We start from the raw sequence: 113,539 nt of genomic DNA, 5'->3' as shown, positions 1-113,539 counted from the left end.
CTCGCCCAGGACAACTGGAAGCTGCTAGGGACTGGAAGATGCTGGCTGATCTTGACCAACGGCTTATTTTTCCACCTGAGATTGCCACCACCAACCTACGACCAGATATTGTTTTGTGGTCTGGATCAGCACGCATTGTTCAACTGATAGAGTTAACAGTGCCATGGGAGGATGCGGTAGATGAGGCATATGAGAGGAAGAAACTGCGGTATGCTCATCTGGCCACTGAAGCAGAACAGCGAGGATGGAGAGTCCAGGTTTATCCAGTGGAAGTGGGTTGTCGAGGTTTTGTGGCACACTCTACAACCCGGTTCCTCAGAGACGTCGGATTCAGTGGCCAAGAGTTGCGTCGCACAGTAAAGAACTTATCTGAAGCAGCAGAAAGGAGCAGCAACTGGCTGTGGTTGAGACGGAAAGATTAAAGCTGGCTGTGTACAGGCCGTCACGCTACGGTTTCGTAGAGTTCTTGAAAACTTGAAGAGTCTGTTGGTTTGTTTGTATACGTTCCTGTGGATATTGCGTGAATGACGGGTGGTTGGGTAGATATTGTGTTTTGCGGTAGGTGGTATGCCATACGGAACCGTTGTCCACTGAAACTGCATATTAACGCACCAGTGGGGCTCGACAGCCTTAGTCAACGGGTTGGCGCGTTTGGTTGGGTCGCGGAGAGATTGTGATATTGTGGTTAGGTCTCAGCAGCAGGAGGGATGTAGAGGTCAGTAAGCTGGGCTGAGTTGAGTGGGGGACGGAGGGGGGTGACTCTGGGACGCCAGAGTCACTGTCGAGCCCTCTTGAGGTGTCATGGGCTAGTCGACGAAACACTGAGGACGGAAGGTGCCCACTTGAAGACCCTAGAGATGTCCCCTACTCGGTTCAATCCAGACGGTTGTCGTGCTGGTCCTGTAGTTGCAGCCATCGCGCGCGCTAACGCGCCAAGTACACTGCTGCCGTTAACGCCGGACAGAAGGGGAGTCACACTACCTTATGGAAAGAAGCGTAAATGGATGGAGAAGCATAGTTTACTGTAAAGCTACGTCTTAGTTTTGCTTATCTTGGCGAAAGCCGAGTACAAATCAGCATGAAGTTTTAACATCTACTCTCGTGTAATGGAAATCATAATCCTGATACTCTAATAAGAGTTAGTTGACATGCAGTTACAAAGTTACTTATAGTCAACAGAATGTTCAAAAGGGACCATCAAAATAAAGTGTTACCAAATTACTTCCCCTCCCTCTTGCCACGACATTTCCGCTGAGTCCGAATATCCCTACTTCCATATAAACAGTAGGCGAAAAAGACGAGTGGCATGTCCAAATTCATATAATTCATAAAACAGTAGTTCCCGGATGACCTACTACTTCTGGTGAGATTCTGTAGGTGGAATTCAATGGACGCATCACGATCCCATGATGCCAAAGGAGAGGCAACGCATCTGACTCCATAGGTCACATGACAGTGACAACATGGCGGATGTAGTACGTCCGGATTACATTCACATTCACACTATATAGAACATAGTTTTTAACAGCCGCAAAGTAAGTTTTAAACCAAATGTACAGTTTGTGATTTTGGAAACAACACTCTTCTCTGATGACATGTTCACCGGCATGAGGGCAGGACAACCTGTCACTCATGTGAGATCGACCAATAGCAAACAAACCTACATTTTTTCTTGTTCAAGAAGCCATTTCATATGGATGTGCGTCAAAAGATGATTGCGACTTCTGTTTCATGCCGAACTGTTCACTGAAACTTCTTTGGGGAACCCCAAAATAGTTATTCTATGGACCTTTATTTTTTAAGAGTGTTGCAACCATCCAGAACATCTGAATATTGTGCCAGCGAGGACTACGTTTACTTTAGAGGATATAAAAATCTGGTTTATTTGTTTCATGAATAGCTTCTGCTATTCTATGTAACATTCAATTCCCATACCACAGAATTCAAAGAATCTGCCAGGCGTCAAGATATAGGCCTATGCTTTTGTTTTTCACCAAAATGATTTTAATTAAATTTTGATAACATTATTTCCACAGCAACTTTGAATGTCAATTATTACTCAGGTGTTCAGCGGAGGAATCTGATGAAAAGCAACAGCGACAATATCAGGCATTTAATCAACATTTCTCACTAATGAACTCTTTGTCTAAAGTAGCAGCGGCATGTGTACGCACCGTCCCTCTGATTAATTCCACCGAATTAATTGTTGACCAGTGCCAAACACATTCCTTCCGCCTTTTATTTTTAGTTTATTATTCTCAAAAATAGTGTTATAGATGTCTCCTTCACTACAGCGTGACCCGTGAAGCCTCAGCATTGACCACAAGATGGCGACTCCATGTATAAACAGCACTCATTCTCATATTTAACCACAGCTGGAATGCGTCCAAACTGAAGCTCTTTTGTCCATGCAGGCATGCTATCAAAACGCATTTTAATTCAACGTGCAATTCGCGCCCAGCTGGATGCAGTTTAAAACGAATTTTGCACGCTGGCATCTTCTTTAAGTCGCTGCTGTGTTTTCGTTTAATTGAAAGTGCTTAATTTCAAAGTCATTACCATTAAAGAGACATACCAAAAATCTGATGGAAAAAAGCCCTACGTGGTGGCTTTGATTGTAGGTCTCTCTCTCTCTCTCTCTCTCTCTCTCTCTCTCTCTCTCTCTCTCTCTCTCTCTCTCTCTCTCTCTCTCTCTCTCTCTCTCTCTCTCTCTCTCTCTCTCTCTCTCTCTCTCTCTCTCTCTCTCTCTCTCTCTCTCTCTCTCTCTCTCCATGCTTTGATTGAAATGAAGCTCTGTGTTGTTATCAGTGAATGTTCTGGCCCTTATCTCAGCTCTAGGGCCGGGTCTGCTGTGCACCTGGCCTCGCATGGGCCCCTGATTACGTGAGGTCACAGGGCAACAGCGGAGTATAAACTAAACCAGAGCCGTACCACCTTGCTCCACCTCTCGCCCCCTGGAGCAAAAAGCCTGACACACTCCAGTCTTCAAAGAGCACACACACGCACACACACAAACAAGGCCTTTGGGCTTTATCTGCCCACATCAGATTACACCGCTGATAATGGACATGGAAAAGATGCTCAATCAAGCAAAGGAGCCACAGCTTGTTTCACGTGTTTGTTAATGTCCGTTAAAGGCCCGGCAGCTGAGCATTTTGCCTTCTGTCTAATCACCTGAAGAGTATATACTGATGCTTTCATTATTTTGTGAAGAAACCCTTTAAACTTAAAGATATAGTTTGCCCAGAAATTTAAATTCAGTCACCCCTGTATTGGTCCAAACCTGTATGAAACCTGTTTCTATGTCACAATCATTTGTTCACAAACAAGTATTCATTACTTCAATGGGCTCATTGTTTCTGCCTTAAATTATTGCATTGTTTAAATTAATACATTTTTAGCTAACTGGGATTTGTATGTGTACATTTCTGAAACACATAACTTGGACCGTTACCTCTGATAACAGATCACTAGAAATTGTAACTCATGCATTTTCTGTAAAGCTGCTTTGAAATGACGTGTATTGTGAAAAGCGCTATACAAATAAATGTGAATTGAATTGAATTGAATTGTATGAAACCTGTTTGAACCATCTTCAAAATTCTTCAAGTTATTCAGTTGTGGGTGTGTGTAAATGATGACAGAATTTTCATATTTGAGTGGTAGCCCTGTTTGTGCTAAATATAGTGTAATTACACCTTTGCCATTAATATGTTTATAAGCAACTGGAAAAAGCACAAATGTCAGGTCTTGTCAGAACATCTCAAGGACCCCAAAAACACCTTAGACCCCAGAGGGTTAAGGATTAAACTTTGGAAGGCAAATCTTCCCTGCATTGTTTGTCTTACAGACATGAATGATTACCTGAGTGATGAATTAAAAGTGTCATTATAATAACAGCTGAGCTACTGTTTTTATTCATCTATCCAAGTGTACATGACACAATGCATAATCTAATATTTGAAGGATTAAACATAACCTCTGTATTTCCCCCCCTTTTATTTATTTATATATATATGGACAATGGACAATTTTTTAATATGACCAGTTTCCATGTTTCCATTTCATGCATTGTACTGGATTTAGCCAAAGGCTAATTTTCATCAGCAGATGAAACATAAATATAACAAATAAATTAAAATTACAATAAAAAGTCACACACACACACACACACATGCGCGCGCACACACGCACACGCACACACACAGATACTATCAGGGCCAACAAAAAACCCAAAATAAAAACTAAGGAATCAATTAAACTGCAACAATGTCAATGTTGACAGAGTTTCAGAGCAGGATTTTCCAAACGGGTACGTAAGTTGACGAAAAGCCGGTAATTAATAACTAATTAATCATATATAGCCTATATTAAATATTTGTATGTACCAGTATATGATATATTTATATTATTATATATTTAATTTAAAATAAATTATTTGTGTACCTGCATGTCGTGATCATTAACTGACATCAGGAAACCATGGAAATGTGAATCTGTGAATCTGTGTGTGTGTGTGAGAATTACTGAAATATTCCCTTCAAATCTCAGTCATCTCAGGAACTTCAAGTAAATGTTTTATTTTTCAGACAGGTTCGGCAGAAAGAAAGGAAATAATGTTTGGGAATCCCTGTAGAGCAAGTGAGTGCACAATATCAAGGCCGACTCGCAACACACATCTTTGTAAAAAACATACTGCTGCTATTTTTGTCATACTAAAGCACAGAAGATGAATTATAGCTTTAGTCTGACAGAAATCAAACTTTAATGTGCATGTAAACGCACTGATTGTCGGGGCAAACTGCACTGAAGAAAGTCAAACGCCTGTGTCATTTATTTCAAGAGTCTTATCGAAAATTCTGGTTTCTGTTTTAAACCTGTTTTGTTCAGATTGTCTAAAAGCACATAACACTCCCCATAGAAGAAAATAAATAAAATAGTTGAAATAGTATTTTGGTTTGACACCCGAGTGTTGATGTGCAGAACACAGTGATTCGCTTTACTGACTGCAGAAATTATTATTGATTTTATTACTTGTTTAGAAAGACATCACAATAAATATTAAGGTCATTCAAAGTTTCTTTATTTATAGAAAGTGGCAACTAAATTAAACATTGACTAACACAAATATTTTCTTGACTTCTGTATTTATTTTATATCCAATTTTGCTTCTGTTCATGATGAAATTAAGTTGACCTACATTAAGTTAGATTTTTGCTTCTGTCTAAAGAAAAAATATTGATTGGTATATGGTAGGGATGCACTGATATGAAAAATTTGGCCGATATACCGATAACCGATAATTCTTTATATTTGACACCCGATAACCGACATATTAGCCAATAAATCAAAATCCGAATTGTATATAATTTTTGAGAGCCTGATTACAAAAACAAAAGTCTCACCATTAAAGGCCATGTCCCAAACACACAGTTATAATGTTCTCATCATAATTTCATGCAGCCTATATGGCAGATTTGCGCTGCAAATGTTGCACTGAACTGTATTTTTCTTTTTTGAAGTGATTTCAATCATATTTCAAGCAATTTTAAACTTTCAGCTTTCATGTTGAACAGTGCGCATCTGAAGTTTCTCAGCTGAAGGAAATAATACATTATTTATTGACATATATATCGGCCTAATTTTCTTATTGGGCCGGTAACAATAACATTAAACATGAACATGTATCGGCCGAGATCGATATGGTGGCCGTTATATCGAGCATCCCTTATTAAATATTGGACTAATTTGGCAGAATATTGGCAGAATTAGATATCGTTTATCTTCTTGGGTTGAGTTACTGCATAACCCCCCATATGGTTTAAATAATATTCTCACTTTGTATGCTTTTAATTAATATTAAATCAAAATTCAAGGTTTGAACCAAACCATAAAAATAATAAATAAAAATATGAATGAATTTGGAATATTTTTGGTCCAAAAAAAGTATGATTTTTTTCAGTGTAGAGACTAAGCGCCCACCAAGAGCAAAACAAAACACACACAGAACACCTTAGAAACGGCACACAGCGACACCCCAGCGATAAAGTTATGCAGGAAAGCACTTTTCTTCAGAAACTACAAATCTTTGTTTCACCCGGAAAGCATCCAAAATAAACCGAGGAGCAATTCCATATTGCTTTATATGACCAATTATATCCATTTGAATGAAAACATAGGGTTGAATCATTGAATCTCCTGAGTTTAGCATGCTATTTCCCTTTTCTTTCCCAACAGAACCTCTCAGATTTGCGTTGTGCATCAGGCGCTTTGTTCTGTAGCCACACCCAGTGTTAACTCAGGTGAGCTCTGTTTGTGTGTGCTGGCTGTTTGAGCATATATGGAGAGGGCTGTGTGTGTGTGTGTGTGTGTGTGTGAGGTAGACACCTGAGAGCGTGTTTTAGGCTTCTGATTTGTCCTCTTTTGTGCTCGGCGATATGTCTTGATGCGGGTCACCACCAAAATAATTGGACGGCAGAATTAGATATTGTTCATCTTCTTTGGTTGAGTTACTGCATAATCGTGTCTTTTCATAACGAATGTCGTTCAGGTGTAAGTTTACAAAGTTGAGATGCTACAGTGAGTCATCATTTGCATAACTGGGCCAAGGCTCCAACAAATTGTGTAAGTTCTCATATTGTTTGTAATACATCAAACTGCGGTTGAATGATCAGCCTCGGGCATTCGTAGGGATTGCGAGAATATTGCTCAATTGTACCTTGTATGAAATTGATTGAATCAGAGTGCAGAATGCTGCATGAAGCTGGAGAGCTTATTGGTTTCTTAAATGAGCCACTTTATCATTTTATCTGCGTGCACCTCAACCATGCCATCATGAAAAATGTCATCTCATCCATACATTTAGGCTGTGTGTGTGTTTCTTAAATTGTCTACGACATGGACAGATCCACGTTCCGCACTACGGCGAGGCGATTTAAAGCTACTTTAGCCAATACCAGCATTGATTTACTTGGATTTTGTGTTGCCAAAAATCTGTAAATGCATTATTGACTGATGTACTTTGTTCCTCAAAGGGCCAAATGTGGCCTTTAATGTCGCTAGCTAAGAACGCCGCGGCACAGCGGCTCAGAGATTTACAGTACACCCTCTGTGTTCACCGGCAACCATTTGCTTTGGCATTGTTCTTCCTTCGCGGACGACATTTCCACCTGGGTTCACAGACACGGAGGGATTTTCATATGGCCGCTTTCCACCAATCCAATCTGTTAGGGCAGCTCAGCTCTTAGATAAGGCAATGAAAACAGGCTCTGATGTAAGGCTATGAAGCCATTTACAGTCCTCTATAATGCCGGGATCCTTCGCCGAGGCTTCCTGGATACACAGAGCTAATGTTTAACAAGGAGCTTGTGAAACCCTTCTGGCAGATGACCCATGACGGTGAATGAATCACTGCACTCAGGTGTTGGAGCTCGAAGGGGCAGACTGGCTCCTCCAGGGCGAGCTGGATTTGCATAGATAAGCCTTTTCCCTTTTGATGCTTAATAGTTTGGTACTGAAGGAACAGACACCATTCGCGAAGATGAGAAGCGGCTGATAAGATAAGAAAGCCTTGGAAAGCAGACATGATGCTGATTTTATAGATATAGCAGGGGAAAGGGAAGCGCTGCACTTAAGCAAAAGTCATTATTCACTAGTAATTAAACTTTAGGGGCTTCAATGAGGCTATTATATGTATAGGTTGCATTCAATGCTATACTTTTACCATGGTCAAAGAGAAGCCTAATGCACATGTGCAGTGTGATGCTTAAAAAAAGGATCAATCACATGAACGGCATGACAAGTAAACTCAATGGAAAATATTATTACATTTGGTCCCCCAATTCTAAATGATCTTTATATCTATATCTATAAATAATCTCAATCTAAATAAAGATTTTGGAATGAATTTGAATAGTTTCCTATGCTCATCACCATGCCTGCATTTATTTAATTAAAAATACAGTAATATTGTGAAATAAAAGAACCTCTGTGTATTTTAATATATTGTAATTTATAACTCCAGTGTTATCCTTTAGAATTCATTCATTGCTGCTCAAGAAGCACTTCTTATTATTACAACAGTTGTGCTGCTTCATATTTATGTGGAGACCATGATGCACTACTATTCAAAAGTTTAGGATAAGTTAGATTTTTTATTTAAATTAATACTTGTATTCAGCAAGGACACATTAAATTAATTTTTAAAAAAGACAGTACAGACATTTATAATGAGAGAAAAGATTTATATTTCAAATTAATGCTGTTCATTTAAAGTTTCTATTGAGGAATCCTGAAAAAATGCATGCATTTTCCACATAAATATTAAGCAGCAAAAACTGTCAGCATTGACAATATTAGTAGAATAGTGCACTCACTGTAATGCAATTGCTGACTAAAACATTATGTATATATCACTCCAAAAATACCATGGTAATCATTGTTTCCAACAAAATACAGTATGAAACCCATTATAAATTAAATAAAAAAGTGATCTCCTTTATATAATGCAAGATGCATTAAGACTCTTTATGATATTCCAAGCACTTGGATCAAGAAGGATCATGTGACAGAAGACTGCAGTAATGATGCAGAAAATTCAGCTTTGCGTCACAGAAATAAATTACATTTTAAACTAGAATGTACATTTCCAGAAGAAAATGTGAAGTGGTGCTTGCAGTGGCAAAACTCGCCGCTCGGTTGCTAGCGTGCGGTTAGCTAGTTTTTACCAAGATGCTAGCATGATTAGCATGTTGCTAGCATCATGCTAGCATGATTAGCATGTTGCTAGCATCATGCTAGCATTATAAGCATGTTACTAGCATGTTTTAGTTAGATTCTCCCATTATGCTAGCATGTTGCTAGCATGATGCTAGCAAAAATAAGAATGTTGCAAACATGTTTTAGTTAGATGCTAGCATTATTTGCATCATGCTAGCATGATTAGCATATTGCTAGCATCATGCTAGCATGATTAGCATATTGCTAGCATCATGCTAGCATGTTTAGCATGTTGCTAGCATGATGCTAGCATGTTTAGCATGTTGCTAGCATGTTGCTAGCATCTTGCTAGCATGATGCTAGCATGTTTAGCATGTTGCTAGCATGTTGCTAGCATGATGCTAGCATGATTAGCATGTTGCTAGCATGATGCTAGCATGTTTAGCATGTTGCTAGCATGTTGCTAGCATGATGCTAGCATGATTAGCATGTTGCTAGCATGATGCTAGCATGATTAGCATGTTGCTAGCATATTGCTAGCATGTTGCTAGCATGATTAGCATGTTGCTAGCATGATGCTAGCATGATGCTAGCATGATTACCATGTTGCTAGCATGATTAGCATGTTGCTAGCATGATGCTAGCATGATTAGCATGTTTCTAGCATATTTGTAGCATGATTAGCATGTTGCTACCATGTTACTAGCATGATTAGCATGTTGCTATCATGATGCTAGCATGATTAGCCTGTTGCTAGCATGTTTGTAGCTAGTTGCTAGCATGATTAGCATGTTTCTAGCATCATGCTAGCATGATTAGCATGTTGCTAGCATTATGCTAGCATGATTAGCATGTTGCTAGCATGATGCTAGCATGTTTAGCATGTTGCTAGCATGGTTGCTAAGGTATTACTAGGTGGTTGCTAGGGTGTTGCTAGGCGGTTGCTAGGGTGTTCTGGGTGGTTGCTAGGGCGTTGCTAGGCAGTTGCTAGGGTATCCTGGGTGGTTGCTAAGCGGTTGCTAGGGTAATTTGTGTGGTTGCTAGGGCATTCCTAGGGTGTTCAGGGTGGTTGCTAGGGTGTTGCTAGGTTGTTGCTAAGGTATTCTGGTTGGTTGCTAGGGTGTTCTGGGTGGTTGCTAGGCGGTTGCTAGGGTGTTCTGGGTGGTTGCTAGGGCGTTGCTAGGCAGTTGCTAGGGTATCCTGGGTGGTTGCTAGGCGGTTGCTAGGGTAATTTGGGTGGTTGCTAGGGCGTTGCTAGGGTGTTCTGGGTGGTTGCTAGGGTGTTGCTAGGCAGTTGCTAGGGTATCCTGGGTGGTTGCTAGGCGGTTGCTAGGGTGTTCTGGGTGGTTGCTAGGGCGTTGCTAGGCAGTTGCTAGGGTGTTCTGGGTGGTTGCTAGGGTAATCTGTGTGGTTGCTATGGTGTTACTAGGTGGTTGGTAGTTGTCAAAGATGGTTACTGTTGAGTTTGTAGCATTTTATTGGCATGATTTAGCACTTAGCTAATCAATATTAGCATGTAGCTATTCACTGCTAGCATGTGTAGCATGTAGCAAGTCCTGTTTGCTAGCATGAGTCAAAAGACCCAACCCCCATCTCTATACGATGTTCTGATGCAGAGATATCGGTCTTGCAAAACGGTTGCTAGGGTACACTGTTTGGTTGCTAGGGAGTGGCTTGGCAGCTGCCAATCATGAAGCTCCAAAGTCAATGTGAATGTATAAACCAACCCCCATCTCTATACGATGTTCTGATGCAGAGATGTAGGTCTTGCAAAATGGTTGCTAGGGTACTCTGTTTGGTTGCTAGGGAGTGGCTTGGCAGCTGCCAATCATGAAACTCCAAAGGCTGCTTGTCAGTATGAATGATATAAACCAACTCCCATGCCTCTGTGACATTCAGAATGGACGATATTCCTCTTTGGATTTTGGTTGCTAAGGTGCTCGACAATGGTTGCTAGGGCGTGGCTAGGAAGTGTTGAGGTGACTCATGATTGGCTGTTTGCTGCCCCGAGTCAAACGAGACCACCCTCATGTTTCTATGACAATTGAGTCCAGAGATATCCCTTCGATCTCTTTCAATGGAAGTCTATGGGAGTTGTTGCTAAGGTGCTCTAAATGGTTGCTAGGGCGTGGCTTAATAGCTTCACAATGATCCTGAGAGACTGATTGGTTGTCTGAGTAAAATGAGCCCGCCCTCTTGTCTCTATGACACTGTGATCCAGAGTTATGTTCAATACAAAAGCGGTTTCTATGGTGTAGGACGGCCCATTTCATGGGCCGTCCTACACCATAGTAAGTCAATGGGGCAACTTTGGGCCCCTCCTGCCCCTCAGGGGTGCAACTTTTACCCCATTGTGTGGTATGTTCTTACAGAGCCTGTCAGCCTCTTCAAATGTGGCAAATTTCACGTTTCTGCGACATCCTCGTTCCGAGCTACGGCTCGTCAAAGTTTTTCGCAATGTTAAGTCTATGGGATTTTTTTGGGCCGTTTTTCGCCCCTGGGGCGACCATCGTACCCCCGATCTCTTAGAAAAGTCATAGCACACCATTCCCGAACAGGCCGCACGTTTTGACACCTCATTCATGGGTCTGTGACAAAAACTGCGGGAGGAGTAGCGCGTCAAAAAGTGGCCAGAAGAATAATAATAAGAAGAAGAAGAAGAAGAAGAATAACTAGAATGTACATTTCCAGAAGAAAATGTGAAGTGGTGCTTGCAGTGGCAAAACTCGCCGCTCGGTTGCTAGCGTGCGGTTAGCTAGTTTTTACCAAGATGCTAGCATGATTAGCATGATTAGCATGTTGCTAGCATCATGCTAGCATGATTAGCATGTTGCTAGCATCATGCTAGCATTATAAGCATGTTACTAGCATGTTTTAGTTAGATTCTCCCATTATGCTAGCATGTTGCTAGCATGATGCTAGCAAAAATAAGAATGTTGCAAACATGTTTTAGTTAGATGCTAGCATTATTTGCATCATGCTAGCATGATTAGCATATTGCTAGCATCATGCTAGCATGATTAGCATATTGCTAGCATCATGCTAGCATGATTAGCATATTGCTAGCATCATGCTAGCATGTTTAGCATGTTGCTAGCATGATGCTAGCATGTTTAGCATGTTGCTAGCATCTTGCTAGCATGATGCTAGCATGTTTAGCATGTTGCTAGCATGTTGCTAGCATGATGCTAGCATGATTAGCATGTTGCTAGCATGATGCTAGCATGTTTAGCATGTTGCTAGCATGTTGCTAGCATGATGCTAGCATGATTAGCATGTTGCTAGCATGATGCTAGCATGATTAGCATGTTGCTAGCATATTGCTAGCATGTTGCTAGCATGATTAGCATGTTGCTAGCATGATGCTAGCATGATGCTAGCATGATTACCATGTTGCTAGCATGATTAGCATGTTGCTAGCATGATGCTAGCATGATTAGCATGTTTCTAGCATATTTGTAGCATGATTAGCATGTTGCTACCATGTTACTAGCATGATTAGCATGTTGCTAGCATGATGCTAGCATGATTAGCCTGTTGCTAGCATGTTTGTAGCTAGTTGCTAGCATGATTAGCATGTTTCTAGCATCATGCTAGCATGATTAGCATGTTGCTAGCATTATGCTAGCATGATTAGCATGTTGCTAGCATGATGCTAGCATGTTTAGCATGTTGCTAGCATGGTTGCTAAGGTATTACTAGGTGGTTGCTAGGGTGTTGCTAGGCGGTTGCTAGGGTGTTCTGGGTGGTTGCTAGGGCGTTGCTAGGCAGTTGCTAGGGTATCCTGGGTGGTTGCTAAGCGGTTGCTAGGGTAATTTGTGTGGTTGCTAGGGCATTCCTAGGGTGTTCAGGGTGGTTGCTAGGGTGTTGCTAGGTTGTTGCTAAGGTATTCTGGTTGGTTGCTAGGGTGTTCTGGGTGGTTGCTAGGCGGTTGCTAGGGTGTTCTGGGTGGTTGCTAGGGCGTTGCTAGGCAGTTGCTAGGGTATCCTGGGTGGTTGCTAGGCGGTTGCTAGGGTAATTTGGGTGGTTGCTAGGGCGTTGCTAGGGTGTTCTGGGTGGTTGCTAGGGTGTTGCTAGGCAGTTGCTAGGGTATCCTGGGTGGTTGCTAGGCGGTTGCTAGGGTGTTCTGGGTGGTTGCTAGGGCGTTGCTAGGCAGTTGCTAGGGTGTTCTGGGTGGTTGCTAGGGTAATCTGTGTGGTTGCTATGGTGTTACTAGGTGGTTGGTAGTTGTCAAAGATGGTTACTGTTGAGTTTGTAGCATTTTATTGGCATGATTTAGCACTTAGCTAATCAATATTAGCATGTAGCTATTCACTGCTAGCATGTGTAGCATGTAGCAAGTCCTGTTTGCTAGCATGAGTCAAAAGAGCCAACCCCCATCTCTATACGATGTTCTAAAAAAAAGATATAGGTCTTGCAAAACGGTTGCTAGGGTACTCTGTTTGGTTGCTAGGGAGTGGCTTTGCAGCTGCCAATCATGAAGCTCCAAAGTTATGTGAATGTATAAACCAACCCCCATCTCTATACGATGTTTTGATGCAGAGATATAGGTCTTGCAAAATGGTTGCTAGGGTACTCTGTTTGGTTGCTAGGGAGTGGCTTGGCAGCTGCCAATCATGAAACTCCAAAGGCTGCTTGTCAGTATAAATGATATAAACCAACTCCCATGCCTCTGTGACATTCAGAATGGAAGATATCCCTGTTTGGATTTTGGTTGCTAAGGTGCTCGACAATGGTTGCTAGGGCGTGGCCAGTAAGTGTTGAGGTGATTCAGGATTGGCTGTTTGCTGGCCCGAGTGAAACGAGCCCACCCTCATGTTTCTATGACACTTATATCCTGAGATATCCCTTTGATCTGTTTCAATGGAAGTCTATGGAACTTGTTGCTAAGGAGCTCTAAATGGTTACTAGGGCGTGGCTTGATAGCTTCACAATGATCCTGAGAGACTGATTGGCTGTCTGAGTAAAATGAGCCCGCCCCTTTGTCTCTATGACACTGTGATCCAGAGTTATGTTCAATACAAAATCCCTATGCAATTTACCATAGTAGGAAAAACACATGCATTTCATGGGCCGTCCTACACCATAGTAAGTCAATGGGGCAACTTTGGGCCCCTCCTGCCCCTCAGGGGTGCAACTTTTACCCCATTGTGTGGTATGTTCTTACAGAGCCTGTCAGCCTCTTCAAATGTGGCAAATTTCACGTTTCTGCGACATCCTCGTTCCGAGCTACGACTCGTCAAAGTTTTTCGCAATGTTAAGTCTATGGGATTTTTTTGGGCCGTTTTTCGCCCCTGGGGCGACCATCGTACCCCCGATCTCTTAGAAAAGTCATAGCACACCATTCCCGAACAGGCCGCACGTTTTGACACCTCATTCATGGGTCTGTGACAAAAACTGCGGGAGGAGTAGCGCGTCAAAAAGTGGCCAGAAGAATAATAATAATTATAAGAAGAACTAGAATGTACATTTCCAGAAGAAAATGTGAAGTGGTGCTTGCAGTGGCAAAACTCGCCGCTCGGTTGCTAGGGTGTTCTTGGAGTTTGCTATGATGATGCAAGGCAGTTGCTAGGGTGTTCTGGGTGGTTGCTATGGTGTTGCTATGCGGTTGCTAGGGTATTCTGGGTGGTTGCTAAGGTGTTTTGGGTGGTTGCTAGGCGGTTTCTAGGGTGTTCTGGGTGGTTGCTAGGGTGTTTCTAGGGTGTTGCTAGGTGGTTGCTAGGGTGTTTTGGGTGGTTGCTAGGGTGTTGCTAGGCGGTTGCTAGGGTGTTCTGGGTGGTTGCTAGGGTGTTGCTAGGTGGTTGCTAGGGTGTTCTGAGTGGTTGCTAGGGTGTTGCTAGGTGGTTGCTAGGGTATTCTGGGTGGTTGCTAGGGTGTTGCTAGGTGGTTGCTAGGGTGTTCTGGGTGGTTGCTAGGGTGTTGCTAGGTGGTTGCTAGGGTGTTCTGAGTGGTTGCTAGGGTGTTGCTAGGCCGTTGCTATGGTGTTCGAGGGTGGTTGCTAGGGCGTTGCTAGGTAGTTGCTAGGGTATCCTGGGCGGTTGCTAGGCGGTTGCTAGGGTGTTCTGGGTGGTTGCTAGGCAGTTGCTAGGGTGTTCTGGGTGGTTGCTAGGCGGTTGCTAGGGCTCTGCTAGGCGGTTGCTAGGGCGTTGCTAGGCGGTTGCTAGGGTAATCTGGGTTGTTGCTAGGGCGTTGCTAGGTGGTTGCTAGGGTATCCTGGGTGGTTGCTAGGCGGTTGCTAGGGTGTTCTGGGTGGTTGCTAGGGCGTTGCTAGGCAGTTGCTAGGGTGTTCTGGGTGGTTGCTAGGGTGTTGCTAGGGTAATTTGGGTGGTTGCTATGGTGTTACTAGGTGGTTGGTAGTTGTCAAAGATGGTTAATGTTGAGTTTGTAGCATTTTATTGGCATGATTTAGCACTTAGCTAATCAATATTAGCATGTAGCTATTCACTGCTAGCATGTGTAGCATGTAGCAAGTCCTGTTTGCTAGCATGAGTCAAAAGAGCCAACCCCCATCTCTATACGATGTTCTGATGCAGAGATATTGGTCTTGCAAAACGGTTGCTAGGGTACTCTGTTTGGTTGCTAGGGAGTGGCTTGGCAGCTGCCAATCATGAAGCTCCAAAGTCAATGTGAATGTATAAACCAACCCCCATCTCTATACGATGTTCTGATGCAGAGATATTGGTTTTGCAAAATGGTTGCTAGGGTACTCTGTTTGGTTGCTAGGGAGTGGCTTGGCAGCTGCCAATCATGAAACTCCAAAGGCTGCTTGTCACTATGAAAGATATAAACCAACTCCCATGCCTCTGTGACATTCAGAATGGACGATATTCCTCTTTGGATTTTGGTTGCTAAGGTGCTCGACAATGGTTGCTAGGGCGTGGCTAGCAAGTGTTGAGGTGATTCATGATTGGCTGTTTGCTGGCCCGAGTCAAACGAGACCACCCTCATGTTTCTATGACAATTCAGTCCAGAGATATCCCTTCGATCTCTTTCAATGGAAGTCTATGGGAGTTGTTGCTAAGGTGCTCTAAATGGTTGCTAGGGCGTGGCTTGATAGCTTCACAATGATCCTGAGAGACTGATTGGTTGTCTGAGTAAAATGAGCCCGCCCCCTTGTCTCTATGACACTGTGATCCAGAGTTATGTTCAATATAAAAGCGGTTTCTATGGTGTAGGACGGCCCATTTCATGGGCCGTCCTACACCATAGTAAGTCAATGGGGAAACTTTGGGCAGCTCCTGCACCCCAGGGGTGCAACTTTTACCCCATTGTGTGGTATGTTCTTACAGAGCCTGTCAGCCTCTTCAAATGTGGTAAATTACACATTTCTGCGACATCCTCGTTCCGAGCTACGACTCGTCAAAGTTTTTCGCAATGTTAAGTCTATGGGATTTTTTTGGGCCGTTTTTCGCCCCTGGGGCGACCATCGTACCCCCGATCTCTTAGAAAAGTCATAGCACACCATTCCCGAACAGGCCGCACGTTTTGACACCTCATTCATGGGTCTGTGACAAAAACTGCGGGAGGAGTAGCGCGTCAAAAAGTGGCCAGAAGAATAAGAAGAACTAGAATGTACATTTCCAGAAGAAAATGTGAAGTGGTGCTTGCAGTGGCAAAACTCGCCGCTCGGTTGCTAGCGTGCGGTTAGCTAGTTTTTACCAAGATGCTAGCAAGATTAGCATGTTGCTATTATCATGCTAGCATGATTAGCATGTTGTTAGCATTATGCTAGCATTATTAGCATGTTGCTAGCATGATTAGCATGTAGCATGATTAGCATGTTGCTAGCATGATGATTAGCATGTTGCTAGCATGATGCTAGCATGATTAGCATTTTGCTAGCATGTTGCTAGCATGATTAGCATGTTGCTAGCATGATGCTAGCATGATTAGCATGTTGTTAGCATCATGCTAGCATGATTAGCATGTTGTTAGCATCATGCTACCAACATACTAGCATGATTAGCATGTTTACTAGCATGATGTTAGCATGATTAGCATTTTGCTAGCATGTTGCTAGCATGATGCTAACATGATTAGCATGTTTATAGCATGTTGCTAGCATGATTAGCATGTTGCTAGCATGATGCTAGCATGATTAGCATGTTGCTAGCATGTTGCTAGCATGATTAGCATGTTGGTAGCATGATGCTAGCAAAAATAAGCATGTTGCAAACATGTTTTAGGTAGATGCTAGCATGATTAGCATATTGCTAGCATGATGCTAGCATGTTTAGCATGTTGCTAGCATGATGCTAGCATGGTTGCTAAGGTGTTACTAGGTGGTTGCTAGGGTATTATGGGTGGTTGCTAGGGCGTTGCTAGGCGGTTGCTAGGGTTTTTGGCTGGTTGCTATGGTGTTGCTAGGCGGTTGCTAGGGTGTTCTGGGTGGTTGCTAGGGTGTTGCTAGGCGGTTGCTAGGGTGTTCTGAGTGGTTGCTAGGGTGTTGCTAGGCGGTTGCTAGGGTATTCTGGGTGGTTGCTAGGCGGTTGCTAGGGTGTTCTGGGTGGTTGCTAGGGCGTTGCTAGGCAGTTGCTAGGGTGTTCTGGGTGGTTGCTAGGGTGTTGCTAGGGTAATTTGGGTGGTTGCTATGGTGTTACTAGGTGGTTGGTAGTTGTCAAAGATGGTTACTGTTGAGTTTGTAGCATTTTATTGGCATGATTTAGCACTTAGCTAATCAATATTAGCATGTAGCTATTCACTGCTAGCATGTGTAGCATGTAGCAAGTCCTGTTTGCTAGCATGAGTCAAAAGACCCAACCCCCATCTCTATACGATGTTCTGATGCAGAGATGTAGGTCTTGCAAAATGGTTGCTAGGGTACTCTGTTTGGTTGCTAGGGAGTGGCTTGGCAGCTGCCAATCATGAAGCTCCAAAGTCAATGTGAATGTATAAACCAACCCCCATCTCTATACGATGTTCTGATGCAGAGATATTGGTTTTGCAAAATGGTTGCTAGGGTACTCTGTTTGGTTGCTAGGGAGTGGCTTGGCAGCTGCCAATCATGAAACTCCAAAGGCTGCTTGTCACTATGAAAGATATAAACCAACTCCCATGCCTCTGTGACATTCAGAATGGACGATATTCCTCTTTGGATTTTGGTTGCTAAGGTGCTCGACAATGGTTGCTAGGGCGTGGCTAGCAAGTGTTGAGGTGATTCATGATTGGCTGTTTGCTGGCCCGAGTCAAACGAGACCACCCTCATGTTTCTATGACAATTCAGTCCAGAGATATCCCTTCGATCTCTTTCAATGGAAGTCTATGGGAGTTGTTGCTAAGGTGCTCTAAATGGTTGCTAGGGCGTGGCTTGATAGCTTCACAATGATCCTGAGAGACTGATTGGTTGTCTGAGTAAAATGAGCCCGCCCCCTTGTCTCTATGACACTGTGATCCAGAGTTATGTTCAATATAAAAGCGGTTTCTATGGTGTAGGACGGCCCATTTCATGGGCCGTCCTACACCATAGTAAGTCAATGGGGAAACTTTGGGCAGCTCCTGCACCCCAGGGGTGCAACTTTTACCCCATTGTGTGGTATGTTCTTACAGAGTCTGTCAGCCTCTTCAAATGTGGCAAATTTCACGTTTCTGCGACATCCTCGTTCCGAGCTACGACTCGTCAAAGTTTTTCGCAATGTTAAGTCTATGGGATTTTTTTGGGCCGTTTTTCGCCCCTGGGGCGACCATCGTACCCCCGATCTCTTAGAAAAGTCATAGCACACCATTCCCGAACAGGCCGCACGTTTTGACACCTCATTCATGGGTCTGTGACAAAAACTGCGGGAGGAGTAGCGCGTCAAAAAGTGGCCGGAAGAATAATAAGAAGAAGAATAATAAGTATGTGAGATAACAATAGTGTTGCTTCGCCATAGGCAAGCACCACTAATAATAAGTATGTGAGATAACAATAGTGTTGCTTCGCCATAGGCAAGCACCACTAATAAGTATGTGAGATAACAATAGTGTTGCTTCGCCATAGGCAAGCACCACTAAATATATTACAACAGAAGCCAGTCAATTTAAATTGTAATAATATTTCACAGTATTAGTGATTTTTTTTGTATTTTTGATCAAATAAATGCAACTTTAGTGAGATTAAAAGACTACGTTCAAAAACATTAAAACACATTAATGTTTCCAAACTTTTGACCGGTACATTAAATTGGAAACATTAATGTTTTTTATATATTACAATATATGACAAATAGTTCTACAGGGATATACAGTAAACAATTAAAACCTCGAAACAAGAACTATTATTACATTGATCTGAATCGATACGTTGCAAACAAGTGGGCTAGAAAGTAGAAACAAGCCAGCGCTGTCTCCCATTGGAGGATTTCTCGGACGTGTCCTGTGAGGTCATCCCCATGGATGTGGGAGAAGCTGCGGGATGACGCCAGTGACGCTCCGCCCTGCTGCAAACTCGATGCTCGCGTTCATTTCATTCCTGCTCTCATTCCGAGCATTCTTCGCATCTCTATCGGTGCGGCGGAGATTCACGTTCACATTCCCGGCCGGCCCCCAAAAAACACAAGAATAACTTTAAACACAGTTTGCAAAAAAAAAAAAAAAACTATACAAACCCACACTAGAACAAAAACAAAGGGGCCGAACTTAAATGTTGATATAAATAAAGAAAGCGGACGTTAAGGTAAGTTTTAAGGTAATTAGCCCTTAATGGCTTAATATTGTATGGATTAAGTTAAAGCAGACGAGCAAATACAAACTGTGTTGCGTGATTATGATTATTGATAGGCATGTAACAAGAGGGGTCGGGCTCAAAGTATCTTTTCAATGGGATTTTAGTGCGACGCTGCAGCAACAGGGTGCTGCTTTCACTTTGTCCACTGACTCAGTCTGACATAGCACGAAAATCTTTGACATTTTTCACATTTTTTTGCTAAAGAAGCTGACCTTGCGCGCTCGCGCTCTGCAGTAAGTCCTGCACATTTACACCAGAAACAATACGCGTCGTTTTGGGGGAACGTTTTTTGGACATTGATTATTGCATGAAAAGAATTTTTGGACAAGATGACGGATCCAAATGTTGCTGTTTTCTCCTCCATAGTTGGCTATTTCGGAGCGGTGCACAAATATATCGAGGAGAGACTTGTTGCTCGCGCATCTTTGGCGTTTATTCTCCAACTTCTGTTCAGATCTCAGCCGTAAGTACATTTGGACTTTTCTCCTCTTTATGTATTTGACTTACTGTACGTGAACTCTTGGCCTCTTTATTTACTTGTATTACCATGGTTGTTTCTTTGTTTAACACGCACAGGAAAATACATCATATCTTATAAGCTTTAATATCTGTGTCTTTTATTTTAAAAACAACAACATCAACAACAACAACCCTGTGTTCTCGCACTTTACCTGACAGAGTTACTCTTGAGGAACTTTAGTTCTCTGTTGTGCAGTTTCAAAGTTTGTCCAAATCTGCTATACAATTCTCGAGCAGTAGTTGACATTGTTTTTAATGTTCCTACTGAGAATCTGGCTGCTATTCCTCTGTCATTTCCTTTGTTGGGATTGCCCGCCCTGTTTCTTATGGACTAATGTCGTGCTTCAGCGTGTTGTATTTCGACTTTTTAAACGATAATGCCGGTTAAAATAGAGTGTGTCAGTTACACTGTGTGTGTGTTTTATAGTATCTTATTCAGAAACGCTGTTTCATCACAAGCAACGAAACTATGAATGTAACGATAGTAACAGCATAGCTTAGCCTAGCAATTCATCAATGACTAGCTTTACCAACTCCACACTAACTACTCCATGGCATATATTATTGTTCTTTGACGTTTATAAAAGCTTCACTCTCCATTTGTGAATTCATTAGTTATGAAATCACATATGCATCGCACCTTCAGCTGCTTAATCCCAAAGATAAAACGAGCTGTGAGTTTCACTTTTCAATATAAATTCTGGGTAACACTTTATTTTACAGTGTCATTGTTACATATGTTACATGCAGTTACTATAACTATAAATTATGCATAATTACATGCAACTAAACCAAACCAAACTCTAACCCTATAGTAAGTAGCCTACTTGTTGTTAATGTTACTCAGTACTTAAATATATAATTACAGTGTAACAAAGACACCTTAACCCACACTTTACACCTAAAGTGTAACTGAATTTGGTAACACTTTATTTTAAGGTGACATATCTAGGAAAAACAGTAAATTATAATTACAAGTAACTAACACTAAACCAAACCCGGTAACACTTTATTTTACAGTGTCCTGGTTACATTTGCTACGTGTACTTACCACAGTAATAACGATAAATTATGCATAATTACATGAAACTAAACCAAACCCTAATTCTAACCTATAGTAATTACAAAAATGTATAATTACAGTGTAATAAAGACACTTTAGAATAAAGTGTAACCCCTAATCGTAACTCTATAGTTAACATGTAGATGTATGTGTAGATAATTAATCTTATTCAGTACTTATTTGAGTAATTACAATGTAACAACGTCCCCTTAAAATAAATTGTGACCTTTTTACCTTTTACTCTGTATTGTAATTGATTTTTTTTTCAAGTCAATAATATTAATATAGGCCTATATATGACTGAATCAAGCTGACTATAGTAGGCTACTTAATTCAAAGTTATTAAGGGTCAGATCACACTGTCAACCTATTCAAATTGTTGCCTTAAATAAGTAGGATCAGTGATGCCAAAGACACAGCCTGCATGTCATTTTACTATTTTGGCCACTTGAAATGTCATATGATGAAATTTGAGTTCACATACTTACAAGAGTAGAAATGATCGAAAAGATTACGAATTGATGGAAACGTATTGATTTTTTAATTTACGTTTTGTCAGTGTACTATGAGAACACAAAGCAGCTGTTTCACTTTTTCTTTCTAATGCAACATGTTTAAAACTGCGGACCCTTGTCCTGTTCTGGACTTTAATTCTTTACAGGAAAACAAGTTCCCTATTGTGCGTTTTGGGAAAAGACCTCTTTTCTTGCAGTTAATTATTGTCTTATATTTCACATTGGTCTCTTTTATAAAGAAGGGTCCGAGAGACACAATGTGTTGTTTGTGTCCTCTAACTGAGGCATTATCATGTACTACAGTAAACAGATTGACTTCTATCTGATATACGCCCTGACATGCAGTCTCACAGTGATGAGAAGCAAATCTGCTTGTTGTGTAAAATAGGCATAGGAATAAGTGCTTTTTTGCTCAGTGTTATGCAGTGCGCGCATAGACCTGTTGAACACGCTTGCTTGACATTTTCAAGTCAGAGAATGAAACATTGTCTCACACTGACTGAACCCATCAGTTGATGTTGAACATCTGACTCTTGATCAGATGTGGTTAGAAAACAGAAGAACTTGATCAAAGTTAGCCACATCCATTGGGATATAAAAATGGAAAGCATAAAGCATAAAATAAGAGTGGAAATATTTGTATGATGCAGAGACTAAAGTTTCAAACTTAACCCTTACTTTAGTTGGCTGTTTGTTAGTATATTGCTAATTTGTGTTAACCGGGTTGCTTGAGTGTAGGTTTCATTGTAAGGTATGTGCTGTTACTGTACTATTATCATTTATGAATGAGGAACAGATTGTCATTTTGATCACCGCACTGATAGATGAATTCAGCCAAACCAGCGCTGCCGGTCATCTTTATATTGCGTACTGCCTCTTTAATATATAAATTGCACATTGAGTATGTATAACACATAATGAAGCTTTAAATAGTTATTTATTGATCAGAACACGGCTGACAAAAACTCTAAATGAGTTATTAAACTACTGTTTTTTTTTTGTTGAATGAGAATGTCTTTGAAACCGTGTTTAGCTTTGCAAAAGTACCGCATTGCCCTTTCAAGCTACAATCTCTGTTAAGGAAAATCGCATATCACTGTCCGTAAATAATGAATTTGAATCAGGAGGGAAAAACATTAATTTCAATACTTTCTGTTTCAGTGGTGCTCTCCGGCGTGGCTCAGGAAGAAAGCAGTCTTTCAGTTGTGAAATGAGAAGAGAATAGGTGCATTGCTCAGACATAGTGGATTGGGTTACCTCTGGGAATGGAGGATTGTGGGGGAATGGGAGCGTACAGAGAGAAGCTATTGTTTTTCCTGTTGCTGAGCCGGGGAGGAGTGTGTGTGGCTGTTGAATTGTAGAAGGCAAACAGTTTTGCGCTCAAGCAGACATCTGGTTTAGACCCTTTCTGCACCTGTAAGAAAAAAAAAATGCAAATATGAACGTTTGCTCTCGCGTTTACCGCTCAGGGAGTCCAGGCTAACACTGTGTCCGTCATTCGCTGCCTAGGTCGGGCTATTGTTATGCCAGCAACAGGCGGCAGCGGTCGTGGGACCATATGGCCCATGTATGCTTCAGATAAGATATCTCTTCACTCAGCTTATCAATGGCATTTTAAATCGCTTCATATTTGAGTCGCTAACTTTCTCTCGGCCAGCATTGACATGTTTGTTCCAAGTTGTTTCTTTTAAAAGGATGAAAGATCAAAAAGTTGAGCTGAGTCTGACTGACATCCTGCACGCCAAACAATAGCATTTCCTCGGTTTGTAATTTTTATGTTCCCGAGTGGGATTTATTCTAACAGTCCGTTGTGAATTTTGTGTACGAGCGACGCTAATGGTAATCATATTATTGAAATATTTTTAGTAGTACTACAACAAACTGTTGATTTTCAATTTGTGTAAATCAAAATCTGCAGCTTATGACTTCCATGAGCATATGGTCTACTGGTGTCGATCTTCTTTTTTACCCCCCGTTGGAAACTGCATCATTCTAGTGAATCATTTCAAGAGTTGTTTTGAATCATGTGCAGCAGTTATTCTTGAATCAACACCTGGCACATTGAAAACACGCGATTGTAGCCTCTCTTGGCGTATGTTCTCTCACATGTGGATGTTTTTATTGACTGCATGTGATTTATGTTCAGTCGGTAGGCAGCGTGGAACAAATAGGTTTCTAATGGCGACGCATATGAAATAGGGTTTACCTCAACAAGGCTAAAACAGATATGAATGAACCGCACAAAAGTGCCTTTGCCACTTCTAGAAGCAGCTAACTCACTTTGCTGTGCTCTGTGGTCAGGGGTAATGTGAACTACTAAACTCTGCTGGGAGACAGACCAACACAAACAGCCACGTCCTGTGTGTTTTACTCTTCATAGGCATCATTTCCTATTAGAATCTATCTGTGGTCAAACAGGAATCAAGATTATCGCGGGAGGGGTAAAAAAAATCAAAGCCATGGAAAATATTATACATTCGTGAGGTCCTTGGAAGGGAAGGTCCTCGGTTTAATGATTGGCATTATAGCAGGCGTACATGTTAAAAAGGAATTCTGTATTATATTTAGTGAATACAAGGATGGATATGTTTGGCAGCAATATTCTTGTCTCTTCTCACTAATGCTAACAGCTGTTGTAAATAACGATTTTATGGTCTTCGGATGGATCCTCTGGTTTTGTTTGTAACACAATGCAATGTTTTGAAGAAAATGAATTGCATACGTTGGATGGAGAAAAAAGGAAGTGTGTCATATTGGTTGAAAGTTGGTTATTAACATCAAATTTACTAAAGTTTGACAGTTCGCTACCATGTGCATGGAAACCGCAGATGCTACAATGACACGTTTTACAAATGAGCGTCCATCAAGTATGGTTCTTTGTTCACTAAATGCATGTCTTTCAAACTAAATGAACTTAGGTGATGCAACACTACTGTCAATCTGTTTTTAATGTTTCAGTGCTGGAATTGTTTATATTAGTTCACATCAGGGTTGTTATTCATTGTTAAACAGTGTAAAATCAACTGCCTTTGCCCTGTTTCCTCATTATACATAAAAGTATTTTAAGTTTGGTTTTCTTTCCCATCGTTTTTGTAGGAAGCCGTATCTATTATCCGTGAGAAGTGTCAAGTTAAAAACCACCACACTAATATACTAAATTCCACAATACCAAACCACAATTTGAGAAACTGATACCAATAACGCTGAAAGTTTCTCAATACCAATTCAATACTACACAAAAAATCTTTTTATATGTTAAATATTAATAGCCCTGAATAAGGTAACACAATAATAAACTTTATTATATTATTATGCATATTTCTTAAACTGTGCACAAAGGCTATTTCTATTTCTCGGCTTATAACTTGTGGTGAAAAGATGAAAAGATTTTCGACAAATGCTTGAGGTGTTCGGCCAATCACAATGCACTGGGTTTAGCTAACCCTAAACCAATCAGAGCACACTGTGCTTCTCAGAAGGAGGGGACATACTGTACATACAATGTACAGTATCTGAAAAATAATGTATTTTTTTAACATTAAAGCATGATAACATTCTATTACACCCAATACACAAAATAATGATCTTTGAAAATAGCACCAGCAGAGGGTATATTAAGCTGCTGTCACTTTAAGACCGAATGCACGGATCCAATATAATGATACGCTGCATTCATGCCATGTCGTAATTACCCAAGCTGTAAATACGAGCTCTACGAGGACGTGACCGCTTTTTACAAGTTGAAATCACGTAATTACAACTAGTGGTCGACTGATATATCGCCAAGGCTGATATTTGGCATTTTTTTTATATTGACATTGGCCGATTAGTTTTTCTGATTGGCCGATGTGTTTGAAGCAGAGCTTATTTGGCGGAGCTGAGAACGCCAGCATTGTTTATGGTCTCTGTTTAACAGTCATATCTACTACGTTATTTGACAGAACTGTTAGACAAAGAAAGTAAACGGTATGCAAAAAAGTAAAGCGTTTGCTTTTATGTTATTAGTAACAGAAAGGCAAACTATTAGGCTATGATACTTTCTCATTTACTGTCAACATTCAGCAAATACGCATCTGTATAATTTAAACAAATCTCTGAATATCTAATAAACATTTAATTTCGGCTGTGAGATTTAACATTTAAATCCAGCTGTGAGATCTTGTGAAGTGTGCTTTTGTAGCCTGCATGAACGTGTTACTGTGTGTGTCCGTGCGAAGTGAATGCGAAAAGGAGAGTTCAGCTTCATGGAGACGCAATCGACATACTTTAAATCCTTAATTGTAAAATATGCTGCACTTTATCCAGTTGCCCACTGGGTCATATTCATATCATTTTCACTGTGTGCTGTATGTAAAAAAAATTGTGTTACCAGTGTACACAAAATTACCAGATTACTAAGTGCCTTGTCACAGTGTTTACTTCATTTTATTCACATATTCATGTATTTTTAAACAATTACTTTATTTGTGAAAAATACTGTAGTAGGATTGCAGATTCAAGAAGTTGTCATCTAAAGTATAAGCATGTTTATTTTAAAGATTAGAAGGCAAACAGTTATTTATTCAGCATTTTTTTTTTATATTAATTTATAAATATTGATTAAAATAAATATAAATGATATATGTTATATATACTTTTAAATAATATCGGCTTTATATCGGGCATCGGCCACACAAAAAAACAACATCGGTCGACCACTATTTACAACATGCGGTAATTAAGAAAAATGCACCTATAAGCCATAAGCACCTGTGTTAAATAGGATGCTCAACGAGCATTTTTACATAATTTTGCGAAACCGGTTGTCTGGAGTCTAAGCATGACCCACGGTAAATTGATTCTCCAAGGGAATAACTGAGTGTGGTCTGCTGTTTAGTTGTAATAACCAGCCTGTAAAGAAGCTGAGGTAAATTGCCACCAAAATGAAAAGCTGGCTCTTAGCCACTGACGTCATGTAAGTAAATGTGCTTCAGGACAACTGCCATAAAATGACTGCCAGTGACAGGAGCACACTTTGCTCCTGATGACCATTTCTGCTATTCACGTTTACCCCCACTGTTGGTAAAAATGTAAATCAACATAAAACATTCTGACTGTAAACTGTGGTGGTGATTATGATGGACTAATATGCTCCAGAGCAATTTGAAAACACAGACCACTTTAGTGTGAAATTAGATTGTCGCATGATTTTGGAGTGTTCTCTAAGTAAACATTGGTAATAGAAGAAATTTTCTGCCAATTCAAGAGCATTTTTGCTTGTTGTTAAACCTGAAAAGACTAGCGAGACCAGTTACGACATTTCAAAGTTAAAGCCTTGTAACTCAAACCAGATGGAGGGCTTAGTCAGTTCAGTGGAAGAAATTAATGTTGATACAAATGGCGTCTGAACATCTTAAAAAAAAAAAAAAAAAATTCCGAAGGACAATATGCTTTTATATCTAATCATATCGTGCCCTTCAGCCGTCTTTGGCATACTTAAATGTTGTATGTTCTTATTCAAGCAAGTTTTTCCATGACCAGACACATGTGAAAAGCAATCTCAGATCCATGAATCATTAGATGAGTCAGTTCCTGAAACCGCCATAAACCTCCAAGTTCTTGGCCACAGCTGAAAGCAGGAAATCCAGGCTTCAATAACTTCCTTTCCCAGAGCTGGCCACGCTAGTGGTTAGTGCGCCCTGTTCCTTGCTAGCAATAGGAAGATGTACGCCTGTGGAACAAAAACACTCAGTCACTTCATTTACTGAAACTGTGTATAATTTGTGGCCTGTATTCAAATGTCGAGCGTCCAGGATCTCTGGCACCGTATTCTGTTCTTCTCCGTCGTAATAAATCCCTAGCAGGCCTTTCATTAATGGCTGCTGCATTGTTATCATGAGCGGAGGAGCCCGGGCAGATTCCCTTTGCCTTGGAGCTGGCCTGGGTTTACAGGGGGAAGATACAGGCTTTAAGATACCTCTGAACATTAGTATGCAAAGTGGACCTGCTCAATGAGTTTGAAATCTTGCTACAGTGCGGCCTTCGGCTTTGTAAACACCGCTTAACCTCTCCAATGCCTTATGCAAATACTAAGAGTTCCAGGGGTTGGGTTTTTTGTTTAATATAAAGGTTGCAGTTGCTGGAAACATTTACTATGCTATCCAGCCATTGGTTTTAAGGTGAAGCTTAGCTAACTCCTCCCCAAATTCTTTCTAAAATAAGATATTTTGAGAAATATCTCAGTCAATGCGTTCCATTGTTGTTTGGCTGTCAACATTCTTCATATCTTCTTTTGTGTTCTGTGAAAAAAAAGAATTTCATACAGGTTTTGAACTACATGCGGGTGAGTAAATGCTGACAGCATTCTCTAGGGCTGCATGATTAATCGTATTTTCATTGTGATCAGAGATTTCTGCTTCTCTCAATTATTTAAGCATAAATCGTCTGCGATAGCTGCTATATATCCAAGTATTCTTTTTATTTTTTATTTGCAGAGACACCTATAGTAAGGCATTTGTGTAAACAGTGGTGCTTTCTAAAGATTGCTCAGTTTGTTTTAGAGCAGCTCGAAATGTCGACTTTTGGGTCAGCCAATGGCGTGAGTGTGGGGGCGGGACTTCCTGTTTTTCAAACAATGGTAGGCAGAATCAGTTTTTGCAATACAGCATATACGTTACACACTTTTAAGCTAAAAACAGTCAAGTATAGTATGTAGAAGTGCACTAGAACAAAAGTGGTAACCTACAAATGTTTCTTCAAGGATTTTCTTTCTATTTGATTGGACTCATTAAAAATGTTTTCCAGATTAAACATTTTTGTTCTTGACTTGAATGAACTCTTTTTGGGGGGGGGGGGGGGGGGGGGATTTTGCAGTGTTTGCAGCTGACGGATTTTGATGTAGTATTTTGACACATCATGATATACATTTTAAAACGTATATCTACATTATAGTAGTAATGACACTAAAACTGTTATCCTAGAAATTGTGCTTCATGTGATCACATCTAAATTCAAGAATTCAAAAATACTGTTGAATTAACATTATTGAAACAACCTAAATACTACATAAGTTTACAACAACAAAACCAGTTGTAAGTGTTCTCGATCAGGTATCTTGAATGGACTGACGGTGAGTAAATTAACTGCATATTTTTGGGCGAACTATCCCTTTAAGGAAATTCTTGTCATTTTGGCCCTGTTTACATCTGATATTAAGATGCGTTTTGGTCGATCGGATCACAAGTGGACGACGCTAAATACAGGTGTAAACAGGGTCTGAAAAGATCTGAAAAAGATCTGAAAAAAACCCCCGTACATTTACCCGCCCATAGACCCTCCCCTCGAAGAAATCAGGACAGAAGTGGTTAAAAGTGGACAAAAGAGACGGATTAAAACACCAGGTGTAAACAGGAATGTGTCTCCCTCGTCTGCTTGTGATCCGATCGACCAAAACGCATCTTAATACCAGCTGTAAACAGGGCCTTTGATCTTATATTAGAGGTTTTAAAAAACTTTTTTGTAATACGGTCAGGGTTGGTTGTCTGTGAACTTTTTGAAGTTGTGCTCTTTTGAAACAGTATTTTGAAATGACATTGTTAAACCTGACGAGACAGGGGGGTTTTACTAGCATGTTAGCGCAGTGCCCATGGCTGGGTCTCATCTGGCCGCCGCTGCTCATGAGGCACCAATAAACACGGCCGCATCCCTTTGCCGATGGATGACAAACAAACAGCGTGTCAGAAAATTCCATGTGACCTTTCCGCCATTAGTGCTGTGGTGAGAAGAAGTGATTTATGACAGATGGAGGTGCACTCCAAACAGACGCTGTCTTTGACATGCTGGGACTTGTGAAATGCAGATGGCCTCTCTGCTCATCACTGCCATTTCATTCCTCATGCCTCACCGCATGTCGCTCGGCCCGTGTCCTCGGCTTTGGCTGGGGAATCTCTTATGATAAGCAGGCTTTATTCACAGCTTTTATTACCTGGCTTTTATACGCACAATTTCCACACTTGGTTGTTTAGCACCTTCGCAAGTTGGGACGGTGGAATTCAAAGCGTATTGTGATAGACATGCTTTTTTAATAAGGTCACCCAATGCATCCTAAAGAAGCTTGGAAGTATAATTGAATTTTTTTTTGGTCACATTATGTTATTCCCTTAATTTCATTCCAAATCTGATTATTTTCTTTTGTGGAACACACATAGATATTTAGCAGAATGAATTTTCGTGCTTGTCAATCACATTTTCATGGTTTATCCTTGATGATTACATTGTTGTCTATTCAAATATGGTGCATCAGAACATGCCACTTGTTTATTGTGTATTGTAATATGTGCATATTCATGTCGCATGAACAGGATTTCAAATTACATTTATGTGTATTCCTCCTTACACAAAGCTGTTGTAAAGCGTAGACTTCTTTTTAGTGCCATTTTTTTTTTATCGTCATTCAGTTTTCTTGTATGAAAAAGAGCAGAATGAACATTCTTTTAAAACAACGGTTGAAAGAAAATCATAGGGGTTTGGAATGACATGAGGGTGAGTAAATGATGACAAAATGCAATTTTTTTGTGTAAAATATTACTTTGAGCCTCAGGCAGGAAATGGGACCACTGCCTCTGCCCTTCTTTGTGCCATCGGTGTGATGGGCCAAACATTGCACATAATTGTGGCGCATTGGAGGCAGGTGGAGAAAGTTGTTTTGACAGGCCCTGTAAATCAATCCAGCTCTCTGCCCAACAGAAATTGATCCCAAAGCGGCCCGTAGTTGCAGCACCAGGCGGTAGGCTTCAGGCCTCAGGTTTGAGTTGGATCCTATCAGACGGTTTCACCGCATCTCACCCCGCCGGTTTAAAGAGGCATGAAATAAACGCTTGGGTCTTGCCAGCAGGAGAGCGCCAGTGGCCGTCCACTCCACTGGACCTTTGCTGTCTGCTTCAGGAGATTGGTCGTGAGAGACTCTGTCATTGATTCATCAACGCTCTAGGACTTTAGATTTATTCATGAAACCAGCAGAAAGATCCAGTACAAAACAGATCAATTGATTTTCTCTCTGCGCAACCAGAGATTCTTGTAGAGTTTATAGACTTGGGGGGGGGGGGAAAGCATTTTTAATGATGTTCATATACCTGTTTAATTAAAAAAATGTTTTAATAAGAAACAAAAAAAAGGTCATATTTAAAGAAAGAGATTTCGCAACACTAATAAGTAAGTTACATGCAACAAGGAAACTGAAAATTGGCATTTTGATTTGATTTTGATCACGGTAGACTTTGGTTTCTGTGAAAATATGTTATTATGCAAACAATGTTAATGAAAATCCAATGGTCCTTTTCAATTTCGACTTAAAAATTAGTAAAATTACCTCTCAAGGTTCATGTGTTGTACTAAAGTTGTTTCACACATTCCAGCGATAATGAATTTGTTAGGAGGACGGATGCGGCGTGTGGAATCTCTGTTATGTCTCGCTGCTGCTATGAATATGCATAATTTGACGCTGCTTGTTCCAAACAAGCATACTTTGAAATACTTTAGACATTTTTGACAAAAATTCCCCAGCAATAATGCACAATATGCGGTATTTAGTAATTATATGGTAATTAGAGTTCTTCGCTCAGAGACCTGAACTACTGCGGGTCATTACAGGGTCAGCGAAAGTCGTTGACTGAACCATTATTGCACCTTCCGAGATAACGGCACAAAAGGAGTCCACACAGAAAATTACATTTCAGACCTCTCATCTTCTATTTCATTACCCCGGCTCTCTGCGATGGCTGAAATTGGTTCTCTTCATTTAGGGAGCCAAATTCCTGCTTAGCTAGAACCTGAGTGGTTTATGTAATCTGTCGATAAGTGTCATCTCCCATCATGGCGTGTCGCAGCCATGGGCCGCTCTCACCATGGCATTGACTTGTTGCCTGCTTCCTCCTTTATCTCGCTAATAAGACCATTTCCATGGTGCTGGAGACAGGCAGATAGGAACATGCAATTATTTGTTAAGGCTGCAACTGTTTCCACAGGTGACATTCCTGCCTCTTAGAAGCTGTGATAATTAGTGTTCTAACAGGCTGTGGCACACTAGACTTTGGCTTTGACAGGCTTGTGACCAGAGGCAGAGATGTAGGAAGCCGGTCTCGCTAAAGTTAGTGGAGAGAGCCACTTATCTCGCACCTCTGAAAGTTCTGCGCTGTTGCTTCGGCCTCCGAACCCAGCGTTTAAAGTTCAGATACAGAGAAATGTGCTTATTTTTTAAAGTCGACTAATCTGTGGCCCTGTTTGCACCTGCTATTAAGACCAGATCACAACTGGGCGATGCTAAATACAGGTGTAAACGGGGTCTGAAGCGTTTTGAGCTTGTCCACTTTCGACCTCTTCCAGAGGCAGTGGAAAATGCATTCGACCGGATTGCTTTCATAAACGCTCATGTGATCGAATGTGTTCAAACAGCCACAAAAGACCGTCTTCTCTCCGTCTTCTGATCTAATGCGTGAACATTATGGGAAGCATGTTAGCCAGACGGGATTTAAACTTTGTCGGCTGAAGACACAAGTTAGATTTGAAGATGAAAAATGTACCAAGCTCAATGTTCTCTCACCATTCCTGATCTCTAACACACACTCACAGCTTCGGCTGGTCTTGCGGCTTCAGAGCAGGGACGAAATCTGATGCTCTCTGTATGTTTTTCTGTCGTCTCTGATCGCATTCATAAGTAGCTAAATTGTGTGAGCTTATTTCGTCCTTTAGATCGAAAGATCTGCCCATAGACCCTCCCCTTGAAGAAATCAGGACAGAAGTGGTTGAAAGTGGACAAAAGAGACGGGTTAAAACACCAGGTGTAAACGGGAATGTGTCTCTCTTGTCTGCTTGTGATCCGATCGACCAAAACGCATCTTAATACCAGCTGTAAATGGCCTGTGTGTTGCCTGAACGACTAGTTGACTAATCAGTCTTAATAGGAAGCCCTGTGTAATTGGCCGAGCTATGTTTTCTGCTTAAATGACTAAATTCAATTTAATAGACTTGTATAACACTTTTCCGAATATGTATTATTTCAAAGCAGCTTTACAGTGAATAGGGCCTCGCAATTCCCAGCAAACATGCCACAATAATTAACAGAGAAAGCTCTGCAGTTATCCACATAATTCATAACCTCGCCATAGACAAAGTTCTGCGCATCCATTGCCCCTTGCTTTCATGTAGTACTCTCAACTTCATTTAACGAATTTTACCATATTTAAATTTCTTCCACAGAAAGGATCTGTTAATTATCCAGAAGAGTTTGATGTAATAGTGACAAGTTAATGAACATGCAAATTGGTGTTTTCGGTTTTAGACATTGTGAAATGATTAGAATGGCTGTGTGATACCTTATAAGACCCGGAGCAGAGCGCACAGCACTACAACAAGAGATGCGCAAACACAAATATGCTATTGAAATGCAAATTCCCACCACAAAAGAGTAAAGAGCACATTTGTAAACATTATTTGAGGTAGACCTTATTTAACCAATATATGAATTAGCATATGCTAACAATGCAATATGTCCAATACTCCAGCAGAAAAGCACATTACATTAATTCTATTTACTCACAGTAGTACTAAGCAGGTTTATACGTTGTTCTCGCTTTCCCTGGTTTTAAATAATCCGAATAATCGTACCATGGAGGCATGTGTTCACTTTAATGACAGTGATGAAACGCCCCCACAGACATGTTCAGTGCTCTCTGTGTCACCTCTCATAGGTTTTCTCTCTTCCGTATCCCGAGCTCTGGAGTTGTTGTGGCAGAGAGTATATAATGGCATCGAGTTGTGAAGGAGGCATGTTTGGGCTCATCCTGGCTCAGATGTGCTGGTGTATTTTCAGCGGCACACACTTATAATGCAACACAAATGTGCTGACACACTTGAGCACACAAACAGAAAAGCGCTCACGTATACACGCACATGTTTGCATGGAGAGGTAGAGCAGTGAATGAGTGTGGACGTCTGTAATGTGCGCAGAGGGTTATCAGTGCCTCAGGCCACTACAGGGAACTACAACTTGATTGGCAGCTGCCATATACAGTATGAAGAATTTAAAATAACAGTGTGATCATAATCATGATCATTCATGTCATGCAAGTTTTGAACAACAGACTAACAGACTAAAAGCATATTTATTGAATTGCTTCCTACAGTTGTCACTGTAAAAAAGTATTTTTGGAAATTGTAAGTAAAGATTATTGGAGTATGTTTTACAAGAAATTACTTCATGTTTAATTCAACGTGTTACTTGCCATTTCTACAATATTCTACACCGTTTTTTTTTTCTTCATTTAATGTGATAATATCAGAAGCAGTGTTATTAATTACCATAAATCCAACAAGGTCATGCTTGATACAGTTCAAGGCAATAAGATCTTCTGCTTCCCAGTAAAATAATTATATTCAAAACATCTTTTTATGCATCTGTTTATTCACAGAATGGTTTTACATACTTCAGTAAGATGAAAACAAAAAGTGGACATTCAAGGACTAAATCTCATCACATTTTATAATGTTAACATTTAATTTGAAATATTTCAACATCTGATCCACTTTCTTCTCAGTTAATGAATTTTGGGCTGGGAGAAGCAGAATTTGGCTTTGGATATTCAAGGAAAAATTAGCAAAAAGGTTTTTTCCTTTAAGTATTGTGTGTAAGTGTGCACTCCGCACAACTTGCAGGTGCTCACATTGTTGGAGCACAGAGCAGGACTTGTTTCTCCATTATAGTGTAATTTTTAATGAATCAAAATGGAGAGCCTTCCAGCTCCATGCTTTTTCACTCTTGCCAAAAATGCATTTGTCAAGGCTTTTTGGCTGTGTGTGCCTGTGAGGAAATCTCACTTTGTCTGTCATTCTGCAATCTTTGCAGTAGTTTACTGCTTTCTGTGAGTTACATCAAGTACATCAGGTAAGATTAAAACGTTTGCATTAGATTCTGGATGTCGAAAGAAAGCGTTTGCCGTAACGGCTGCATGTGTGAATCAAAAGTGTTCAAGATGCCATTTTACGGAGGTATTGATACATTATATACATCATATAAATCATATACACTTTAAAAGAGATATTTATATTTCTGTCTCTCTATATACTTCCCTTGTAGCATACAGAATATTTAGTTAATTAATTTTAAAAAGTAGTACAGTTTATGATATTGCAATTTTTATTGGCCAAAGCATTCAAATAATCATCACGTAATAAGTATTGACAAGAATATCAATATCAGTACATCCTTAATATTAATAAAAAATAATAATATTGATAAGTCATCTCACAGCCCCTGGCTGGATAACACAACCACATAGTTAAAGAACAGAAAAAAGACACTTCACATCAAATTTTAATTCCAAATAACAAAATTAAGCTGTTTTGTAATGAAGTATATCTAACAATCCTGTGTGAAGTGAAATCTATGGCAAACATTGACCTGAAAAATACTTGAAGGCTACATGGCATTGTTTTATTTGAATTAAATTAAATTAAATTGGTTTTTATATCAATATTTAACTTTTTTTTAAGAGCATATTAATTTTTACTTTGTTTTCAATGGTATTGGTACTACTTAAATTGTATTATTGTGACAACACTAGATAATATTTAGGTGTAAAAACTACTTTCTTTGCTGAGATTTTGAATTTAACGTCCAAACGTCCTCGTATTTTCAGTTTCTCTCAGACGTAAATTTAATAAGCTCTAGCAAACGTTTTACCTATCGTTTGTCTCTATTTAGACAAGACGTGTAAGAACTGACAGTTTGCTGTGAAATATTTCTGAGAGCACTTACAATTAGAAAATGACCTGATATAAAACAAAGTCTATTAGAGTTGTCTTCCTAAATGTTGTTCACTTTTGCAAAAGAGTGTACACCTTTTACATCTCTGCGAAGGATTTTCTTGCTCACATCTGATGAATGACGTCTTTATCAATTGCAGGGGGAAAGGCTAAAAGATAAAATCCTGCTTTAATCATACTCCCATTTATTGTGCATGTTGAAGTAATCCAATAATGCAGCGCTCTCGAACAAGGCGGAAATTATCATTATCTTTTAGGCGGCATTGATCTGGGATCCCCATGAGAGATGTTGCATGAAATAGTGGCAGAGGTGAATCAGTTACGTTGACGTATCGAAGGCTAAATGATCATCGAGGGACTTCAGCCATGTAGCATGATTAGGCTGTTTTTAGGCTATTGATTTTTCTTCTTTAACACTTGTTTCTCTAAATGCATGTTCATTTCACGTTTGATCTGCAACTGCAAACATTGCTTATATTACATTTAGAAGTAACTGGCCTTCGATGCAACCCATGGTTTAGTCGCTAACATTTAACCCAACCATAGAGGTGATGGCTGTGATCCGCTGCATCAGACTGACTGTTTCTCTCCACTAAAAGCGGCTGCCTATCTAGAACCAGCTACTACACTTTCCATTACCATCAAAGGCAGAATAACCTCCAATTAATGTAAGTGGAAATGTAAATTCAGAGTAGATCCATTTGGTCTGGTGATAAAACTCAGAGCAGTGAGTGGTTAGAAATTGCCATGGCCTAGTGTTATTCTGAGCATTCATCTTGTGCGGTTTAAACTTTGCATTCATCTTGTGCAAATTAAGCTTTAATTGCTATTGCATTTGACTACCAAGGCTTAAATAATCTTTGGAAAATATGCTCATTTGCTAAAGATGATATGTCATTTAAAATAGACAAATGGTTCTGCTTTACTTAGAGTTTGTAATATTATCAAAAAATCTGATTTTCAAATGACCACTAGTAGTAGTATTAAGTGAAAGTGTGCACTTCTCTGGTGAAAGTTCATACAGTGTTTGGGAGAATTGGGACATACTGTGACTTACTTACATTGCACTACTCAAATGAGTACTGAGTAATGTTAATTAACTATGTGCTTACTATAGAGTTACGGTTACGATTTGGTTAGGGTTAGTAACCTGCAATTATGCATAATTTACTGTTATCACTATAGTAAGTACATGTAGTAACTACGCCACCTTAAAGTAAAGTGTTGCCAATTGCATCTTGATACCAAAGTCTTACTGTTAATGCTTACTTGTTAGCATATTTCGAAATTCTTTCTTAACTTTTAGGTTTAAACCTTTAAAAACTGCTATGGGAGCTCCGGCCTTCTTCGCCACTCTTTACAGAAAATGCCAAAAGTGACCTATCATAGACGCACAGCGTTTGTGGGCAATATTAGCTGAAGTACATAATCCACACAACTTTGGCTTACTTCTATTAGTGCACTAATACATTTTATCTTGCATACTAAAGGATAGACATCATGTAAAATGGAAAACAACTATTGAAAATCAGTGACTTTTATGGCGATTTTAAGGTAAATCTCAAGGCAGATATGGGGGCACATTTCTATTTAACCCTCTGGGGACTAAGCCCTTTTTGGTCCGTTTTCTCTATTTTTACATTTGGGCTTATAAACCATATGTAATGGAGATGGAACACTATGTGTTTGGTATACATGGATTCAGAAGACCCTAAGCTAACATAAGCATGCATGTAATGTGTTTATAAAGGAAGTATGAGTGAAAAAAAATAAACTAGAGAATTTCCAAAACGGAAATTCGATTTTTGTCATTTATTTCTGAAAATCACACATCACACAACAATAGTGAACAGTTTTTTAACAAAAAATATATTTGTCAAAGCCTTTGCTTGACAGACATGTGTAATTGTTAAATAAAATGTGTAAAGAACAATGAAAAATGCAACTTTATTTACAAATAGTCCCAGGCGTTTTTCTTAGGAATGCTTAGAATTTTCTAAGCAATGCTTTCTCCTCGTTACTCTCCAGTAATTGTTCCAGAGCTTGTTCCACCGTAAATCGTTTACTGCTTGCCATCATAAAAGTGCTAAAACAATAAATAATGCTATAATTGTATGTACATATATATATATATATATATATATATATATATATATATATATATATATTATAATTGTTCTGTCTCTCTCTCATATTTCTCTGATAATCCGCTCCGTAAGCCTCCGTTCGCTCTCTCTCCTTCTCTCCATTCAACGCTGTTTGCGTCATATCCCTAACTATATAGTACCACCCCTTGCAAGGCTACAGAGTCCTCTGATTTGCTAGATACGTCATGGTAACCTTCCTCTGATTGGGTAAGAAAAATATTTCTCCATCGGCAATTTTTCCATTGGTTGTTGCTTGCGGAATCTGCCAAACAACATCGATTTCATTGGCCTTTTACATTGTGGTATTGCGCAACAAGGAAGTGTGTATATTTACAAGCCGGGTAAGTTATCACTGTTTTCAGCTGAATCTGAGGAAGACGGTAAAAAAGACTGCACCTCTCTATCATTAATAGTTTTTAAGATATTTACACATTTGTAAAAGTATGCCATTTTGGGTGGTACCGCCCAATCCGTCCCCAGAGGGTTAAATAACATGTCTTCCAAATAAGTAATAAAAACAACAATGATTGTTCTTTTTTTTAGCTCAAATCAGACACACAACACTTTTTTTTTCAGCTAATACAAAACTAAATCTACCTGTTAAAGTGGGATTGTTCGTGTCACTTCGACAGTACTGGTATTTTCTATAGGGAAGTCAAACTCCATCAGGCGAAACATTGGCCTTAGCTCCCGCTCTCAAGTAGGCCACACGTGGCCAAGGGACCAACGGCAGCCATTTTTCAAGAAGGCTTTCTGTTAGCATATGGAAGCCAGCACTGCAAGGATAGCCGAAGTAAACATGTTTATCTATACTGAGCTCCCGAGCGTTCCCCTCAAACTGGCCATCTTTAAACAGTTTGTATATCTGATAGAGGGGGAGAATGCGCTTCCAAGATGAGGCACTGCTCTGAACAACCACATTATGTTTGCAGCAGTGCTGGAAGTGATTACCAGTGTAGTTCATTATTCAGTTTTGTTGGAGGGGGGGAGAGCATGAATGCCCAAAGCATTTAGTGGTCAGAAAGGGGAGGCTTTTTTTCCTCTCTCATCAGTCTGTGAGTCTGTTCTGCAGTGTCAGCATTCAGCACACAAACACGGAATTCAGTAAAAGCTCTCTCCACTCTCCCAGAGCGTTTCCCCCCTTTTTTTTCCAACAGCCTGCTCCCTTCCCCCCTCGCGAACTGACATTCTAGAAGAAACATATGCTGCTAGTCCACATCACAACAGCTTGTGCTGCCTGAATGGAAGAAGGCACGGAGAGAGGAAGCTGTCGGAAGGGTGGGGGAAGGGGTACACGGAGAAGTCTTCAAGAATGCTCAAGAGATCTTGAAGGTGTTGCATGTTGGACCTATTGAGTGGTTCATGTGAAGTTGGGTGGAGAATATAAAATATTCAAGAGGAAATTACATTTTATGACCCCAGTTTATGGGGTGATTTGGAATAGGGGCCAAAGCTCAGGGCTGGTACATGGGAAGTTGCTGGTTCAAACCTTCTAAAGTCAACATGATATTAAAAATGGACTTTATTTACTTTGTTAATGCATGTTCCTATCCTGATCGTGCATGACTCATTAGAGCACGTTATTCCCAAGAACAAAATGTTTGTCTTTGTGAACTTTATCATATTGTAATAACTTGCTCTGCATCTGAAAACGACTTTCTTTTTCAGCTGACATCCCAAATCCATTTTACTTTTTGAACCCCTCACTCACCAACCTCCATTCAGGCTCCAATCATTTCCTGATGTACTGTATACACTCCCTCAAAAAAACAAAAAAAACAAAAAAACAACAACAACAACAAAAAGGTACAAAAGCAGTCACTGTGACGGTACTCTTTCAAAAAAGGTGCTAATATTTATAATTTAGGTACAAATATATACCGCCCTTTAGAGGTAAATAAAGTACAAAGGTGTATATTTTGGAAGGGTAACATTTGTACCATATTTTCCAAGAGTTTAAAATCAAATATCAGCCTACATTTTTCTTCTTGAAAATCACTCACACTTCTGATACAGTGGTAAAATGGTTGCGCAATGGTTTTTTAAAAAAGTGCACCATCACAAATGTGCCCTTGAGAAAGGGACAACAACATCTAAACCCAGCTGACTTCTACCCGACAGTCAAAGCGGCATTGCGTCACGAAAGTGTGGACTTGGAGGAAGATCGCGAGGGCTTAGGGTTTCCAATAAGGGCCAAGAAAGACACTTAGATAAAATCGTCGGCAAATGACCTACATATTTGGAAGGCCATGTTTGTTTTTCTACTTGATTTGTGTGTGTGTGTGTGTTTTTAAAAAATTAGATTTCACTATTGTATTTTGCTCAGGTTATTTACTTTATAGAGTAGATCATTATTTAGGTTGGTAGGTCATTATTTAATTTTCATTCATTCATATGAGGGCAATATTGCCCTGGATTCTGACAAAGAGGGGCAACTCGAAACCGGGCAACTGAGTTTGAGATTGTTCTCCTTTTGACAGATGAATTTGATGTTTTTTATGGAAATGCCAGGTGGTTTTAAGAAATGTTTAAGGATAAACCTTCTAGTCAGAAACTTAATTTCCTCAGGCAATTGGATTTAAGTTGCAGTAATCTTAGACGCATGTCTTCAAAATTCATGCTGTCATAATGCTACGAAAAAGTCAAAGTCATTTAGGGAGCACTAGTTTTATTGCCACTTTGACTGACAATTTAACAAAAATAGCATTTTAAAGTGAAATGTAGTTAAAGCTAAAGTTTTCTCAGTGTTAAAATACTTTAAGAGTGCAAGCTTTTTAAAACCTCTTTTCGTTTGAGTGTTCTTTTATGTTCTGGCTCAACCAGTGGCTTGAGTTTAAAATGATACTACCAGCGAATAATTATGCCATCACCTGAAATCTCACCAGCAGATATTCGTGCAGGAGAGAGTAACCACAACTCTGTTTGTTTATTGTCTCTTCCAGGATTCACCCTAGTCTGCTCCAGGCTTCGGCTTGGAGGTCCCAACCGCCACCATTGATCCCAACAGCTGGAGTGGCAGTGAAAGCTCTGCCGAGGATATTGAGAGGATGAGCGACTCAGCCGACAAGCCCATTGACAATGACGCTGAGGGGGTGTGGAGCCCTGACATAGAGCAGAGCTTCCAGGAGGCACTGGCCATCTACCCGCCCTGTGGACGCCGCAAAATTATCCTCTCGGATGAAGGCAAGATGTATGGTAAGAACACGGTGCTTCTTCCAAACTATACCGTACAGGATACGGCCAAAAACAATCTCTCTGTTTCTTCAGAAAACCAATCAACAGTTGACAGAAAAATGCAAGGTGTCGATTTTGGCGTGGCTCAGTTGACAAATTATAATGTAGCAAACAATAACACCTTGTTCTTACCAGTTGTATGTGTTAAATCTCTTCAATAGTCATTTAGGATCACTTGGTTCCAATTTCCCCAGCCATGGTGAAATCTAGTCAGTCAAAAATCATGCTCAGTGGCTGTATATTAAATCAACAGGAAATGAAAATTATCATACTTTTGTGATTCATGTTCCTGGTCTTGTTGGCCGCAATTCAGGTCATTCCAAAGGAAAATCTGTTGGGATGCATGATACATAACACATACAATGAGAAGCACTTGTAAACAAAAGATAAGCTCCCTGCTGTCAAAATAAAAGTTGAATGGTTTAGTGTTTGAAAATGAATTAAGACATCTTTAAGTATTAGTATTTTAATTATATTATATATATATTATTATTATTTCTTTTTTTACAGTGACATATTACAATAGTAATTTTTATATTATTATTATTATTTTTATAGCAATATTGATATATTATCAAACATTTTTGGCCAAATTGTACCCTACAAACTAGCACAACAAAACTGTTTTTTAAATTGCAATCTAAATTTTTATCAGAAAAATTGCAATTAGACCCCCCTCCCCCCAAAAATAAAATAAATAAATAAATACAATACAATATAATAACTTTTTTTTTTTTAAATAAGTGTTTACATGTTTTTTTTTGTGTTTTTTTGACAAAATAGTGTCACATTCTAACAAAGTCACAATTTATTAATCATTGGCTTATCGGTAGTGGACAAAATGTTATTGATGCATGCTATAGTTTTACATGCAACTTGCTTTTTGTTTTCTGAAACCACTTTCCTTTTTTTTTAATTGACGTCACCAGGGGCGTCACTAGGATTTTCATTTTAGGGGGGCTAAGCCCCCAATATGACTTTTTTTTTAAATTATAAAAAAAGGTAACACTTTAGTTTAGGATCTAAAGCTCACTATTAACCATTTTCATTACCATGCAAAGGCACGGTTTTATAACAACTGTGGTCCCAAATGTGAGGTAGGGCAAGTAGGGGCGTTCGGGGTCTCCCCGAGAAAATTTTGGTTTCTCTGATCTACATATGTGCATTTTAAGATGTTCTGAAGGCCAAAAAACTTGGATAGTGGGCAGCTGATTATTTTTCTCTCCTCATCAGCATCACACTCTTTTTCTCTTTGTTTTTATCTTGCCCAGCTGAGCTTTGACTGATATAGGCTTTTCATTTTTGTCTATCAGTGAAGAAAGTAAACATAGGGTCAACTGATAGGTTGATTTTGCCTATGATTCATTTTCTCAGACGCGTTTATTTACTGAAAGTTACTAAAGGTAATTAAGTTTATTAAATGCATTCACAATATGTAGGCTACACATTTATTATTGATCTTATGCCTAATACAGGGCCGTAGACAGGGCTTTAGTCACAGAGGTCCTAAATTTGAGGTTGGTAGGGGGTTCAAATTTTTTATTTCTCTGATATGTGCATTTCAAGACATTTGAAGACCAAAAAAAAAGGATAAGAATTAGCTTTAAAACCATGTCAGTGGGCAGTAGATTATTTGTCAATACCTGCTCTCTCCTCATCCCCATCACTCTTTCTTTTTTTCTCAGTCTCTTCATCCCTTTCTTTTCCCCTCCTAAAGCTGAGCTTTTTTAATTTACTAAAGGCTACAATTTGTATTATATTCTCAATATGTACACATTCATTATTAATCTTGTGCCTAACATGATGAAAACGGCTTTGTTAATGTTTCTTGTTAACTAATTATTACATTACATGTCACGTTACATAGGCCTATTTTCAGTTCAAAATGGCGAAATTAGACAAAACGATATTAGTTTGCCTGATTATTTTTTGTCATTCGTTTAACATTTATGACCTAAAAAAAGTAAAATATGAAATGTTAAGTTTAGCTACTTACATCTTATCTCGCACTTGACCGTACACGTCGAGTCGCACTGTTAAAATTCGCGCTCAGCAGCGTCTGTGAACATAAAGCCTGCCTACTTTGATTTGATTGGTCATCTCAAATATTCTGACATTGACGAGCAGTGACAGACCAATGAGGCTCAGATGAACACACACATGAACACACACACCCTGTCCTCTGTTTCTGACGTGCTCTCTGCTCGGCGCGCTGCGGATTGAAGATGAAGAACGCGCTGAACCTGATTATAACAAGATTGAAGCGAGCACGCATTTGTGTAGCCTTCATTAATCTCACATTTTTAGGGGGGCTAGGCAGAAGTTTAGGGGGGCTGAAGCCCCCCTAAAAAGGGCCTAGCAACGCCCCTGGACGTCACTAGGCCCTCGTATTTTTCATATTTCAGCACTATTCAAGATCCAGATTTTTTTTCTGATTGAATATGCTGTTTCACTTAACATTATAGGAGTAATATGGATTGCGAACAGAACACCGTTTTCCCATTGAAATATATTTGACTTTTTCTGTGGACAGGGAAATGACTTGTTGCTGGAAACTTGTCACTTTGCATCTGGTTAAGACACAGTGTAAATGTCACATGACAAGGTAACAACCCGAATCCCTTACGATGTAGCCTCAACACTCAGGCTGCTTGGATTGGTCCCAGAGGTGATCGCTGGAGAAGTAAGAAGTGAAACTGAGGGCTCTGAGGAATTGCACGAGGGTGGAGAAGATGAGGATAATTGTCAATCAGGAATCTCTGAAGTCTTGGCGGGCCTCTGCAGCAGGCTTCCCATTCGTTGGGTTGTTGTTGAGTAGTGGGAGTGTAAGTAAAGCAGCATGAACTATTAGTCAGGAGCAGATGGTACTGCGGCTGTCACCAGCTGTGCCACCCCCTCCTCCTCTTCCTCTCCTCTCCTTCTCCTGCCGTCCTCCCCCTTTCCTCCATTCCTGGCTGGGTGATGTCATGGAAAGAGGGAATATTTTCTTTCTGCGGCGTTGGAGTCCCTCACAGCTTGTCAGTGTCAAGTGAAAGCAGAAGGCCCTCGGGGCTTTCGTTTGCAGCTGTCATGTGACCCCTCCGGCCAAATGAAATGTAAAGTTTAGGAGTGGCAGCAAAGCCTCTCAGCTGCCACTACCAAAAAGTGTTTTGGGCCACCCTGCACACCCTCTGCTCTCAAACTCACTTTCATTCACTCCCTCCGTTAAGAGTTAAAGCAAGGAAATAGGTTTGGCTGACCAGTTTTAAATGACCAAGTCCATTCACTACTGCTCAGACTGATTTAAAGAGAGTTTATTTTTTTTCCGGATTTGTTTATTATGTTATATAAGTCAATGCAAAAACAACAAATTAAAGCCAGATTATGTAATTAAATTACAATAAATTTTGCACCAAATGTTTTACACTACCATTTAAAAGTTTGGAATCTTTTAAGATTTAAGATTTCGTTATGTTTTCGAATGATGTCTCGATCACACTTAAGATTACGGTCCAATTAGCTATTAACTGTGACTGTTATTGCTTATTAATATTTTAAAAGGGTAGCTGTTACATATAGGTATTGGGTAGACATTAATTTGTGCTTTATAAGTACTAATAGATAGCCAATATCCTAGTAATATGCATGCTAATAAGCAACTAGTTAATAGTGAGAATTGGACCCTAAACTAAAGTGTTACCGAAGTCTCTTTTGCTCACAGAAGATGCTAATTTATCTGATGAACAATACAGAAAAAACTGTAATATTTTGAAATATGATTACAATTTTAAAGAAACAGTTTCTTATGTAATATATTTTAAAATGTTATTATTCATGTGATCAAAGCTGAATTTTCAGCATCATTACTTCAGTATTCAATGTCACAGGATCATTCAGAAATTATTCTAATATGCTGATTTGGTACCTCTCTTGATACATTTCTAATTATCAATGTTGAAAATAGTTTTTGCTGCTTACTATTTGGAATACCGTGAACACCATCATGTGACACTGAAGACTGGAACAATGGCTGCTGATATTCAGCTTTGCCATCTGAGGAATAAATTGCATTTTAAAATATATATTGAAATAGAAAACAACAGTTATTTTAAATTGTAATATTTTAAAATTGATCAGATAAATGCATCATTGGAGATAAAAAAAATCCCAAACTTTTGAATGGTAGAGTGTACTTGCAACATTTTGAAGTATGTATAAAGTAAATATATATATATAAAGTTGTTTTGCATTAGCTGATTTGTCGCTTGTTTTTAGCATAAACCATATTAATAAAATGTATTGTTTTTTTTCAAGGTTATTGCTCAAAAAAGTTGATGAAACCGCAAAATACCACTGTATACTGTACCATATTCAAGACAGTTCTTTCAAAAGAAATCTTGACAAACAATTTTGCTTCTGCTTATTGTTGTTAAATATAGGTATAATTTTTACTAGAAAAAATATACTGATTAACAGGAGTTTTTCAGTCAGGAAGAGAATTTTATAGTGAGTGAAACAATGCTGAATAATGAAACGGTGCTGAATTTTCTATTACAGTTTCTTGTACAGAGGAAGTAGCATGCGAGTCATTATAGATCCAACAGGAAATGATATCAAGAAAAAAAATCACCTGACCACCACGTAAGCAGTGGAGAGCTGGTGTGCAGTGCTGGGGTTGCTGACCTGTCTGAGAGTGCAGGGATTGACTAGAGGTCAGCTTTAGCAGCTGTTCAGGGTGTCTGGTTTCATGTTTACTCAACAGCGATGTCCATCATAGCCTCAGGAGTAATGTTTCACAGTCCTCCAGACCACAGGGAGAGACAACAGGGAAGCAGCACACAGTCACGGGTCGCATTGTTACACGTGTTACAAGCAGATGATCACATACTGTAGATGAATTAGATTTGTACACAAATCCCTGCCAACAAAGTTTTGACTTGATGCTTTAAAAGCATATTGATTCAGTTACTCCTTAAATGAAGACCTCAGGATTGTTGTCTTTGGGAGATTTTTGTGTTTTCTCATAATCTGTTACAGAACTGTTGGGAGAAAAGACGAATAACAAAGCAATAGGAGGCTACAATATATGTGGGGATCATGTTGAGGATGTAGGTAGAAATAACAGTGTAAATGAATAAATATTAGTAAATTAATAGTATAAATAAACTGATTCGAATGGCTCTAGCAAAGGGACGTTACATTCCACATAAGCCAAAGCAACAGTCTGGATGACAGATCGTCCACTCAGCCAGTTCATCTTACACCATGAGTTATAACATTTTCAGCAACTAGAAATATGTCTGTCCACACTGCATGTAAAGCCTCTCTGTGACATTACACAATCTCAGCATATCAGAATATATTTGATGTTTGATGTACAGTTGTAAAGAGCAGCATTTTGAACCAAATGAGATTTTGGCCAGAAACCAGGTGATTGACAAAATGTCACATCACTGGTTAATAAAAAAAACGTGACATTTTGTCATGGAAAAGGTTATCATTTGTTGCTTTATCAAGTTACCTGCCAAAAGATTACTGTGTTTTAACCTCATGTCATCATATCCATCCATCATTTTTTTTGCCTCACTTTGCAAAACACCACAATGAATGTCAAAACTTTGCAAGTTATATAAAATAGAACTTAATAATCGTGGAAATTAATACGTACAATAAATCTGTATACTGTATTTTCTGGAAAATAGGTTGCACCTGACTACTTTAAGTCACGCAGGGTCAAAATTGTATTGTCAAGAGAAAAAAAGTCACATCGGTGTGTATAAGTAATTTTATTATTACATTCGGAAATAATGTAAATACCAGTAAAACATAACATAAACACTATAAACGTATACTTCCCTTCAGTCCACAACAAATCATTTCAATTCAACGATATTCAGAACAGGGGCCCATTTTCTGTATGTGGATTACTCAGTTATCTGGATTTTACTGTTGACATGATCCAGGATGGTTAGGCTCTTTAAAGCTCATCCTGGAGTTGCTGTCGTATCAGCTTATTTCAAGTAAACAGGATTCAACTGCATCTTTTTAAAGGTGAAAATCTGTCTCAGCCATTGATACTTTCTTAAAAGAGCACCATATTGAACCTGGGTAATTAGTAATTCAAAATATAAATGTTATTATACACATAATAATAATTTTAAAATTCAATTGAGTCTATAATAATAGACAGAGCCATTTTTACTCATTGAAAGATTTATTCGTGAGGGGATAATTATCATAATTATTTTGGAGCCTTACACCCAGGGCTTGACATTGACTTTTATGCTCACCAACACTCTAGTGGCTAGTGGTTTTCCAAAGTTACTTGGCACTGATTTTGTGAAGCATTTTCACTGGCCACATTTTTGACATCGATACCATTGGGGAAAAACTGCCATACATATATTTTTAATGTTATCTCATAATTTGGCAGCAGGAATATTAGGCTGCTGTCACTTTAACACCTGACACGCAGATCCATTATACTGTTACACACATGTGTTTTCTTTCTCAACTGTTTACATTCACTTAACCCTTCTGTTATCTTCATTTGTGTCTACACTCATTATCTTTGGGGTCTCCAGGGACCCCAGACAATAACATTTAATTTTGTAACAGTATAATAATTTTTTTTTACAAATGTAATTTTACTCTGTTTATTAATGTTTTTACTCAACATTTGTGCAGTTTTGGGAGGATTTTTGATATCTTTTAAATTTCTATAAATAAATAAATAAATATTTATTTAAATAGGCTTTTTTTACAAAAAAAAAAACAGAATTTTATGTCAAATTTACTTTATAAAATACCCAGATTTCTAACTTTCATTTATGGGGATAACATGGATCATTTAAAATGATTTAATGTAAGATTTTTGCCCATTATTTTGGAAAATGCAGTTTAAAAAAAATAAAATAATCACTTTAACCACTAGATGGCTATAGAGCTCCACTATATGCTATTTGCTATGTGATTAACCAAACTATATATCTTTTCACAAGTTTTTCCAGTTGGATTCATATCTAAATATTATAAAATCACAATTATATAAAAAAGTTTAGCATTTTTTGTACTGACAAAAGTTTTTCAATAATGTTGCATTATACTTAGAATCAAACCTGAACAAGACTCCAAATGTTCTTTAGATTTTATCATTTATTTCAATCATCTGTTTTTAATAAGATTCTACAATTTTAATTCTACAATTTTACTAACTGTAACAGAACAAAAAATGAACAGAAACGAACAGTTATATTGAGTAAAAATACATGACATGAACATCAAAATGCAATGAACTGAACAGCAATAACAATTGAGCAAATAAAGCAGTAAAAAAATAAAATTTAGTTAAAAAACATCGAATGTGGAAAAAATCGAACAACTAGGAACAATAATTGGTGGTCATCTCATACAGTCTCGTTTACAGTGCACTGCAGGCAATATGCATAGTATAGCCTTACAAATGTATTACTGTGTGTGTGTGTGTGTGCATTGTTTTTTTTGCATTGTTGGAAGTGTGCCACTTTATTTCTGTCTATGTGATCTGCGTTGTTTCTTCGTTGTTTCTGATTTTGATGATGAATTTTGTATATTTACTATGCGGGGTCTCCAGGGACCCCAAAGATAAAGAGTGTTGGCATTTTTGTCACGCTAACATAAAAACAGATATCATTCCAAAATATTTTTTTTAGTAGATCTAGACAGTGTAAAGAGTCGTAGAAAGTTTCATACCATTTGGACAAAGAGAACATTTTTTAAAAATTGACCAAAAGTCATTTGCGGGTCAAAAAGACCCCGAAGATAATAAGAGGGTTAAGACAAAACTAACTGTGTTTACATGAATACTCGCCAATACCGGCATTTTGCCATTATTTTGTGTGTATTTGACTGTTTAAGCGCAATAAGAACTCAATTTAGTACTGAGAGGCGGCTTTATGTGCGCACACTTTGGGTGTGAGCACAAAATCTGCGGGAATGAGTAAAATAATGCGTAATACACGCAATCCTACGCCGAAATTCAAGCCCTTCAACACTAACAATATTCATAAAACGCAAAGGAAAGTGAGAGGGGGCGGGTAACGCGGGTTTGTGTGTAACTCACTGTCGGAGAGATGAGAGAGAGAGTAAGCGCAGCTGGTATCGTGGATCTATTCTGGGGAAAATGAGTTTTGTATCGATGCCTGTTGAAAAAGCGATATTTTTAACAACACTACTTTCAGATTACTTATTTCAGATGCCTTTTTTAAAAGACTACAATTGAAAAATGTATTTATTATATACTAAATTCAAGGAGGCTGAAATACAGCCGGATTTGGCAGGTTGTGGCGAGCGTCAATGTCAAACCCTGCTTAGACACATTACATAGCCTACAGTTAGTATAAACCATGCATTCATTTGAACGGTGACAGCTATTATACGGGTGGCTTGATTCAGTGCAGGAGATGCAGATAACTTGAAAAAATATATAATGTAACCTAAAAATGCTGTCTACTGTGCCATTACAAGTATGTTATTGACCCTTAAAGAGTCTCACACGTAAAATGTTATGAATTGCTAATAACAATAGGCTACTCTTGACACTGAAAAAGTGTAAAGCCTGTATAAATCCTAGAATTCATGAAACATGGAAATATCTTGGAATCATGTAACAAACAATTACAAATTGCTTGTGCTCGGCTGTTTCCTTTTTAAATTATATGTCATTATGTTCCTGTCTTGCCGCCAGCCAATCGCTGAATTGCTAATCATGGTTTCAAGTATTGATATATCTGCCCTTTCCAATGAACACAAGAACACGCAGTAATATCAGAGAACTTAATCCAGATATTTTAATCAAATCTACAAATACGTTTGAAGAACCAAATTAGCCAGAGAACCAGAGACCTGGAGTCTGTCAAATCATCTCGGACCCCAGAACAGGAATGAAAAGTATAAAACAAACATAAATTGTAGTGGCATTCATTATAAACAACATTTCTTATAAACGGCAAGCCTAAACTAATTTATTTAAAGCGAAACTGAAACTACTGGCATGTGGGGAATGCGCTATACAAATGTGAGCATTTTTTGCGAGCTTGACATTAATTGCATTTCATAAGTTGCTTTTGAATATAAATTGCAGCAAATTTCAGATGATAAAAAAGTGTCTTTTATTCTGGACAATGTGTACGTTTTGGCAATGTAGACCCTTTCTTTTGTCTATAAGGATTTGAGCATTGCATTTTGTGCAGATCTCTGAAAGGCAGTGTTCGGGCTTTCACAAAGTTTGGCGGGACATTGAAAGCAGCAGATTGCGGCTGCCCTCTCTCTGAGCGTAGAGTCGTTGTATAGTCTTGTCTTTCAGCTCTGCAGCTGTCACTGGGTCCTAGTGCCAAAGCCATCGCACCGTGAACTGTGACCCGCTCACTCACTCAACCATTAACAAGGGCCGTTACAACTGTCAAAACAAGAGACAGTGGGGTTCCGGGACAAATTAGAGAAACAGACTTGATTGGCATTTTTGGTGAATTGAATGTGGTTAATGGGCCGTTTTTCTATACAGGGTTATTTTGACTCTTGGGTTGTTGTGCACGTCTATTGTGGCCCATATTCAAAACAGACATAACGGGCTCTCCCCTTGAAATCCAGCTGAAGTTCTTTCATTTTCATTCACATTTTGCAGTTTGCAAATACATTTATTTGCATTTATGCCTAATTGCATTAAACAAACAGCATTTTCTGACTTTTCCGCCAACACACCATTTTGAAAAAAAGGCTAACATATATTATGTTGCCGGTCAGTCTGATCTGCAGATCAGTCAGATTTTTTTTCTTGAAGTTTTCTTGAATTTTTGTGATTTTTTCTCATTTAGGGTGATGAACATGCCTGCAAAGCAATGTGCGTATGAAATTTATATTACAATAATGAGATTTACGGGTCAATTTGACCCACACAATCCTCTCCTCCCGTATCTGTAGCAAATTCTTCCCTGCATTGTAAATGTGTTCAAATCCAACCACTTCATATCTGTGTGCAGTCTACATTGTGACTGATTGATATTTTAAAACTGAACTGATTGAAAATCAAAAACAAACAAACAAACAAACATTGCCCACTTTATGTGACCTCCCATTGATTTAAATGGGAACTCCTTGGTGTGTGTGTGTATGCATGTGAGTGTGTTCTGCATTGGGGATGTTCTGGAGTCTCATGCCTTCATTTGTATGTGTGTTTGTTCTTTTTTTTTGTGACAAATAATAAAAAAATCCCCATTTCCCATTCATGCCTATGGGGGTCAAATTGACCCGCGAGGGAAAGATTTAGTTAACATATTTATTAAAACCCAATAAACTCATTGAATCCAGTCAAACTTTTTTAGTGTATACCAAGTTCAAGTGTGAAAACATTACTATGGTCTTGGACCACTCCGATGAACACTCAATTATTAAAAAATGAATTTCGGGTCAAAATGACCCTAGGAGAGGATAAGGCAGCTGTTGATCCTAAATTAAAAAACTTTTTTAATGTCAGTATCTCAACTACCCTGTAAGGATATTGACATTTATGCATTTGGCTTTCACTTTTATCAGAATAAATTTACACTATATCAAAGACGTGCCTTTTTAATTGTTCATGCATGTTAATTCAGCTGGGATTCGAACCCATCTTGGTGTTGCAAGCGCTTTTGCTCTACTGTTTGAGCTTCAGGGAAGCTTTTCATAGTTCTTTTGTTTAAAATGTTAAAATGTTCTAAAAATGGTTTCAGTACTATGAAATCAAAAACATTTAATAAATACTAAGTTTCATACAATTAAACATTTATCTTTTATTTGTTATATTTTTTATGTGTGATAAGTAAGTGTTAAACATGACCTTTTAAATTTTTTTTGTTTTGTTTTTCATAGTGTGATTTTTTTGTGAATTGTATTGAATGCAGTTAAATTCAGTTTAACCCCACCCATATCAAATCGTACCCAGTATTTGAAGCTAATACGAGGGTAAAAAAACAATAAAAACAAATCCATACTGGTTTATGTTAATTAGTGCTGGTGTGGTGAATGGTCTAAGTGGTTGACCAGCAAAACCATGCGGTTGACTAGCAAAACTTAGTTGGTGAAGCTTGGTTTGCCTGGTGATTGATTGATCCAAGTTATTTAGGAAGCATGGTGAAAAATACAATTGTCCCATGTTAAACACAACAAGACCAGAAGGGAAAGGTCACAATGATCTATTCATCCAACTGACTAGTGATTAATGACTAGATGTAATTTCTATCCCTGGTAAAAAAAAAAGCCATCTTAATTGTATCAGGGTTCAGTCAAAACGCAGACTAATGTTTTTTAGTAGTGACGACTCGAGTCTTGTTTTTTTAATCCAGTGATAATCAAGTAAACATTTCTTAACCCTTTAAGTTAAGTTTCATGTTCGCACATTTTTTTCTTTTTCCAGGGGCAAACATGAACGGTGACCGTACAACACTCTGACTCGTGTTTCTGTGATTCTTCTCTCTTGTGTACCATTGCTTTAATGAAATGCACTAGCTGGCAGGCCACTCTCCAGAATGCCACAGGAGCTGATGAGATCTCCTTTGAGAGGTCCTCCATGCTGATGAAGCACCCTGATTGGCTCGATGATTATTTTTGTTTTAGGGGCAGCTTAGAACCTGATGGCATCGAGATTCACACAGTTCTATAATTGGTGTCCAGCAGCCTTTAGCCTCGATAAAACGACCGCCGTGCATCTCCTGGCACTTACGAGAAGGAGCGGCGCAGGTATTTTGGTGCAGAGAGACCCACGGGATTGCACATATTCACTGCGCATAGCTCTCTGCTAGAGACGCCGTCCTGAGTACCCTTAAGCCCTTTGTTCCCCTGGCTGAATGCAGTTAATTAGCAACAGTCACTATAGCAACTGCCTCTCACTTCAAAACAATGTCTAATTTTTGCAGCAAAGCTTATCATACTGTTTACCTGATGGGCTCTCTAGCGCCCTGAGTTGTGCCGGGGCTGGCTCCCTGCCCAGCCTCAGAGGTTAATTGTGACCGCGGTGAAAAACATCACAACAGCTGCTTTGTGATGAGAGGAGCATGAAAAGAGGTGGAAGAAAGTGGCGGTCCCCTTCAGCAGAAAGAAGCGAAGATGCGGCACTTACATAATTCACCTGCTTTGCGAGCCTCCATTCAGCACGCCCTGCGTGATTACATACCCTCTGGATTATATAAATGAACACATGACCAGATGTGAAATATGGCAAAAAAAAACGCACAATGGGACATTGAGTTCCCAGAAATTGCATTTAATGGATGTTATTGTGCACGCAGCAGAGCCTTAAGTCAAATTGTTAGGAATAATGCGCCACAGCACAATGCTATCTGTAATGTGTGTTATGTAGAAACTTCTTCCAGTTTCTTTTTCAAGAACTTCATTTGCACTTCGAACTGAAAAGTCATGTTAAAAAAAAATGGATTCTAATGCATACAGCATCAAGTGATAAAATGGATATCTTCCATGTTCCATGAATTGTCTCAACCAGCCATGGTCGTTGCGTTGGGTAGCCCCGCCCACACTGAAGTCTCATTGGATTGAAGTACACCATTTTAAAGGGATAATCCCCCCCCCCAAAAAAATAAAAAAATAAAATTCTATTATAATTTACTCACCCTGTCAGACTTTCTTTCGGTCACACTTTAGGGTCCAATTCTCACTATTAACTAGTGATGTAGTACTCGAGTCCGAGACCGGTCTCGAGACCGATTTCTGCTTTCTCGGACTCGTCTCGGACTTGTTCCTTCAAAGACTCGGTCTCGACTCGGACTCGACCCATCAAAGACTCGGTCTTGACTCGGACTCGGCATAGGCGGTCTCGTCCCCATCACTTGTTAAGACTGCTCCTCTAAACAATTCCCAATCTAGCTTAGTCTGTAGGCCTAACTGTTGATTATTAACTGGGGTGATATTAAATCATGAATATCAAAACTGACGTCGAGACAAAATCTCGCCTCGGACTTGCTTCCTCAAAGACTCGGTCTTGACTCGGACTCGACTGTATTTGAAAAACAACGGACTCGGTCTCGACTCGGACTCGACCCTTCAAAGACTCGGTCTTGACTCGGACTCGACTGTATTTGAAAACCAACGGACTCGGTCTCGACTCGGACTCGACCCTTCAAAGACTCGGTCTTGACTCGGACTTGACTGTATTTGAAAACCAACGGACTCGGTCTCGACTCGGACTCGACCCTTCAAAGACTCGGTCTTGACTCGGACTCGACTGTATTTGAAAACCAACGGACTCGGTCTCGACTCGGACTCGACCCTTCAAAGACTCGGTCTTGACTCGGACTCGACTGCATTTGAAAACCAACGGACTCGGTCTCGACTCAGACTCGACCCTTCAAAGACTCGGTCTTGACTCGGACTCGACTGTATTTGAAAAACAACGGACTCGGTCTCGACTCAGACTCGACCCTTCAAAGACTCGGTCTTGACTCGGACTCGACTGTATTTGAAAAACAACGGACTCGGTCTCGACTCAGACTCGACCCTTCAAAGACTCGGTCTTGACTCGGACTCGACTGTATTTGAAAACCAACGGACTCGGTCTCGACTCAGACTCGACCCTTCAAAGACTCGGTCTTGACTCGGACTCGACTGTATTTGAAAACCAACGGACTCGGTCTCGACTCGGACTCGACCCTTCAAAGACTCGGTCTTGACTCGGACTCGACTGTATTTGAAAACCAACGGACTCGGTCTCGACTCGGACTCGACCCTTCAAAGACTCGGTCTTGACTCGGACTCGACTGTATTTGAAAAACAACGGACTCTGTCTCGACTCGGACTCGACCCTTCAAAGACTCGGTCTTGACTCGGACTTGACTGTATTTGCAACATGACATCATGACTTTGCGTAAACATACACGCCACTTTCAATTCAAGTGGCGTCTTATCTATACGCATTTTGAGCTATCCGCGTGTATGTCCACGCCGAAATCTTTTGCGTGTATGTCTACGCCATTAAATGTCCGAGTGATTCTGCGTGTATGTGTACGCCGTTAAATGTCCGAGTGATTCTGCGTGTATGTGTACGCCGTTAAATGTCCGAGTGATTCTGCGTGTATGTGTACGCCGTTAAATGTCCGAGTGATTCTGCGTGTATGTGTACGCCGTTAAATGTCCGAGTGATTCTGCGTGTATGTGTACGCCGTTAAATGTCCGAGCGAAACGAAGCAAAATCTATATCTACATCTGTGGAGCGATATTTCTTTTCCTAGGATGGTAGGAGAAGACTCATAAATGGTATTAACCCCAGTGACGGGTAGGTTTAGGGACGGGGTTGGGGTAGGTCATATATTTATATATACATAATACAGTAATATAACGTTAAGTCAAAGGCGTTGATAAACACGCTGAAAAGCGATTATGCGTGTTGATAGCACGCCAAAAATGGAAATACGAATTGGCGTGTCATACATACGCCATTTCATGAGATCAGTCTGGTATTTGAAAAACAACGGACTCGGTCTCGACTCGGACTCGACCCTTCAAAGACTCGGTCTTGACTCGGACTCGGCATAGGCGGTCTCGTCCCCATCACTACTATTAACTATGAATTCTGCCTCAATAAACTCCTAATTACTGCATATTAATAGTTAGTAAGGTAGTTGTTCAGTTTAGGTATTGGGTAGGATTAGGAATGTAGAATATGGTCATACAGAATAAGGCATTACTATATAAGTACTAATAAACAGCCAATATCCTAGTAATATGGATGCTAATAAGCAACTGGTTAATAGTGAGAATTGGACCCTAAAATAAGTTGTCATATTTCTTTCTTCTGCGGAACATAAAAGAAGACATTTTGAGAAACATCAATGTGTATTTATTGTCCATACAATGGAAGTCAGTTGTCACCAAAACTGTTTGGTTACCAACATTCTTCAAAGTATCATCCTTTGTGTTTTGCAGAAGCAGCAAAATTATGGAACAACACGAGGGCGAGTAGATTATGACAGAATTTTAATAAATCTTTCTTGAAGATTCTAGTACACTGCAATAAAACATTGTTTGTTTTCTAGCAAATATAAAAAAAATCTTCAAAGCAAGGTCATTTAAATGAATAAATACTGTATATTAAAGTCTTAATATCTTATAGAGTTAAATTTATCCAATTGGTTTGAGGATGTTTAGATAATTTTACTTGACAAGAAGACAAAATAGCCGGAATGCACTGGATTTCAGACATGCGTGTTGGGAAAGTTTCCGTGACATTTATTAGTATAATCAGTCAGATTATTACCATAAAGCAGTGTAAATCTCACAATGTGATAGGGACGTGAGAATGCATGAGGCTGCTGTAATTATTACATGTGAAATGACCATCTGTCTCAGGAGCAACGAGCTGCTTTTAGTCACAGTCGCACTTGCTGGCATCAGTTTTTCACCACCGTCGCGGTTCCCACAGCGCATCTGCTTGCTTTGGAGGTGGCAAACATTTATCGTATTGTGTCATTTCAACGCTGACCAAAGGATGAAAGACATTTTCAGGGAGTTCGCTGCCACGCTATAGGCCAAACGTTTACTGGACCCATTTCCCAGAGTTACCTCCACCATTGTAAGGCCTTTTTTGTTCACCGTGTTATTATAGATATGCAGTGTGCTCAGCAATCTCATCAAGGCCGGACTGGCGTCTCCGACGGGCACTAAGTGGCACTTGGTTTGCAGGGCTGCCGTGGATCATTTAGGCCTAATGAGCGAGCCTGGCCTCCCCCGTGGGGCTGTCAGAGCGCTGTTCCCAGACCTGCCTCAGTGGCGGCCCGCTTCGCGCTCGCACCGCTGGCGCACCCTAGCTACCCGCTGTGAGGATAATGAGGAATTCTGGGATCCGCTCAGGCCCCTGCTTTCTGCATTCGCTCAGAATGGAGTCTGGAGAACTTTAGTCTAACACAAACCTCCAATATAATCCCTCGCTTTTGTTTGTGCACGATTGTAGCTTTGACACGCCGCAGTGGTTTTACACCCGCAAGAAACATATTTCCGGTTACATTTTATGCCAGGCAAATGAGGGTTGTTCCATGAAAATGATTATTAGTCTTTTTTTTTTTTTTTTGCTGGGGTTTTATTTGCGTACAAGTCTGCTGAACGCCACATCCGGAATTACGTGTTCCTGCATTGATTTGCTATATGGATATTGCAAACCTAGCAAACTAACTGTGCCTTTTTTTCTATGTGCCTGTGGAACATTTATATTTTTGCTGAAATATTTGTAGTGGTATCTAACAAAGCATATTGAATTATCATTTATTGTGTTCCCTAAAACTCATATTACTGCCATCTGCCTGACTGCAAAATAAGCAAGAGGGGCTTTGCAGTGGAGTGACAAAAATACGCATGTGTTTGATCCCGAAAACACAAAAGCAGCTGCAATATGTCAGATCAGAGGCTATTTAACCATGTTTTCTGTCTGGGTGATGGATGTGGACTTTATCTTACGCCTCCTGGTCGCGTCACACGTAACAAGGCTTAGTCTTGACGGCCTTGTTAGCGCTTGTCAGCACCTGATGTTTTGTGCTAACAATGAGTAAAGGGGAATTTCTCATTCTTTTGGACCTTGACATTGTAAACATATGGATCTGTCAGAGAACTAACATAATTTTGTTTGTATTGACTCTGTTTTTCAATGCAGGTTTCAGATTTCTTTGCTCATCTCTAGTGTTCGTGGCTAGGATGTGCCCCTTCTGAGTTGTTTAAATGACCCTGGGGTCTCAATGCTGCATGTCCCCACTGGTCAAGACATTCTCCGGTCATGCCGGGTGAAAACAAGTGCTTTGGGTTGTCTAGTCTATCCCATGCTTGACTGGCCAATTCTGAAAGCAAAACGCCCAAGGCATTTCATATTTGCTATTTGTTGACCACGGTGTGACATGATCCCATTGACAGCTTCTCTGATTGCACAAAGAGCTTGTTTTGAAGTTGAAGACCACGTAAAATGTAGTGGTCAATTTTGAGCAATTTCATCTAGTGTGGAACAAAACGACTGTGATTCTGAACGATACCAGAATAAGAAGAATAAGTCTGCAATGTCAATAATTCACTTAAACCCAATGGTCTAATTTTTGTTTTCAATTACATGTCAGTCACCATTTAGTTCTTTTTCACTCAATCCTCATTAGGTTTAACATCATACCAATATTTAAGGTATTGAAAGATCCCATTTTGAAGAATGAATGTAGCCGCTCAACATATTTGACTGCATTTTTTGGACATGACTGCTGAGATTTGTGCTGATCATGTGAGCCGTCTTCTTCGCTGTTGAAGAGCGGATCCAGCAGAATCAGCCAGTGCTTAGGCTGGTCTCATATTTCACCTCTCCAGTTGGCGGCTTTTGTCTGAGTGAAGCAGTACTGCAAGCAGCATTCATTGGTTAACACATATTGTGGCTATATATAATGGCATACTAGTGTACGATCTAAAAAAGAGGAAAGAGGAAATTAAAATTGTAATAACTTTGGAATCATTTGTCAAATTATAAATGTATAGTCAAATGCGCTTTGCATTGTGGAATACAATATTCCATGAAGTGTGTTTGTTGCATACTACACATTTTGAAAAGGCAGGGTATGTTCTTAGCATTGACAGTTTAGTGCAGACATAGTAAGAGCAGTATATTAGCAGTATACTGTAACACAGCCTGACATCATGATGAATCGGTATGATATGTGAAATCAAAATTAATCATATTTAACATCTTAATAAATGTTCCTGTTTCTTTTGTGCACAGCATTTTTCTTCAAAATGTGATAAAAATGACTTAAAATTACTGTTCTGATGACATAACCAAGACTGAATGGTTGAGAAAAAAATAGTATCAACCTATAATATGTTTATTATGTTTATTGTCAATCAATAATATGTTTTTCATCTCAATCAAAACCAATTAAGTATATATTTTTTTCTTGCTCATAAATGTGCAGATTTTAAAGGGATACTCCAAATACTCTCATCTTTTACTCACCCTCATGCCAAGATGTATATGACTCTCTTTCTTCTCAAAGATTTTTATAAAAATAATCCATCTAATGCAAGTAGATAAGTGCCTCAAAATTGATGCTTCAAAAACCATGCAAAAGGGATACAATGGTCATTCCTATGATCCCAGTTGATAAATCAATGTCTTCTGAAGCAAAACAATAAGTGTGTGTGTGTGTGTGTGTGTGAAAAATACTATTTGTTTAACATACTGTTGTTATATTTCTGTACTATTTTATTTACAAACAGGAAAAAAATATAGATTTAGTTGGTTTTGATTGAGATAAAATAATTAAATTTACTAAAAAAACTATTGATAATTATATGCACTCATTACATTTTTTAAACAATTTCAGAAGCTTTGCTAAATGGATATTAAATAATTCGTGTTTTGGTCAGACACTTTATCTAATGTTTTTATATTCTGATGGACGATACTAGAAGGTGGTGTTGCACAGGAGCCCAATTCACTTGAAACTTGAAACATTTCAGTTGAGTTTGGGCTTGTTGGAGATTCGCATTGCAGGAGATGAGGCGGGGAACTTAAAAACGAGGACCATCAAGGTCATGAAGTTTGGCTTTTCATTTACACATATTGGTGACTGCTAACAGGTTTCTCTTCGTGTTCAGATGTGGGATTGATCCTGAGAGATTGAAAATATTGATTTAACCCTCTTTCTTGCTCTGAACGTGGTGCCAGCCATCAGTGTGTTCACACATCCGCAGGGCTGGAAGTGGAGTTGTCCCGCACCACGAGAAGCCCCGATTACAGCGACCGACTCTAGCATATCAGTGTGCTGTCCATCCATCCATCTCTTCCTCTCTCTCTCTCTCTCTCTCTCTCTCCTAACCCCCACAGCCAGGCCTGCCTCAGCAGTAATATATGTGATGATGTACTCACCACCTCCTAATTGATAGAGTGATTCAGTGGAGGACTTGCTGTAATAATTGGTCCTTTGGGAGCACAGGCAGACCCTGGGAGAGAGGGCGGGAGTCTGGCTGCTGGGAAACACAGGAAAAACAGAGGAAAGACGCCCAGGCCTTCTCTCCCTCCTCACCTGCCGCCTCACCGTAAGGATTTACGAGGGGTCGTCTAGCGTAATCCTCTCTGTCTCGGTGAAGCCTCCAGGTTGCGACCCACAGGTTTCTGCTGGTGGCTTGTCTGTTCCCACAATGGATGCCCACCGTTAATCGTGCCGCGGTTTTCTGACTCATGACCTAGAGCCCGCGACCAGAGCTTTCAGACTTCTCGCAGGGCACCAGGAGTTACTTATCGATCTCATTTCGTGTTCGTACACTTTCAATTGATTTTTAAAGTGGTATTTATTATATTTAAAGACAGTACTATGATGAATTAATAGATTGGCTGTCATGTCGATGTACTTGTGGTAAGACTGATGGTCTATTAGTCAGCTTTAAAAACTGCATTACCAATTTGTATTCGTATTCTTAAGTCATACCGACTCATTTCTGGTGCCCTTTGAACTGGTGATGTTCAGTTTTGTGAATGAAGCGTTGTTTCGAACTGGTTCTTTGTAATTACTTCGTAGTTAGACATCCATAAAACACTCAATTATATAAAAAGAGGGCTATCAATATTTTTGTTTTTGTTTTTTTATAACAACTAATGCACCAATATTGACTGATACTGATTGGCTGGCAATTATTTTCGAGTTATGAAAGAAAAAAACTATTTTACTTTGTTAAAAAAAATGCTACATGGTTTTTTAGGCATCACAACATTATAATGTACATGATGAAGGATGGATAAATATTCCTTTTGAAATCTGTTAAAATGAAATATTCTGATTTGAAAAAAATTTTTTTTTATAAATAAGGGTCCATATTAATAGAGGCGAGACCTCTGGGATTCTAATATAGAAAACTTGAAAAACATAGACAATAAAAGTGTAGTGAGTAATAACCCAGTACATATCAATGATTAGTTGGACATTACATTTGTGTGGTCTGAAAAAGAATTTACTGCGCATTTCAAAGTAACATTAATTTATGTCAACATTAATAAACGTAACTCATTTTTATACACAAAAGCAAACAGCTCTGCTATCATGCACAGCAGGAACACACTCTTATAAGTGCTCTTCAAGAGATAGCTTAGAGCTTAAATCTTTGTAATATTAAATCACTTCCCATTTAATCATTTGCAAGATGATCACAATAGTAATCTTAACCTTACAATAGCCAGCAGAAACCATTAAATATCCAATATGGAATAGATGTGGATAAACTATGCGGTGGCTATATACACCATTTACTCTGTTTAAAAAAATATTTTCGGCAATGTTGAGACTGACTGAAGGAAAACATTTAATTTGTTAATTGGACAAGTTATAGACATCTAAAAATAGTCAAATATTGGTCATACTGGCCAACATATCTGTCTATCACTATAAAGAAAATATTTGAAGTCTAAATAACCTAAATAACAATTAAACCTTAGTAATAAAGGACAGCATTTTGCTAAATATTGCATTTGGCATTCATTTTACCACAAAAATGTATCAGATACTCTAATTTGTATTTTTTATTTAATTTTTAAAGACCACTGTTACTTTGATCCTTGATAAATTGTCCTAGATATAGAATTTCTCAGCTGTGCTCAGGCAGACTTTTTGGATTGAAGTGATGGTCTATTACCAACGCATGCTTGCAGATCCTGGTTTCATACAAAACTCCCTCTCACTTCAGATCGGCAGTGCATTGCATGACATTGATGGAGTGGGGGGAATTTTCAGTAAGACGTAATAGCTGAAAAAGAAACATGAAGCAGTTTTCAGGCCTGCAGACCTGTCTGTTCGTTATTTACAGACCACAAAAACAAGTGTGGCTATTGAAGGCAGTTGTGCGTTACAATCTCACGAGGGTGCGCATTAATCCATCCTCATTCGCCGTCACCATGAGCTTCTGATAAGTGACTGGCTCAAACAGAAGCTGCATTTTGTACATTATGGTTAAATGCTTTTAACGATTTTTATGTGCATTGAGAATCAGCTCATGAAGTATAGGCTTATAGATATGAAAGCTAAGACAAAGCAAGAAATCCTTGGCTCAAGAGTGGATTGGAATAAATGAAAGCCTGTGAAGATTAGATTTAATAGAGTATCTGAAAGATTAAAGATGTACCATCAGTGTACCTATGTCCTGGTGATGTTGTGCATTATTGACAGAATGAATGTGTCCTTATAAGATGGGTTTAAATGCATCACCATAAATGTATAGTCTGGTGCATTAAAAGGATTTTTCTCAGTATTTTTGTGTGATTAATTATAGCCCACTGTATATATATGTTGTTCAGTCTTCCTGTTGAGTTCTAGAACTGTGCATAGCTTGGATATCAGGACAAGTACTTCCATCTACCTGCAACTTCTAAAATCAGCCTGATTTTTACTGGACAGTGACTCGCAAGCACCTTCATGATGATGAGAAAGTATATACAAACGTCCTCTTTTGTCCAGTGTCAGCAAGCTGTAGTAAACTTCCTTGGATGGACATTGTTTATTAGTTTTGATGACACTCACATAGCTTTTTAGGATGACAATCAATTCGATTTTTACATTTTCTGGAGAGAATGTTAATATTGGCCCCCATGATGTTAGGTGTCACCAGAGCTTATACTTCCCTTGTCCACTTTACCCTCCGGTTAGCGCACAGTCCACTGATTTCCACGCATGGCGTTTGCTTACAGCTAGATTTTTGTGTCTGCGTGAACACCATTACATGTGCAAGTACTCTGAGCACTTGAAAAGAGGCACTTTAGATGCACACACACCCAACACGTCGTCCATGCTCATGGTCAATGGAGTATGCTTTGAAAGTCTTGCGCACTCGATTGTGCTCGAAACGGAGTTGAACACAGAAAATGAAGCATACTGGGTCATAAGTAGTTCATTTGCTAGGGTGTTCTTTGTGGTTGCTTAGTGGTTCCTCACTTACCCAAGTCAAAGAGCCCTCCCACAAGTCTCTAAAATATTTTATCCCGAGTCCCTACTTTAATCTAAGTCTTGAGGATTCTTTTATCCGTTTTATTGTAAGGCAGACTAACATAATTTGCTTAAATTTTTTATTAATTTGGGTTGGTTGTTTGTTCACATCTTGAATCCTGCCTTATCACTAATACGTGGACATGACATGGTTTGAAAAGCTTGTTTCTTGTTCCATTCTCCTATGAAGGGGCTTTCTGAGTGTGGTAAGTGGTTGATGCATGTGCATGTGTGTGTGAGGGAGGTCTTGCTTTCTCAGCAGGTGGCAGATGGCAGACCCGGCAGAATAACCCAATCCCAGACACACACACACACACGCACACACACACTCATTAGGTCACAGTGCAAAATGCATGATCTTGAACTCTAAGCTTGTTCGAGTCAAAGGATGGGTGAGAGGCCAGTGTTTTGACCCTTAAAGGCCAGGGTCTTGCTAAGTGCATGTTGAATTTGGTTAAATTAAATGTGATAGAATAAACCATTTTTTGGTTCCCCAAAAGAGCCGTTCAGTGGAAAACATTTTTAGTGTGAAGAACATTTAAAAATCGTATGATACTTACAAAGGGCATTTTGTACAATTCATGTAAAAGGTTCTTAATGGCAGTGTTTCCCATCCCTGGGACTGGAGTACTCCCAGCACTGCACATTTTAAATGTTTCCCTCAGCTCATTAGTAAAGACTCAGATGCTGTGTCTGAAATCGCCCCCTATACCCTTTAATAGGGCACTATTTGAAGGGACAGCCATTTGTAGTGGTGTCCGAAACCAAAGTGGACGTTATCGAGTGCACTCTTTCAATCCCCCAATGCACCGCAATAACGAGTGTACAACCGATGTACAGCTAGAGAATACCCATAAAGACGAGGGCCGTGGGAGAATGGCACGAGGCCGGTTGCGTGATTGCTGATGAGCGACGCACTGGTCTCGTATCTCTCACGGAGGAGCGTAAGAATAATAGGAGGAGCGACGACGGTGAAGGATAAGGGAGGCCAGGCCTGGATTTATGTTGTGTTGTTTATGTTTTATTATGTGACAGCAGTCGTCCGTGAGGGGCTGCTGTCTTTTACTTTCGTTTTGTATTTGTTTTGTTTTGTTATTAAATTCTTTAAATGTTCGCCGGTTCCCGCCTCCTTCTTCCCATAACATCTGAACTGCGTTACACCATGTTTGACCTGAAGATGGCGCCCGCAGCTGAATCATCCATCCATACATTTTCCACACATGTGGTCCAATGTGGGTACAGCATAATATCATACAGGTATAAATGATTTTTTAATTGATTAATAAATTGTTTAATTAAGGTTTATACATAGTTTCCATGACAGAGTTCAAGATACATATTTTCATTACTACTGGGGCTTTTCTATTTATTTATTTTTGACAGCGACAGCGCACATTTTAAACAATGGGCTTTATGCACAGCTTCACTACTTCCTGAACTTCAGCCAGCCCTTCATTTCCTGTCTGTCATTATTGGACAAACTGATTAATCCAGGTGTGCCTGATTATTGTTACTGAGGCCAGGCACACCTGTATTAATCAGTTTGTCCAATAATGACAGACAGGAAACAAAGGGCTGGCTGAAGTTCAGGAAGTAGTGAAGCTGTGGCATAAAGCCATTTGCACCAGAGTTAGCTAACAGCTAATTTGCATCTGTTGTCCCTGGGCAGGTAGACTAAACAAAAACAAAAGACACAAAGCAACCACTAAACCACAAACAAATACACTACATACACTTACAAAATACATATTATCCATCAATTCAAAATTGATAAAAACGGTTTGATGTATGCACCAAATACAGAATACAGAAAATACAATGCAATCATTAATGGTCTTGTGCTGATTTTAGCCAAATTTTGAGGCTGGCTTTAAATACTGCAAAACTTCCTGAGTTTCTAATGTTTGTGGGTATTGAATTCCACTTTCCCACTACTTTAACAGAGAAGGCGGATTGACCAAAGGTTGTCTTTCTAAAATGTGGTACTAAATCACCCCTAGTTGATGCTCTAGTTCTACTGGCACTGCCAGTTTGCTAAGTTTCAAATGATTATTAAGCAGCAAACACAAACTATACAAAAGCGGCAGCCATTCCAGTGCACTCAGTGTCTGAATTCACTCACTCGCTTTCATTCACTCCTTCAAGTGAACTATATTTTTGGAGTAATGTAGGGAATACTGAATCAGTGAATAGGCGATAATTTTGGACACAGCCCAAACCCAGTGTCAGATAAGACAGACTTAGGGTATGTTTACACAACAACAATGTACAAAAATGTCCAAAACGCATACAAAATTTGTAGGTTTTAGTTGAAAATGGTGTCTTGTAAACTGCCCCTTAAAAATGTGTTGAGGGTATCCATGACCAGGGTTAGGAACTACAATTCTAGTGAAGAAACTTTAAGTGTAACTTATGACCCTGTAATGAGGAAATGTAAACCCCCTGAATTAGGCAACTGGTTTGCATGATTCAGATGTTTATAAACGGCCTTCTAAATTGATTTCAGTTGCTAGATTAAGGTTAGGCACATTCTCTTGTAATAGTCAGTTCCTTGGAAGGTCAAGTTCAAATTCTCACATTTACTAATCTTATTACACTTAACGTAGAGTAGTCAATCTTTTTTTGTAGTTTGCTTGCACTATTATTTTTAAGAAAGATATTTTTTCAGTTGTGAATGTACTCAGAAATGAGTTATTGAAATTGTGAAATTAGTCACAATCCTGAAAATCTTTGCTGGGTAAACTTGTGCATGAACCTCATCCTTTTGTGTGCCTCATTTTGCACACTTGAACCTAGTTCTGTGTCACCTGCTCAACTTCCAATGCACAAATCTTGCTCTTTGTCTCCTGTCTATGTGGGTTCCCCTCCTAGCAAGCAGTGTTCCTTGAATGCTGTTGTTCTTGGGAGTAAAAGGCTTCCTGCCTGCCTCCCTTTGCCCCACTCTGGCCCTTCCCCCAGCCCAGCCAAGCCAGGGACCCTTGGAGTGAATGCCTCCATATTGTTGGTTTAGTCTATTGTGATGCTAATGGAGGCCGGAGACCCTCGAGTCATCTATCACGCGTGACAGGGAAGCAGGGGCATTGTGTCTTGTACTGCACACAGGAGAAGGGCTGCTGTCTCCACAGGTCTCACCGGGGGAATATCAAACCTAAAGAATTTATGCTTTTGTGGTATATTGTCCATAGTGACAGAAGTGCTACTCAATAACTACACTACCCCAAATTACTGGCTACCAAGCATGTATATCTTTCTTTCTTCAAATGTACTCCCCAAAAAAATATACAAAATTGCCTATGGGTATTTTAACTAGCAATATATTTGATAATATTGCCCAGTTGGATGATTAAAATCCACTTGGATTTGGTTTGAGTGTATTTTGAGTGAAAGTGTAAATGTTCAAATCACTATCGAATATATACATAAACATATTATGAAATATATTCAGGGTTAATTTAGTAATGAACAATTGAGTGTACTCATATTGACTAGCAGATTGATTCAAAGCAATCATTTGTGTTTGCATTTTTTTTTTTTTTGCTAATTGATTTACAAGTGGCTCATAAAAGTAATTTGTTCGAAAGAACAGCAATGTTCAAGTAGAATGCTTTATTGCACACGTTTGAAATCTCACAGGAAAGAATGTTAGGAACAATCAAAACTTGTGGCCTATTGAGGATTAATGCTAGATTTGGATGGGGTGAAGCCATTGAAGTGGGCTTTTATGTGAGAAATCTCTTAGACTGACTGCATGGCCACGGTCCAGCATCCACTGATTTCATCGTTGTCCAACTGGCCAGATGTGAGTGCGGTCAGGCCTTGCGTTAAACAAATGTGGTACAACAGGAAATGAGTGCTTTAAAATGCTCTGAGAAAAAAAATGTGATGTGTTTTTAGCAATCAAAGAACATAACCAAAGCCATTAAAAGGTTTTAATATGCTATAACTATAAATGAGGACAATGTTTATGGCATGGGGTCTGAGCCGAGCTGCAGGATTTTTCTTTGATTAAATCATCTTTGCTATGACATGCTGGCAGGAAGGATGATGGGGCTTTATTTGCTTCACCCCCTCGGTGTGGAATCAATGGCAATTTTATGCTGTCTTTTTAAATGATATAACACACTCCTGCTGCAGAGGCTCTTTGGCTCCTGTGGAGTGCTATCTGTGAGGGGCTGAGAGGATGCTAATGGAAGGGCTGGTGTTGATGGTTTCATCCCAGTTAGACCTTTAAGGAGGAGGACACTGCCACGTGTTGCTAGAAAAAAAGAACAGCTCATACCGGCTTAAGGTGTTCAAATTCATTTTTGGGACAGCTGTTTTTTTTTGCTGTTCCAAGGTGGTCTACCATCTCTAACCAGCTTGATTAAGATGGTCTACTAGATCAACAGCAAGTCCACCAAATGATAGTCCAGTTTGTTAATCAATCATCTTGACCAGATTGAACTTGCTCCAGGGCTGAGAGAATGCTAATGTAAGGGCTGGTGATGGTTTTATCCTAGTTAGACCTGCAAGGAGGAGGATGCTAGCCTGGTAATACCAGACTCTGCTACTTCACTTTGCTTCGTAGACAGAGTCTCGCTATGGGGCACTTGTCTGAAGTTTAAAATCATTGGTTACCCGTAAGCCAATCAGATAAGTTTGTATATGACGTATGTTATGTGCCAACACAGCCGCATCGAACCACAGACATCATGCATCGAACTCAAATGATCGAACTTCCACTGTAAACCTGCTGTAAACACTTGATGATGCGAGCGAAATACCGGAGTGAACATGGCTGTAAACGACTTTAGCAGATTATGCGAAGTTAATCTACGCATCCACGGTACAATCAGGGCCTCTAAACTGATATTTGACAGTAGAGAGAAACAAAAAAATATTTGCAGCCAACTGTCAAAGTTAGGATTAGTTCTGTTAAACACAGCTCTTTGTTCATCTCGAGTCTGTCGGAAATGCTGCAACTTAATTGCAAGATCACAGCATGTCATGGCAATATTTAAGACCTGGAAAAGAAAGGAGACACTGACCTGTCAAAAGGCTCCCCAGTTTCTCGCTGACGATCGGTAATAGTTGATAAATTAAACTTTTCCCAAAGGAAGTAGGGCCACAACATCACCTCCATTCAAAATGTTTAATACACACTCTTCTTGTTCGGGCTTCAGTTTGCTAATGCCGGGAATATTCTCCACAACAGAGCGAATTGCATCCGCGTCTCCATATCCGCGGTCGTTTTCGATTTCCCTGACCTAATCTTAAACTCGCCGCTTACCGACTACGTCACGGCTTTCAGCCCGCCCTCTGTTCGTTGATTGGCCAGCTGTTTTCAGGCCGGAGGAAAACGGATAGATAGGCCGCTGTCTCGGACTGAGTACAGAAGCGAAATGAAATTGAGCGGAAGTACGAAGTCTGACGTAGTCAGGCTAGGAGGATGCTGCCACGTGCGAGAAAAACACTGCTCACACCAACTAAAGGTGGTCAAGCTTATTTCTGGGACATGGAAACTGATTTGTTGCTGTTCCAAGGTGGTCTACCAGCTTTAACCAGCTTGATTAATTTGATCTACCAGGTCGAAACTAGTTCCAACAGCTAATAGTCCAGTTAATCAATCATCTAGACACGCTTGAAACTTCCGTAGAGTGCTTTGAAGGGTACAGGGGATGCCAATGTAAGGGCTGGTGATGGTTTTACCCCAGTTAAACTGTGAGGAGGACAGAGTTTACACATGTTGCTTCACCCTGTTGTAGAAACCTAGGTCATATCTGTTTTAGGCAGTAAAGGACCTGTCGTTAACTGCTTAAGGTGCTCAATGGGAAATTGTTGGACATAACTGAATTTTGCAGTTTCCTAGCCAGCTGGACCATCTAATGAGGATAAACGATCAGCTTGGACCAACAGTTTCTTTCAGCAGAGCTTTATGGTCCACTGATCTTTTCTTGCAGTAGACAGGTAATTACGCAAAGTAGACAATGTACAAGGCACATTTGATATACATTTTTAAGATGAGGGATGTCGTTGTGGGCTGAGATACGGTATTGAATCTTGACACATTAATGGTGATTAGTAATTTGAAAGTTCACTGCTGCTTGGGTGTTTTGGCAATACTGAGAAACAACCATAAAACACTGAGGAAATGTTGTGCCAAGTTGTTTGAAAGCAGCCCAGTTGAGGTAATGAAACCTCATCCAAATTAAAAAAAAGTGTGATGCAGCATTGTAAGGTGAGAGTGAATGTGTGGTAAAGTGGGCTGCAGTGGGGAGTCGGGGAGTAGCGGGCAAAGCGGCAGCTGTGTAAACCTCATCAGTTTAAAAAGGGGATGCAGGAACCAAGGGATGGACGAATGCATTGAGAGGGTGAACTCTTGTACCAAGACTGTTAATTGTCCTTTGGTTTAGCTACGTCCAGCTACAGTCACACCTCGGCTCCAGACTGTGCAGCTATCAAAGACACACCCTATTCAGAGAAAGCCTTCAATGGCCAGAGTCTGTCGGTGCATATCTGAGGAGTCTGAGCAGGGGAGGATGAGTTAGTGTCTAAATTGTGGTGGGAGTGCTGACAGCTCTCAGTAGGGAGTGAGGGTGTCCGCTCCTCTTTCCTCTGAGGGAGTTGGCGCAAAGGGCGGAGATGCATTCCTAATTGAATGAAGAGTCAGCTGGGGGACAATCCTAGAAAGAGGGTACCGGCAGGCTCCACTGAGTGGCTTCTGCTGTTTTAGGAACTATTGATTTGGACTCTACTGTCTTTGAAATTAAGGGAAGGCTTTTCTTTGAGAGGACGGATTTCTTCTTGCTCTGTGCTCTGCTTTTTAGTCAGACCATAAATACCTAATCCTTTCCCTACTGTTTTGACTGACATCTGGAGAACTCTTTCAAGAGTTCACATCCTCCCTGTTCCCACCCCCTGCCCTGCCGTCCTCCTCGTGTACACCACACTGCCGAATGAATATGTTCCCCATGAATATCCACCATGGACAAGACTTTAAATCGAATTGGTACATTCAAATGGACATGTTCACACAAAATAAAGTGATTTAAAAACACTGTTATTGATAGAGGTTTGATGCATTTCACCATTTTTGTAAAAAGTCCGTAAAAACTTTTGTTAACTAAACTAACTTAAACAGCCCAAAGCTGTAAAATGTATGTTGAAATATGAATTATCTACTGTTAAAAAACTTTTATTAGTATCATTCATAGATATTCTCATTGATTTGTCAAATCACAAAATAATAACAATACGAGTTTCTTTGGCAAATGTGTGCAGCCCTAATGTGTATGATTTTCAGCAACCAGAATTAATAATAACTTATTTTAAAGTTCTGAATTTGAATTTTTGTGCAGAATTGGGGTTTCACAGTCCAATCACACACCTGTTCACACTCTTTTAGAATAAAACTGTAACACATATTACTGTAAAAATGCAATGCATTTTATTTTTTCTTATTAATGTCATGGGGGGCAGCTTGTCTCCTCAGGTTTCAGGACCTCCAGTGTGTCCTTACCCTCTTTTTTGACTCAGTTTCTTTCTGCCAACGCTGTTTTGCACGGCAAACACAGGAAAGAAAGCTTGCTGCCCAAGTCCCGCTGAGCAGGGTTTTTTTCAAGGCGGTGAAAAGAATGAATTATTCAGCAGTAAGCATGCTTACAGCTGGCCGTTTGTGAGCTTTGATCTAGGAATCAGGCGTCTGCATGAATGCCCTTATTGTCATGTTATGTGTACACAGTGTGTGAATTATTGAAAGTGGCGAGGCCCTGGCTTCATCTGGGAGAGATTACAGTGTTGGCATGCTGAGGAGGTGGGCTAGAACTGAAAATCCCCAGATGCTATTTATTTGTCCTGGAGGTCACATGATCTCCTGCCGTTGTTGTAGCCTTAACAGAATGGCCTACGTGAAGAAAGAGAGCTGTCCATCCATTCAGCCCACACATGCATCAAGCACGCATGTTGGAATCGCACACTCACGGCTTCAGGCTATGTTGGGGGAGCGCTACACACCTGTTAGGACAAGGCCTTTTCAGAGGGAGTTTTTATTTTTATCATGTAGACATCTCACATATTGCTAGCAACACATGTACATGGTTTGTGGGTAATTCCAGAGTTTGGTCTTTAAAAAAAATTGGGGCTTTTTCAGATTTATTTTGACATTGATGATAAATTAATAGTTCTAGTTGGCATGAAATTAAATGTTCTATTGTGTTTATTGTGATCTGATTGTGAACGATTCATCCATGTATATGTTTTAATTATTTGTTTATTTTTTAATGTTTTGACCAAAATTTGATAACTGGATCTTCTGGTGAGAATGACAGCCTTCTCACTTGTGACATATGCAGGACTTGTCCAAACATTTAATCCACTTAAACCCCGCTCCTTACAAGCTCAGGTTAATCTGCCTCCACTTCTGAGTGCAACGCCCACATCTCAAAAGTCAACAAGTCCCCTCCCTACATTTTTCCCCCAATAATCCATTACCCCCGGATGTACGGCACAATGCGACTTTATGCAAAGTGTTTTTATAGAAAATTTAGGGCAAATTTATAAACCGTTTTGTGTGCTGTTATTCAAGACTAAAAACCTTCTTATACACTAATCAACTGCAGTCCAGTTTGCCCCAAGGTATGAGTATTCAAATGAAGTCACTGTCATCTTTTTCAGCGAAACATACCTGATGTAAATTAGGCTTGTTATAATTATTACTATTTTAAAATTGCACCTTGTTCACACATCTCTAGCTTATTTTTCTGGTGCATTTAACTTCATGCTAAAAAGCATTTTGAGTTAAAAGAGACATTTATGTTAAAAAAATATTGATCAAAGAAGCAGAATTTTTGAATAAATCATGGATCTTATCCAGTTGTGCAATGTGCAGTATAAACAAGCATTTATTTATTTATTTAAAATAGACTATTCAGGTATGGTGATACAGTCCCAGTGAAGTATAACAGATTGTGTCAGTCTTCAGCAGCTTCTCATAACTAGCCAGAAAGATTGGGAATAGCGGCATACAAATGATGGTCAGCACTGATTTTGTTGGCATGTTTGTGTCATTACCTCATTTGCATAATTCATAATTCAAAACATATGGAGCCCTGCACATGACATGCGAATATATAGCCAATAATTATGAATTCGTTCTCTCGTTTTAGTAAATCATGGCCATGATTCACTAATTTGTTCCCTTGTTTTACTAAATCGTGTGCACATTATAATAATTTGTTCCTTTAGTTTAGTAAATAAAAAGTAAAGATTTAGTCAAACGTGCTGATGTATTAGTAAGTCGTGTGAACGCACTGTTAATTTGTGGCCATGATATACATATTTTTTCCTGCATGTCATGTGCGGGGCTCTGTAAAAACGCAGACAGGACGTGCAAAAAAAACCCCCCTGATATCAGCAGGTCCAATTCATTCTTTATGGTTCCCATTGGTTTTAAAACTCGTGAGGATTTTACTGAGAGAAAAGCAAATTACTGGTACGTCAGAGAGAGGAGGTGAGTGAGAAAGAGATTCCCTTTCACACGACAGGTGTGCCTAATAGCAGAAGCTCAGGAGATTACCCAGCCCACCTGAACACCGCGAGCCCAGCGCACAGCAGGTGGATGATGCGGCTTTGCCATCTCAGTGTGTGCCCATTTCACAAACAACAGACCTCAGCCCAGCCTCCGTCATGGCCAGTCACCCCACTCCACACCCAGAACACGTCTGCTGCCTCACCTCCTCAACTCATCTTTTTTTTTTCTCAACAAGTCTACCTTTCATTTTAGCATGTGCTTTGATGGAGCCATGGCCTGGTTGTTAGTTACATGTTGAGCAGTGGTGTTCATATGGCTTTTTTGAGTTCAAGTCTCGCTGTGTTCAGGTCATTCCCATTCCCTCCTAATCATAGGCCAGGAAAATGAATAAAAGGTTGGACTCAGGGGGGTTCCTGAGTTTCTGTTCAAAATCAAGAGGATTTCCATCTAGGGGTGTAACGATACCCTCGTGTCACGATTCGATATATATCACGATGAATAGGCTTGGACTTGGTGCTTGTAACCCAAGGACAATGGTGACACCAGAATAAAAATATTCATGATTCTGAAGCTGAAAATACAGAATTATTGGTAACGCTTCCTTTTACAGTCCTGTTACCCATGTACTTATTATAGTAACTATAATTACTGGGTAATAACTAGGTACTAACCCTGAACCTACCCCTAACCCATGTACTTACCTTATATTAGCCAGTACTTTCTAGGTAAGTACACGTAAGTACTGTACTGTAAAAGGAAGCGTTACCGAATTATTTTAGACGAATATGCTTGCACTCTGTCACTGACTAGATATATATAAAATAAATGTAGGCCACTTTTTACTGGTAACATAAGGCATTTGGCATTATCAGGACCCACAAATATTCCCCCAGTGCATTATTATACATTATAATCAACATTATATATAGTAGTTTAATGTAGTACTGACACTAAAACTTTTCTCTCACACAGTTATTTTTATTTTGGGGGAACTATCCACGATACATATTGTCACTATCCACGATACGTATTGTTGCATTTTTGTATTGCGATATATTGTGGGACGATATATTGTTACACCCCTATCTTTTCTCCACATAATAGTCTCCAAATGCTATTCAAAATTTCATACATAAAGTGGGATTTTCTGCATCTATGTTTTTAAAAAAGACATATATTAGGGCTGTCAAAAGATTAATCGCGATTAATCGCATCCAAAATAAAAGTTTGTGTTTACATAATATATGTGTGTGTACTGTGTATACTTATTTTGTATATAAATGCACACACGTATATATTTCAGAAAAATATGTTATTTATATATAAAATGTTTATATTTATATAAAATATACATTATATATAGGCTACATTCAGTCTATATACAGTATATACATGCAAATATTTCTTAAATACACATGCATGTGTGGGTATTTATGTATTAAAAATAATTATACACAGTACACACACATATATTATGTAAACAAAAAACTTTTATTTTGGATGCGATTAATTGTGATTAATTGTTTGACAGCCCTAATATATATATATATGTGTGTGTGTGTGTGTGTGTGTGTGTGTGTGTGTGTGTATATTCACATATACATGTGTTCAATTGTTTTTTACTTTATGCTAATTATATTTTGTGGAAAATACAGTTTATTGTTGTTCCAACGTAAATTGGGTGGACACGTGGTAAATTGTAGCTACATCAATTTTGCGGTTGCCTGTTTAAAAAGCTAGTTTTATTACATGGTCCTGAATAAAAAAGAAGGGGGCTCTATGGCAACCGTTGGCTACAGCTGGACACATAATTAGAGTGGCTCCTTACCTATAATTTGCGTAATAGTTTTGGGGTGGCGGTATGTTATTAACATATGAAAAGGCTAAGCAGGGGTCATTGTGCCTTGCATCAGTAATTAGAGCAGTGCCGAGGGCGCAAGAATGTGTAGAGCTGCCATTAATTGGAGATCACTACAAAACCATGCTTTAATTATTATTTAGTGAGAACAGTAGTGTGTTAAATGAATATGTCATTACGTGCTGTAACCATATGAATGTCTGGATCTGTTTCTTTTCATAGCATGAGGCTTTGAAGAAATTGGGATTAAATTAGATCAAATTGAAAAGCTGTAGATTTGTTGGGCTATTTTCATGGAAATGGCACTCACAGCCAAGTTTTCATTTAAATTAGGCGTGTTTGTTTATTCACTGGGGGAAAGATTGCTACATGTTGCTGATATAGTGGGAACAATTGAGGTGGTAGAAATTTTGGCTCATTGGCTCGCATTTCTGCTTTGATTTGGGTAATTGAATTTACAGCATTACACATCTCCACACATTTGACATTAACACATCTCATCTTTTGTCTTTCCCTAGGTCGGAATGAGTTGATTGCCAGATACATTAAACTCAGAACTGGGAAGACAAGGACACGGAAACAGGTAAGAGAATCCGTGGTCTTGCATGCATGCCACTAAATGGGGGAAGGCCAGTCCTGTTGATTGTGCCTGCTATCCGAGCTTCTGCAGAGAGAGAACTTATAGCTTACACAATAAAGACATCCACTTAGGGGTGGGCAATATAAGGAAAAATGCATATTATAGGATCCTTAAAATTTATATCATGATATCATATTATAAGAATATATATAATATTTAGTGCTGTCAAAATTAACGCATGCGATTAAATTTTTTCATTTTAACGCGTTAAAAAGATTTACCGCAACATTTTTCCTGTAATATTTTGGCAGCGTTTCATTATATGATCACGCTCTTATTCATGCAGATCCTTTTAAACCATTCAAGCTCGATAAGACACAAAAGAGAGTATCCTCGCAAGCACGGTCTTAACCCTTTGATGCGCAAGCTATGGATACCCCCTCTAATGCACAACATGGGTCTAAAAAGACCCGTATTCATTTCCTATGTTATTTCATGCATGGCTCGGCATTTTTTTGTTTCACCTTTTGAAATCACTTTATTTGAGCATTTTCTATTTCATGATCTATAAATTTCATGATTTATGAATATTCAAAATATCTTGTTTTCAATTATCACAAATTCATATTTTAATATTTCCTAGGTTTTGTGTAAATACATCAAGTTTACACACATGGGTCTAAAATGACCCATCTATGCAAACGTGATAAAACAAAAGAATAAAGAAAACTTTTTGTTAAAATAACCATTGTCACAGTTGTTTAGATCAACACATTTACTGTAACACTTAAAATATGTTTATTGGCCACTTTGTCACGCATAACACACATATAACCGATAACACTGAAATTGAACTGTAGTGTAGTGCAACTGTAGGGGGGATCTCCCCGCCACCAATGTGCAGCATCCACCCGGATGATGCGACAGCAGCCATAGTGCACCAGAACGCCACCACATGACAGCTTATGTGACCGATAGCATTGATTTATGACCACAAATAAAAATTAATATGGAGGTACTGCCCAGGTAAGGTTTCTGCCCAACAGCACCAATATAATACTTGTATATATAACTTTCTATCGCAACTTTTATTTTGTTGACCTAGCTAACATTAGATAAAATAAAATATGTCGACCGCAAGCTAGCTAATAGTATTGGACATGTTTCTCTTTTGCACTAGTAATGGATTTCAAGGTCAAGGTAACCTTAGCCTAAACGTTCAAATTTTAGGCTATATCTAGATGTCTTTCACAAAATATCAAATATTTTCTGTGACAAAAAATGTATTAAATAAAACTTACATGCATGAAATATACAAAAGCAGCCGTGTTGAATTTTGAAATGTGTGGCAGGTGAATAGTTTTCTGCAGTAAATATATTTATACTATTTATAAATATCAAAGGTTCCTATATGGGTCATTTTTGACCCATGTGTGTAAAATCGATGTAGAAATACAAAAACCGTGTTTGTTTATAAAGTAAGAAAGGGAAAATAAAAATAATGATTTGTGGAAATCAAAAACAAGATATTTAATGAATACCTGGATTAATAAATGATAAAATATATTTATTTCAAATATTCAGCAAAGAAACATGAATACGGGTCTTTTTAGACCCATGTTGCGCATTAGAAGGGTAGTGAAACAAAAACGATTTTTATTCGAAAAGTAAGAAAGGAAAAATTTAAATAAGGATTTGTAATGATCTTAAACAAGTTAATTGAGGAATACCTGGAATACTGAATGATGAAATTAATTTCTTGCAAAGATATAGAAAATGAAAACTCAGTCGGGTCTATTTAGACCCATGTTGTGCATCAAAGGGTTAAATGAGTTAAATGAAGTCTTAAATTAACGTAGAGTTGTGAGAAAATGGGACGCGTGTCAGATCCGCGTCATGTGCTTCAGCTCTTAAAGTGACAGCAGCCTAATAAACCTGCTGCTGTCTGTCATTAATGATAATCAAAGAAAAAGAGGAAAACACTCACTGCTCTTGATTGGATAACTTTTGTAGCTTTAATAAGAATTAATAATTTTGATAACTTTATTCAGTTTCTGTAGGCTATACCTGTTAGACCTACCTAAAAATCTTAAAGCACTGTTTACATGGGTCAAAAAACATGAAAATAATAACTTTTTTGTGCATTTTGACAAGGCATATACAAATCTGAACGGCTCTGACTGGGCCAACAGAAAAATAGAAATAGAAAAAAATTGAGTCCTGATATATTGAAAGGCACAGGTAAATGTGACATTTATTATTATAATAGGTTTATGTGAAGATTGTTTAAAGTTCACATGAATGAAAAGTTGTATAAACCCTAATAACTGTGAAATTATAGCTTTCAATTATACTGTAATGCTGAATGGCTATAATTAATGGCTAAAATTGAGAAGAAAAAATCAATTTCATAGAGACATTGGTATCAGTGATGTCTTTCATTCATAAAAAGATGCCATTAAACAAATATTTAAAATATAGGCTACTCTCTTTATGTTGTTTCTACATTAATTTGGAGTTTAAATGGGAAATTATTAGTGCAATATAAAAATATATTAAACACTTTAATGCTAGGTGCGATTAATCACAATTAATTTCAGAAAAATGTGCAATTAATTACTTTTTTTATATATATATATCGACAGCACTAAAATAAATATATTACTATGTTAATTCATATATAAAAGCAAATAAAAATATTCTACAATTGACAACTTGAACCAAAATGCCAAACTGTAGCTGTGAACTATTGAAAGATTTCAGTAAGATTCACTGAATAGAAATTATGTGTGCCTTGTAAAGCCAAGATGTGCTTTTCAAACAATGAATGGATAGTTTGCACAAGTATTTCGTGTGATCACATTTTGTGATTGTGTAATGAAAAACACTTTTCAGAACACTGTCAAAATATGTGCTGCTTTGGCTTGTGGAGTGAAACAGGCATTTGAGGGACACCTAGCATCTAGGTTGAAGTGTTTCTTTATTGCCCACCCCTACTCTCACACACATACATAAGGTTGTACCCCCATGCACGCGCGCACACACACACACACACCCGCACGAACACACACACATAGCCACTCGTGAAGAAGCATGGAGCTTTGCAGCACGATCAGGCTGGGCGCAAGAACGCTAATGCGATTGTAGAAGAGACGGACCCTGAACGCTGGCCTCAGCCGGCAGATGTTTCATTCAGCTGTATGAGAACACGCCACAGAACTACAGCTATTATCAAGACACATTCACTCACACATTAGCTAACACAATTTGAATGATGACCTGTTCAGAACTGAAATGTCTGTTTAAATCCATGAATCTGTTTCTCCATTTGATTGTAGTGTAATGGTGATCTGTATGTGTTGGTGCAGCTTCAGTGGGCCATGTCTCAAAGCTCTTATCAGATACAGCAGACAGGGAACATGATACACGACATCCTCTTGTTTTAAATGAGATATGTCAATATTCCAGGTTATATAGTGTCTAGGCCGCTCTCTGATCCATCAGTTGGTTAAAACAAACAAGAAAAGTGTTTACAGTAAACCACTACAGCAGCAGAATATCTCTTACCATTATCACACTGTTTTAAGACTGTTAAATAATATAATTAAACAGTTGCCTAGTTCCCTATCCACCCAAACCCTTACATTGCACTGAATGATGTTGTTTGATAAATTCACTCATATAACTCGCTAAAATAAATGATTCTGATTGGTCAGTTACTGCATTCAGCAATCAAATATTGGTATTAATTTACAATCATGTTCCATTTGTTAACATTAGTTAACTACATTCATACTACTTATTTCAGAAAGTTCTCTTTGACATGCTGTTTCCAACTCCAAACTAACTTCGGGCCTGATTTTGTTCGAAATGACGTCACATCAGTTCGGTCTTTGATTTCGCTTGAAGTATGTCGGGGGCTTTAGCCTAATATATTAGAATAATGACCATTGTCTATAATTTTATTTATTATTTAACCCTTATTTAACCAGGGAAATCCTTTGAGAACAAGTCTCTTTTACGAAGGAGCCCTGGCCAAGAAGGCCGCAATAAAAGTTCCTCATAAAATACAAAATATAATAAATACAATAAACATACAAGACATAATACATTAACAATGCAATGAATCAGCCACGCTTAAAAATACATTGGCCTTACAACAGTCAGAAATACAATGTAACAAATTACAATACAATTGACTTATCCTAATTTGGGAAGCAGGGACAGGTGCCCATTGTGCCTGCTTCCCGATACTTTACTAGCCTCTTAAAGTGACCAAAGGAGACCAAGTTATCAAGTTTTAAGTCATTTAAGTCATATAAGTGACCATCCTGTACACCTGGTCTAGCCCATTTCCTACAATTAGTAGTTTGAAAAGTGCAAAGTGAAGTGAACACTTTTTACATTTGGATTTATTAACTGAGGGCTGAATTGTAATAGGGTCATTCCTGGTATGCGGTGACATTTTGGCTTCATAAGTGTTGAAAAAAAAAGAACATGATTTTCATGTTTTTAGCATTCTACCAAAATAGTGACATGTTTAACTAAAAGGAATACATATTGGTCAAGCTCAGGGACTCTATAATAATAATTATGGGTAGTTTGTTCAGACACGGTCCATGAAAATATTCCACCCTGTTAGGGACATATACATAGTTATCGCAACATGTTAATAATGCAAATGTTAAACAATAATGAGCTTTTCTTGGATAGTATATGTCTTCTTGAAACAAGCAAAACAATTTTTGATGAATAGAATATGTTTCACATTCCACCCTGTTAGGTTTATAGACCTAACAGGGTGGAATCTAACAGGGTGGACAATTTTGAGCTAAATTAGCCATAGCTCTTTGAGTGATCAACATTTAGCTAGCTAACCTTCTACAGATAAATATAACTTTTATAACTGTCAGATTTGTTTTTAATTTTTTTTGATAGGACAAACATTCTCCATAACATAGCCCAACAGGGTGGAACTTTAAGGGTGGGACAAGCAGGATAACATTTCAAAAACTAAAAAAAAAGTTAGGAGTGAGAGTTGAAGCTTACTTCAGTTTGTACAGTTGAAATCCAGCAGGTAAAAGAAATTAAGTCACTTCTTGAAAATGGTCTCAATGAAATTGCAGTCGGATTTGGAAGGCAAAAAAGTACATACTAACAGGGTGGAAGACTACTTCAGGGACGCAGTAATTGAAGACAATTTTAAGAAAAAGACCTATATTTTCACATGATTTATATGTATGACTAGAGGCAGTTTAGCCTAGTCTATAACATAATAAAAAAATATTTTGAGGTTTTTGTCATTTCATAGTTTATATTTATTGCAGAAGTTGATAACTGTGCACTGAGGACATGATATAATTGAATGCATACATCAATTAAAATTGTGTAAAATACAAAATAGTATTTTTAATGTCTATTATCTCTGTTTAAATGGTAAAGAATACTTAAATCTACAATTTAAGCCATTTACTATAAATATGTGACTCATTTTAGAGAAAATATGAGTAAATAAATCATTGGGACAGGAAAAGTCACCGCATACCAGGAATGACCCAAAATCGGCAGCATGCCCCAAATTGTGTTGACAGACCTAACATTGTGTTTAACCCAGAACATGCATTTACATAAAGCGATTTTCTAACGATTCATAATGGAAGAAATGGCACAAACCTATGCGGACAATATCCTAAAAAATCTGGTTGACACTTCAAAAAAAAAAAAATTCGCAGCAAAGTGAAAAGCCCAGAAATCGACCCGAACGCTGAAACATCACAACGATCCCATTGTAATTTCATTTGGCAAAGCCTGAACCATTGAAGTGATTGTTGTAATTAATTTGGAAAGGTCAAAGGAGCACTTGTGCTGCTGAGATATGTGTAAATGTGACTTTGCCGTGAGAGTTGAGAGCGGCGGGCCTCCGGAGACCGTCGACCTCATTAATACTCCGCGTCCCGCTCAAAAGCCACTTGTGCGTGATTGGCCTGATTAAGACGAGGAACGCTCTCCACGTAACCCCTCGGAGCCGAGCCTCATTACGACATCACACAACCTCCCACCTCACATCACTATTAATACACCGTTAGTGCATAATTCACAAACAGAACTCTGACTTGGTGGAATATGCAGAGCAGCGGTTAAAGGGCCCCGGGGCCCTCGCTTTATCCTCCCCGAAGAATACTAGACGTGGCCATTCTCATTCTGCACACAGAAGATCACATCTGCTCTGTCTTAATGTGCTTAAGAAGCCTGCATACTCCTTAATCAGCTCACTTAAATGAGGAGGTGAGCGGGCCGGTGCGGTCCTCAAATGTTTGACTTGTTCAAAATGTCTGTAATTCTTGATTGCTTTCTTTTCTTTTTTGCTTTTCTCGTTTTGTTTTGAAAAACGGAGGTGTCTAGTCACATACAGGTCTTAGCAAGAAAGAAAGTTCGAGAAATCCAAGCTGCCATCAAGGTACGTCTGGCTCTGCCCAGTTGCAGGGGGGCTTTTCATCGCCATGGTTACAGGCTGTTCCTTTGTTTTCCTCCCCTCCCCTACCCCGCAGGTGTCTAGTCACATTCAGGTTCTTGCCAGAAGGAAATCTCGTGAATTTCATTCCAAGCTAAAGGTATGCGCTTTTCTGCTTTTGGGCTTGTGGTTGCCATGCGTCTCACTTCCTGTTTCCTGTGAATGCCTCGTTGCTCTAATTCCTGTAACCTAGATCCCTCGCATGTGACGGCCTGTTTAACATACATAATTCAACGCCTGTACTCCGTCCCCGATGTGCATTCCTCCTTTCACGCTCATCAGTGGCCGTCTTCTCCTCTGTGTTTCGCTGACCACGAAGTGCGTGTGCTCTGAGGTCCCACGCCGACTCCTGGTTAAATATAGCAGGGGTGCAGTGACGGTTGGCACATGCCGCAAACCTGAAAAGAGGCATATGCTTTGGAAATTAATATGGATGTGAAATTCGATAGCTCTGGAGAGAAAAGGCAACTATTAAGTTTGTTCCATAATGCAGCAAATTGTGCTGCTCACTGGCTTGGAACTGAGGTTTTGTAAATCCCAGTTTTCTATCCCTGTAATTTTGGGGACAGTATTTTTAGAAGTTCACAAACTAAATCTTTAGGTTCCATCTTAGTGGTAAATATTCTATAAAATATATTCAATTATAAATGAATTTATGGTAGGTTATAAAATGACAAAATGGATATTTTTTTGGATAAATAAGCATTTATTACATTATAAGAGCTCCACATGCATTATGATAAACGCATATATAAAAAACTCTGATTATCTGTGCATGTTTTTTTTTTTTTTACTAAACAGTCCGGATATTATTTACATTAAGGTTACTGAATTGTTAACATCTCTAATTTGTGTCCGACTACAATATAAACGTTTAATAATATGAAAGTGAAGTTTGTAATCTGTGCTGCTAGTGTCACAAAAGAAAAAGAAAATAATCTAAGGGGCTGTTTTCAACTCGAAGCGGAAAACTTTTTATGCATTTTGGCCGTTCATTTACACGACAACGGCGTTTTGGGTGCCTGAAAACGCAAAAACGCAAGTTTTCGAAAACAACACCATTATCTCCTCCGTGTAAACTGCAAAAACGTGATTTCGTGAAAACGGTGACGTCATGAGCATTACGTGTTCAGTCTATAGGCGCATAGAGTTTCTTTACTAAGTGACATCGCCACCTACTGGCCTGACAGCAGAATACAGCGTTTTTAACAGTTTTCACAGATGTGTATGAACGGGGACCGTTTTGACGACGATGTCATCTGCAAGGCAAAACTTTTCAGTTTTCACTACATTGTTGTCGTGTAAACGCACCCTTAAGGCCTGTTCACACCGGGACGAATTTCGCGCGCGTTATTCGCCGACGTTTAACGCCTCGTGACTAAACAAAGGGTGCCAATGTGAGTGTGCACACCGACACGAAAAACGCCACGCATAAAAACGTTATTTTAAAAAAAACGCCTCGGGTTCGTTTTTTTGGTTTGACGCGCCGCGTCAAAAACTATCCGACCAATGAGATTGGCGCCTTTGCTCACGTGTCTGGAGCTTCTGAAGTTACAGTAAAACACAACTTGGGGGCGCTCAAACACAAAACGGTCTTGCCGAGCACACAAACGTAACGGCGAAGAAGATATACGCCAAGTAGCGTCTACACACCATAGATATCCATAATAAAGGCTAGATGTCTCGTCCGCGCTGCTGGCCAATGGCCTTTATTATGGATATCTATGGTCTACACTGCCGGGAAGAAATAAGACGAGGAAGATGCTAGGGCTGCACGATTTGGGCCAAAATGATAATCACGATTATTTTGATCAATATTGCGATCACGATTAATTATCACGATTATTTGTTGATTTTAACCAAAACAAATTTTATTGCCACATAGGCTAATTATAACTGCTTTCACATCCATATTGTGCTACATTTCTGCTAATGTATGTGTATCTAAATAAAATAGGTCCTCTTATTCACCAAAATTCAGTGCATCTCCTTAAAGAATAAAGAAAACAATAAAGAAAATGTAGCAAAACTTCAACAGGGCACTATTTTACATTTTACATTGTGTAAATCTATTTTAGGAAGCAAAATATAAACTTGCATTGTACCTGCATAATGGATGTGAATAAAACACGCAAAATATACAATCAATAAAAAAACAAATATTCCATAACAGAATGTAACCAAATGAGAACATTTCAAGGCAGAACTGCACTGTGGAAGTTCGATTAATGGATGAAATTCAGAGTCATTGTTATTTGACGCTTAATAAATGTAAAATGTTGTGGTAGGCCTACAGTGTCAGTGATTAGTTGTGAAGTCTTACTGCATAAATTTAATCTATTTAATTCTCCATGTGAAAGTTTATGTGCTCAAATTATTTCTATTTGTTAAACAATAGGTCAAAACAAGACGTTTGTAGGACTGATTATTGGAGTCCATTAATCGAACTTCCATGCCTCTTATGTAAGGGTTAATGCCCGACGAGGTGACCGTTGTCAGGTTTTAATGGACGACGGCGAGGTGTAAACCGGCCGACGCGCAGCGGAGGACGGTTGCCTCCGCCGAAGTCCATTAAAACCTGACAACGGTCACCTCGAAGGGCATTAACCCGCTTATACCATGGTCACTTGCCAAATAAAACATTTTTAAAACATTAGTTTATATTTTAATTAGGCTAAATCTAGTTTTTTTAAATAATAACTTGCCTGACGATTTATTTAGCAACTTGAGATATTTATAGTCCGCTCAGCTCGTAGAACCCTTCAGGTTCAAAAATGCATTTTTTTTTTTCATGAAACACAAAGGTAGGCATAGTTATTTTTTTATTGCACATAAAACACTTTGTGTTACACTAGTCTACACTAACCACAGCCTCCGAAGCACCGCTGTAGGTCGACTCTCCGATGCTGGACTGGAGAGCCGTCAAATAAAGTCGGTGACAGGCCATCGATGCGAGAGCAGTCTGCGGGCTTACTGGGCTCCGTCAGTCCGTGAGAGACTGAAGATGAAATAACGAACGAAGTCGCTCATTGTAGTAGGCTATGTAATATCTAACTAACGTTGACTGCCTGTTGCTATGGTTACTTACACAGCTGTTGTAGGCAGCGCATTTATTTATTAATTTCGAATGGTAAACAGGCAGTTTCACCAGAACTACTTTAGGTGTCCTCTATCACTTTTTAACGGACACCCTGCAGCCAATCAGAATCGAGTATTCACCCAGACCATGGTATAAATAGTAAATATATATATGTAGTATGTACCAATTTACTAATGCAATTTACTAATGCTCACACTCGGTCTCTCACGCGCACTGTCACTCAGTCTCTCTCGCGCGCGACACAATCGGTAGGCGCGCGCTGTTGCTCGCACGCAGACACACTCGCGGTCTCTCTCGTGCACTGTCGCTCGCACGCAGACCGTAGGTCTCTCTCGCGCACCTGGGCTCATGGAGGCACGTGATCAGACACTGGTTTACGGTGCGCTAGATTGGCAAAAAAAAAGCTTTCTGTGAACTGAATGACGCATTTAAAATATCGCTCGATCACGCGAATTTGATCGTGGGAAGCCAAAATCGTGATCGTGATTAAAATTCGATTAATCGTGCAGCCCTAGAAGATGCAAGGCAAGATGAATGTAGAGCTGCTGCTGGTCTCGTTGGTGTCGGAACATAAAGAACTATATGGCAAACGCGACAGCGACTACAAAATATAATAGGACTATTTCTGTTTTACATTAAGCGCCATCTAATGTCAGGGAATGAATTTGCATGTTCACTCGGTTAATCGTCAGCGAAAATCGCTTGGGTGTGAACACAAAAAACGCGTTGAAAAACGCTGACGAATAACGCGAGCCGATATTCGTCCCGGTGTGTACGAGCCTTTAGGTTCCTAAGATTTCCAAAACAGTCCCGCTGTCTGCCATTGGTCAGGCAAACATTTAGCCCTGCCTCCGAACTAACACCATTGGTTGAGTCAGTGTTACTGTCAATGATAGTGACACAGTCACAGTGTTTACATTTTCCGGACATCAACCTTCGAATGGCTTATAGTTGCCTCTGCAAATTAAACTAGAATGAGAAAAAGAACTGCTTTAAAGAGGTACACATTTGAGAACCATTATATGACAAAACAAAGCCTCAAAAGCACAATGCACTTCGCTGGTCGCATGAATGCATTTCTCTTGTGTTGTGTTTGCATGTGTGTGTGTGTGTCGTGTGTGGAGTGTCTCATGCTGGCAGTTCGCTTCAGCTGGTGAGAGTGGCTGAGAGCTGGAGGTCAGAGTTCAGCTGGATTCTGGTCACTGCTTAAACAACACGAGCGGCCACATGACTACAGGAAGAGCACAGTCTAGAGTAAAACCAGCGCTGCTTTTGCCTTTATCTCTTCTGAAGTTTAATGAGGTCATCTGTTCTTCCCAAACGCTCTGCACAAGAAGTCTGGCCCAAAGAGCCCCATTAGGGCCGTCGCTCAGATGCTTTTTGTGGCGTTCCCCTCTCTTCTCGCTCTTTCTCTTGGCTTTTTTTTTTTTCAATAACCCACTGGCCGTCAAACGCTTTCCTCATGCTGCATTAATGAAACTACTGAAATCATCCCCCCCACCACCACCACATTCTCTCCTACCATTTCCAAACACCCCCCCTGTGTGATTCAGCCATATAAACAGCAAAGTGTGCTGCATATAATCACCTTACATCAAATGCATCTCATCCACAAAGGCTGCGGCTTACAAAAAAAGGGGCCTTTTGTGGAAGGGATAATCTGATAATAAATTGACCTGTCATTTAAGATACATCTGCAAGGGTCATTTCCTAATGTCTGTGTTTACTGAAAAGACCTTGAGGTTGGTCTGACTTCTCGATCTCCTTCTGTTTCGTTCTCTTTCTTTTTGTGAGGTGATGACTAACTCCTTTTGACCAGCACACTTTTCCACAGTTCCCAGTTTACTCAGATAGATTAATGACTCCCCCAGTGTATGTGTGTGTGTGCCTAGTGGAGCGTCTGTGTGCATTTCCGCCATGAATGGCTGGTCTTTCAGGGACACTGGCGGCTGCCTGAGTAAAAACAGCCAGCTTTTGTATGGGTCTCTGTCTACTCTCATCTAAAGCAAATTAGAAATCAGGAGCGGGGAAGAATTTGAGCTCCCTCCTGCCATTTGCAGCGTAGCATTATAGTAAACCTGCCCAGTGTGCTCTTATCTGAGACATGTTGACTAAAATGACTGTCATTATGGTGCCCCTCTTTGAGCTGGTCTGTAATGAAACCCTAGCCACAGTAATCTCAAACTGCCATATTATCAGCTATAAATCTTCCCTAAAGATGCTTTCTGCAGTTCATCTGCTTGACCAGCACTCACACTGACTCCTTAATCTTGGTTTTACTATTAGCATGTGCAGTGTGACTCCAGAGGGCTTAGCATATCATGGGGAGGATATCACTAAAATCACATTTATAAAATAAAAATGATTTATTCAGTCATTGTGTTATATCCCTGATGAAAAGACCAGCTTAGACCAGCATCGGTTTCAATTGTAGTTTATGATGGTTAGAACTAGTTCTATACTGGTCAGCACCCTGTTCACCAGCTGATGGCGACTTCAATCGCGTTGTTCAACTCGCTGCTTAACTACCATTATAGTATGATGCATCATTAGAGAAATTAAATATAGCTCACGACTGTTTCCCAAAACTGTAGTAACATGGTTGCACCTCTGTCGTTTGAGCCAAGTTGGTTCAACAATATATAACTGTCGTTAATAACATAATGCACAGATGGTGTAGTGATAATGTCATATTATAGTTAATTTAACCCTTTAAGTGTCACCCCTCTTTTTTTGAATATACATGAAAATGCACATTTCAAACTTAAAAGGTTGTAATTCAAGAATGCTTTGGAATATAGACGTAAGATTGGTCTCGTTTTAAAGAAGACATTTGGCAGATTTTTGTAGAAGTGAAATAAATTAAGAAAGTGAAACAGAAAAAAAGTTATAGAAGTTTGAGTTTATGAAAATGTACAATGTAAAAAAAATCTAAAACTGCAAAAAAAAAATCAAAGTCAAAAATCTGAACAAGTTGTGTTTCTAATTTTAGGTTGATATCTCAAAAAATTAGCTTTCATTAAGATTTTGTTTGGGCGCAGTACCAAACTTTTTCACTAGATGACAACCAGACTCCATTACTGCCCATATAAGGGCGCCTCAATTTCCATACGTGTTTTGAGTGATCCGAACCATTATTTCCACAATTTTCAAACAATTTATGAAGTAGACATCCTATTCAGAAGTAATATGAGAAGTTTGGCAGATTTTGATATGAATTCAACCTCTAAGAAACACAAAAAGAACAAGTATGTGCGTTATAGCTTCCTGCCACATCACAAATGGTGAATCTATAATTTTTTTCTTTATATTTAAACAATTTTCAGACCTTTTTTTCTAAAATAATTGAATGGATGCTATCTTTTGAACTCTTGGCATGAAAACAAACTGAGGTTTCTACCCTTCTTTCATGATTTTTCATGTTCATCACTATTTCAAAATAAAGGTCTAAACGCGCCTTAGGAGTATGAAAATATTCTTGTTGCAAATTGATAAATTATGGCTCCTATGTAATTCATTTTGAAAATCAATCACCAAATATGGAAACTAGAGATTGTAAGGTTTCAAATGATATATAGTTTGTCAAGATTAGTTTAGGTTTAGTATAGGATATTGCTGTTTTAAAAATGTAATGGATTTGGGCCCACCTTAAACAAACAACAAAAAAACCATTTGTTTTTAATCATGTTAACATGCAGTATTTAATTGACATACACTTCACTATTTTTGATTCCTGTCATTTTGCTTTATTGATTCATTGTGAGATCCCTCTTACGTCACACACATGAACGCCACTGATTATTGACACGCTAATATATATATAAATTGATTGAAAAATATGCAATGTACCTCATGTTAGCTTGCTTATTGTGCCCAAAAGCATGAACTATGTAAGTCTGCATGTCTTAACAACAAGAAACTAGATGCTTCTAAGCGCAGGACGAGAGCTGTTCATGTATATATGTTCGTTGGAACTGTGGTTTCGGAATTGTTGAATAACGATTGAATATGCAACCATAGTTGGCTAACGATACTTTTGGGAAACTTGAGACTTTTAAATAAAATTGGTTTATTTGTTTCCTACTTCATTTTATCAAAAATACATGCGCAAGGAGACAAACTGTTGAGGTTAGCGAAACAATTTTCATAATGTTAAAAATTCATATAGAAGTGGTCACAAGCAACAGTCAAAAGTTTAAGTATATAGTGAATACCTCGTTCTGAGATGAAACTCTAGATGGCGCAGGCTGATGGGTCTTTAACTCATTTGGTAGCGATCAAATCATTATCAACATTGAACAGCTGATTGGTTGCTGTTGCATCAGCGGCCAATGAGCTGCGACTCAACATTCAACATTGCTGTTAGCAGTCTGCAGTTTTCTGAAACCCTCCACCTTCCCCAGCTCCACCTGTATAGATCTGCTATGGGGGTTATTTCATGTATGTCACATGTGCAGCAGCAGAAGCATGTCTTAGGCCCTGTTTACACGAGAACGCTCCCGATTGAAAACGTAAAAATATTTTATTTTCGTTTACATGGCGACGGTGTTTTTGGCGCGTAAAGGGTAACTAAACCCCTGGTCAGAGCCTGACTCCACCCACTGGCAATATTTGAAAAATGCTGGAAAAGTGGGCGGAGCCCAGCGGAGATAGAGGGGATGAACGGATACTCTATCCTGATCGTTTTCAATACTCGCAATCCCAACTCCTGACTCGCTACAGTGGTTTTGACGAAACAAGATGTTTTTATACTGCCATGGGCGTGGTAGCTCGTACCAAGGGCGTGGTAAGCTGAAACCTGCTTACGTCAGCTCTCACCGCTACCGTCACAAACTACCGCAAACATCCAATAGGAAAATTCAAGTGCAGTAGCCACCGTTCAACCTGAAGAGGGCAGCACTCAGACGTTTTTACACCATATATTGTAGAATTAAAACACTTTATACCCAAATGTCAAAAAAGTTACTCGAATCAATGAACAGCATTAATAAAGCCCCAGTCTTACAGATCATTAATTAAAAAAAGTTGGTTTAGTGTTTAGTTACCCTTTAAAAACGCAAAAAAGTGAAACCACCCTCCAGAGTGGAAATCTTAAAAACGCTCCCCCGTCGCGTTCCCGTCTAAAGGGTAAAAACGCAAAAGTCTGCTAGACAGTGAAGGTTGTACGCAGGCGCGCAGACTTTACTACATCGAATTTCACACACTTTTGCGTCACCATATGCACGCGGATTTCCCACCCATAACGCTCGTCTAAACGTAGAATAAAAAGTGATAACGCCACGCCACTTTTACGTTTTCTCTTCAGATCGTTTCCGTGTAAACATAGCCTTACATGCTCACAGCAATGTCTGTGTGTGTATTGGCAGTAGCAAGTCTCGGTACAGCAGCAGCAGCGTAGCAGATCTATTCCGCCAAGACCAAATACATTAACCAATCTCTAGTACCATGCAAATCTCTCAGAGAGTTGTCATGACAGAAAATAGTCGTCAATTCATGATATGATATTTGTAAATAAAATCATTCCATTTTAGACGGAAAGGAGGAATAAAATGACCATAATGCACCATGTCAAAATTATGCAGCTCGGTTGATTTTATTTGAAGCAGCCTAGATTTGCGTGTCGCGGCATGCTATACGAGGCTGGTGTGAACACGGTGTTAGCTGGTGAAGCTTGGTGGAATCTGTCTAACCATATTAAACTACTTAAGAAGCCTGACACCCAAAACACATTTCATGCTGGTCTTTCAGCAGGAATTAATTTGTGAATCGGATCTATAAATCTGTGAACTTGTCACAAGTCTCTCAGCACACTCATACATTGTTTGAATTAACTTGCTCAAGAGTGCAAATTGGAAATTGACAATGTAACCTTGTTTGTTTGCATTTAGGTGACAAGCATGGTAAGTACGAGTCCTCAGTGCTCTTGACTGTGCATCAATGTGTCGCCGTCACTGTATAGCAGCTGCTAAACTCCTGCTCTGAGTCTCTCCGCCTCTCTCTAAGCCAGCTCTAACTCTCTCGTACGTGAGCCGTGACTCCCAGCATGTTCATCCTCCGCTTATGCCCACTTTTCACTCTTTTCAATGCAGTTCTGCTCCATTCACTGGCTATATCAGACTTCCATCCTGATATGGCCATGCACACTATACAATAAGCACGTGGAATGTTTGCCTTTGTAGAAATTAGACAAACACACTTTAGCTTTGTTAATTAAATTAACAGTTTTAGAAATGTGTCTATGCACAGACATTCCTTGAGTAATTTAAACTCTATATTCAGAAATCGTCTTTAGCCTCCTTGTGAAAATAACAAGGAGGATGTGTAAAGGAGAAAGTGATGTCCTTCAGGCACTTTTCTCTAATGCGTTCATCTGTACTGTTTCAGCTCCGTTTGGTGACCTTGATTGGAGCTTTTAAAATGAGAACATTACACACAGCAAAAAAAAAAAGAAGAAAGTTAGCATTACTTTAACCTTGTTCCCGACTGACACAATGCAGTTTATTAGAAATGTAGGAGCTGCAAGATAATATATAACATTAAATTCACTTCTCATTCACTCTGCGCTCGATATTAAACATTATAATCTCCCGTTCTCTGCGCTGGAGGCTTTCGCTCTTTTCAGACTTCCTGAAATCAACGGCTTTATAGCTCTGAAGAATCTTTTAACATGCTTTCTTATCTGTGGATCTGTGTGTGAGCGCGTGGGCTGCTTTATATTCCCATGGTCTGTGTTCACTGTAGTGGGGGTGATGGTTTCCAATGTCTCACGGTTCGGTTTGTACCACGGTTCTGTGGTCACAGTTTTTATCCAGTAAATATAGAAATATTTGAACTCTTGTATTGTTTGTGATAATTAGTTACCATCACAAATATTCACTCTCAGTGTCATTATTGCAGGATGACCTGTTATCGCAGTGAACATCACTGTATTGGATTCACAGTTTTATTGCATGTTCTAATTTATTACAAAATTTTCATATTATTAACCTAACAATTTAAGTGGAAAGTAAAAAAATATATATATTGCATTTTATTTTTCAATTAAATTTTCACTCCAATTGTTAGGCCGATAATTTGTACTTTCAGTACCGGTCAAAAGTTTGGAATAATTATGATTTTTTAAAATGTGTTTCAAAGAAGTCTCTTATATTGGTTTGTCTGTTCAAAAATACAGTTAAATCAGTAATATTGGGGCATATTATTACAATTTAAAAGAACTGTTTTCTACTTTAATGTTTTAATGTAATTTATTCCCTGTAAAGCTGAATTTTCAACATCATTACTCCAGTCTTCAGGGTCACATGATCCTTCAGAAATCATTCTAATTTGATGATTTGCTGCTCAAGAAACATTTCTGACTATTATGCTGCTGAAAATTCAGCTTTGCCATCACAGGAATATATTACATTTAAATTATATTCAAATTGAAAACAGTTCTTTTAAATTGTAATACAATTTCACGGTATTACTGTTTTACAGTTTTTTTGGATCATATGAATGCAGCCTTGGTGAGCATAAGAAACTTTCAAAAACATAAAAAATCTTATTTGGAAAATGTTATCAGGAACATTTATTTGTCATAAATTAGAAAAACAATTCAAGAAGCAAGCATTTACACCGGTCTCAGTCTCTCAGACTTGAAAGACATGAGATGAATCGTGGTACAAACGTGTGTAATGAACCGTGTTTTTTTGCAGAAACAGTTTAACCCCTAGCTCACCGTGTCCTTCCGTTTATGAGTTTTCATTTCTTTTGTAAATGCTATTAAAGGATCAGAGCGTGAAGGACAAAGCTCTTCAGAGTATGGCCTCCATGTCCTCGGCTCAGATCGTCTCTGCAACAGCCATCCACAACAAACTGGGTCTTCCGGGCATCCCGCGTCCTGCCTTCCCCGGAGCAGCAGGGGTAAGACCGCCCTCTGGCACCCACCTATCAGTACACTTACTTCAGCCACACGGCTGGCCACCGGGTCCAATCCCATTACACACCCTCAGAGCTCTGGCCCATCACCTGCCTTCATCAGATAAGCCCACTAATGCCACACTCAAGATAACTAGACTGCATGGCACATAGTACACCTCGTTTTTCAATGGCAATGTGATAACTCGTGTATCTAGAGTGCACAGAGGGTGTGTGTGCGTGTGGATAGCCTGTGTTTTGTTGTCTATTTATTTATCTTATTCTCTAGTTTTGGCAGGGCATGATATCCACGGGCCAGCCTGGATCCTCACAAGAGTGAGTATCTCTAGAAGTTTTGCTACCATTGTCCCAGTAAAGCTATTCCTCGTATTACAGTGCATGTAAGGCACATCAAACATTCTTGTTCTGCTGCTGCTGCTTCTTCACCTACCTCTTTTTGTTATACTTTCTTCTTCTTCACTTTCTTTTTCTGCATCTTCTTATTCTTCTTCACTTTCTTTTTCTACACTTTCTTCACCACCTTCTTCTTCTTCTGCTTCATTTTCTTCTTCATCTGCATCTTCTTGTTCTTCTGCATCTTCTTCTTCTTTGTCTTCATCTGCACTTTCTTTTCTTTGTCCATAATTGGACAGTTAGACTGTTCAGTCTAACTGTCCCACTGTTCAGTCTAGCTGTTCAATCTAACTGTCCCATTGTTCAGTCTTAACTATTCAGTCTAACTGTCCCACTGTTCAGTCTAGCTGTTCAATCTAACTGTCCCACTGTTCAGTCTAACTGTCCCACTGTTCAGTCTAGCTGTTCAAACTAACTGTCCCACTGTTCAGTCGAACTGTCCCACTGTTCAGTCTAGCTGTTCAATCTAACTGTCCCACTGTTCAGTCTAACTGTCCCACTGTTCAGTCTAGCTGTTCAATCTAACTGTCCCACTGTTCAGTCTAACTGTCCCACTGTTCAGTCTAGCTGTTCAATCTAACTGTCCCACTGTTCAGTCTAACTGTCCCACTGTTCAGTTTAGCTGTTCAATCTAACTGTCCCACTGTTCAGTCTAACTGTCCCACTGTTCAGTCTAGCTGTTCAATCTAACTGTCCCATTGTTCAGTCTAACTGTTCAGTCTAACTGTCCCACTGTTCAGTCTAACTGTCCCACTGTTCAGTCTAGCTGTTCATTCTAACTGTCTAACTGTCCCACTGTTCAGTCTAACTGTCCCACTGTTCAGTCTAGCTGTTTAATCTAACTGTCCCATTGTTCAGTCTTAACTGTTCAGTCTAACTGTCCCACTGTTCAGTCAAACTGTCCCACTGTTCAGTCTAGCTGTTCAATCTAACTGTCCCACTGTTCAGTCTAGCTGTTCAATCTAACTGTCCAACTGTTCAGTTTAGCTGTTCAATCTAACTGTCCCACTGTTCAGTCTAACTGTCCCACTGTTGAGTCTAGCTGTTCAATCTAACTGTCCCATTGTTCAGTCTAACTGTTCAGTCTAACTGTCCCACTGTTCAGTCTAGCTGTTCATTCTAACTGTCCCACTGTTCAGTCTAACTGTCTAACTGTCCCACTGTTCAGTCGAACTGTCCCACTGTTCAGTCTAACTGTCTAACTGTCCCACTGTTCAGTCGAACTGTCCCACTGTTCATTCTAACTGTCCCACTGTTCAGTCTAACTGTCCCACTGTTCAGTCTAACTGTCCCATTGTTCAGTCTAGCTGTTCAATCTAACTGTCCCACTGTTCAGTCTAACTGTCCCCCTGTTCATTCTAACTGTCCACTGTTCAGTCTAGCTGTTCAATCTAACTGTCCCATTGTTCCGTCTAACTGTTCAGTCTAACTGTCCCACTGTTCAGTCTAACTGTCCCACTGTTCAGTCTAGCTGTTCAATCTAACTGTCCCATTGTTCAGTCTAACTGTTCAGTCTAACTGTCCCACTGTTCAGTCTAGCTGTTCATTCTAACTGTCCCACTGTTCAGTCTAACTGTCTAACTGTCCCACTGTTCAGTCGAACTGTCCCACTGTTCATTCTAACTGTCCCACTGTTCAGTCTAACTGTCCCACTGTTCAGTCTAACTGTCCCATTGTTCAGTCTAGCTGTTCAATCTAACTGTCCCACTGTTCAGTCTAACTGTCCCCCTGTTCATTCTAACTGTCCACTGTTCAGTCTAGCTGTTCAATCTAACTGTCCCATTGTTCAGTCTTAACTGTTCAGTCTAAATGTCCCACTGTTCAGTCTTACTGTCCCACTGTTCAGTCTAGCTGTTCAATCTAACTGTCCCACTGTTCAGTCTTACTGTCCCACTGTTCAGTCTAGCTGTTCAATCTAACTGTCCCACTGTTCAGTCTAACTGTCCCACTGTTCAGTCTAGCTGTTCAATCTAACTGTCCCACTGTTCAGTCTAACTGTCCCACTGTTCAGTTTAGCTGTTCAATCTAACTGTCCAACTGTTCAGTTTAGCTGTTCAATCTAACTGTCCCACTGTTCAGTCTAACTGTCCCACTGTTCAGTCTAGCTGTTCAATCTAACTGTCCCACTGTTCAGTCTAACTGTCCCACTGTTCAGTCTAGCTGTTCAATCTAACTGTCCCATTGTTCAGTCTAACTGTTCAGTCTAACTGTCCCACTGTTCAGTCTAGCTGTTCATTCTAACTGTCCCACTGTTCAGTCTAACTGTCTAACTGTCCCACTGTTCAGTCGAACTGTCCCACTGTTCATTCTAACTGTCCCACTGTTCAGTCTAACTGTCCCACTGTTCAGTCTAACTGTCCCATTGTTCAGTCTAGCTGTTCAATCTAACTGTCCCACTGTTCAGTCTAACTGTCCCCCTGTTCATTCTAACTGTCCACTGTTCAGTCTAGCTGTTCAATCTAACTGTCCCATTGTTCAGTCTAACTGTTCAGTCTAACTGTCCCACTGTTCAGTCTAACTGTCCCACTGTTCAGTCTAGCTGTTCATTCTAACTGTTCCACTGTTCAGTCTAACTGTCTAACTGTCCCACTGTTCAGTCTAACTGTCCCACTGTTCAGTCTAGCTGTTCAATCTAACTGTCCCATTGTTCAGTCTTAACTGTTCAGTCTAACTGTCCCACTGTTCAGTCTAGCTGTTCAATCTAACTGTCCCACTGTTCAGTCTAGCTGTTCAATCTAACTGTCCAACTGTTCAGTTTAGCTGTTCAATCTAACTGGCCCACTGTTCAGTCTAACTGTCCCACTGTTGAGTCTAGCTGTTCAATCTAACTGTCCCATTGTTCAGTCTAACTGTTCAGTCTAACTGTCCCACTGTTCAGTCTAGCTGTTCAGTCTAACTGTCCCACTGTTCAGTCTAACTGTCCCACTGTTCAGTTTAGCTGTTCAATCTAACTGTCCCACTGTTCAGTCTAACTGTCCCACTGTTCAGTCTAGCTGTTCAATCTAACTGTCCCATTGTTCAGTCTAACTGTTCAGTCTAACTGTCCCACTGTTCAGTCTAGCTGTTCATTCTAACTGTCCCACTGTTCAGTCTAACTGTCTAACTGTCCCACTTTTCAGTCGAACTGTCCCACTGTTCATTCTAACTGTCCCACTGTTCAGTCTAACTGTCCGAATGTTCAGTCTAACTGTCCCATTGTTCAGTCTAACTGTCCCATTGTTCAGTCTAGCTGTTCAATCTAACTGTCCCACTGTTCAGTCTAACTGTCCCCCTCTTCATTCTAACTGTCCTCTGTTCAGTCTAACTGTCTAACTGTCCCACTGTTCAGTCTAACTGTCCCACCGTTCAGTCTAACTGTCTAACTGTCCCACTGTTCAGTCTAACTTATCATTCTAACTGTCCCACTGTTCAGTCTAACTGTCCCACTGTTCAGTCTATCGGTTCAGTCTAACTGTTCATTCTAACTGTCCCACTGTTCAGTCTAAATGTCCCACTGTTCAGTCTAACTGTTCATTCTAACTGTCCCACTGTTCAGTCTAACTGTTCATTCTAACTGTCCCACTGTTCAGTGTAACTGTTCATTCTAACTGTCCACTGTTCAGTCTAACTGTCTAACTGTCCCACTGTTCAGTCTAACTGTCCCACTGTTCAGTCTAACTGTTCATTCTAACTGTCCCACTGTTCAGTCTAACTGTCCCACTTTTCAGTCTAACTGTTCATTCTAACCTTCCCACTGTTCAGTCTAACTGTTCATTCTAACTGTCCCACTGTTCAGTCGAACTGTCTAATTGTCCCACTGTTCGGTCTAACTGTTCATTCTAACTGTCCCACTGTTCAGTCTAACTGTTCATTCTAACTGTCCCACTGTTCAGTCTAACTTATCATTCTAACTGTCCCACTGTTCAGTCTAACTGTTCATTCTAACTGTCCCACTGTTCAGTCTAACTGTTCATTCTAACTGTCCCACTGTTCAGTCTAACTGTTCATTCTAACTGTCCCACTGTTCAGTCTAACTGTTCATTCTAACTGTCCCACTGTTCAGTCTAACTGTCCCATTGTTCAGTCTAGCTGTTCAATTCAACTGTCCCACTGTTCAGTCTAGCTGTTCATTCTAACTGTCCCACTGTTCAGTCTAACTGTTCATTCTAACCGTCCCACTGTTCAGTCTAACTGTCTAATTGTCCCACTGTTCGGTCTAACTGTTCATTCTAACTGTCCCACTGTTCAGTCTAACTGTTCATTCTAACTGTCCCACTGTTCAGTCTAACTTATCATTCTAACTGTCCCACTGTTCAGTCTAACTGTTCATTCTAACTGTCCCACTGTTCAGTCTAACTGTTCATTCTAACTGTCCCACTGTTCAGTCTAACTGTTCATTCTAACTGTCCCACTGTTCAGTCTAACTGTTCATTCTAACTGTCCCACTGTTCAGTCTAACTGTCCCATTGTTCAGTCTAGCTGTTCAATTCAACTGTCCCACTGTTCAGTCTAGCTGTTCATTCTAACTGTCCCACTGTTCAGTCTAACTGTTCATTCTAACCGTCCCACTGTTCAGTCTAACTGTCTAACTGTTCCACTGTTCAGTCTAACTGTTCATTCTAACTGTCCCACTGTTCAGTCTAACTGTTCATTCTAACTGTCCCACTGTTCAGTCTAACTGTTCATTCTAACTGTCCCACTGTTCAGTCTAGCTGTTCAATCTAACTGTCCCACTGTTCAGTCTAACTGTTCAGGTAGGCTGCTCATAATTTCATGCTTTTTCTTCTTCTGCATCTTCTTCACCGTCTTCATCCGCAGCTTCTTATTCTTTTTCATATTCTTCATTGTCTGCAACATCCTCTGAACCTTTTTATTCTCTGCTAACTTGTATGTGTTTCTTTTGCTCTCCTTGCAAGCACTGGTATTTCCTTCAGGAAATGCAAATCTTATTTATTCTTTCTGTCTCTGTTTTGTCTGCTTTATTGTCGTTCTCGTCTTCTTGATATCTGTATTTTCCCTGACCCTTCCAGCTTTCTCTCTTTCCCTCAGAGGGATCAGCAATAGAGGAAGCCTGTCCAGAGGCAATGATGGGTTGAATCCAAGTTTGAATACTTTGTGCAGCTTTGTTTCTTCTTTGCTGTATAACCCTCTTAATCTCTTCAGTATGTAGTGCCGCTAGACTGCTCATTTTCCTGTTCTTGGTTCTCCTTTGTCTTTGTTTTAGCATTAAGCCATTTGCCCAGCAAGCGTACCCTATCCAGCCAGCTGTCACAACTACAATCTCAAGTATGTCAACGTGTGCCTTTTTTTTGTTATCTATTCAGATTTAACACTAGAAGAGCTAATATTCAGAGTGTGCGTGTGTGTGTGTGTGTGTGTGTGTGTGTGTGTGTAGGTTATGAGCCCGCGACAGCACCGGCGCCCACAGTTCCCGCCTGGCAGGGCCGATCTATTGGCACATCGAAACTCAGGCTTGTGGAATTCTCCGCTTTTCTGGAGCACCAGAGAGATCCAGATTCTGTGAGTAGCTTCTGTATGTCACTCTTAAAATAAAAATTAAAATAAAAATGGAGCCGGTTTACTTCTTAATACAGATTCCTGGTCTTATTGTGCATGATTCATCATTGACCTAGATCCTCCCAGTCAAAAGGGGGTGTTTTCAGATAGGAGTCCTCTACAATTAACTGAAAACACACATTCTAGTATGAATTCTAGTATGCAATGCCTACTTTTCACAATTTAATATATTCCTGATTGAAAAAAATGTTTTTTTTTTTTTGCTCTTTGAATATCAGATAAATTGGTTTAACCAATTAATTGTCTCCAAAATACACTGAAAGTGAGTTGTTAATATATATTTTTTGTAACAAAAAAGTATTGTTTCTGTACCATAGTAAAATACTATTGTAGTGATACTGATATTTTTTTATATACTGTGGTACTTAAGTGAATGACTCCTAAAGAAACCTAATTGAAAGTCTATCGCTGTGGCCTGTATGCCAGTGATATACTTATGTTAAATTATATACAGAAGAAATAAAACTAACAATTTGAATTAAAGAGTAACTTTAACTGTAACTGTCAGGTTGTATAAATTATCATTAGATAATGTAGTATGAACAAACACGATTTAACTCTGAACATTTGTATGTATAAATTAGCATCAAGATTATTGTTTATAAATTGTAATTTTTTTATAAATGAACATAGACCTTTTTGTCATGTCTATTCAACAACTTCTTGTTAGCAACAACTCATTGTCTGCATCAATGATGACATGTATGTGAATTGTCTACATTACAGGGGATTTTCTCACCAAATATTGTTATTTGATGATTATTCATGATTAATTAGCTTACTTATTCAACATATCAAGAAATAAATGTATTTACAATATTGAATAGATTGATATCCCTAGTTATACAACTAAACAATCAAGTACTTGCAGTCATTTTGAGAAGGTTTCCTGTTTCTAATGTTTTCTTTGTTCTTCTTTTTTTCTGTGCAGTATAACAAGCATCTTTTCGTGCACATCGGTCAGACAAATCACTCTTACAACGATGCCTTGCTCGAGTCGGTGGATATTCGTCAGATTTACGACAAATTCCCTGAGAAGAAAGGAGGGCTGAAGGAATTGTTTGGCAAGGGTCCTCAGAATTCATTCTTTCTCATAAAGTTCTGGGTGAGTGAATCCCAGCAAAGAACGAGCATCTGTTTAGTGATTCACAGACCCTGCAATTATCTGCAAAAGAAGATATCGTAACTCACAATTAGTCCAGGAAGAACTTAGTATGATTATTATTGAAATATATAATATAATATAACATAACTTAAAAACAAACATGTTCGTAGAGTGCTGTGTAATGCATGCCCACCCTGTGCCAAGGTTTCTTCTCTAATGAGAGCGCAGTTCATGTTTACCACCCATACAACTGCCTATTTAACGCAAATATTTATCCACCGAGTGATTACATGCATGAATAATTGTGCATTTCCCTAAAGACACTGGGCCACTTTAGGTTTAAAGACAGCCGTCTCTGTTTGCATGTCCAGACCGCCGCTGCTATATTTGGCACGGCATAGCTGAAGAGTACATGATCAAAGCTCGCACTTATTCCGTTTAATATCGGGAAACAATTGGATGACCTGGTTGCTCCTCTAATAGCTATTCAAACATTGTGTGCATTTTGTAAAATGCTAACTAGCGGCAACCAACAAAGTGGGCCTCGCCGTGGTCGGAGCGAGGCTGCTCAAATTCCGTTTGAAGTGACGGAGGGATCTGAATTTCAAATGAAACTCTGGATCTGCACAATAATGCCTCTCTTGAATATGATGTGAAAATGTAACAGGCTTGTCTTAATGAAAAGAGAGTATGCCAGAAATGAATATTTGAGCTCTCTCTGTAATGAAAATCGTGTTCGCTTAGTGAAAGAGCAGAGAGCGAGCTGTTCTTTTTTCCGCTCTTTTTCAGAATTTTTTCTGAGTGCCTTTTTACTCCAAGTTATTTAATCTATTCTTTCTAACCTTAGACACAGTCTTTTATTTAATACTTGAATAGACTAATATGGAGAAATAGCCTTGATTGGTAGTTTAGCATAAGGATAATGCAGTCTTAAAGGGATAGTTAATCTGAAAATTAACATATACTCACCCTCATGTTCTTCCAAACCTGCTTGACTTTTTTCTTACATGGAACACCGAAATATTGCAGACGGTCCACACAAAAACACAATAAAATAATTATAAAAGTCGTCCATACAAGTTGTACTGTATGTGATGCTCCAAACTGAAATTTAAGTCCTGAAAATTTTCCATATACTGTAGTTTTTTGTTGTTGTTGTTGTTGCTGTGCTTACAAACTCCACTAGATGGCAGTTTTGTATTGAATGTTATATGTCAGTAAATCTATCCATTTGTTCTGATATAGATTTCTTTTAAATTAATTTGATAATTAAAGCTTCGATCTCATTGGTTCATAGGCTGACTTAAACTGCAACATTCAGGATGAAACCGGGGCCTTCTATGGAGTGACCAGTCAGTACGAGAGCCCGGAGAACATGACCATCACCTGCTCCACAAAAGTTTGCTCGTTTGGAAAACAGGTTGTGGAGAAAGTGGAGGTGAATTTTTGAGTTTTGAGTACAGGATTTAACATTTGAATGGAGCATTAAATGTTCTCAATCTAATCTCATATTAGAGTGAGAACATTTAATGCTCCATTCAATGAGAAAAAGTGTATTGCTCTTTCATATCTCAGGATCCTTAATGGGGAGATCTCAGTCTCAGAAAAAAAATGGTCTTGGGAGAATTTGATAAGAAATGTTTAGAGAAATGTATTTTTAATTGCAGACTTTGGTATCTTAATCTGAGCAATTTGAGACATTGTTGAGATTTTGAGATCAATAATGTGATTTTAGTCAGAAAAAACACATGTACATCCTGTACAAAAATAAAATGTTGTCTGTACTTTGGTCAAGACTTTTGTAATTTATTTATTTAATTGTAAAGCTGAATTTCAGCATCATTACTGAAATTCTTCAGTGTCACATGATCCTTCAGAAATCATTCTAATGTGCTGATTTGCTGCTCAAGAAACATTTCTTATTTTTATAAAAGTACAAAACAGTTTTTGCTGCTAAATATTTTTTTGCGGAAACCATGATACACTACCATAAATGAAAACTTTTTAGCAAGGACACATTAAATTGATAAAAATTGACATGAAAGACATTTATAATGTTTAAATGTCTCCACACAAAAAAAAGGAGACTTCTTTCAAAAACATAAAAAAAAAAAAATCATACTTTTCATACTTTTGACTGGTAATGTATCATATGCCATGGTGTTTTTTTGCTGTGCATTCTCTCATCTCCCTCTCCTCTCTCCTCTCAGACGGAGTACGCTCGCTTTGAGAACGGCCGCTTTGTTTACCGGATAAGTCGGTCTCCCATGTGTGAATACATGATCAACTTCATCCACAAACTCAAACACCTGCCTGAGAAATACATGATGAACAGCGTCCTGGAGAACTTCACCATCTTATTGGTGAGTCTGCTTGTCATCAGTGACGTTTAAACCAATCAGTGAAAGCTCTGAGTGCAGGGCGGAGCCTGTGGCCTCTGAGCTGATACGACTCTGCATTCCTAGCATTCCTGTGGCGCTGTGCAAAGCCTGATAATCTCCTGCAAAGGGGAGGAACCCCTTTCTCTAACCTTCACACACACATAAGGATTAGAGCCCTATTCTCCCCTACAGTGAGGGTCTTACTAATGCACTTTCCCTGCTCTCTTCCCTCAAATCCCTCACATCCTGGTACGATGGAGGTTTTAGTCATGATAGAACGACTGAAAGATGTGTTTATAGTGTATGTTGTGGTTGTTGAAGGGTTGATCTCAGGTGATCCAAACACATACAGTGCTAAATGCACAGGATCCAATGTGTGAAAAATGATCCAATCATTTAAAACACTTTTTAAATACTAATGAATCCCAACCTTACCTATCAAGCCATCATTGCACCATATCAGGGGTTTTAAAAATGGTCAGTTAAATGTCAAGTCAAGTCAAGTCATCCTCATTTATATAGCGCTTTCAACAATGGAGATTGTTTCAAAGCAGCTTTACAGAGATAAACATACAATTTACGGTAACAGAGATTGTTTTGGCTTTATAGCGATTTTGAATAATGTTATTTCCAGCTAAAGTTGGTTTTGATTGATTCACTTCCAGCAAAATGATCATTTGTTATTACATTAGGGGCCACTAAGACGACGGCGTTCTCTCTAAACAGACTTTAAACGCGAACCTGTGACCTGATGGCGTTCACATGCGCATTAAAAATTGATTCTATAGTTATATTCGTTTAAATATGTGTGCGCAGGTTTGTAATTTCCCTACAAACCATGCCTAAACAAACTACTTGTCTTGCCTATAAATTTGATACAGAAGTTTATTTTATCACTTCAGGGGTACGCGAACCGGATTTTCAACAACGCTTTATCTGTAGAGTGGGAAAGGGATCTTTAAAATGTGGCTTTTAAAGTCAAGTGCTTGAAAAAATCCCAATATAAAAGCACAAGACTTAATAAAAATAGTTTTTTTTCACGCTCTGACATAAGGTGATGCATGCAGTCAAAAACCTGAGACCTTCCTCTTGATCAAATAATATTATATTATAATATTTGAAATGAAAGAGACAAAATCATTGTGCTCTACCAACTTGTAAAGATCCATAAATAGTAATAATCACAAAAGAAAAAAATATAGTATATTTTACTTTACTTCTCAAAGGTTAGAGAAATGTACTGTATATACTACTACATATTTTTAGAATTTATAAATACATTTTATTGTTTTGTTTTATTTTAAATCAGCACACATAATGCCAAATACTACTATGATGTACAGTACCATTCAAAAGTTTTGGGGTCTGTGAGATTTTTTTTTATGTTTACAGTTAAATACAGAGCAAACAGAAATGTTGTGAAATATTATTATAATTTACTTTTTTTTTTTTGAAATGTAATTTATTCCTGTGATGCACAGCGGAATTTTCAGCATCATTACTCCAGTCTTCAGTGTCACGTGATCCTTCAGAAATCATTCTAATATGCTGATTTGCTTCTCAAGAAACATTTCCTAATATTATCAATGTTGAAAACAGCTTAATATTTTAATAATAACCTTTTTTCTTTTAGGATTCTTGAATGAATATAAATAGTTCAAAAGAAAAGATTTCATTTGAAATCGAATTTTTTAGAACATTATAATTGTCTTTGTATACATTTTTGTATACATACTTTTTTTGCCACTGCAAACATTTTGTTGATATATGGTTAACACTTTATTTTAATTTGTACTTGTTACACACATTACATGTATTTACTATAGTAATAACTATAAATTAGTCATAATTGCATGCAACTAACCCTAAAGTACTTAATACTTTCAGTACTTAAATGTATAATTACACTGTAACAGTGACACCTTAAAATAAAGTGTAACCCAAATATGATTTTGACAGGTTTCATGTGGTTTACTGTACAGTAATGCGACGTCTCTGGCTCTCTGTTTCAGGTGGTAACAAACAGAGACACACAGGAGACCCTGCTGTGCATGGCCTGTGTGTTCGAAGTGTCAAACAGCGAGCACGGAGCCCAGCATCACATCTACAGACTAGTGAAGGAATGAAGCAGCTCTTTCACACAGACTCTCGACCTCAGTACAGTGGCAGTGCCTCTAGCTCAACACTAACTCAAGATGATTTTCACTCACATTTGGGTGATGCTTCTAATGATATATATATATATATTTCTTTATTAATATGTGTTTGACGTTTAACTGCAGCTGTGAATGGCGGTACAGTTGTATTAAGTTTTAATACAGGAAAGAATGTCAAAGAATGCCGGATCAAGATTCATTCGTAGAATATACATATAAAGTGACATACGGTTTAGTTCGACTTAAGGGTTGGGTTGAGTTAGGTTGAATCTGAAAACAACCTCATTTCGATTTTTATTTTTTAAATCATGTAATGTACTCAAAAGATCTGAAAGCATATGGGTGCAGCCATAAATGTGTGTTTGTGAGTGGGATGTAGGTGTACAGATGTATATACAGTACATTCTCACAGGTATTTTTCCCAAAGAAAAAGTATTTGAGAAATTTCATTCCGTAACATTGATTTATTGAAAAGAAAGCTACTGTAGGTGTTTAAAAAAAAAAGAAAAAAGATTCTTGTGGCCATCGGAAAACAAAAGTTCCCTCATTCCGAACATTCAGAGAATTCAGGGAATTCAGAAGCCCAGCCCTTGAAAAGAGTTACTTTGTACATGCTACTTTTTAATTTTCGTTGAGGAATTACTGCACTGTGATACGAGAAGTTTATACCAACCTGTGTCTGTTTTCACGTGTCACCACCTGCAATAAGAATCAACCCTGTTGACTGGACAGCTAAACGCCTCCTGTATAAAAGATAACTCTAGAAACAAGAAGCACTGCATTAACTACCGGGAGTTGGTGGATTATCCATCAGCTTGACCCGAGCACTTGGACCCGCTCGTCGGACATGCCTTCTGCCGCTGGGGAAGCCACACTTCACAAAGCCCATCCCTGAACATGCTGTACATCATGGAGCACTCCTTCATCTTCTGTAAGAATCAGTCCTGTCCCAGAGTTCTTCGCTGCCTTCGACATTCCCGCACAGCCCATGTCTCTGTGGCCTAATCGATTTCTACGACTGCAAGCCTTAATAATGGTTGTGTGAACTCCAAAAGATGCCACTAAAGCTGTGACCTCTTTCCTAAGCTGGAAGACTTTCTTGTTATTGTCACATGTTGTAGGAATTGTACAGTACAAACCTGCCAAAGTGTAACAATATACAGCACAGTGCCTTAGTGTATGAAGTCAACGCAGATGAGCGCAGTCGTTTTTCGGGAAAAAGTAACACTAAAGGCGCGGTCACGTTTAATGTTGCTCAGCGAGATTTTGCTGGCGAAATCCAGTCATTTCAATAGAAATCCGCGCGAGTTTTGCGTTATGGCGAAAATTTTCCACATGCAGATTTTGCTCATTTTCAAGTTCATTTTCGTCGGAAAGCTGCTTTTTTTTTGTGGGGGGGGGGGGTCATTACATTACTGACAATAGACAATGGACTATCGTTGGTTGATCGGACGTTACATGTTACATGCCCGCGTTCTCCACCACAATTTTTTTCTCCTTGAAATTTCGCTGCAATTTTGCAAATGTGACCGCACCATAACATCTTTATAAAAAAAAAAAGCACTGGCCATTTGGTTGACCTTTCACTCTCAGAGACACATAGAAGACATATTTAGACATACTGTACGTAAAGTATCTGATCTTGCCTTTCTTATCCGAAAAGACCAAAAAGTTGGAGACGCACTGAGCTCCTCTTTATTTCCTGCACTGTAGCATGAAAGTGCCTTTGGTTCCGATTTTTCCAGCTTAGAAAAGACAGATGTTATTTTGCGTTGTTAAGATGATCAAAAACCAAAAAAAAAAAGTGGATGTAGGTCAAATATTCACCACATTGCCTTCATAAAATTTTATAGAAAAATCAACATGGGCTAGTGAGTGGAGATGTTCTGAAATAAAGTTATGTAATAATTATTAATAACAAATTTCTATCAGCATTTGATTTGGTGGATGTGGCAAACTGTCATGTTTTTTTTTTTTTGGCAAACTGTCATGTTTTTTTTCTCTTCTTTCAAGAACTTCGGTTCCATTCTGTGTGAGACTTATCTTTAGTGTCTTTTCTAGTGCATAATCAAATTATAAAAGTGAAAACCTCACAGCACCATGGAGATTATGAATGCTAAATGGTGTTCTTTTTTTCTTTTTTAAGCCATTTCAATGTCTTATTTTCTTTCGTGAATATAGCAAACACTATATTAAGTGACGTAAAGGTGTTTTTCTCCTCAGACCTTAAAGAGAGTTGAGGATATTATCCGCAAAGTTCTTGGCTTCACCAAACCGTATCATCTCCACTGCATAATTTATTCATGTTGTTCGTTTAAGTGGATGAAACCCTCAAAGAGTGAAAGACTAAGTTAGATTTACAGCTGTGTATGTTGTACCGCTTAAAGTAAACTGTGGAGTTAAGTACGCTCAATATCAAAAAGGCAAACGATGTTGATTGTTTCGTGTTTGCCTTACCTTCGCCTTCTTGTTCACGTTTCATATAGAGATCTTCCTGTATTGTTCTACATGTTTTGTGATGACGTCAGTATATTCAGAGCCCGTTCGGGTGGTGATGCTGTTACTGCTGGTGCATCTGCTACGTCAGTTCCTCCTTAACAGTCCCCTTTACTTCTCTAGGGATTTGAAAACTAATGCCTTTAATATGACGAATGTTAAACGGACATTATTTTGCTAGTAATGGACACTAAGTAAGGATTTGAGCGGAATCCGGACTACAGTATGACAGCAGTTTAGCTTATGTTTTTTGATCTATGTTTGTATTTTGTCTGTGTGTAGGTACTGGTACCTCCTATGTTCATTACCATTTAAGATGTTGGCTTTAAAGTGAACTTTTCTCTAGTTCAGATAGTATCATAAAAAGATATTGGGTTTGTGTGCAGAGATTTTTTTGTAAAAAGGTGCTTTGTATAAAATTATATATTCTGGCTTTTCTTGGTACAAAGGTGTGATATCTTTTAATATCCCTGATGATGGGGGTGAAGAAAAAAAAACATTGGAGCAAGGCTGAGAGAGAAAAGAAAAAAACGTATTATGTGTGTGTTCTTTATCGCATATGGTCTTGTCTTTGCTCCGTAACATTTTGATGCCGCCTTGATAAAGTGGTAGATATTTTGTAGCTTTCTAGAATACTTTGTATGTATACAATATTGAATAAAATAAATAATTAAAACACAGCTTATCTGATCATGTTATCTTTCCCTCTTTTAATTTAAATGGAAAGTTCATCCTTATAAAAATGAAAGTTCTGTCATTTACTCACCCTCATGTTGTTCCAGCCCCGTATGACGTTTCTTCTGTGGAAAGTTTCCAGGAATATGTTTTTATGTTCCACAGAAGAAAGCCATACGGTTTTAGAATGACATGTGGTGAGTTAAAGAAAGTTGTCATTGTAATTGATGTTCTCGCGGGGATGGATTGTAGTACTGAAATTTTCTGCCAGTCTGCAGCGCCACCTGTCGTCACTTTTTGAAAACAAAGTTAAAGGGATAGTGCACCCAAAAATGAAAATGCTGTCATTATTTACCAACCCCTTTACGAGTTTCTTTCTTCTGCTGAACACACAAAAAAGACATTTTGAAGAATGTTGGTAACCAGACAGTTGATCGACCCCATAGACTTCCATAGTATGGAGAAAAAAAAATATTACGGGGTCCATCAACTGTACAGGTAAATGATAACAGAATTTTCATTTTTGGGTGAACCAACCATTTAAATTAAGGTGTGTCCAGTGTATTTTGTATATTTAGGTTATTATTATTTATGAAAATCTACACATTTAGTGCATGTCTTTAACACTAGTGGTAGTCCTTAGCTTCTTAAATTTTAATTTGCATAATTTGTTCTATTTTAATGCATTTATAAAAGCTGTAGGCATACTGTATTTATGATTTCCATCTCGTACACTATGTAGTTAAAGTAATAGCAGTGAACACTAGGGGCGGTATTTTACAGATATGAATTGTGAATTTTGCAATAATGAGAGTAAACAGGAGGTGTCACTGCAGGATGGTTCTCAGGAAGCAGTTAAACCTAAATGACTTTTATTAGCTATTTATTGCTTAAAGACATTTAAAAGGTTTAAACATTAAACATATAATTTTGTTAACAGGGTTAGGTTTGGCGTCAGTGCATATGTTTGTGGATATGAAGAGATTTGTGAAGTTTAAAACCATACAATGATCATGCAATTACAAGGATTATGGCCCTTTAATCTCAGTTGGATCAGGTTTGACCCTGAAATTCGATTTTTTTTTTTTTTACCAACAAATAAAATAAGAACATATAAACTCACTGCACAATTTACATGTCTATAAATTTGCAGACTTATAATCACTGCATACGACATGATAAACGGTTGTTGTGTTGTGATGTACAAGTTTTTCTTTTCTCAATTTCTTAATGCAATACTCTAGAAGAAGCACATTTCAAGTTCTCCAAGCTTGAAGAAGCAAATACACCAACTTTGGCCTTCAAGATTAAAAAATGGAACTATTAAAATAGCTTTGCAGACAAACGGTCCATCTCATCACAAGATCTGTTTCTGGCATGTTAAGCAGTAAACTCTGGCCTTTATGAAATGGATCCGTTTACTGTGGGTTGGGAGAGGCTGCTTGTTTTTATTGTTTCGGAAACGGCAGGTTAAAGATGTACTCAGGTTAAAGGTGAATAGTACTTTAAATCATGTCCACTCACGTGAGATGACTCCCTCAGTCATACCCTGATAACAGCTGATTTAGTGCCTTAAGGGGACATATTGAAATCACATGATACAGATTTTGTCATTGTAAACCTCCAATTATACACTACTGCTCACAGAATAAATGTGTAGCACTTTACTGTAAGGTTCTGTTTGATAACATTAGTTTACTGGAGTGGGGGCGGGGCAACCAGCCTGTCACTCACATGAGATCAACCAATAGCAAACCACAACCATCCAATCAATTCCCCATGGACGAAATCAAGCCCTGCCCTACATCTGTTCTTGTTCCGTTTCACTTGGATATATGTCATAAAACAATATTAGTCATTGTGGCATAAAAAAGAAAACCTCAAGTCATGAAACGAAAACAAAATAATAATTATGAAATGATGATGATAATAATACTGTATATGTGATAATCATCTTTTTTTTTTTTTTTTTTTTAAACATGTCAGGTTATTTGTTCCTTTATAAAAAAAAAGGAAATTAATCCAAGTGAGTTTTGTAAAAGACAATATTACGTATAACTGTGATAAATGAATATGATTGTCATGTGAAATGAAGTATGAATTCACTGAGTTTGGGTCAATGACATGACATGCATTTTGTGTCCAAGTGCATTAGTAATTTGATAACTTCATGATATATATCTCTTTATTCTATAAAACCTATTTAATTTGAATTCATTTTTAGTATATTTAAATAATACATATTATTTTATGGTTTGTTATTTTAAACCCCCAAAAGGTCAGGTGGTGCAACTGTCCGACTAAGAAAACATACATTTTTGTATTATTTTGGTAATATTTGTATAAATATCAGTAGTTTTAAAGCTGTTGAGATAATTGAAAAATTTTGCCCAGCAATTTGTATATTCTCAAATGTCAGTGTGGCAAAACTCCAAACATGGCTCTTTTATTATGAATTGACAAGGTAATAAAAGTAAACATGTTAATGCATCATCCAGAGGTTTGTAGATCTCTCAAATATAACTGGAAAAAAAATGATAATTTCAAGTATGGGTAGGCTGGTACAAATTCCATGTCAGGTGGTACAACTACAGTATTACAACTTTGGACATAAAACAGTTAACAAAAAAATAAACACTGAAATGTTAACTGAAACTTTTTTAAAAACACTGCTCATGATTAAAAAATAAGCATTACATCAGTTTCGAAAAGATTTCTTTTTAAAAACACCCTTTTTGAAGCTTTATTGGTCAATGATCCGTTTATCACCGTCATTTCTTTAGACAATCAAAAAACAACTTATCAGATCCTTGTTCTTTTATCCAGTGTTCTCATTTCCTTGCTTAATTGTTGTATTCGGTTTTTATTAAATACTTTAAAAAGAGATTTTTTCTTTTGTTTCATCTGAATAGAAGTGCACACAACAGGTAGGCTATCTTATAATGGCACTATCTAGGCTAGAGAGAGGTCATGTGATCAGTGCAGTGCACTCGCAGCAGCGCTGTCCCGTCAGCTCTCATTCACTCCCAGAGACCGAGAGACACACATGAGGACGAGCATCAGCAACTCTTTCAATCAACAACATTACAACTTTATCATTTCAACAGTGTGGATTAACCCTTTACAGGCTATAATAGTTATAATAGTTTTCACTTCATCTGAATAATTTCCTGCAGCAGGAAACTTTGCTGGGACAGTAACTATCAGTCAGAGAGATGGAGGCAGAGGAGAGTAAAATATCAGTGTGGGTTTGTCGCGAAGAGAAGCTCGTGTCGGGCTTGTCGAAGCGCACGACCTGCGCAGATGTGATCCGGGTGTTACTGGAGGAGCAGAACCTGGAGACGCGCGTGTCTTTCTCGGGCTCTCCTCAGTCCTACTGCGTCGTGGAGAAATGGAGAGGGGTCGAGCGGATTTTACCCAACAAAACCAAGATCCTGCGACTGTGGAGCGCGTGGGGAGAGGAACAAGAAAACGTGCGGTTCGTGCTTGTGAAGAACGAGGCGTCTCTCCCGAGCAACGGGCCGCGGAGCGCAGAGGCGCGCGTAGTTCTCAGCAAGGAGAGCCCGTGTGTTTACAAGGGGACCGCGAGAGTGACAATGGCTCTGTCACAAGAGAAACAAAGACGGATAGTGAGGAAAGCGTTCAGAAAATTGGATAAGATCAATAAGAAAAGAGCGCAGGCTGCATCTAAGGACGAATCATGCATGGAGAAGATGGAGACCCTTGTGCACCTGGTCATATCTCAAGATCACACCATCCGCCAGCAGATTCAGAGGATAAAAGAGCTCGACAGGGAAATCGACAGGTATGAGGCCAAAGTTCATTTTGATAGAATGAAGATGCACGGGGTCAACTATGTCCAGGATACGTATTTAGTGGACGCCAACCCTGATAAAGTTGGCGAGGGTGACAAAACCAGCCCAGAAGAAGCTCTCGCCCAGTTTGAGGAATATGCGAGGAGATGCGAGGAGGTCATCAAACTGCAAGAAGAACTGGCTGAGCACGAGGCCCTCATGGAGAGCATTACGACTGAGATCCAAGAGGAGCTCAACCAGAGGTGGATGAAGAGAAGGCACGAGGAACTGGCGAATAAAGACGCCGAAAGCACTTCTGGCGAGGCATCTCTCAGAGTCACAACTCAAGAACACCATGAAGGATCTTCAGCGCTGGATGTGTCGTCTGACAACGACTTGCTTCTGGAAGAGGAGAGGATCAGAACCCAACTCGACACCAGTTTGTACATCGGCCTGCGGTTGAACACAGACTTGGAGGCTATAAGGAATGATTTGGACTTGACCAAGGAGATATGGGGGGCGAAAGAGAAAGAACTAACGGATTTATTGGAGAAAGTCAACTCTTTGGATTTTGAGGAGGACAGTGCAGACAATGCGGAGCTGAAAGAGGAAAGCACAATAGAAACAGACAGACTGATGGCTCTCGAGGGGGACAGTGTGTGGGTGGAGCAGGCAAGAGGGCTTTCAAAAACATGTGACGGGAATGATGACGACTCAGATACGGGACTCAGTTCAATGCACAGTCAAGACTCGGATATCACACCCGTCTGTGAATCGTTAGTGTGAAAACCACAGCCTGCTTTTACTTTATCCCTGGCTGGATTATTGAAGTGAACAACATAACACTGGCTTAAAGGGATAGTTCACCCGTAAATGAAAATTTTGTTGTTCTAAACCTGTGTGAGTTGTATGAGATGTTGAACACATAAGAAGATATTTTAAAGAATGTTGGTAACCAAACAGTTGACGGCACCCATAGTAGGAAAAAAAATGTACTATGGAAGTCAATGGGTGCCGTCAACTGTCTGGTTACCAACATTCTTTAAAATATCTCCTTTTGTGTTCAACAGGAGAAAGAAACTCATGCAGGTTTGGAACAACATGAGGGTGAGTAAATGATGACATAATTTTCATTTTTTGGGTGAACTATCCCTTTAAAAATACACACATTTTCACACAATACACAAGCATAAAGTGGAAGCAAACAGGAGAGGGAAAGTAAAAAAAAGTACTTTCCTGCAAATGAAAACGATCAAAGAACACAACTATGCACTTATTGAGCATCCTACAAGAATCAGTGTTAATTTCATCTAGACATTAATTAGTGATTAGTTACTTTGTGAAACACATGCAGGATTGAAATCTCTTTAACTGTGGTTGGAGGTTTTTCGCACAAGACATAATTTGGAGCAAGTATAATGGACACGATCCAACACTGTGAAGGCTGCGCCTTGCAGATCAATGAAGATCAATTTTACATTGCAGTATGCTTTATGAATTATGATTCGTTATTTAAAGCTGAAGTGTGTGATGTCCGTGCATCCTCAAATGAAATTTCCAAAATAGTTTTCAGACTGGTTTGAATGTTGCAAATGTTTAATGATATTGTAGTAGATGAAATTCAAAAGCATGAAATAAAATCTCACAGTCTGCTGCCAATCTGCATTGTCACATGGCTTTTACGGCTCAGGTGATTGGCTCAAAAAACCTGCATGCGGAACCATGAGCAAAGATGGCAGAATTGAATTTACAGAAGGAACAACAAGCTTTGAGATGAATAGGAATGCTGACAGATAACTTCTCCAAGTATTATAGACCTCCTTGAGAGAAAGTATTTCACTATTGAGAAAAATTGCACACTTCAGCTTTAAGTTGCATTTTGGCATAAGCACAAGAGTTATGTTTGTGGGATTCGAGTGAGCGCAAGAGATTTTTCAGTATAGACATGAGTAAGTGATGGACATCTAATGAACTTAATGATACAGGAGATTTTTTTTATCATACTGTATTTTAACAGAGAACCTATGTATTTAGAATTGTACAGATACAACATTTGTGTAATATGAGAATCTATGATAAAACAATATTGTCTTTTGAACTAAAGTACTGAGGAATGCTTCATTTATTGATATTTTAAAACACATCATCACAAAAAAAAAAAAAACATAAAACATGTTCACCTGATATTTGATACCAAAATCAATAGAAAAAGAAATTGATGAACTTAAATAATAATGTTCTTGTGAACTTTATATTCAACACTGATAATAAAATAACTCAAGAAATGTTACTAGAGGACCAAAAAAGCCATCACTGGAATAAATAAAAATGTAAAATATATAAAAATAGAAAACAAATTTACTATAATGCAATATATACAAATATTTTTGCCTTTAATATATGCTAATTAAAAAATCAAACATTTTTAATAACTGTCACCATCCCACAGGTGGGACGTTTGCCATTATATTTTTAAAACAGTAATATCTTTGTGAAAACCTTAAGTAATATTGACAAACTATATATCATTTGAAAGCTTACAATCTCTAGTTTCCATATTTGGTGATTGATTTTCAAAATAAATTACAGAGGAGCCGTAATTTATCAATTTGCAACAAGAATATTTTCATACTCCTAAGGCGTGTTCAGACCTTTATTTTGAAATAGCAACATGCAAAATCATGAAAAAAATTGTAGAAACCTAGTTTGTTTTCATACCTAGAGTTCAAAAGATAGCATCCATTCAATTATTTTAGAAAAAAAAGTCTGAAAATGTTTTAAATATAAAGAAAAAAATTCACCATTTGTGATGTGGCAGCGAGCTA

General features: G+C 39.0%; 2 protein-coding genes across 8 annotated transcripts; both read left to right on the top strand.

Moving 5' to 3' along the window:
• Nucleotides 1–19,147: 19,147 nt before the first annotated feature.
• On the top strand, nucleotides 19,148–103,931 carry tead1b (TEA domain family member 1b). 7 transcript variants are annotated; one of them, XM_056265795.1, is made up of 15 exons: nucleotides 19,148–19,369; nucleotides 19,787–19,883; nucleotides 40,404–40,656; nucleotides 74,566–74,630; nucleotides 81,022–81,084; nucleotides 81,176–81,238; nucleotides 90,127–90,138; nucleotides 92,009–92,143; nucleotides 92,427–92,473; nucleotides 97,755–97,816; nucleotides 97,926–98,050; nucleotides 99,039–99,212; nucleotides 100,510–100,650; nucleotides 101,423–101,575; nucleotides 103,606–103,931. In XM_056265795.1, exons 3-15 carry the CDS (start codon nucleotides 40,509–40,511, stop codon nucleotides 103,717–103,719), a joined length of 1,302 nt encoding a protein of 433 aa, XP_056121770.1. In that variant the 5' UTR covers nucleotides 19,148–19,369; nucleotides 19,787–19,883; nucleotides 40,404–40,508; the 3' UTR covers nucleotides 103,720–103,931. The 7 variants fall into 7 exon arrangements, with proteins under 7 accessions (XP_056121770.1, XP_056121772.1, XP_056121773.1 ...); XM_056265797.1 differs by lacking the exon at nucleotides 81,022–81,084 and having other exon boundaries at nucleotides 19,149–19,369; XM_056265798.1 differs by lacking the exon at nucleotides 81,176–81,238 and having other exon boundaries at nucleotides 19,149–19,369.
• Nucleotides 103,932–110,063: 6,132 nt separating this feature from the next.
• On the top strand, nucleotides 110,064–111,592 carry rassf10b (Ras association domain family member 10b). Its single transcript, XM_056265794.1, has one exon. It carries the CDS (start codon nucleotides 110,136–110,138, stop codon nucleotides 111,498–111,500), a length of 1,365 nt encoding a protein of 454 aa, XP_056121769.1. The 5' UTR covers nucleotides 110,064–110,135; the 3' UTR covers nucleotides 111,501–111,592.
• The last annotated feature ends 1,947 nt before the right edge of the window (nucleotides 111,593–113,539 follow it).

This window comes from Rhinichthys klamathensis, unplaced genomic scaffold (assembly GCF_029890125.1).
Source record: "Rhinichthys klamathensis goyatoka isolate OS25496 unplaced genomic scaffold, OSU_Roscu_1.1 h1tg000240l_1, whole genome shotgun sequence".
In the NCBI taxonomy this organism is placed as follows: Eukaryota; Metazoa; Chordata; class Actinopteri; order Cypriniformes; family Leuciscidae; genus Rhinichthys; species Rhinichthys klamathensis.
Note: the sequence above shows the minus strand (reverse complement) of the source record. Positions and strands in the feature narration are given on the sequence as shown.

Coding starts and splice junctions, on each gene's coding strand:
- tead1b (XM_056265795.1), top strand. CDS start 40,509: ATGAGCGACTCAGCCGACAAGCCCATTGACAATGACGCTGAGGGGGTG. Junction 74,631..81,021: donor AGACAAGGACACGGAAACAG/GTAAGAGAATCC, acceptor TGAAAAACGGAG/GTGTCTAGTCACATACAGGT. Junction 92,474..97,754: donor CAGCCTGGATCCTCACAAGA/GTGAGTATCTCT, acceptor TCTTTGTTTTAG/CATTAAGCCATTTGCCCAGC.
- rassf10b (XM_056265794.1), top strand. CDS start 110,136: ATGGAGGCAGAGGAGAGTAAAATATCAGTGTGGGTTTGTCGCGAAGAG.